A 144,179-nucleotide genomic window follows, 5' to 3' on the forward strand; every position below is an offset into this window, starting at 1 on the left:
TTATGGGAGGGGCCAATCATCTCCTGGCCTTACTCCCGAATCGTCCTTTTTGTGTTAGCTGCTCTTGCCTTCTGGCAGCTCTTCGCATGCATGCACTAGGAATAGTCTCCTCCTGTTCATCTGCCTCTCTGCTATCCGCCTCTGGAAGTTCCGGAATCCACGCATCATTCCCGGATGGCCCCATCTCTGCTTCCGACGCAGAGCCCTTGTCTGGGCCTTCCCCAGAGTCCAGGACTGGCCCATTGTCCTCCCCGCCTCCTCATTGTCTAACTCCACTGCTAGCTCCGCTGGCTGCTGGTGGACCACAACACACATCTCAACAGCAGTTAAACGTTCCTCCACCCACCCACAGTATCCAGCAAAAACTTGTCGCATTCTTAAGCACAAAAGTATTATATTATTGAGATGATTACAAGGCATTTACTTGAGGAAAGGAAATAAGTCATGCCTGACCTATATTTAAATGGAAAAAGCTCTCAGGAATATAATGAATGATGGGGGATTTAAAAACAGACAAAATGCTGTATGGTCAGTATGTTGAACTGTGCATAGATTATTGGATTCTTGTCCAGATTCTTCCAGAAGAAACCGGACAAAGCCATCACTCTACTAAGCGAGAGGGAACTAACAACACGAGCGGTTTTGAAAGGGGAATAAATTAATTTGAAAAGGGAGAAATTGTCACTGGCTACCTGCCATGTAACTGTAAGTCTACCTCCAGAAGGACAAAAAGATATCTGCATACTAGCAAACAGGATAAATCCGGTACTTTTTTGTTGTAGGTTTTGCTTCTCGATGAGCATCTGGTTAGCCACAGTGGGAAACAAGGAACAGCTCTATAAAATAAAAGAGGCAAGTACGTTATTTGTTGCGATTTGGGATGGAAGCAGCACGTGGAACAGGATTGTGACGATCTCCTTACCTTCTAAGCCACTTGGCAGATTCGCAACATAAAAATCAATGCATCATAAATATAGATGCAGCTGGGCAAGGGTTTTTCCAGTGTGTTCGACATCCAGGAAAGATGAGCTAAGGGTTGCAGAGATGAACTCTCGTGACTTCTTCGGGGTTTTAGTATACGAATAGCTGCTCGTAAGCCAGGCCGCTTGGCACTTCCGCACGGCTCATTCATGGGTATTTTTAGCCGTGCGTTTTACGGGTAAGCCTGTGAGCGGGTTGCAACATTCTAGATGGTTCACTGGGATATTATGGTGTCATTCAATCTTGTGCTACTTCATGACCCTGTCAAACCCAACCAGGGGACATCCGGAGCTTCCAACCCATCTTGGATTTGCTTGAATCTGCTCAGAGCAGCAAAAACAGGATGTTACTCAAGCACCTGTCAGGGCACACAGCACATGTCTGCGAGGTTGTTCTTGGCTCACATTTTACAGTTCTATCTGAACTTGCGTTGGGCTGCAGGAAATGGCTCCGAGTGATTTTTACTAGGAAATACATCCGGTCCTCAACTTACCACAACTCGTTTAGTGACCGCTCGAAACAACACTGGGAAAAAAATTATGAGCGTTTTTCACACTTACGAATGTTGCAGCCTCCCCAAAGTCACGTGATCGAAATTCAGACGCTTGGCAAGGGACTCGTATTAGAAATGGTGGGAAATATTCCTAGCTCGGCTGGATGGCAGACGGTGGTGGTGGTTTGTCTTCTGAGCTGGTTTGTTTTTTTGGGTTTTTTTACATTTATATCCCGCCCTTTTCCGAAGACTCAGGGCGGCTTACAGTGTGTAAGGAATAGTCTCATTCTATTTGTATATTTTTACAAAGTCAACTTATTGCCCCCCCAACAATCTGGGTCCTCATTTTACCTACCTTATAAAGGATGGAAGGCTGAGTCAACCTCGGGCCGGGCTTGAACCTGCAGTAATGGTTGTTTGGTTTTCCGAATGTTTTGTCACCAGGTTCGATCACATCATCAGCGGTTTTATAAAAGCAGAAGTGAAGTGAAACTAGACACTTCAGCCGAAGTTCTGCCGATGATGTTACCTAGCTTAGTGATGAAACGATCAGATGCTAAACAGGTTCAGAGAACAAACCATCATCACTGAGCGACTCATATTTATGATCACCTTCTGACCTGCAAAGTCAACGGGGGACTTTGCCAGATTCACTTAACAACCACGTTACTAATTTAGCAAGTGCAGTGATCCACTTAACAACTGTGGCAAGAAAGGTCGTAAAATAGGCCAAAACTCACTGAGCAACCGTCTCGCTTAGCAACAAAAATTTCGGGCTCAATTGTGGCTGTAAAAAGAGGGCTACCTGTATCTTATTAGTCCCTATATGTACGAAATATATTGAGGTTGTGTCTGCGGTTTACCTAATTTAGAAAAGAGGGCATCCTTTATAATTGTTCCTTTTCAAAAAATATGCCAACCATTTTAAGGATGCTTTCGTTAAATTTCAGTGGCACTGCTCTTCATTGTTACAAGGTCATGTTATGTTAGCAACAACTAGACAAATTAATTAAACCAAACCAAGCCCAAGGTGACTAGGAGGGGAAGGGCAAAACGCGGGTAAACTATAGATCCCTACAATAGAATAGAATAGAATAGAATAGAATAGAATAGAATAGAATAGAATAGAATAGAATAGAATAGAATTTTATTGGCCAAGTGTGATTGGACACACAAGGAATTTGTCTTGGTGCATATGCTCTCAGTGTACATAAAAGAAAAGATACGTTCATCAAGGTACAACATTTACAACACAATTGATGGTCAATATATCAATATAAATCATAAGGATTGCCAGCAACAAGTTATAGTCATACAGTCATAAGTGGAAAGAGATTGGTGATGGGAACTATGAGACGATTAATAGTAGTGCAGATTCAGTAAATAGTCTGACAGTGTTGATGGAATTATTTGTTTAGCAGAGTGATGGCCTTCGGGAAAAAACTGTTCTTGTGTCTAGTTGTTCTGGTGTGCAGTGCTCTATAGCGTCGTTTTGAGGGTAGGAGTTGAAACAGTTTATGTCCAGGATGCGAGAGATCTGCAAATATTTTCATGGCCCTCTTCTTGATTCGTGCAGTATACAGGTCCTCAGTGGAAGGCAGGTTGGTAGCAATTATTTTTTCTGCAGTTCTAATTATCCTCTGAAGTCTGTGTTTTTCTTGTTGGGTTGCAGAACCGAACCAGACAGTTATATTTTTTAATGATGTTTTTGATGTTAGCTGTCCATTTTAGATCTTGCGATATGATAGAACCTAGAAATTTGAAGGTTTCTACTGTTGATACTGTGTTGTCAAGTATTGTGAGAGGTGGAAGTATGGAAGGGTTTCTCCTAAAGTCTACCACCATTTCTACGGTTTTGAGTGTGTTCAGTTCCAGATTGTTTTGGTTGCACCACAAGGCTAGTCGTTCGACCTCTCGTCTATATGTGGATTCGTCATTGTCTTGAATGAGACCAATCACTGTTGTGTCATCTGCGAACTTCAGTAGCTTAACAGATGGATCATTGGAGATGCAGTCATTGATATACAGAGAGAAGAGAAGTGGGGAGAGCACACAGCCTTGGGGGGCCCCTGTGCTAATTAAACAGATTATTAAATTAAACAGATGGATTCGTAACTGACTGACCAACCGCACTCAACCTGTAGTCTTCAGTGGAACTACATCCACATGGAGGGAAGTATGCAGTGGAGTACCCTAAGGCTCTGTTTTAGGCCCAGTACTCGTCATTTTCATCAATGACTTGGACGAGGGGATAGATGGGGTACTCATCAGATTTGCAGATGACACCAAGCTGGCAGGAATAGCCAACACTCCAGAAGATAGGCTCAAGATACAGAAGGATCTTGACAAGACTTGAACATTGGGCGCTATCTAACAAAATGAAATTCAACAGTGAAAAAAGTAAGATTCTACATTTAGGCAAAAAACCCAAAATGCACAGGTACCATATATGTGGTACCTTGCTCAATAGTAGTAACTGTGAGAGGGATCTTGGCGTCCTAGTGGACAAGCATTTAAATATGAGCCAGCAGTGTGCTGCAGCTGCCAAAAAAGCCAACACAGTTCTGGGCTGCATAAACAGAGGGATAAAGATCACGTGAAGTGTTAATACCACTTTATAATGCCTTGGTAAGGCCACACTTAAAATATTGCATTCAGTTTTGGTCGCCACGATGTAAAAAGATGTTGAGAGTCTAGAAAGAGTGCAGAGAAGAGCAACAAAGATGATGAGGGGACTGGAGGCTAAAACATATGAAGAACGGTTGCAGGAGCTGGGTATGTCTAGCTTTAATGAAAAGAAGGACTAGGGGAGACATGATAACAGTGTTCCAATATCTCAGGGGCTGCCACAAAAAAGAGGGAGTCAAACTATTCTCCAAAGCACCTGAGGGTAGAACAAGAAGCAATGGATGGAATAGAATAGAATAGAATAGAATAGAATAGAATAGAATAGAATAGAATAGAATAGAATAGAATAGAATTGAATTGAATTTAATCAAGGAGAGAAGCAACTTAGAACTAAGGAGAAATTTCCTGACAGTTAGAACAATTAATGTGGAAGAACTTGCCTCCAGAAGTTGTGAATGCTCCAACACTGGAAGTTTTTAAGAAAATGTTGGATAACCATTTGTCTGAAGTGGTGTAGGTGTCAGTTTTGGAAGCCATACTAGGCCAAAGGCTTCCGCGCTGCCACTTTCTCCTGTGTTTCCTGCCTGGGCAGGGGGTTGGACTAGAAGACCTCCAAGATCCCTTCCAACTCGTTGTTGTTGTTGTTGTTGTTGTTATTAAAAAAAACTTGTTCTGAAAAGATCCCATGTTTCATGAGCATGGGGGAAGGAGTAACATGAGATGTTTGCCATGCTGAAAGACATCAAAGATGGAATTTAGGTGGCTCATGGAGGTGGCTTGCGCTACAAAATTCAACAAAGGGAGAGGGGGCTGCTAAAAGGAAAAGCTGCTAAAGAATCTTTCCTTTATCCCTTCTAGCAAAAGAACACTTCAATTTTCTCGTGCCCTTGGGACCGTACTTGGAAAGGAGGTATGTGCTGGCCTGAGGCCAAAGAGAGGCCCAAGAAAAGGTTATTCTCCCACCCCCAAGAAGGAAGTGGGAGTCTAGCTGGCTCTATCAGCCAGAGAAGGAGCTGCCTCTCCATTGCTTCTTTCTTATCCCGAGGTTCTTTTCACATTTTGTTGTACGAACCCACAGGCAAGGCTTGCCTTGTCTTTGTGTAGGACTCTGAAAAAACTACGTTATCAGTTAAATTAGCAACAACGATAGATAGCAACTGAGAGAATTTCACCTCCTTAGGGCAGGAAGCCAAACTAAGTCCCATCACAAAAAGCAGGGTAGAAAAACACGTTGGGATCAACTGAGTGACTCCCAAGTGATCTGCTAGCAATCTGCAGTGATAAAAAAACAACACCTCTTTTGTGCCCTATGTTATACTACTACTGAAATGAAGAACTCTTTTAAGACAGGGGTCTCCAACCTTGGCAACCTCCAACCTCGGCAACTTTAAGACTTGTGGACTTCAACTCCCAGAATTCTGGGAGTTGGAGTCCACAAGTCTTAAAGTTGCCAAGGTTGAAGACCCCTGCTTTAAGATGTGTTTGGGGTGGGTGGGGTGGGGGCTGGAGTAGATTCAATTTGTGCAGAAAAGCGGGCATAGGGTCCTTTTGAGTTTTATTTTTATTTCTTTATTTTTGTCAATCGTATGTAAGATAACAGGTAAAAGTGTAAACATAATTTGGATACTCTTCAAATATCTAGGATGGTGTTTTAAGTAAGTTTTATTACTTAAATTTAGCAGTTGTGCGTGTGCCGCTGCTGTCTTGAGCTTGTCATGTGTTATAACAGCAGTGCATAGCTAATGCTTGCTTTTGCGTGGTGCTGAATCACAAGAAAAGATTGTCTTTTGTTTCGATTCACTGAATGGGAGGGGCCAATTCGGGGCTTTGCTCTATATCACCACTTGTTTTGTTATTTCTGTTTGCTCCCCTGAGCCTTAGAAATATTGGAGGAAAACATTTTACCTCTTATAACTAACTGCCTGGTTGCCCCCATTTATCTCCAAAATAATCCTTTTGAGATTGCCGGAAGATTGTTAGGCTGGCTAGCAATGCGAAACTATGTCCTGACAGTACAAACCGGTATACGTAAGATTAGAATTAGCACATTTACATTGTGTGTGTGTGTGTCTGGGGAGAGAAAGAGAGAGGAGGAGGGGGGAAGGAGAGAGAGAGAAAAAAAAACCCCCTCATACTGCACAGCACACGCGTTTAATTCTTTCCCCCAAAACGGTTACAATTATTTAGGCAGTTTTACAATCTCTAAAGCCATTTACAATATTTAATCTCTGTACTAACATAATCTTTTCTGCTTCTGCTGTTCTCTTTAAGTTCCGTTACTATATTTAATTATTGAACTGGACTTTTTATACCAGAATCTAGTCAACTAAAGTTCAATACTAACTTGGCCCTAGGAATTCAAGAGGGTTGCATTTAAGACCGTATCTAGGAATCTAACATCTCTAGATTCTGCTCACCCACCCCCAGCCATTTCTGCCTGCTCTTCTCCTACATCTACTTTTTATAGCGTTTATAAGCCACCCAGAGTCTATATTAAATAGAATAAATTAGATAATTTTTAGAAGCCAAAGCCAAGGTTTAAGAAACAATGAATGCCCCGATTGACCTTACAACTGTTGAATACCAAAGCATATTAATCCCAAACAATTTGACTAATTTGGCAATAGGCAGCACCAGGTATTATCACATAAGAGTGGCAATTGTTTTGTTTTCAAAATCGTTATCGTGCTGTCTGTTATGTAACTCTTTTAGCACACTAAGAAAATACCGAACAGGGTTCTATAATAGGTCATTCTTTCTTGTACTGCAGACAGCTTTCTGACTTTTTAAAAAAAAACATGCTGTGGGTGTGAATGAAAATATTATATTCGCTTGAGAATTTGGGGGCTACTAATCCAAAACTGAAATCCTGCATAATCTTACTTGAATTAAATCCCACTGAATTTAGCACAACCTATTTTTGAATACGCATAAATAGGATTTGGCTGAAAATACTACAGATAATCCAATATACAACTAATAGTGACTAAACACATGGGGGAAATGGATTTAAATGGACATAGGTTTGTAATTACGAAGCAATTTTTCATTTTTTAAAAATGATATTTAATAGTCCAATTGATAAACTCTTAAAATAACATATTAAAATAACTGTTAACAAATCAACATTTTCACGCAAAACAAGGGTATTTGGTTTTTAAAACCTCTTTATAATGATGATGATTATATAATGATAATGATTTACAATGATAGTGAGATGTGGTGGCTCAGTGGCTAAGATGCTGAGCTTGTCGATCAAAAGGTTGGCAGTTCAGTGGTTCGAATCCCTAGTGCCGCGTAACAGGGTGAGCTCCCATTACTTGTCCCAGCTTCTGCCAACCTAGTTCGAAAGAATGTAAAAAATGCAAGTAGAAAAATAGAGACTACCTTTGGTGGGAAGGTAACAGTATTCCGTGTGACTAGCACATATGTGCGAGGGGAATCTTCACCTTTTATATTGATAAACATTTCCAGACCTACATCTTTCTACTCAATTTTCGATTATGTCTTGCCAAAATCTCTAGGAACCACTCAACAAAATTCATATGCTGTTGTTTATATAAAGGTAAAGGTTCCCCTTGCACATATGTGCTAGTCGTTCCCGACTCTAGGGGGCGGTGCTCATCTCCAGGATTCTTCCAAATGAGGACTATGGATAAATCACCCTGTCTTAAAATCAAAATCTTGCCCTCCTTCATTTGCTGTCTCTTGCCTTTCTACTTCCCCCCAAAATGCTATGGAAGATGAACTGAAGAATATTTTAAGAGCCCTCCATCTGCAACACACACATAGATCAGGTTTAGGGTTACCAGATTTCTAAACAGGCAAAGAGGAAATGACACAAACAGGCAGCTGGACATGAGGACAAATGGCAAGGAAAGAAAAACATATTGTTTAACTTTCTTGGCATCTGCAAAAAAAAGAAAAAAGAAAAAGAAAAAAGAAATACTGCAAAAAATGTTCTTAGGTCTTTGTGTATGTGAAATTACTTTTTCCACCCTCCGAAAAACTGATTAATTGCAGTAGTTTTCTGATAAAACTTTCTTTTCAAGAACATACATTAGCTATAATGTAGAATTGATGATGGCATTCTTTCCAAATTTCCCCATAGAAGCGTGTAAGTCATGTGATCCATAGATTGGTGTTCTTAGATTTGAGGGGTCTGGGCTACATACAAGGAAAAGAAACCATTTATAAAAGTTTGAATGATGGCTGTTGTGAAAACAATCCAAAATAGTAATAATAAAATAATAATGATTAAAAAAAAAACCTGGGACAATCAAAAAGGCAGACAATAAGGTTTTAAGGTTACGCCGGCCAGATGAAGGACATGAAAACAAAGGGGAGCACACCTCCTCTTTTTCTCGGTCATCTGGTAACCTTAACCACAATTCTGATAATTTATTTGGAACTATAGGATGTGTAGTTCAATAAAAAATAATAAAGGTAGGCAAAAAAAGTAAAATACACTAGTAGTCTTGACTCATTTATCCCTTTGGCTTAAGTTATTTACCAGGTTGATTTTTTTCAGTCCTGGATTGTTATCTGTGTTATGCAACATCATTGTTGTGACCCAGGCCCAAGTAGGTAGTAGGAAACTCAGTGTAAAAACAAACTTTATTCGAACAGCTGAGAATTACTTCATTCTCAGTGTAGTTCAACTAAATTAAAGCAAATTCCTCAGTCCTATCATCAACCTTGGTCCAATTAGGCAAATTGCCAAAGGCCTTTCTTGGCAAAAGTTTGGAAGACACCAATACAAAAATAAATGCAACAAGACAAAGCTATCAACGTTGTTTTCCGGCAAAGAGCACAAACAACGTTGTTGATCTTTTAAGCCTTATGGGAGGGGCCAATCATCTCTTGGCCTTCCTACCGAGTCATCCTTTTTGCTTGAGCTGCTCTTGCCTTCTGGCAGCTCTTCTCATGCGTGCATTAGGAACAGGCTCCTCCTGTTTCTCTGCCTCACTACTATTAGGGTCTGGAGGCTCTGGAGTCCGCACCTCACTCCCCGATGGCCCTGGCCCCATTTTAGCCTCCAATGCAGAGCCCTCATCCGAGCCTTCCCCAGCCTCCAGGACTGGCCCACGCTCTTCCTCAGCCTCATCGCTGTCTGACTCCGTTGCCAGCTCCGCAGGCTGCTGGCGGACCACAACAATCATCATCATCGCCACCAAAAGCAACATGAGTTTAACTGGCTTCATCCCAGGGGTGCTATTCAGCAGGTTCTGGAGAACCGGTAGCGGAAATTTTGAGTAGTTTGGACAACCAGCAAATATCACCTCTGGCTGGCCCAAGTGGGGTGGGAAAGGAGATTTTGCAGTATCCTTTCCCTGCCATGCCCAAGCCACGCCCACCAAGCCACACCCACAGAACCGATAGTAAAAAATATTGAACACCACTGCTCCATCCCTATTAATTTTCCTGAAGTCCCTCAAAATTTGGTTCTTGTCCTGGGGTCAAGGGATCTGTGACTTGCTAAGGTAGCTCCATTGCAGTTAACATGTGCTGCCGGTTTAATCTTTTAATTACTTTTTTAAAATTTTAATTAATTTTTTTTAAAAAAAAAATCAATAAAGGCTTTTTATTCAATTTCATAATAATATTTAATGTGTTTCATTAAAAAAAATAACGTTAATCTTTTTAATCCCAATTTTTAATCTTCTGAATCTGTTGGGGGTTTTTTTTTTCCCCTTTAAAACTGTTTTGTACATTTTATAGTATGCCGCCCAGAACCACGCTTTTCCATTGAAATGGAAAACAAAAAGATGAATGAAATACAGAAACTTTATCTGGTGAAATTCGCAGCGCAGGGGGAGAAAACCTCCCAACATTTCAGGCCTTTTCCCCTCAGGAGCCACGAGAGAACGGCCTCGACGTTAATCCGAGACATCGATCACTCTGGGCTCTTCCATACAGCCTGGTAACCTAGGCAACCACATAACAGGTATCCCCAAATCGAGAACCCCGGTACTCGATTACCAGGCCTTTCCCTTCATTCCTCTCACCGTTCCCTCTTTGGTTCGGATAACGGTTTGAGGAGGGGAGGGGGTAATTTACTCGGTAAATTCCGAACCTTCGGGCTATTGAACAAAGCTTGTTCGGAAACGAACGTGAAAACCCCGTTTATATATATATATTTAGTGAAAATTCTGAAATGATGCACCGCGCGAGCAACGGAACCCGGGGCGAGGCCACCGCGCACGCGCAGGAAGGATTCATCGGGTTCGAGTCGAGGAAAAAGGGGGGAACGTTATCCTGACACTGCGCACGCGCAGTCTTAGCGCCGAAAGCGCGGAGGAAGCACCCCCCACCCACCCAAGCGGGCCGTCGGCGTCCCCTGCGCGCGCGCGCATGCGCCCCGGCGGCCTTGACCCGGGTGCCTTCCTCCTGCCCGCTTCTATGGAAGAAGCCCGCCGCTCGTTTGCTCAGCGGCCGCCGTCGGGGAAGGAGGCGAGAGGCGGAGCGCCAGGAAAATGCCGGGAAAGCTGAAGGTCAAGATCGTGGCGGGGCGGCACCTGCCTGTCATGGACCGAGCCAGTGACTTGACGGACGCCTTCGTGGAGGTCTGGGCTGGGAGGGGCTTTTCTGCACGACGACGCTCCGCAGCGGCAATGGGGAAGAGGGGGGGGGAGTACGTCGTCACTCTCCCCCTCCCATATTTGCATATTTTTGCATAACGCCCGCGAAACTTGTCCTACAGATGCTCACGGTGCTGCCTTCTCCCCTCCGCAGCCTATTCGAGGCAGGGTGGACGTGCTTCACCTCCAGCAGTTTCCCCTCCTTTTTAGATGCTTCCACGGAGGTCGATCCCGGGTGGGGACCCATCCTTGAAATTGAGATCCTCAAATTGGTAGATCGTGCTGGGTTTTCTCCTCCGGCGGGAGCTGTTCCCTGATGATGATGATGATGATGATGGGAATCCAATAGAATTGCCAAGAGTCAGATAGTACTTAATGGATTCCCGTTAAGTCCTACCTGACTCATGGCAATTCTATGGTCCAGGTCTCACCACAATCTTTTGATCTTGCCCTCCTCGACTTACGACCACAATTGAGCCCAAAATTTATCTGAGACGTTTAAGTGGGTTTGTGGGCCTTTCTTGCCGTGGTTGTTAAGTGAATCACTTCCGTTGGTAAGTTAGTAACCTGGTTGTTAAGTCTACCTGGCTTCCCCGTTGACTGCTTATTGGAAGGTCGCAAAAGGGGACCCCATGACTTTGGGACACAGCAACTACGACACAGTTGCCGAGTGCCTGAATTCTGATCACATGATCATGGGCATGCTTGCAAAGGTCGGAATGGTGAAAACCCATCATAAAGTCACATTTTTCAGTGCGGTTGTATCTTTGAATGGTCATCAAATGAACTGTTGTAAGTCAAGAACTACCTGTATTTCTCTTGAGTTGGTTGAGTTGTTTCCATTCCCATTTAATACTCTCAACTTCTCACAAATGGCACAAAGATCCATTTCCCCCTGAAGCTAAAATCTAAAATCTAATAGTTAAAATCTGCGGGAATGTGGCAAGTGAGATATGATGAGATGCTTGAACAAAAAAAAATTGTGATGATACTTCCAGTACTTTCTAAGATTCAGCAATCATCTTTGGATAATTTTTGGAATATTTTCATAAGAAAGTATTGGCGATTCTGGGATTTTTTGAGCTTTGAATGGTGTCCAGCCAGCTGGTTCTTTGTTGTTCCTGTTTCCTTTTACCGCTAACTTTCTCCAGTGAAATCCCTTGGCCATGGACATGGCCAAAATAAGTGAGACAGTTTTGTGATTTTGCTTTCCACTGACATGTCAGATGTTACAAACTCCAGTGACTTGCTTGTTAGTCACCTTTGCTGTCCAAGGAAAATGTAAGCGCCTTCTCCAGCACCACAGCTCAAATGAGTCGATTGTCTTCCTTCTTGCTTTTTTAAAGTCCAACTTTCACAACCATAGGTATCTACGGGGAACACAATTAGAGCAGACTAACCTACATTTGGTTTCCAGGCTGATGTCCTTGTTTTTCCATATTCGTTTCTTATGGTAGAAGCTTCTTATATTTCTTACATACTATCCCTACGTTTTGTATCTTATTTCTGCAAATTACATAGTTTACTATTGTAAGAGGTGTAACTTGGAGTGACAAATACAACAGTGTAGTCCTTCTGGGGTTGAGTGTCCTTGATTCAACCACCTGGAGCAATTTTTAGGATGTTTTAATCACCTTAAAAGCCACCTAGAATCAGGTTACATAGCTGAGATAAATCATGTTATAGTTGACTACCCTTAGCCAGTGGAGGTAGACAGATAGTCCTTGACTTACGACCATAGCTGGGACCAGAATTTCCATTGCTAAGCAAGGTGGTTATTAAGAGACTTGTGCCAGATTTTTTTTTTAGCTTTTTGCCATGGTTGTTAAGTGAATCATTAATTTTTCAAGCATTGCAAGGCTGTTATTTCCATTTCAAATGGTCGATGTGTTAATAAAAAGGGAAGGAATCATGCAGTAATTTCAATGATGCTTCTTATACGGAAGTTATTTTGATACACCCGTTACATAAGAAGCAGGAATTTTTAGGGGAATTATTATCTACTGTGCTGCTTTGAAAAAATAAAATATAAATGCAATTCAGTGGTATGACTTGGGGTAGCCAAAAAGCTGTAAGTGGGTGTACTCAGATGTCTGCATAGGTTATAATTGTAATTCCCTTCATTGGCTAGGAATCATGGGAATTGTAGTAACAATACTTACAAAAAAAGTAAAGGTTTTGGTAGGCTGATTTAAATGTGTTTTGAGGATTATGATACCTTTAAGGTAATGACCTGTGCCAGTAACAGAAATGTCTATTAAGAATCCACAGCTAGAGATAAATCAGAAAGAAATTCAAAAGCTTGAAGAGTTTGTGGCATTGCTGTAGGAAGTATTTGGTAGAGATTAAAGAATTGAGTTTCAGTAGTGACAACATTTCTGGCATCAAGAATGTCTCTAATATTTATTGATATTGGGATGGAATGAAGCAAGCAATTAACTTGGAGACTATTTAAAGTATCTTGGGCTGTAGGGTTTTGTTTGGTTTAATTTTTGCATGCCCTAGAGATTAGAGATACCTGATGGGCAAGGTAAGGAAAAGGAAAGGTAGAAAAATGTAATTAGAAGCCTCTTTATTCCGGAGTAATTTTTCCTCATTATTTAAACATGGAAACTCAAAGGTTGCATTTACATGACATGTTGATCTTACTCCTGGAAGGAAGGCTTAATTTATGGATGGCACATACTACTGGCACGTGAATGCAGAGGACAGAGAAACTGAGAGCCTAGAGTAGCCTTATAAAACGGAGCTGTTCTGCTTGAACTACCTCTAGATTTTTTTATTATTATTATTACTATTTTCACAAACGCATCCACCCACAGATCCATGGAAATGGGAAGTCACTGACAGAAACAGGCTGAGAGGGAATATGCACCCCACTGCTCGTGCTCTGACCCATTTAGGATGAGACCGTAACAGGACTGGATTAGGGTCATACTAGGACAGCGCTAGTATGTCAGCTGACCTATTTGCTCTTTATCTGAGAGAACCAAACTATGCCCTTGCTTTGTCAGCTGTTCACACATTTTTCGAGCAAAGAAATTTCGTAACAGTGTATTTGGGCGAGCCTTTAAGCCGGGAGTGGCCAACCTTGGCCACTTGTGGACTTCAGCTCCCAGAATTCCCCAGCCAGGCATGTTTGCGGGGGAATTCTGGGAGTTGAAATCCATAGGCCTTAAAGTGGCCAAGGTTGGACACCCCTGCTTTGAGACCAACCGGATTAACAAGTTCACATGTGTTACCCAATCCTTATTGCTCTTTAACCAAGTTCAGTTATTTATATAGGGGCCTGCAGGTCATCTGAACCAGACTGGCCACCGTATCCATCCAGAATTGGAAATAAATTTTACTTTTCAGACATTCAGAACTGACCGTTATTCTTAAATCAGCCTGTTTTAATTTGATAGAAAACAGTGGTGCTTGGTGAGCTCTCCCAAAAGGTAAAGGTAAAGGTTCCCCTCGCACATACGTGCTAGTCGTTGCCGACTCTAGGGAGCGGTGCTCATCTCCGTTTCAAAGCCGAAGAGCCAACGCTGTCCGAAGACGTCTCCGTGGTCATGTGGCCGGCATGACTCAACGCCAAAGGCGCACGGAACGCTGTTACACTTCCCACCCAATAGGTGGTCCCTATTTTTTCTACTTGCCTTTTTAGGTGCTTTCGAAACTGCTAGGTTGGCAGAAGCTGGGACAAGTAACGGGAGCTCACCAAAGAGAGGGTTAAAAGGAAGATTTAAGAGAGCCATCTGTTGAGTTCATGTTCTACATGAACTCCAAAGTCGTCTTGGGCCAATATATCTGACTTTCTTACAGTTTCAAAATTAAATCTAGTCCAGAATCAGCCAGTGAATTATAATACGGCCTCTCTGAACCCTTCATCCTGCATAACTGCGTTTGAACCCTGCAACCCCTCTCACAAATACGTTAAATCAGGCTGTAAACAAGGCAAAGCAAAACGGAAACCATTCACATGAATGTTGAGCCGGCTGTGCAATAGGAGATTGTAGGAGCTTGGCGAGAGGTCTGGTGTTTTCATAAATGATCGTCTTACTTCAGATGTTCCTGTATTTTCTGTAGTGCCCTAAGCAATCACAGATAGTCCTCGACTTTATGGCCACAACCGAGCCCAACATTTCTACAGAAGTGTCACGTTCGTTAAAGTGGGTGTCGCCCTGTTTTACAATCTTTCTTGCCACCGTTGTTAAGCGAATCGCTGCAGTTGTTAAAAGTTAGTCCCACGGTTGTTAAGCGAATCTGGCTTCTCCGTTGACCTTTTGTGTCAGAAGGTCGCCCAAGGGGATCGCATGACCCCAGGACGCTGCAGCCGTCATAAATATGAGTCAGTTGCCAAGCATCTGAATTTTGATCGTGTGACCGTGAGGAAGGTATGCGTGAAAAACGGCCCTAAGTCACTTAAGTGCGGTCACTAAGTGAACCGTTGTAAGTCGGGGATCACCTCTTAATTGGCTTCAGAAGAGGGTGGAGCCTAGCTGTACAGAATGCACGCCCATAGGAATAGCAGTACGCCCATTTTTTTTCAATAGTTTAATCAAAGGTTTACCTCACAAATTCAGTCATTTTCTTGTACCGGTTAACTAATTTTCATTGTGTCATATTATATGTTATAAGCCAGGGGTCTCCAACCTTGGCAACTTTAAGCCTGGTGGACTTCAACTCCCAGAATGCCCCAGCCAGCAAAGCTGGCTGGGGCATTCTGGGAGTTGCAGTCCACCAGGCTTAAAGTTGCGAAGGTTCGAGACCCCTATTATAAGCAATCTTTCCTTGTGCCTAAAACAGTTTTATCACTGTTTGCCTCCTTTGTAAACACAATCCTCTCCTACTTCATTGTTTTTCTGTGGGGCACTGGTGTTAAGCTGAATCTAGAGCTTTTGTTGAATTTACAAAATCAAGCATTAGCAAATCTCCAATTTAGGCAATGTAGCAACACCAAAAAAAAAAAAAAGTACGTATACATAACAATGTGTTTGACATTCTTAAGAATCCCCGATCTTGTTTGTTAAGAGAGAATATGATTTGTCTGAATTTGATTTCAAGTATGCTGTGAAGTCCAATTATTATGATTTCAAATCCATAATTTGCTGCTTAGCCTTTTGTGTCAACCTATCAGATTTTGGATTTTTTTTTCTGGTTTTTGTTTCGTTGGTGAGGTGCTACTACATCAAGAATGGAAAGTTCTCTAGTAATATCCTGAATTTAATTATTTAAGTTAAGGATTTACAATTTAGACTTCATAATTTATTCAAAGAAACCGAGGCTGATCAACTTAGTATTTTTCTTTTCTTTTCAAACTGCATTCCTTCCAACTCCTGTTCGCCAACAATTTTTGATCAGACCAATCCAAATTAATTAGCTGCTTTTTCTGATATAGCATTAGCTGTTCTTTCCTTTCCACTGAAATTGAATTTGCCAAATGTCAGTGGATCACTGGATTTTATTTATTTATTATTAATTTATGTAGCCAGCCACTTTACACACAGTATCTCCAGTTGGATGTGTTCTCATTATCCTAAGTTAAATCTGGATGCACCCAACTTTACTGCCACCTGCTAGTGTCTCTGGGATTTGGGAATCCTTCAACATAAAACGTTATTTGCAGTCTTCTGACCTTCTGAATATCCAAAAATGTCGCATTTGTTGCTTTGACACGGCTAAGGATGGCTTAATGATTTTCCACCTGAACATTTAGCAGTAATTTTTGAGATGCTAAGGGGTTGTCTCATGCCTTAGTGATTTTCCATCTGAATTCTTACAGGTATTTGTTGACAAGCTTTTTTTTTTTTTAACCTTTGCTCTTTCCTGTAATTTGTGTGGTTCTGAACTTTTCCTGGTTCACTTATTATATTGACCAGATCTTAGGAAGGGTTGCTAGTTCAAAATTAAGTGCCGACCTTCCAGGCAGTGTATACAGGTAGTCCTCGATTTACGGCCGCAAGTGAGACGTTGCAAAGCAAGATGTTTGTGAAGTGAGTTTTGCCCCATTTTACGACCTTTCTCATCACAGTTGTTAAGTGAATCTCAGCTGTTGTTGAATTAGTAGCACAGTTAAGTGAATCTGGCTTCCCCCATTGACTTTGCTTGTCAGAAGGTCGCAAAGGAGGATCACATGACCCCGGGACAGCGCAACTGTCATAAATATGAGTCGGTTGCCAAGCATCTGAATTTTGATCACAGGGTCATGGGGATGCTACAAAAGTCGTAACTGTGTAAAACGGTCACAAGTCGCATTTTTCAGTGCCGTTGTAACTTTGAATGGTCACTAAACTAACTGTTGGAAGTCTAGAGCTATCTGAACTTGCTTGTAGCCTACTACCTTAACCATTAGGCCAAACTAAACTTAGGTACTTAGTTACTTAGACACTTACTTGGGAAAACCAACTGTAAAGATACTCCTATATCCGTGACGGCGAACCTATGGCACGCATGCCACAGCTGGCATGCATAGACCTCTCTGCGGGCACGCAAGCCGTCGCCCAGCTCAGTTCCACCACACATGCATGTGCGCCTCCCTCTGGCCAGCTGATTTTCGGGTTGCGCGGGGGTGGGGAACATGTTTGAGACATGCGTGCATACGCAGGGCTGGTCACACGCATGCGTGGGGGGCGGGGGTCATGCACATGTGCAGGGGGCAGGGGCAGAGCGCAGGGGGGGGTGCCCCCCCCCCACAGCCCATTTTTGGGCTCAGGAGGCTACAGGGAGGCTTGCTAGGCCCAAAACAGGGTGTGGGGGGTGTGGCCCTCCCTCCCACCCATGGCCCTTTTTTGGGGCCAGGAGACTGCAGGGAGGCCTGCTAAGCCAAAAACGGTGGGCTGGGGGGTCACACGCATATGTACGAAGGCGTGGGGAGCATGGGGGGGTTATGTGTGTATGTGCAGGGGGTTCGCATATTGCATTATGAGTGCTGGCACCCACATGTGCTGGCGCACTTGCTTTCAGCACACGACGAGAAGAAGGTTAGCCATCACTGTCCTATATTGTTGATATCAACATTGTCTTTAAGGCATTGTTTGATAAGGCTATATTTCTAAGGAGTAAATGTAATGATAAACAGCAGAGACTAGAACAGGGGTCTGCAAACTTGGCTCTTTTAAGACTTGTGTACTTCAACTCCCAGAGTTCCTCAGCCAGCAAAGTCTTAAAAGAGCCAAGTTTGCAGACCCCCTGGACTAGAAAGTAGTAGTGTATGCAATAGTTAAGAAATAGTTCTTGTTTTATTTTGTTAAGAAAACTAAAATTAATAATAACTTGGCCCATTCCACTGAATGGGAAAGTGATGTGCCCATTAAGAAATTAGGCTCTTGAAAAGCCTTGCATAATATTGTTTTAAGAAATATTGTGAATGGAATAAAATGCAAAGACAGAAATGATTTTGTTTTTAATTTGTCATATATTTTTATATTTTTCAGGTAAAGTTCGGAAACACTACATTTAAGACAGATGTCTATCCCAAATCTCTCAATCCTCAGTGGAACTCAGAGTGGTTTAAATTTGAGGTAAATAGACAAGGGCATACACAAGCACACATTCTAATAAATAGGATTTATCGATAGGCTCAAAGGCAAAATTATTATGAGTCTGGCAAACCCAATAGTAAATATGTGTGTGTGTGTGTGTGTGTGTGATCAGTTTCTGAATATATATCAATATCTGCAAGCTATCCTGATCTTTTTCAAGAGAATGATGCAAGCTAGTACTTTACTATGGTATTTTAGATATGTGAAAAACACTCCATTTCTGGTGCTTTTTTCTGGACCAAAAATGCACATTGAGGAATGGAGGGGAAATGAGAAGACAGGAGAGACATCTGTTGAAGTGGCTAAGAAAAAATAAGAAAAGAAAGAGACTAGGAAGATGGAGCAGGTAGGCTGGTTGGATAATGTCCTTGACTTAAAGAGGGCCCACTCCTCCTCCCCCTCCTCCTCCTCCTCCTCCTCCCCTTTCCCCAGGCCTTCCTTCCTCCCTCTTATTTTGTACTTGAAGTCAAGTGAGGATTTGACAGTGGCTAAGTGTCTCTGGAGAATCTCAGTCGTCCTGGTCATGGTTGTCCCAAAAAATTCTTTTTCAAAAGGCAACTGAGCTTTTTAAGGTTTTCCTTGAAGACATTTCGTTTCTTATCCAAGAAGCTTCTTCAGTTCTGACTGACAGTTCAGTTCTGGCAGTTTCTCATCCAGAAGCTTCTCGGATGAGAAGCAAAACATCTTCAAAGAAAAACAAAGAAAATTTAATTGCCTTTTGAAAAAGCCTCTTTGGGACAGTGGCCAAGGTGAAGCAGAGAAAGAAAGACCCAGGGAAAATTGTGAGGAAAAGTCAGACTTCCCATTTACAGTTTGGCTAGGCCTTGCCTTTCCCTCCTTCCCACCCCTTAGTTGGCACCATAATGGGAGGTAGAGAGAGTGAAGAACATTGAAAATTCAATAGACGGGATACCACACAGAGATCATATAGAGACGGGGAGAGAGGAGTGAGGTGATACTACCTTTGGCCTACTCATCTTCTCCATAGGGCTTTTCCAGATACTGTCTCTGCCAAAATCTGGAAGAACCAGATATTGTGTAGTTTTGTTTTATCAGATTACACTTTGCCTGGAATGATTGGGCAAAACCTCTGTATTCATTTGTGGTCTGAAACAAAACCAACTTCTATTGTTCATGTGTACCTATAAAATAGAATAGAATAGAATTTTTTATTGGCCAAGTGTGATTGGACTCACAAGGAATTTGTCTTGGTGTATATGCTCTCAGTGTACATAAAAGAAAAGACACGTTCATCAAGAATCATAAGGTACAACACTTAATGATAGTCATAGGGTACAAATAAGCAATCAGGAAACAATATCAATATAAATCGTAAGGATATAAGCAACAAAGTTACAGTCAGACAGTCATAAGTAGAAGGAGATGGATGATGAGAATGATGAGAAGATTAATAGTAGTGCAGACTTAGTAAATAGTTTGACAGTGTTGAGGGAATTATTTGTCTAGCAGAGTGATGGCGTTCGGGAAAAAGCTGTTTTTATGTCTAGTTGTTCTGGTGTGCAGTGCTCTGTAGCGTCGTTTTGAAGGTAGGAGTTGAAACCGTTTATGTCCAGGATGTGAGGGTCTGTAAATATTTTCCCAGCCCTCTTTTTGACTCATGCAGTATACAGGTCCTCAATGGAAGGCAAGTTGGTAGCCATTATTTTTTCTGCAGTTCTAATTATCCTCTGAAGTCTGTGTCTGTCTTGTTCGGTTGCAGAACCAAACCAGACAGTTATGGAGGAGCAGATAACAGACTCAATAATGCCTCTGTAGAACTGGATCAGCAGCTTCTTGGACAGTTTGAGCTTTCTGAATTGGTGCAGAAAGAACATTCTTTGTTGTGCTTTTTTGATGACGTTTTTGATGTCTGTAAGACCTCTGTATTCATTTGGGATCTGAAACAAAACCAGCTTCTGTTGTGCATGTGTACCTCTAAATGTTTTATGTCTTAATTTGCTTGCCATACTTGGAAATGTCACAGAGTTTGGTAAAGAAAAACGTTTTGGAAATGTATGGAAGGTTAAAGAAAAATACATTTGTGAGGGAAAAGGAACAGGATGTGGAGGAATATAAACGAGAGGAAATTCGTATTTATAAAAGGTTAAACTTTTCATCTCTGAAAATCCTACCCAGATGCTTTTTGTAGAAGTTGTGATCTGGTGGAAAAATGGGGCATGATATAGAGTCGTTTGCAATGATTTGGTTCAGCGGTGAGCCTGCCCATTGGAGAGGACTAGTCTTGCTCCCATATCTCAGAGAAGCAAAAGGTTGTGGGAAGATTAATTTAGAGTTATCTGAAGAAGCCTCGGGGTTAATCATATCCTTCCCCTAAACCTCCAGGTTTAGTGGTGTGATTGTTATTATTATTATTATTATTATTTATTTGATTTTTATACCGCCCTTCTCCCGAAGGACTCAGGGCGGTGTACAGGCAAAGGTAAAAAACAAGCAAAACAATATACAATTTAAAATGCAAATTAAAAAACTTATTTTATAATTGGCCTAAAAAGTTTAAAATATATAATAAACTAAAACCTCATTTAAAATTATTAATAGAAAATTTAAAATCGATAAAATTTAAGCCAGCCCCGCGCGAATGAAAAGATGTGTCTTCAGTTCGCGACGGAAGGTCCGAAGGTCAGGTATTTGGCGTAAACCCGGGGGAAGCTCGTTCCAGAGTGTGGGAGCCCACACAGAGAAGGACCTTCCCCTGGGGGCCGCCAGCCGACATTGCTTGGCGGACGGCACCCTGAGAAGTCCCTCTCTGTGAGAGCGTACGGGTCGGTGGGAGGCATGCGGTAACAGCAGGCGGTCCCGTAAGTACCCAGGCCCTAAGCCATGGAGCGCTTTAAAGGTCGTAATCAAAACCTTAAAGTGCACTCGAAAGGCCACAGGTAGCCAGTGCAGTCTGCGCAGGAGCGGTGTTACGTGGGAGCTACGCGTAGCTCCCTCTATCACCCGCGCAGCTGCATTCTGGACTAACTGAAGCCTCCGAGTGCACCTCAAGGGGAGCCCCATGTAGAGAGCATTACAGTAATCCAAGCGAGAGGTAACGAGCGCATGAGTGACTGTGCACAAGGCATCCCGATCAAGGAAGGGGCGCAACTGCCGAACCAGGCGAACCTGGTGGAAGGCCCTCCTGGAGACGGCCGTCAAATGATCTTCAAACGACAGCCATTTGTTAGAAGTGATCATGTGCATTTACTTCTGTTTTCAGCTTGCCAGTAGCTTTCAGAGCTTGGAACAACTTTCTTTAAAAGCTCCTATTTTGTGCTGCAACTAGGCTGTGCAACATGAATTATTGCAGAATCATAGGGATTTCAAGAGTATTCCAGTTCTAGGTTTCAGTTGCTTCTGATGGAAAGATCCTGTTTGAACTGAACATCAACCCGTCATTTAAGCTCTCTGCTTAGGTCAAAGCTGTGTCTTAAGTGCAAAAAAAAAATGGTTTGCATTAGAATTTATGCATGACCTTGTGACGTGGGACCATTCGACCATGACTAAACACCAACATAACTAATCACCCTGTGGTTTCATGTAGTTAAACTGCGCATTGTATGAATAAGCTGAAAGCAGAAAGCAGAGTCGGATGTTACTTGTTTAGACAAACTACCGTACTTTTCGGAGTATAAGACACACTTTTTCCCCCCTAAAAGAGGGTGGAAATGTCAGTGCATTTTATAGACCAGGGGTCTCCAACCTTGGTCCTTTTAAGACTTGTGGACTTCAACTCCCAGAGTCCCTCAGCCAGCTTTGCTGGTTGAGGGACTGGGAGCTGAAGTCCACAAGTCTTAAAGGGACCAAAGTTAGAGACCCCTGTTATAGACTGAATATATCCCCCCCACCATGCATTCTGTTTTTCGCAAAAATGGGATGAGCAGAGGGTTTGGGAGGCCTGCAAAGTGCTCCTGGCGGCCAGGGAGGGCAAAAACAGGATGCATGGGGGTTCGGGAGGCCAAAAACGGGGCCCATTTTTCATGAAAACGGGATACACAGAGGGTTTGGGAGGCCTGCCGAGTGCTCCTGGAGGCCGGGGAGGGCAAAAACCAGAGGTACAGAGGCCAAAACCCTTTTCTTTTCTTGTTTTCCTCTTTGAAATCTTGGTGCGTCTTACCAAAAAATATGGTATAAACAGGTATTGCTCAGTTTGGTAAAATGTTGAAGCTTCATTATATTTCTTCTGTCTTCTAGGTGGATGATGAAGATCTGCAGGATGAGCCTCTACAGATAACCGTCCTTGATCATGATACTTACAGTGCTAATGATGCTATTGGAAAGGTTTACATTGATATTGATCCTCTTCTCTACAGTGAAGCAGCTACAGTTATTTCGGGCTGGTTTCCAATTTACGATACCATACATGGTGAGACTGTCAGTCGTTATAAAATACAGGAAGTCCTCGGTTTAGAACCTTAATGGAGTCTGCCCATTGTGGTCGTAAGGCGTGAAGGTCTTAAAGCGGGTCATCGTGACCAACTTGATTTTACGACTTGCTTTGCGGTGTTTGTAAATGAATCACCATAGTTGTTAAGTGGATCTGGAGCCATTATGCGGTCATTAAGTGAAGCGATTGCTTTCTACAAGGTGTTTTTGCCAAAAAAGAGAAATAAACGCTGGCTTTCTATAAGAACATGGCAAATTGCAGTCCCATGACTGTGAGACACCGCAAACAAGCATAAATGCAGGCCGGCTGTAATGAGAGGGGACAGCAGTCGGAATTCAGTACCGGATTGTAAAAACCATTTGGGGATCCATCATAACTTCAAACAGTTGTTAAATGACCGATCATAAATCAAGGACTACCTGTATTTTTATTAGACAAAACTTGCATAAGCTTTGTCGGAATAATTGGAAATGGGAGTGGGGAAGAGAGAGAAATATTTGTATAGTTCTCTAAAAAAAAATACATTTTCCTTTAGTTCTTTTTCTACCTGCTGCAGGTATTGTTATTTTTAAATCTTGATCTTTTCTAAAGAGATTTTATGTATAATTGTCCTGCATTTTTCTTTTGTAAAGACATCAATAATCTTAGCAGGAAAAATATGATCGTGTGAATGAGAATTCAGGCCAAAAACTGATTTCTGTTCGTTCTTGGATTCTTAAGGTTCAAACTGTGTTCTTTAAAAGGCCTCTTTCTTTTTTCCAAAGACTTGCTTTTAAGAATATATTTATGGATGCATCGTGTGTCAATTTCTCCATGTAGTATCAGATGTAAGTTACGGTATAAGCTCAAATCCTTTCCAGAATTTGTAGGACAGAACATAGGGTCATTAAAGCTGTCCCCCAGCCAGCTTTCTGATGGACCTGTTGACTCCTTCTTATGTTTCATGAGTCTGGAGTTCAAACACTGGTGAGCAAACACAATAAAAGAAGGAGATTTAAATAACATTGACGTAACATAACATAACAACAGAGTTGGAAAGGACCTTGGAGGCCTTCTAGTCCAACCCCCTGCCCAGGCAGGAAACCCTACACCATCTCAGTCAGATGGTTATCCAACATTTTCTTAAAAATGTTCTTAAACATTGCAGTTAAGACACAGTGGTTGGAGGGTTCTCCTGTAGCTATAATAAAGTTCTTGCGGTACTCTCAGTTCTTCATTTAATACCATGTTTTTCGGACTATAAGATACACCGGAGTATAAGATGCACCTAGATTTCGAAGAGGAAAACAAGAAAAACAATAGTTTTTGCTCTCCGCGCATCCAGTTTTTGCCCTCCCCGGTTCCCAGGCGCACTCTGCAGGCCTCTCAAATCTTCTACGCATCTGTTTTTTTGGCCTCCTGAACCTCCCATGCATCCGGTTTTTGCCCTCCACAGCCCCCAAGAGCACCCTACAGGCCTCCCAAACCCTCTGCATGTCCCATTTTTGCAAAAAACAGGCTTGTTTTTGGCCACCCGAACCCCCCACCCATCCTGTTTTTGCCCTCCCTGGCCCCCAAGAACACTCTGCAGGCTTCCTAAACCCTCTGCGCATCCCGTTTTTGTAAAAAACGGGCCCTTTTTTGGTCTTCCGAACCCCCCATGCATCCGGTTTCTGCCCTCCCCCACTCCCAGGAGTACTCTGCAGGCCTCCCAAACCCTCTGCATGTCCCGTTTTTGCCAAAAACTGGACACGTAGGGGGTTTTCGGGGGGCCAAAAACAGGGCCGTATTTGGTCTATAAGACCCACTGACATTTCCATCCAATTTTTTTTGTGGGGGGGGGGGGGAAGTGCGTCTTATAGTCCGAAAAATACAGTATATATTTCCAGGATAATTAGTTTCCAAGAAGCTTTAATGCACCAAATGTTCAGCGTTGTTTGTCTGTTTATTAAATTTATAGGCCACTCATCTCACTATCAAGCACCTCTATCATAAAATAATAGCATAAAACAATTTGAAATATTGAAAACATTAAGCATTAAAAGTTAAAACTGTAAAATTACAACAAACTGGAGAAAAAAGACCAAAACATAAATGAAGTGAAGGTGGGATCTTCTCCTAATTTACTAACCACCTTCAGAATGGGAGGTCGCCATCTGTGTCACAAGCCCAGAGGCAAGTTTTCAGGTCCTTTTGGTAGGCCAAGAGGATGGAGAGGACCCTCACCTCAAGGGACACAATGTTCCAGAGGTTTTTGAGCAATGGTAGAAAAGGCTGTTCTGGATTCTGCCAGTAAAAAATTCCTTGACAGGCTCCAGTTTTTGGCAAAAACACGCCATAACAAACAATAGCCCTTAGACATTTACTGCTCCATAGTGCTTTGTGGCCTTCTCTGAGCGGTTTACAATCTCAGCATATTGCTCCCAACAATCTGGGTCCTCGTTTTACCGACCTCAGAAGGATGGAAGGCTGAGTCAACCTTGAACCGGTCAGAATTGAACTACAGGGTTGGGTGGAGTTAGCTTCCAATTCTAACCACTGTGTCACCATGACAACAGGTTTGCTTAATGACTGCCATGTTCGCTTCACAACCACTACAGAAAGGGTCATAAAATCAGTTTAGTTACATAGATGACCTGCTTTACAACTCTCATAAAGGTCACACTCCATTATGGTCATAAGTTGAGGACTAGCTATATTACATTTTGAGAAGCTTATTTTCTGTTTGAAACTGTATCTGTGTTAGGGTTTAGAATGTTATGGCTTCAATCAGGTAACTTGGATAGTCAGTTTTTGTATTCTGATGTAAATTCTCATCTTGTTGCTTTTATTTTCACATCCAGGTATACGTGGGGAGATCAATGTGATGGTGAAGGTAGACCTCTTTAATGATTTAAACCGATTTAGACAATCGTCATGTGGAGTAAAATTTTTCTGCAGTAAGTCAAAGAACACTTTTTTTTGTATATGAAAAACGAAAGAACCAGTGAACCAATTCAGACTATTTAAGATGAACAGTCTTTAGGTTTCTTTGGATGTTCCCAAATAGATTCCTCTGTTGCAGCATTCTTTGATAATTCTTATTAGTGCACAATAGCTGCCAGAATTGACTGGTTATTGCAGGGTTTCTGTATCTTGGCAATTTTAAAATGTGTGGACTTCAGCTCCCAGAATTCCATAGCTGGCTTTATTGGGTCCTCTCTCATTTGTTACAACTCTCTTTGCTCGTAATGAGAGTACTTTTGATTCAACTTTTGTTCTCATTCTGAGATCATCTTCTGATAGTCTACCTCGGGGGTGTCAAACTGGCGGCCCGTGGGCCGGATGTGTCATGCACAGGCCACACCCACCCCAGTTCTGCAAGGGGGAAAAAAGCCACGATTCGTCACGTGACGGCAATGTGACGCGGCGAGTTTGACACCCGTGCTTTACCTCAATTGCCTTCTCTTCCAAACATCCTGTTTGGCAGAGGTGCACAACTTCGCAACAATGCAACATAAACTTTTCTGTTTAATGTATTTATTTATCATTATTAATATAAATTTATTGGGAATTATTATTTTATTATTATTTATTATTATTTATTGAATTTTTATACCGCCCTTCTCCCGAAGGACTCAGGGTGGTGTACAGCCGGAGATAAAATACAAAGTATATACAATTAAAAACAAATTAAGACATAGCAAAATTACAAAACGGCTAATGATTAAAATTAAATTTAAAATATTTAAAAATATTAATAAAACCCCAATTTAAAATCAAATTATTATGCCAGTCCCGCTAGAATAAATAAGTATGTTTTTAGCTCACGACAGAAGGTAGGGGACGCGGTGGCTCAGGGGCTAGGACGTTGAGCTTGTCGATCGAAAGGTCGGCAGCTCGGTAGTTCGAATCCCTAATGCTGCCGTGTAACGGGGTGAGCTCCTGTGACTTGTCCCAGCTTCTGCCAACATAGCAGTTTCGAAAGCACGTAAAAATGCAAGTAGAAAAAATAGAGACCACCTTTGGTGGGAAAGGAACAGTGTTCCGTGCGCCTTTGCGGTTGAGTCATGCGGGCCACATGACCACAGCGACATCTTCTGACAGCACTGGCTCTTCGGCTTTGAAATGGAGATGAGCACCGCCCCCTAGAGTCGGCAACGACTAGCACGTATGTGCGAGGGGAACCTTTACCTTTACCTATTGGGAATGTGGGGCTCCCTTGAATCAAAATTGCAGCTTCTCCATGAATTATTTTCACTGATTAAATATAAGTCATACTATATCTTCCAACAGCTACGTCTATTCCAAAGTGCTATAAAGCCGTAATTATTCATGGATTTGTAGAAGAACTTGTAGTTAATGAAGATCCAGAATATCAATGGATAGACCGAATCCGTACACCAAGAGCATCAAATGAAGCCAGGCAAAGACTTATTTCATTAATGTCAGGTAATTTTAATTTTTTTAAAAAAATTGGGGTACAAGTAAGAACTGTTGCGCATTTTAATGAGTTGTTTGTATTATTTAATTTATACTGTATATTGTGGTAGGCATAATGGATGTTGTAAAGGCAGTGAAATTGCTTTTACATTTCTAGCTAAGAATCTGCCCACAGAAAAATTACCCAAACAAGTAATTGGGTAAGCATTTTACCTGTTAACATATAACTTAATCCAACAATAATTTACAAACAGATGGTGGTGATTTTGAGTCTGATCTGAAACTGTAGTTAAAGTCCCAAAGCAGCCACGTAATCTCTGGCATGTTGGAATTTCAAAGGTCCCTTTGTATTGTTGAACTATGTAAATGTACATCGCAGGATGATAAATTTAGGCGCTGAAATGAACAACTGAGCTCAGCCATTAAATTTATGGATTCCTTTTCATCCAATTGGAAGCTAATCCAGTCCATAGTTCTAAGATAGGAATCATTGAGTTCCCTGGGTCTACAGGTTTGTTTATTTTAAAAATTTATCCCGGAATTATAGATGGCTAACCATGAGCTCAAATTTTAGCAAAAAAATAAAAATAAAATAAAGTTTATAAGAATTGGGGGAAAAAATGCATGTATCTGAACACCTAGAACTAGTGCACAAATAAAAAAAACATGAAAATGCCGCAAAATAAATTACATTCAGTTAAAGTCATGTATACAAAAGCACATACATAAAGGAAAAAAAGGAGAAAAAATAATATTTTCGCAGAGAAGACCTAGGCGTATTTAAGATGACAAATAGGTGCTTTAAGACAGGGGTCTCCAACCTTGGCAACTTTTAAGACTTGTGGACTTCAACTCCCAGAATTCCTCAGCCAGCTTTGCTTTGCTGAGGAATTTTGGGAGTTGAAGTCCACAAGTCTTAAAGTTGCCAAGGTTGGAGACCCCTGCTATAAGAAATGCCTCTTGAGAGCAGTGAGAACATTCCTGAAAGTAGGTGCTTTCTGCTTGGAAACAACCCTTGTGTGAGTATCCTGGAGGAGACTTAGTCAACGCAAAAGGGGAAAAAAAAAGATTTGCCAGAATTCTTAGCCTGAAGTTACCTTGAACCATATATGACAAAAATAGAAGCTTGAATGAATCTGGCTTAATAATTACCAGCCATGCAGTGGCTTCATCACTGGTAAAATATGTACAGTATATGGCTGCTGCCCCGTTTTGCAGCTTGGCCACTGCATTCTGCAGCTGCTGCAGTTTCCAAGCTAAAGGAAATTTTGACTTTTGAAAAAAAAGGAAATGTAGCAAGGAAATCCCTATTCTTATAATTCGTTAGGAAAGTGCAATGAAACTAGTTTTAATTTCCTAAGAATCATAGAGTAGGGAAAGTCCGTACAGTAGAGTTAATCCAGGGGTATCCAAACTTGGCAACTAAGACTTGTAGACTTCAACTCCCAGAATTCCTCAGCCAGGAAAGATGGCTGAGGAATTCTGGGAGTTGAAGTCCACAAGTCTTAAAGTTGCCAAGTTTGGACACCCCTGAGTTAATCTATACTTGGGCAGGGAACTATGGTCTTTTTATGACTTGTGGCCTTCTAGAATTCCTGAACCAGCCATGTTGGCTCAGGAATTCTGGGAGTTGAAGTCCACAAATCATAAAGGGACCATATATCAAGGAATTGCACAGCAAGTGTCCAAATGAGGCCAGAGACATTGATATGAACTTGTAGTTTTATACAAATAAATATATTTAACATTCATATTTACACCCAGACAAGATAGTCAGGAACACAAGAATATCATGAGGTAAATTAATCAGCATGCAGAGCACACAGAAGAAAAAGGGGGGGGGGAAGGGAAATGTCAATCATAGCGCAGATGGCCTCTGCATGAGTCAGCACTCTCCAACCCATCCACTATAAATGTGTGTTCTGGCCTCTTGTACACTTTGCTTTTCCAGCTATTAAATTTAATATCCTGACACCATAGTTCCCCATCTCTGAGCTAGAACAATCTCCTGTTCAGTGCGGGATTTGCTAAAGCGTTTTGGTGGGATGGGAGATGGCTTCTCCAGTCTCTGAAGGTTTCCAGTGAATAGTGAATGTCACTTCACTGATGGAGATGCCTTATCTTCAGCGAATTTTTTTTAGTATCTTAAATTTTATTTTATTTTATTATTTTATTTTCCTTTCCTTTCCTTTTTTTTTTTTTTTTTTCATTTATATCCCGCCCTTCTCCGAAGACTCAGGGCGGCTTACACTATGTCAAGCAATAGTCTTCATCCATTTGTATACTATATACAAAGTCAATTTATTGCCCCCCAACAATCTGGGTCCTCATTTTACCTACCTTATAAAGGATGGAAGGCTGAGTCAACCTTTCCTTTCCTTTCCTTTCCTTTCCTTTCCTTTCCTTTCCTTTCCTTTCCTTTCCTTTCCTTTCCTTTCCTTTCCTTTCCTTTCCTTTCCTTTCCTTTCCTTTCCTTTCCTTCCCTTCCCTTCCCTTCCCTTCCCTTCCCTTCCTTTACTTTATTTTTATTTTTTTTTATTATTTGATTTGATTTTTGTCTTGGCTTCATTATTTTATAAGTAACTCAAGGTATCAGACATACATAAAACTTTTTCTGCTCCTATTTTACCCTCAACAACAACCCTGTGAGATGGGTTGAACGGAGAGAAAGGAACTGGCCCAAAGTCACCGAGCTGGCTTTCATGGCTCGGGAAGGACTAGAACTCACTATCTTCAGGTGATTGACCCAAAGTCGCCCAGCCAGCTTCCATGTCTAAGACAAGACTAGAACTCCCAGTCTCCTGGTGATTGGCCCAAAGTCGCCCAGCCAGCTTCCGTGTCTAAGACAAGACTGGAACTCCCAGTCTCCTGGTGATTGGCCCAAAGTCGCCCAACCAGCTTCCATGTCTAAGACAAGACTAGAACTCCCAGTCTCCTGGTGACTGGCCCAAAGTTGCCCAGCCAGCTTCCATGTCTAAGACAAGACTAGAACTCCCAATCTCCTGGTGATTGGCCCAAAGTCGCCAGCCAGCTTCCATGTCTAAGACAAGACTAGAACTCCCAGTCTCCTGGTGACTGGCCCAAAGTCGCCCAGCCAGCTTCCATGCCTAAGGTGGGACTAGAATTCATAGTCTCCTGGGTTTTAGGCCAGCACCTTAACCACTACACTAAACTGGCCTAACCTCTAGTACAATTTAGTGCAATACTGGGGTAAAATTGAAGTTCATTTTATCAGAGTTCAAAATCATTTTACATTAATTCTCTTTTAAATGATGCATGTTGTTTTTTTTTTTGACAGGAGAACTGCAAAGGAAGATTGGCCTGAAGGTACTTGAAATGAGAGGAAATGCAGTGGTTGGCTACTTGCAGTGTTTTGACCTGGAGGGAGAATCTGGCCTAGTAGTACGAGCCATTGGAACAGCCTGTACCTTGGACAAATTAAGTAACACCCCTGTATTCTTACCTGCATGTAATTCCCCATCCAAGGAGATAAAGGAGTAAGTATGAATTAAATATTCCCTGGAAAGTTTCTTTTGTGTATTCTTTTCAAATTCATACAGTGTTGCATGTTTTTTTTTGGTCTGCTTAAATATACACGCCCCTGTCTCTCTTTTATATTGACAACTTGTTTTGTGTTGAGAAACCTGAATAATTAAAGTGACCAGATGTTGTAGGAATAAAATGTGTGTCAGATGCCTCAGCTACACATAATTCTTGTAGTTTTGCACAGCATGATGGCGATGACATTAACCTGTTCTACATTCCAAAGTGTTTTCTCTCCTTAGTGGGTGATTGAAATTAAATTGCTTCAGTGGGATGTTTGTATTTTGCTATGTATTTTTTTGCAAATACATAGCACAGGACCTCTGTTTTTGGTATTTTTAGTATTTTAGTATTCTGAATGCAATTGGTGTACATGTACTTAAGAAAAAGTATTCAGTGTAATTCTAAGCTAATAAGTCATAACTGAGTGCTATCAGGTTTTTACAACTGTCTGCAACACTTTCCTCTCTCTTACTTAGAACAAATTAAGTTTTGCTGCCCTTTCACTTAGTTATTAGGCGGTTGGCCAACTCTGAGTTCAGTAGCAGTTGATAGAGTTCAACTTTTAGAATGAGCCAGAGAAATAAAAATAACACTGTGCCAATCTGAAAGTACTTTGTTTGGGGAAGCTAAGCACCAATGAGAATATATTACTTTATGTCTTCCAATTATATAGCTCTTTTTATTGAAATCTAAACAGGAAAAATTGCTACAAAGCAACACGAGATTATCTCAGACATGCTTACTGAAAATTTCAAAATTTCTCCACCATCCAGTCAGAGCTGAAGAAGCTTCTTGGATGAGAAGCAAAACATCTTCAAAGAAAAACCAGAAAGTCCAGTTGCCTCTTGAAAAAGGACCTTTGAGACATTTTAAATGTTACTTAAATTATACTATGAACCTTGTTGCTTTTTATAGTAGCACAAATCTTTCATTGATTTCAATGAAATCAATGCAATTGATTTCAATTTGCATACTTAGACATTTACATTGATCAGAAATAAAATTAAGTTGGTCCAGTTCATTTCTTTAAATTTAGATTTCAAAGATTATTGGGAGCTTATTTTTTAGCTTTCCAGCTAAATTATAGCTGGAATTAGCAGAATTATAATTGCATGGTAACTGAGTAATATTTAGCTGGGGTTTTTTCCCCTCTCAATTCTTTAGAGTAGGGGTATAAAACTCAAAATGAGTCAACTAGGGCACTGTATTCATTCCTCTGCGTAAATTCTGGAAACTTTTGTCTGTATATCTACTATTTTAAAAAAAAAGTTAGGCTGTCCTTCGTTAAACATCCATCTCCCAAATTCCTCTTCTTGATGTAAAAGCATTGAGAAGGAAGAGGAGGGTCATGTGTAATTATCGTAATAATGTCTTTCTTCACCTTTTCCATGTTATGATTATTAACTAGTTGCATGCTTAAGTGTTAAACTAACTAAATTGGCAAGCTGGAGCCATTGCATTAGTGGATTGAATTTTTAGGAAGCTTCCCAATTTCCCATTCACCCCCTGATTTAAATTGGTGGAATTTGGTTGAACCCTGGTGGCCTAGCGGTTAGAATGCAGTATTGCAGGCTAACTCTGCCCACAGCCTAGAGTTCAATCCTGACGGGGCTCAAGGTGGTTTCAGCCTTCCGTCCTTCCGGGGTTGGTAAAATGAGGACCCAAATTATTGGGGGCAATAGGCTGACTCTGTAAACTGCTTATAGAGGGCTGTAAAGCACACTAGGAAGCGGTATACAGGTCTAAATGCTCTTGCTATTAAATCTATGGGCCACATTGGGAATCCCCTGTAGACCTTATATTTGGCACCCCTGCTTCAGAGTTTGCTCTTCACAAACAAGCAAACCGCAACCTTCCAGTAACTAGAACACCCTAGAATATATTTTTTTTTAAATGTAACTTTGCCATATATTTTTTTTTTGTATGTATTTTTTTCCTCCCCCCTTTCCTTCGATCTTGGCTGCAAATTCTCTCAGGTCTCTGCTGGCTCATCCGCCCAACCACGGATGTCGTTCGACTCACAACAGTCCAATTCACACTGCTACTGGCTCACGGCTTACTCAGAACTTCTCTGTGTCTGTTCCCACTCTCATCTACACTGGTACGCGACTGCTCAGATTCAGAAGCTGGGGAGAGACAGGCGGCAGGCACAATGAGAGGCAGGCAGGCAGTGTAGGCAGGTACCTATATCCCTTAGAGTTCTTCTTCTCCAGATAAGTCCTTTGCATTCACCTGCTAAGTCAGAGGAAACAGGAGACCTCAAGGATAACTTCTGATCTCTCTTTTTTGCTTTATTGTGCATACCTGTTTTCTTTTTTCCTCCTCCCCCCCCCACTTTGCAATAATAATGTTTGCATCTCAGGTGTCTCTCTCGTAGTAGGGAGAGAAATGTACATTTTGATCAGGCTTCAGGCTTGATCATGATGTTCTCAAAAAGGGTTCTGTGCAAGATGTCTTAAACTGGACCGACAGGTAAGGCCTTGCTATAGGGTAGCAGCACTTGTGAGTACCAACGTCTGGGTATGATTCTCCTCTTTCCGCTTTGTTTTTAGCTGTGGCAACCTGCAAATGCAAACGGATAAGGAAACATATTTTTTGGGGGGAAATATCTATGCGTCTTTATATATATATATATATATAAAGATATATATAAATATATAACATATCTGTCTGTGTGTACATCAAGGCACAGATATATAACCTGCAACCATTGTTTTGTTTTCTTTTGTAAGAATCTGCATTCTTGCAGCCATGGTTTTTGATGGGTTTTATGTTCCTGTTTACTTTCCCGCTTTTCGATGCTTTATGCTTTAGCTGTGGTTTTTATTTTGCTGGTCAGTAATGCCCATCTGCCTCCACGAAGTTGTGCGGAGAACAACCTTTTCCAATGCCTGTGGGCATCGTAATCTAGCTTCCCACCTTAAGCGAACCATTGGCCCTGTCCCTTCCCGCTCCCTGTCCACATCCTGGTTTTGGGATCATCAGCCCGGTCCTTTGATGTAGGATCACTGAATCTGTTTCCACCTTCTTCTGGCAGGATTCCTTTCAATGAAGATCCCAACCCCAATCCTCATTCATCAGGACCCTCCACCCCTCTGAAAAACCAAATCTATTCCTTTTCACCTTCCAAGTCCTACAGTCGACAGTCCTCTTCTTCTGACACAGATTTGAGTTTGACACCCAAAACTGGTAAGGTGCTTCCACCCACGTTATTTTAATTTGTTTGTGGTTTGTTTTGCTGAATTTGTGTTGTTTCTATTTTAGCTTTTCACTCACGGCCTTTCTCTGTTTTGGGCATAAATATTATCTATTTGCATAAATCTTTGAATTGTTTACTGAATTATGTGACATCTTCTGCAAACTGACATATTAACCACTACCCTACAATTACCCTAAAGAATTGTCTTTTCATTTCCTCCACATCATATTGCAAATTATGGGAATTAAAAGTAACCATAATATGTTTGGGAGATAGTCTACCATGTCTTTCTGAATATGTACAAATAGGTATAACAAATTAAAACTTTCCTTGTACCTGCACGTCTTTGTAATCAATTGAATAAGGGCTGGTTGACTGTCGTTGGGGCTGCTTTGAAGACAACAATAAAGTATCCTTCATGTTACAACAATCTTTGATTTTCTAATTTAGAAAATGAAATTCCGTGTTCCGTTTTTACCATTGTCAAAACATGAGATATGACAAACCCAGTGCTTTTACAGGTAGCCCTTGACAAGACCGACCACTGTTGAGCCCAAAGTTTCCGTTGCCAAGCAAGATAGCGGTTCAGTGAGTTTTGCCCCATTTTACAACCTTTCTTACCACAGTTGTAAAGTGGGTCACTACGGATGATAAATTAGTAACATGATTGTTAAGTAATTTTGGCTTCTCCGTTGACTTTGCTTGATGGAAGGTTGCAGAAGGTAATCACTGTGACCATCATAAACGCCCGCTGCCAAGCATTTGAATTTTGATCTCATGATCAAAGTTACTTCTTTCAGTGCTGTCCCCAAGCAAATGATTGTAAATGGAGGACTACCTGTATATATGGAGAGTATGCATACCATACTGGAAACAGAGTGGAGCTGTTGTGGCTCCCGCCCCCGAACCTGGCCCCATGCCCAAAAGTGCCTTGGAGCCGGGCCTGCTGCCAGAAAGTGACTTGAACAGTGAGGGGGAAGGGCCATCAGGACTTACCTCGGAAGCACTGGCCTCCCTGGATCAGCTTCAGGAGCCAGAAGCAGGCCAAGCGAAAGAGATAACGAGGCCTCCTTCTCCTGACTCTTTCCCCCCCCCCCAGGCCACGCCTGCAGACCCAGCTGACAGCAATCACGCTTGGCTCAATCCCAGGTTTCTTAGGCAGGAGAGAACAGAACAACAGAAGCAGGGGTGGGGCAGGCCTAGGAAGTGCTGAGTCATGGAGCCACACCCCACAGGATATAAAAGGCAGCAAGAGCTGGTGTGTCTCTTTGTATCAGGCAAATCCACGGATGGACTAGAGCTGAAGGTTGTGACTCACCAGCGTCTTGGCAGCCAACGAGGGCTCTTGGCAGACGCTGGCTCTTTTGCTGCCAGAGCTGATAAGAGCCGGCTAATTAAGCCATCGTTCGGACAGAGGCAAGGAGGACATAACAGGAGCAGAATAACATCACTTTCATGTGACTGCTTTACTTTGCCTACAAACTCAGTGATTCTTGAGCTATTAGCCAGACTTGCCTTGAATGGCACGGAGAAGTTAATAAAAAGCCACCATAAACTATTGTTTCTAATTTATAACCACAACTCCGAAATGAGAAACAAAGTGGCTGTGAGAAAAGGCCTGATGAAATAGTAAGGTTTGTTTAATAGTTCATCTTGTTAGGCTGGGATTTAGTTAACTGAGTGTAAATCTCCCATTCCCTGCACATAGTTCTGTTTGTACTCTAAATGATGTTTGTACTCTAAATTACAAATATGGCAAGGCATTTTTAACAATATGACTTCACATATATATAATACTGAAATATCACGGCTTTAACAGAATTTATTTACACTGAGAGCACATGGACCAAGACAAATTCCTTGTGTGTCCAATCACACTTGGCCAGTAAAAAATTCTATTCTATTCTAAAGTAAACTCAACTCGTAATCTGCACACTTCTCGGTGGGCAAAACTCCCCCCTCCCCATACTTTTGCTTTCTTAAAATAGGATAATACAGGTAGTCCTCGACTTACAACCACAATTGGGATCAGAAGAACACCCGCCAGTATGATCGAGTTTATTGAATCCATAGTTCTGAAAATAATTCCATGAGTCCAGGGCAACTATAGATAGGGGACTCTCTCATATTGCATCGTTAAATAAAAAAGGAATTTGAAATGATCTCAAGTTCTATTTTCAAATACTTCCTGTCATTTCTTTTACAAACTAAAAGGTAGGAAATGCCAAAGCTCTGTAAATTATGTCTAGCATAGAACATAGAATAAATAATAGGGTTGGAATGAACCTTAGAGGTCTTCTAATCCAACCCCATACCATTCTAAACAAATGTCTGTCCAATCTCTTCTTAAAAGCCTTCAGTGATGGAACACCCATAACGCCTGGAGGAAAGTTGTTCCACTGATTAATTGTTCTAATCATCAGGAATTTTCTCCTTAGTTTTAGGTTGCTTCTCTCTTTAATGCTCTTCCACCCATTACTACTTGTTCTGCCCTCAGGTGCTTTAAAACAAGTCAGATTCACTGCTAATTATAATGCGTATGATTAGATGGGAGATTTAGCTCATTAAGTTTTTGAGTTATGGAATTTCGGACTCTTAAAACCGAGAATGGTGCTTTCCTTACTAAATCAACCATCTAATACAGAGTTTGAGTATTTTCTGAAAGAGGATTTTGGTGCTTACCCAGAAAGTATATATGTGGAGGAAAGTGAAAAGAAGGGAACACGGTTATTTATTTATTTTATTTAAAAATCAAAATGCAAAGTAACTTTTTTAAAATTGAAGGCTTTCAAAGCAAGCTGCTCCCATGTCCATCAGAAAGTGCAAAATCGTTCCGAAAAGGGGAATTTTACTTATTTATTGATTTGTTTTGTTGTTTGCACCATTCATCTCACTTCTGTAAGTTATGTGCTTTTTTTTTTTTAACTCTCACAGAAAATGGTATTCGTCTCCTGTAAAATCCATTCAGTTTGGAATAAGCTGCAATTAAAAAAAAAAATTAAAGCACACTTTCATGGCTTTAAAATAGAGCAATAATAGACAAGGGTTTCGTGTTCGTCACGTTGCATTTGTCATCCTGTGAATTGTAAATCCATAATGGTTCATGATGCTGCTCGCTGTCTGTTTTTTTTTTTTTTTCTTACAAACCTGGTTTTGCTTAATTCATTTTGCTTTTGCTTTTCTTTTCTTCTTGATTTCTTTCTTTTTTCCCCCTGTTTTGTCATTTTCTGAACTCTACCATCTCTTTACTGCTTTTCTCCGCAGCACTTCCCCCATGGGGACCCAAGATTTTCCTGCTTCCCAGTTCCCCAACCTTATCTTCTCGTTCCCCATCACTTACAAAGCCCCGTCTTCTCTACTCTGGGTCTAGCTCTAACCCTCTACGCGCTAGCCCTGTGAACCCAATTCTCAGGAAAAGTATTTCTTTCACTGAAGAGCTACTTCTGGCTGCTTCGGGTAGGATTACTCTTCAATCGCCTTGCTGGTTTGAGTAGTGGCACCAAGCGCAGTCTGAAAGCTTCTTATGATTTTTCCCCCAAAGACCCGTTTAAAATCCCAAAACTGCTGGCTACATGAGATTAATATAATTACTTCTCTGGGATTGGTTTTCCTTTCCTTTCCGCCCCCGCCCCCCAAATTTATCATGACTGTTTTTAAAAATCATTTTTATCGTGCCTTTTTAATCGTACTTTTCCCCTTCCAAAACTTTATGAGATAGATAATTGGCCTTTTTTTAAAATAAACAAATAAATAAATTGTGGTGCAGGCAGTCCTCGACTTACGACACTGTGGAGCCCAAAAAAATTCTGTGGCTAAGCAAGAGAGTTTTAAATGAGTTTTGCCCCATTTTACAATCTTTCTTGCCACAGTTGTTAAATGAATCATTGCAGCTGTTAAGTTAGTAACACAGTTGTTGAATCAGTCTGGCTTCCCCATTGAATTTGTTTGTGAGAAGGTCACAAATGGTTATCACATGACCCGGGACATGTGAAGTAAATGTGATCCCTCGCAACGTAAATATGAACCAGTTGCCAAGCATCCAAATTTTGATCACGTGACCATGGGGATGCTTCAGCGGTCGTAAGGTGTGAAAAGTGGCCATAAAGTCACTTTCTTCAATGCCACTGTAACTAAGCGAATGGTTGTAAGTCGACAACTACCTGTATAGCCATCCATTTCTGGCCATGTTTCGATGCTCCTCTGTTTCAATTGGGGGGAACATTTCTTCTTTTTCTTCTTTGTCGTCTTCAAGTCATTCATATTACTCTGTTGACCATCATGTGGCCATCAGTCCTGCATTGTTTTTTTTGTACCTGCAATTTAAATGCCCTTCTAAATGTTCACGGTATAGATGTCAGTTTTGCCTGGCCTTTCACAAGGCTGTTTCAACGAATGTAAACTTGGTTGATGCTGTGGAGCAATATGGTTTGGGTTGTTCTCTTTCTGGGTGAAGTATGTTTCATTTCTACAAACAGCCTTCATTCCATTTCTGTCTTCGCTCTTAGTATCGTATAGTCCCTTGTCAGTCAGATTTGACAGCAAAAAAGAAAACTTAGATTGACTGCACCATGCAGAATGGGACTATATAGATGCTAATATTTGTTTCCTTATCCAAAAACAGCTAAAAATGGAGGTTTTAATAGGGCAGGAATGAACAGTAATCTGTAAATTTAATCATGCAGTGGTGTCTGTTTCTATTGCTGCCATTTGCAAAGATTGCAGATGTTTGCAGGACATCACTGTAATATCAGGGATTGGTACAAAATGAACATTTCAATTCAGATGAGCAGGACATCTTAAAAAGTCTCTGAAATTAGATGAATTGTTAATTTTGTCAGTTTATCCTCTATTATTAGACCAGGTAGGCCTCTCTAATTCCATCAATAGTGTTGAGTTGTAGGAATATGGCTACTTAATGTATTTAATGTATTAATGGCCGTAATGTTCTACTTTTGTCCAAGTCTTATTTTGCTGAAGCTCGCCCTGAACAGTTTGAAGAGAATTGAATTGTGAAATAAGACATTTTAAGAAGGCCAAGCACAATCGTTTGGGGTTACTGTTCTAGGCAGCATTAAGCCACCATGTCCCCTTAAACATATAAATGTCTTGAATAATAGAGCAGATTTCATTAAGAACCTACCAAGCAATTGTAGATGGACCTTGTAAATTAGTGTCCGTTTATATTCCCACTGAGCTTGTCCATATTCTTCTTTTTTTCACATAAACTGCAGGGTGAATAGTTTAACATAATGGCCAATCCTGGAGTTTTTATTGTTTCTATCCAGAGAAACGAGGATTTTTATAGTACCCCTCCAAAAAAAAGGAAAAGTTTAAAATCAGCTTTAATTCTAGTTTGTGTAATAAGCATATTGAATTGTACCCCTGGACGTAACCAACATACTAAGGCATTCCCCCTATTAATTAGTTTGCTGATGGTTTGTTAAGAGAAGTTAGAATTCTCTCCTTATTAGTTGTAAATATGGATCTTGGGTCTGATCCGTCCATTCAACTCACTATTATTAAGGGTTATTGTTACTGGGAGTTTGGTGTTTATGACAATTGGGGGTACCAAAGACTGATACTGGAAACTTTGAATTTAAATTATATCTTTATGACTTAAATACAACCTTTCCTGAATAAATTTAGCGGAATTACTCTGTAAACACTGATGTGAAATGCCTCATCATTTCAGCCTTGAGAATACATTGTTTTCCTTTATTCTTTTAGCTTTGTATGATTATACCCTTTTTCTAATAACTGTGTGGGCTTGTTAAATCAGTACAGAATTCCAGGTTTTAGTCCCTTTTTATGTCAAAATATCTATATGGTCTATATTTCAGAGTGTTTAAAGATGACATTATCACCCTGCAGTCTGAGATACAATGATTTTCACATGATCATGTGAACATCTTTGTATCTCAGACTGCAGTATGGTAATGTCATCTTTAAACCCTCTGAAATATTTAACTTTTGAATTCTTTTTTGGATTTTTTAAAAGTTCAAATTGGACTGAGGGGCATACATAATCTTCAGCCAACGGCTTGACTGAAGTTTTCATCTAACATCATCACGTTTAATAGTTTTTGCACATAAATCGTAGGCAATGAGCACGCTAATTATAATTAAAAACTATAGCCTGTTAAATGAAGCTGAAGCTTACTTTCCCCCCTAGTAAATACATCTTTTCATAAATTAATTGATACACAACTCTGGCTTTTTGACCATCCCAGGTTAGACTTGCACAGGGTTGTCTACATTTGCTAGTAATCAAACACGTGCCGTATTTTTAATATAACTTTGATGTAATGTCTATTAATTATGTGATTTCACTTTGACTTACGTGCTGATGTTCTTTAGGAATGGGAAGTGGTAGTGCTGGAAAAGAAGGGGGGCCTTTAAAAGCTCTGTTAAGACAACAAACTCAGTCAGCTCTGGAGCAAAGGGTAAGAAATTCATTAAATCCTGTTATATATTTGATGTATACCAGCACCATTGATGACTAATGCCATTGAGTTCACATTTTCTTGAAAAATGTGTAGGATTTCAGCCTAGAACTGTCCGTTTAGAAACATTCCTGTATTTTTCTACTGCTGTGCAGGAAAAGTGTACTTGAAAGTTGCCTTTATTATTAAGTAATTATCTTTCTGCTGCAATTGTGAATTATATAGGCTTGTCACCTTGTATTTGGACAGAGGCATATTCCTCTAAAGAAGAGATTTACATCATGAAGATTTTCATAAAGCTCATAAGGTTTTCATTGGTCTTTTGGTCTTTTTGCTGATGACATAGAGGTGTGTAATCAAGTTGACACTCCTGGGGTTATTCGTAACATGGAAGATGATTTGGCATCGGTGGAAAATTGGTTAAAAAAAAAAAGTGGAAACTGCAGTTTAACGTTTCTTAATGTAAGATCATGTGTTTATGGAAAAGGAATCTTCTGGAGGGGTACTGTTGTGTCTGCGCCCCCCGAGCCGGACCTCCTGCCAGAAAGTGACTTGGAAAGTGAGGGGGAAGGGCCATCAGGATTTACCTCGGGAGCACCGGCTTCCCTGGCTCAGCTCCAGGAGCCAGAGGCAGGCCAGGTGGAAGAGATAACGAGGCCTCCGTCCCCTGACTCTTTCCCCCCCAGGCCACGCCTTCAGACTCGGCTGATGGCAGTCAGGCCTGGCTGGACCCTAGGTTTCGTAGGCAGGAGAGAAGAGAACAACAGAAGCAGGGGTGGGGCAGGCCTAGGAAGTGCTGAGTCATGGAGCCACACCCCACAGGATATAAAGGCAGCAAGAGCTGCTGTGCCTCTTCGTAGCAGGCAAATTAACTGCTTAACTTAGAGCTGAAGTATTGTTTGTTCCTGGGTGGCTCATCGGCGTCGAGGGAGATAACAGAGACACTTGGCAGACGCTCGCTGTTTTGCTGCCAGAGCTGATAGTGCCGGCTAATTAAGCCATCACTCGGATGGAGGCGAGGGGGGACAGAACAGGTAAAGTACTGGAGGTACAGCGTTGGACAAAACAGCAGAAGAAAAGGGTTTAAGGTGTGCTCATAGCAGATGACTGCAAAAGAGTGAAGTGTGGCCAGGCAGCTATGAAGGCAGACGAAATTCTGGGATGTGTCACTAGAGCAGTGCTTCTCAGTTATTTTCTGTCATGCCCCCCTAGGAAGAAGAAAACATTTTTTGCGCCCCCCTCTGATTGGATACAGAGACATAAACACGGGGCTTAGCTTGTTATGACAGTGTTTGCCGAGGTCAAACGCGCCCCCCTTTACGGAACCTCGCACCCCCCCTGGGGGGCGCGCCCCACTATTTGAGAAGCACTGCACTAGAGGAACCACCAGCAAGAAAAAGGAGGACCTAATCCCACTGCATAGGGCTTTTAGTCAAACCCTATATGGAGCGCGGTGGCTCACATGATTAGGACTGGGTTGGAGGTTCGAGACCCAAGTGCCGCTGCGTGGCGGGATGAACTCCCGTCACTCACTCCAGCTTCTTGATGGAGACATGAAAGGAGCTCCCACAGGCGTAACCCGAACAATGGTGATGTCACTGGCTTAATCCTTTCAACCCGGAAGTGCCTTAAAGGGTGCTTCCGACACGAACTAGACAGGGCCAGAGCCCATTTGAAAATTCTGTGCCCAGTTCTGGAGACCTTACTTTAAAAAAAAAAAAAGATATAAAGATTAAGTAAGGCCAGAGACGGGCCACAAAAGTGGTGGAAGGTCTGACGGACAAAACGTCTCAGGAGAGATTGGAGGAAAAATTAAACAAAACAAAACAAATAAACCTGAATGCAAATATATATGCATCCTTTTCTCATCAGCCTATCTTTTTCATATTTCTATTTCAGTCAGCTGAGCTTAAACAAACAAGCAATAGCTCGCCTTCATGTGAGGAGCTACCTTCCTCATGTCCTATCCGCACACTTTAATTTTATATCTGTAAAAGTTTACGAGAAGCTATTTAAGTCTGATTATTAGAGCTGAAAACCACATTGTGAATAAGGAGCCCACGTTCCCTGGCGAATTTCAGATCGTTCGTAGCAGTGAAATTTTACTTCAGTGAATGAAGAGGGCTATGCCTAAAATTACATGTTTTATATGTCACGTCCCATTAACGTGTGGATTAATTCAAAATGAATAGCAGTAGCTTTGTATCAGTGGATAATTTTCTCCCCATTTTTGTGTTACCTATTGCTAAGGGAGGATCGCCTCATAAATTCTGTAGAAGGCGGGTATGTTCCAATTACTGTGTGACACTTCACCTCTATCTCTTTGTGTTCATATTTATTTTGAGACTCTTTTTTTTTTCTACCTTGGACCTTTTATTTGAGGAATTTGGAGCCGGTTATTATAAATTCCACATTCCTTATGCAATTGTTCCTAGGCAGAAAATTTTCGAGAAAGCTTTCCGGAGCTTTTAAACAGTCCAGTTGCTCCTTTGACCTTCCGCATGACTGTACATTTCATGTAACTTACCATTTTTCGTTGATTCGATTTTGTAATGTTTAATTTGAACGCTAACAAAGGGGGGTGGGTGGGAAGTGTTGACTTTGTTGACTTTGCTGCTTATCCTAATAATTTAGATCTATTGTGGATAATGGGTTTAGTCTTTCGGTTGATATGCAGTAAATGTTTTCATTCTTTACAAATGTTGACTTTGCAGTCTCAGTACTTAAATGTACTTTGTAAGTCACAATCATTCAATTTTATAAGAGGTTTTTAAATGATTTTGCCTTTAAAATGATGTATTAAAAGCTTCTTTACAAAAAACATGCATAGAGAATATGCATGATGCATGTTCAGATTAGCTTCATATTGGAACTATGATTTTTTTTTTATTTGCTTCTGCTTTCCCCCTATCAAATCAAGTCCTTTTTTTGGCATTTATAATGAAACATATCCAATAGTGACTCTGTGATCCTCCATGGGAAATACAATAGTATAATAGTTATCCTGAAATATAACATTATTTAACCTGTGTATCCTAACGAAACACCCCAGGTGGCAGTAGGAATTTGTAAACTTTACTATTTTTCATATGTATAATTTGTACACTGCAATAGAAAACGCTTTTTCCAGTAGGGTGAAAAACTGGAATATGTTGAATTAAGATATTAAAGCACAGAACTAATTCATTTGATGCTTTTCATTAGGTATGTTCTTCACATAAAAACATTTTTAATCTTCTCGGTCTAATAAGATTTTGTGAAAATAGGTCATGGATTTGCATATTAGTTATTCTACGTAAATAGAAATAAATTCAGCAGGGTCATGGCAGCATAGCCAGTTTGGCGGTTGGTATTTACCTAAAATGATCCCCCAATTAAAAGACGTAGATATCAAATTCAAGATAGTCTATGTTTATTCAGTGCAAATACAGTGAAACCTTGCTTAAACAGAATCTCAGTTATTCACTAATATCTCTTAAATACAAAAATAATTTGTCTTAGTAATTTTCCATTTGCATGTTAATTACATCTTGCAAATGACATTATGTAAAACATCTGTATAAACCTGGTCTTCTCTTGCAAGCAGTCCATTATATCAAGATCTGGAAAACTGAGAAAATTTCACTGTAAATGCAAAACGATTACTAGGTCTCCATGTTTGTTTATTTATTTATTTATTAAATTTGTATACCGCCCTTCTCCCGAAGGACTCAGGGCGGTTCACAGCCAATAAAACCACCATACATATAATACAAATTAAAAACAGTATAAAAAACTAATTCAATATACAGCCTAAAATTTTAAATACAATTTAAAAAAACCCATTTAAAAGCCCCAATTTAAAAGCCCAATTTAAAACTACATTTAAGCTGTTACTTCAGTTATTTTTTGTAGCACAACCTCACGGATGGGTTCAAAAGGTTCCACTTGAGATTTATAATTGAGTCTCACATTTGAACCATAAAGTGAAGCTAAGGTTTATATTAGCTTGTTGAGAAAATTTATTTTGGAACGGTAGTTGGAGAACCTTAGTGGATTTTAAACCCAAAGATCTTGGCAGGGATTTTTTCCCCCCATCTGCTTTCTTGTTTCTGTTTCTCCTTTCCCTAGATTTAAAGAAAAACATATTCCTTCATAAAATTAACTAATCTAAAACGGACTGTACTTGAAGGCATAGAGCAGGAGTCCTTAAACCCCACTCTATGGCCCAGTGCAAGACTGCACCTCAGTTGGAAGTGGGTCACATAAGTAATGGGCAAGTGTGCGAAACCATGACCTCCCCCCCCCCACTGCCGCCCCCCATTTCGCCAGAAAGATTAGAGACTGTTGGCATAGAGTATTTAGAATATGAACTTTATGGTTTGTGGTTAGGAGAAACTGTAATTACGATTCCCCACAAGAGGCAGTGATTTTTCCCTCCCTCTTCTGTCTGGTTAGTAAACACTAATTTGTGAAATAAGCCATTCTCTTCATTTCTTCTCTCCTTCCTTTTCTACTTCTTTCCTCGTTATTTCCTAAAATTGATAAATGGAAATCCATATTTTTCCCTGTGGTTATTCTATACATTTCTGATTTATTACTTCTTCCTTCGTTATTTTCTAAAATTGACAAATGGAAATCCATTTTCCCCCTGTGAATATTCTATATATTTTTGATTTGCTAGCTAGCTAAATACTCTATGCCAGACAGACAGACAGACAGACTACCCTCTTTAAGGTCCTCTTCCACAAGAACCACGTAGGCATGCATATCTGTTATGGTGAAATACCTTTTATCTGAATTGAATATTTTTTTAAAAAAAATACAGAATCCTTATCTATGACCAAATTAAATCAGTGCCAATAAAAGAGAAATTATTAAATTATAGTTTAGTGCTTTAAAGCAGCAGTTTTCGTAACACTACTCCTTTTTTATGATCCTGCAATCCCTTAATTCAGAGTAGAGTCTGGGTGACTGGATGGAGCTGAGCATTTACTGGCTGGATGCCCTTCCTGACACCACACAACATTCTCAGCAGATATTTTTTCTTGGTGCCCTAGGAGAAAAACATCTGCCACCACCTAGAATTGAACTCTCAACCTTCCGAGTGGGAGGCGAGTGTTTTCATCACTAGGCCACCATGCCACTCACAGTTTTCCTAATAGCGTCAGAGATTTTTTGTTAATCCAGCAATAGCCATTGCCAGAATGAGATGCTTGCTCCTCTTCTTCCAAACATTATCCAGTGGATTCTAAAATGAAGATCCTCTAGCTGTGTTTCGTATTAAAACTTCTATCCAAGCACATATTTCCAGTTCTTATATATTTTCTTTTTACCTTGTCTGTAGGAAGCAAGTATTTCTGAATCAAGGTTAAGTTGCTGTTATTTTTTAAATTTGGGTGAGGTCCCTCAATTCCACCGCATCTACGTCCAGCTTACAATTAATTTTTTTTAAATATAAAAGATAACAGAAATATCAAAATAAAAGCATACAGGTAACTGGAAGTCAAGACCAAAGCACCCACACCATAGGGCAGGGGTGTCAAACACGATGTTGTCACATGACGTCTCATGACTTTTTCCCCCTTCGCTAAACCAGGCGTGGGCGGGGCCGCGCCTTTGACAGCCCTGCCAAAGGATCTCAACAGCCATGTTCACCCAAGGCCTGGGAGAACAATAGTGCCTTTAATCATTTGTAGAAAGTCAATAGGATAGGAGCTGTAAAGATCATTGCCAATGTATCATTCCACAGAGCAGGAGTAATCTCCAAGAAGTTATGCTCTCTAGATCCCGTGAGAGGCGCTACTTAATTAACTAGGTCTGTGCCTGCACTGAATGGACGGAAGCCGTCCCTCTAGTAGCCAGGTCCTATGCCATAAAGGGCTTTATGAATAAGATAAGAATTGCATCCAGTAGTCAATTGGCAGTCAGTGCAGCTCACAAAGCAGCGGGGTCATATATATGTTCCACAACATACCCATCACTGCCTATGCAGATGTGGCCCAGTTGTGGTCAACTGGGCCCAGTTGTGGCCCAGTTGTGGTCTTCCAGGACAGCTCCAAGTAGAATGCGTTACAATAATCCAATCGAGAGGTGACACAGGCATGAATGGCTGTTCAAAGGACCTTCTAGTCCACGAACAGGTGTCACCGGCACACTTCGATGTACCTGTATACAAAGGCTTCAAGCAGGAGCTGTGAATTCAAAGAGACCCCCATGTCAACGGGCACCCCATTAAAGAATCAAGGTGGGGTATCACGGAAACGGGGGGGAGGGGTCAAGCAAAGAAAGATTGAGCTTAAGTCTGTTCCTCCCCATCTAGACCTGCACATCTGGAGCTGATCTTCAACTGCATCTCATAGTCAGCCCAGGTATAATTGGGGCTCGTTAGCATATTGACGATATTCAACTCCAAATTGATGGATGATCTCCTAGTGGATTCCTGTGAATGTGAAAACAGGAGAGAGAATTGAACCCCGGGGCACTAACAGATTATAGGTGTGACATGTCAGGATTGAAACTGGACACAAAGCAGGAGAACCACCACAGAGTAGAGCCTTCCACTTCCAATCCCTGAAGCTGCCTAAGAGAATGCAGCAGTTGGTGATACTGAAACGTGCCAAGAGATCAAGGAGCACTAGGATGATTGTACTACCCCTATCCTGGCTCCACCACAGTAGATCAACGAGCAACGTTAGTGTGGTCTCCATAACTGCATACTGGCCTGAAAATTTAACAGAAACTGATCTAGCTCAGGGGTCTCCAACCTTGGTCCCTTTAAGACTTGTGGACTTCAACGCCCAGAGTCCCAAAGCTGGCTGAGGAACTCTGGGAGTTGAAGTCCACAAGTCTTAAAGGGACCAAGGGTGGAGACCCCCTGGTCTAGCTAATCTATTTCTTTCAGGGTCCTTTAGAGTTGAAGTCTAGGGTTGAAGTGTTAGATTTCAACAGCCACATTGTACGAATCCTTATTTAAAAATAAATCGTTAACAGTAATTTTCTCCCGAGTAAATGTACACAGCATTATGATTTATAATAAGGAGAAGCAGCAGTAAATGAGATTAGTACGTCAAATTTCCAAATAAAAACATGGGATTATATTCTACAACTGGAGAGCTCTTTAAAAAGTGTTTCCCTTTTAAGGCACTCGCCATAAAAAAAAATCTGACTCCCAGCTTTCTATGGTGTCACAGTTAACAATTTTGTCTAGTACGGGGGTCTCCAACCTTGGTCTCTTTAAGACTTGTGGACTTCAACTCCCAGAGTCCCTCAGCCAGCAAAGCTGGCTGAGGAACTCTGGGAGTTGAAGTCCACAAGTCTTAAAGGGACCAAGGTTGGAGACCCCTGGTCTAGTAGCAGGATTATGTGGGGGAAAGTAGTATTTTATTGGCTTTTGAGATGTCTGCTGCCCCAAGCAAACTGGATGGCATACATTTTGCTTGCTTAATGCATAATGTAAACCAGGAAGAGGCAACATCATTACCATGGACACTAGTGTACAGACAGGCACCTCCTTTTCTATCTACGCGATTCCATTTTTTTTTTTTTTTGAAGAGCAACCTGCTACAATGCCAGCTTTTAGCATCAGCATCATTTGCAGATGGAACCCCAGAAACATTTTTAGAAAGTAAAAATGGGGTACGTGCGTATGTGGCTACAGCCCAGTGCTTCGTTAGATGATATGAACATCTCCTGAGTCCTCAGTGGGGGTGAAATCAATTTATCTGTGGGGAGTGAGTATCTCTGACCATGCAGCAATGCTGCAAAAGAGTCCGTGTGACTTTCCCAAAACTCTTACCTGTGTCTGTTGACCTGACGAGGTTGCCAACTCCTGGTATATATTTGAAGGCAGCCCCTTTCCCAGTTGTCTTCTTTCATTTGTATTTCATGAAATCCATGCATGTTGAATTGGTGAGCGGTAGGACCAGTTCATGAGGTCAAATGGCTGTTTTGTTCTTCTGATTGGCACAGGAATTTCCGTTTTTTACTTTGACGGCATTTCCTCCGGGCTTCCTTCTCCACGTCGGTGGGGTCGTCAGCGCCCGCTCTGTGAAACTCTTGGATCGTATCCACAATCCAGGTACGTTATAAGCCTAAATCTACTTACATTTCATCCTGACCTTGTTTCTTGTGTTTATGTTTATCATTTTTTGCTGGAGATAAGAACTTGGAAAATGTTGAATGGTTAAGCATACAGGGTGTTTAGCAAACATTTGAGACAGCTTCCTTGTAACGGGTTTTTGTGTGTGTGTGTGTGTGTGTATGTGTGCCATTGAGTTATATGACTCGTATGATACCACTCTAGAATTAATTGCTTTCATTTTGTTTCCAGATTCTGAAATTAAAATACCCAATAAGACATTGAATCTTAAAGAAGAGCAAACTTATTAAGTCTTCTGTACTATTTCTTTTTTTAAGTCTTTATAAATTTTGGTACCGAAGAATGCCAACTGACATGAATGATGATGATTTAGATAAGGTTCTAAAAATTACATAAAATGTCTTTAAAAGATCTGTTTAACCCAACCAGAAGTACATTTTGGAAGTAAAAAATGGCTTCCTCTAACTAGTAAGGAAATTATTACAAAAAAGGTCGTTAAAGACGTCAATGGAGATTCTCAATAGTCCAGGTCATGGTTGTCCCAAAGGTACTTTCCAAAAGGCAACTGGACTTTCTTGTATTTTTTCCCCCTTAAGAAATGTTTCACTTCTCATGCAAGAGAAGTTTCTTCTTTCAAGGAAAATTCCAAAAAAAGTCTAATTGCTTTTTGGAAAAGCACCTTTAGGTTTGCTAAAGATGGTTGATTCCTAGTGTCCAATCTGTTACTATTAGGGCTAGAAAATGCATGTCAAACAAAAGTCTTCCTTGTAAGGCTGTTGTTTTTTTTTCATTTTCATTGTGATTATAACAATTTTGTCCCAGTCTAGTATGTTTTCCCATGGAACAGAATGTACATTGGTCTTGGTGGAGTCTTACTAACTCAGGATTAGTCTGGGAATTAGTGCAGGAATTTCTAGAAAATGATTATTTAGATTTGTCACCTTAAAAAAAACACACATTCTACCTGCTTTGCCAAGCATGGATTTAAAGCAAGGGTCTCCAAACTTGGCTGCTTCAAGACGTATGGACTTCAACTCCCAGAATTCCCCAGCCATCCAGGAGCTCGAGCAACAACGTGACTCTGGCACAGAGACATTTTTCCTTAGATAGATAGCATTAAAGCCTGCATCCAGATTTGCTTATTTTGCTTGATCTTTTAGTCAGTTAGAGCACCCTAGATGGTAGACACATTGAAGAAATATTTTTTTTAAAAAAAAGATCTCCAGTCTTTGATCAAAACGAGTTAGTCTAAATGGAATATATCTTTGAGCAATAACTAGAAGCAGTAAATGTGAATGCTGCCAAACTAATTACGAGCACAACCCCCCCCCAAATAATGTTCTGTTTGTAGGTTTTTATTCTGTAGTTACTGGTCCAAGGTCTATAGGAGTCTGAGTTTGATTCTTGCCCTTCCGCTACCTATCCAGTCTTTTTAATTAGATAGCCATATTTGTAAATAAATGAATAATTCTATTCATATAACAAGGCAAACACTATTGGTCCTTCTAGCCAATAAAAATAAACTGTGATAATTGACTAGGAAGGAAGTTAATTGGAATTGTTTGTCTTTTAGTTGTGGTACCACTAAACAAAGGGACACGGTGGCTCAGGGGCTAGGACATTGAGCTTGTCGATCGAAAGGTCGGCAGCTCAGCGGTTCAAATCCCTAGTGCTGCCGTGTAACGGGGTGAGTTCCTGTTACTTGTCTCAGCTTCTGCCAACCTAGCAGTTTCGAAAGCACGTAAAAATGCAAGTAGAAAAAATAGGGACCACCTTTGGTGGGAAGGGAACAGCATTCCGAGCTGTTCCGAGCTTTGGTGTTAAGTCATGCCGGCCACATGACCACGGAGACGTCTTCGGACAGCGCTGGCTCTTTGGCTTTGAAACGGAGATGAGCACCGCCCCCTAGAGTTGGCAATGACTAGCACGTATGTGCGAGGGAAACCTTTACCTTACCACTAAACAAATAAATGTTTGATAGAAGACACTTTTTTTTTCTCCAAGAAGTTTTGAGAACATTTTCTTAGGAACGTACAAAAGTTATCCAGACGATTCCTCGCAGGCTGATTCCAGCTTGTAGACTTGCCTAGTCTTTTCCTATAATTCCCTCTGGTCCCCTTTCCCATCTTCCTTATGAGGAAATTCTGATGTGAATGAAAGCCTCCACTAGGAACAAAAACAGCCAGCAAATTTACCTGCAGGTTGTGTATTCTCCTTTAGGATATCTTTGATCATCTGAATCGAATGCTTCTCTGGTTACCTTGTCTGCTTTAGTGGAAGATTAAATTGAATGCAATGAATTTTTTAATAAAACGTCAGAAGAATGATCGTTAGCAGAGGAACCTCTATCTTGGATAGCTAATATCAAGACCTTGACTGCAGCAACCGTGTTTGCCATAACAGATTCTCTCTGGGACAATAAGCCAGCTAACTTTTTTTCTTCTAATAATCTTCTCCTTGTTAATCTTTGTGGCCATTGCTGTGCTAAATACCTTTTTTGCAAACTCTAGCAATCAGTGTCAATATAGTTGCTGCTTTAGATCTTGCAAATATCCATTTGCGGGGCGGAAGGAAAAATGGTTTTATGATGTTACCTAGTTTGGATAATGAAACATCTGCAAGAAAATAACCAAGCTCAAAGACACCTCGTTTCAACCCTGAGCTACAAATATTCTTCTTTGTTGGTAAAAAAAAATTTTTTCCTTACCTGATACATCTGTTTTGACAAGAATCAAAAAGAGACGTTGGCCTACCCATTTTAATTGGATTTTTTTTTTACTTAGATCAATTTTTAATTCTCGTCATCCTCTGCTTCCCCCCATCTCTCAGGTGAAAGTACCAAAAATTAAAACTTTCCTTCAGCCAAAGACATTTCTTACCTCCAGTTTCCCAAAGAAACTTTCTCCCTTCCAAAATGCATGTCTATTCTTGCCAGATAAGACAAGCTTGCCTCCTCAGTGTCTAACTCTTGTTTTTTTGTACTGTTTATACCCTATTATCAAAATAATGTTACTTTCAAAGAGACAATGATGTGCAAATGGTCACCATTGCTTTTGGCCATGGCATGAACTTTGGGTGTCAATATGCTTACTTTTGTGGTTTTGTGCTTGTAGACACAGGTCAACCTCTTAATATGTAGTCAACTGTAAGAATTTTTTATTTTTATTTTCTACAAATCTTATTTGTTTGTTTGTTTATTTGTTTAGGAATGGTTAGTAAGCTAATACCATGAAACATGATTAAAGGTTATGCTGATAAAACGTTAATATTTTTTGTATAGTGCTATATCTGCCAAGTCTTCTGCTTTAAAAGGGGGGGGGGAACCCTGTTATGAGCCACTTCTAGCACAAATAGGCTAGACTTTAAAGTGCATAAACTACTAGCAGTGCATGGAGAAACGTAACCCAAACTTTCAAAAGTTGGTATTAATAATTTTTTATTTGTTTTACTTATTGCCTACACTTAGATTAACACAGTATATTCCTTCTGTCTTTCTCTGTTTTCATTCTCATATTAACTCTGCTGTCTGTGTCTTTCCAGTTCTTTTGGAGCAACCCTCTCAGTTGTGTTCTTGGTGTGTGTGTGTGCGTGTGTGTGTGTTGATGTATGTGTGGGTTCTTTTTCTTTCTTTTCACTATATTCTGCTGCCATAACTGATCTACTTATTTGCTGTTTTGAACTCAGCCTTTGTCGGAATTATGGGTAACACAAGATCATACAAACTACTAGACTGGAATAGTTTCAATTCAGGTATTTTATTAGTCATTCAGTACTACATACACTGACAAAAATTATGGCAGCTCAGTGAAGTCTTTTTAGAAATACCTTAACTCATTGCCAAGCTAATTTTTCAAATTTTCTTCTTTTTAATTGTGAAAATTTAAAATAACTTTTACGATTAATACGGGTAGGTTATATTATGAAATTAAATCCCATTGTTTCTTGCTAGACTCTATGTCCCTAATTATCCCTGTACATCAATATAATCTAATCATACACTAAATTCTTTCCTTTTGAGATTTAGCTTTTTCTGTACTAGAATTAAGATCATCTGTGTGAGTCTCAGTTATGGAGAAATGTCATTTGAAGATCACTTTTAGCTACATCTGTATTAGAAGCAAAATTACTTCTTGTTATTGAATAAGGCATCTTATTCATGTTGCATATATTTTTAGGTTATTTGTGGATTTTAGGTATATTTACTGTTTTAATATAGGTTATTTAATTTTTAAATAATCCCACAGTACTGGCTAACTGAAGAATACAGCCAAAGCCACATTATCAAGCTACAATATTGAAGTAGACCTGGAAAACATTATGTATAATTTAGTTTGTGCCTTTTAGGTTATTGGATTAAAGATATTTTTTAAGTTGTGACTTATTTTTCTATTCAAGATCAAATCATTTAAATAGTGCTGGCCAGCTGATAGTATGGATGAATATTCAAAATGAATGACATACTCCTCTTTGGAATCTTTAGATGGAGAGTTATTTTTTTAAATTGAGAAAAAAGGCTGATCAGAATGAGTTGTAGTATACTTTTTCCACAAATGAATATTCAGCTTGCTTATGTTAATTAAGTTAGGGTGAATTTGCATTCATTTGCTTCATTGTAGGAAGTTTGAAAAGGAAACCCTATGTTGGAATCTCTTTTCTAGTTGTTCCTTTTAGTTCTACAATTGTATACAATTTCAGCCAGTGAAAAAGCATGAGATATCATACCCATAATGTTATGTTGGTACAAACATTTATTTAGCCATTGCATTTTTTAAAAAAAATTGAATTTATATCCCGCCCTTCTCCGAAGACTCAGGGTGGCTTACACTGTGTTAAGCAATAGTCTTCATCCATTTGTATATTATATACAAAGTCAACTTAATTGCCCCCAACCATCTGGGTCCTCATTTTACCTACCTTATAAAGGATGGAAGGCTGAGTCAACCTTGGGCCTGGTGGGACTTGAACTTGCAGTAATTGCAAGCAGCTGTGTTAATAACAGACAGACTTAATCTGCTGAGCCACCAGAGGCCATTTAAATCCCACCCTTTTCCCCAGTATAGTACTTTAATTCAAGGAAACAGGCACAGAAGTAGAAGTCTCCCAAGCTATTTGTGCTCTTAGATGTGAGTCATCAGCATAATTTCCTGTCCAAGAAGGGTGATTTGCAGAGTCATATTGAATTCCCCAGTTATACTAAATTTATGATTGATAAATTTATCACCTAATACATTCATTATTTCTGGAAAATTTTTGTCAATAAAAACATTCAAAATAAATCAGGTTATTGTGTTTAATCATTCTGATGCTATCTTTGCTTTTGCTCTGAATATTGATTTAAATTCTCAAGAAAGCTTCGAAACAATCCACTGAAAAGGAGCTGAGATAAATTATTTATTTGTTGTTTATGGTGTTCCGAGTATTTCTGTATCACCAAAGTTACAGATCTCTGTGCAGTTTGCAAATCAAATCACAAAAATCAATAAGAACCATAAGGATAATAAGTGGGGGGGAAATCAGTAAAATTTATTATAGCCTACTATTGATTAAGGGGACATGGTGGCTTAGTGGCTAAGACACTGAGCTTGTCAATCAGAAAGTTCAGCGGTTCGAATCCCTAGCACCGCATAACGGAATGAGCTCCCGTTACTTGCCCCAGCTTCTGCCAACCTAGCAGTTCGAAAGCACGTAAAAAATGCAAGTAGAAAAATAGGGACCACCTTTGGTGGGAAGGTAACAGCGTTCCGTGCACCTTTGGCATTTAGTCAGGCCGGCCACATGACCACGGAGACGTCTTCGAACCGCGATGGCTCTTCGGCTTTGAAATGGAGATGAGTCCCCTAGAGTTAGGAACAACTAGCACATATGTGCGAGAGGAACCTTTACCTTTTTACCTTACTATTGATTAGATAGGAAACAGAGTGTATATTCGATTCCAAAGGCCTGTCAGAAAAACCATGTTTTTTCCTACTTTCTAAAAAGCAATTAAAATGGGAGCTAGTTGGATTAAGGGGATAGCGTTTTTTAGGATATAGGATATATAGAATATATCCTGGACTCTTTTTCTATAGGCTTTTATAGGTTAGAAGTAGAACCTTGAATGGTACTTATACACCTGTTAAAGGCAAAATAGATAAGAGAGAGAGGATGATTTATTATAGTTATAGATCAGCACAAGCAAATTATGAATATCAATGCAATTCTACGACACGAAACAAGTTAATAAAATAAGTAATTAAAAGCGCATAAAAGCATAACATACAAATAAAAATCAATTGAGCTTAAAATTACAGACGTAGGTCATGCTGATTGTTATACAGGCCATCACGTGACCAACCTGATTTTACAACTTCTCTGTGGCGGTTGTTAAGCAAACCCATTGTCCACAATTGGCACTTTTTGCCAGAAACAAAGTAAATATTGGTTTCTGGCAGAAAACATTGTAAATCATGGTCACATTTATTATTTATTATTTAGATTTTTTAGATTTATTTATTATTTAGATTTTACATAACTACGGGATGCTGCAAACCATGGAAATGAGGGCCTGTTGCTAACCACCCGAAAGGCGGTCGTGTGACCATGGGTGGGGCGTCGTAACATCAGCCTTTGATATTAATGGCTCGGTGCAGCATCAGTGTTTTTGAACATTAAATTAAATTAACTAAATTTTTTTTACCTCAGCAATTTCAGCAGAAGTAGATCAAGTTTTAGAATTGCTTACAATGGCTTGCTTATTCCAGCTAATACTGGTAATGGTAAACCAGTGATATAATAACATTAAATACACTGTTTCTGGATTCCTCAACTGTTGCTAGGATTAATAATTTCATAGTAGAATAATTTATGCTTGGTTCTCATCCAGGTGAACACTTGTAAAGCCTGGTTTATTAATCATTTCTTAGCTTGGACCACATGACCGATGAGTATCAGATTGCCAGATACCTTTTCATTTGATTAGAATAGAATAGAATAGAATTTTTTATTGGCCAAGTGTGATTGGACACACAAGGAATTTGTCTTGGTGCATATGTTCTCAGTGTACATAAAAGAAAAGATACGTTCATCAAGGTACTCTTCAGAACTCAGCAAGAGTTATAATTTGAAATGAGAAAAGCTTGATTAATATCAGCAATGATCAAACAGTTGTAGATTAAAACTGCCTAAAGAGCCCTGATGGCACAGTGATTAGAATGCAGTATTTCAGGCTGACTCCACCCAGTGCCAGTATATGTGTTTTTTTCCATTTATTTTCAATTCAGTTGATTGATTGATTGATTTTGTATAGAGACTGGTGTGTTTGTATTATGTGGGCTACAAAGGGATACTGTTAAGAAAAAAATTGATGGCCTATATTACATTGGAAAATGCAGTGCTCTATGGTTATCTGTGTTTAGTTCCTACAGAAGTTCTAACAACAACAGTTGTGTGAGCACTCTTGCATTTGGGTTTGGTTCCTGAACCTCACAAATGGAGGATCTATAACCCCTCAGGTGTTATAGAACAATAACTCTTTATGAATTTTTATGTATTCACTGGCCGTTGTTCTAGACCTACTGGAAAACTACAACTAATGATTGTGTGGAATAGCTACTGTAGGTTGGGCTTGCAACCAGTCACATGCCTAGTGCCTTAAGAATTTGGCATGTCGTATTTGAAATATTACACTTTTATCTAAATTCTTTATTTCTGATTCTGAGGTCAGGGGTGTCAAACTCAATTTGATTGAGTGCCGCATCAAGGTTGTGTTTGACCTCGGAGGTTCAGGGCTGCGGGGGCTGGGCGTAGCCATGGTGGGTGTGGCTGGGGTGGACGTGACCATGGTGGGCGTAACACGGGACTGCACTTCCACACACATGGTTTTATATACTTATAAAAATAGAGAAGCGTACATTTCTGTGATTTTGTTCCTTTAATACTTACTCAATCTACTTGATCACCTTATGAGAGAGAGAGAGAGAGACCAGAGGAAGACTAGAACTATAAATTATTGACATAGGCTACAGCAGCAGAATTCTGCAAGCCTGAAAGGTAAAATATTTTACCTTTTATAACCTGAGCAGCTCTCTGGAGGCCCTGTTTTGGGCCTGGAAGGCCTCCTGCAGCACTCTGGCAGCCAAAATTTTTGCTAGCAGAGGCATCATGACCACAAAGAAGTCTTCGGACAGCGCTGGCTCTTTGGCTTTGAAACGGAGATGAGCACCACCCCCTAGAGTCGGGAACGACTAGCACATATGTGCAAGGGGAACCTTTCCCTTTACTTACTTAAAAGAGGAAATGCAACAGATTTTTACAGAAGCTTCTCCCTCTCTGGGCCTTCTTGCCCCAAAATTTGCAAGATGAATGCATGGTGGTTTTAAAAGTGTTCCCCATGCACTGATGAAGCCCCATCTTTGAGGGATTGTTGTGCATTGAATCAGCAATTCCTTAGTGCTGTCTGAGCTTGGTTGTTTTCTTGCAGACGTTTAATTACCCAAAGAGGTTACAGCATCAGTGCTAGATTAGCACAGTGCTACACTAGCACTGATGATATTACCTAGTTTGGTTAAGGAAATGTTTCCAAGAAAGAAAAGGAAAAAAAAACCCAGCTGAGATAGCATCAAGGACTCCTCATTTCAATCCTGATCTACAGATATTCTTCTTTATTAGAATCAACTATTTGTTCGCTCATATTGATTTCAGCATTGAACACTATGTTTCAATTGGTCACTGAATTCATTGTAAAGTCTGAACTGAGTTTCGAACTTACTCCTTCTTTCCCCCAAAATGAGAGTCTAAAAGTGCATTTTGTTCTTCATTTCTATTATGCCACAATGAATTTAAATTACAACTGCAATGTTTTTACAACACATATCTAACAGTTTTGTATCCATGTGTTTTTCTTTTGTTAACACATTTATTTTTAGGGGGTGCGTAGATGTGGATCGCCCCTTTTTAGTGTCTTTAATTAAACAGCTCCGAACACCGTTGTTTTACATCATCCCAGTAAAAATTCGTCCCGAAGGGCCAGAGAGAAAATGTGCCACACTAAAAGCAGTATTGGGAGAGACGGCTGTGTTCTTGAAATAAACTTGCAAAAGTTGAGTTTGAATTTCAGAATAACAACAGAGTTGGGAGGGACCTTGGAAGTCTTCTAGTCCAACCTTCTACTCAAGCAGGAGACCTTCTACCATTTCGGGCAAATCTCTATCCAGTCTCTTTTTAAAAGCCTCCAGTGATGGGAGCCCCCATCGCTTCTGAAGGCAAACTCTTCCACTGTTTTATTGTTCTCACTTGCTGCCGGCTGATTTTAAGCAGCAGGAATTTCTCACTTGCACTGGTTTCGCACAGTTCTAACACCCGTGTCTTCCCCTGCTGTTCCAAGCAGTAACATTAAAAGCTCCCAATTGACCCTCGGAGGAAAAACCCCCAAACCGTAACATTTGCAGACGATTTAAATCAATCTCCCACCCCCCCACCCCCAACATTTTTCGGTAACCTTGGCTAGACTTAACTCACCGAACCAGATTTTTTTGCTAGAAAAGCTTGTGAGTGGGTGCTATGTTTGCTTGCCTTCCGCTTTCACCAAGACTTCAGGGCCATTTCTTTCTGTAAACCATTTCAGTGAGCTGCCATATTTTTAAGTCTGTACCGTCATTGACCCAAGCATGCGCCAAACGATCCACCGTTTCTGGCTCCCGTCTGCTGACTCTGCTTTGCAAGCACTTCTGTAAGCTTCCGCTGTAGCCTGGAAACACAACAGGTGACGATGCCCTTGTGGAAGTGCGCTGGACACATGCCATCCTGCTGCCCCTCCCCCTCCCCGTCAATTTCTGGACTGTCTATGTAGCTTTACTTCGATGTGTAAATGCTCTGAATAGCGGTTGCCCTGTGAATCTGTGTGGCTCATGTGTCAAAAGCCCAGAGGTGAAGAAAAGCTGCTTGTGAATCACTGTGCCCCGAAAAACCAAAGCGAATGCTTTTACATTGCGTTGCGTTCCCGTGTTTGGTATGAATGACGCCTGCCATGTTGTGGTGTCTTGGTTTTTATTAAGTCATTTATTTATCTTTATTTATCACGCAAAGGTAAGTTCGTGTCTATCGTATGTAAATATGCATTGCATTCTGTTTATATGATTTCCCCCCCCCTCCTTCCATTAATTAGCAGGGGGAGGGCGGAGCTAAAATCCAGTAAAGTTTACAACATGCCGAAGAAAGTTCATTTCCAAGGAAGTATATTTAAATCTCAAAGGTATTTTATTTTCAGGTGTTGCCCTCTTTACATGCTATTTTCAGCACAGAATGAAGCTAACTCGCTTTCCCAAAACCAGTACCATACTGTCGGTTTGTGGCTTTCAGCGGTTGGGTCTTGTAGTAACTTTTCAGAATTCAATATTAGCTAATATTTCTGGGAAATAACACATGCAAAGATTCATATTTGAATGGAATTACCACTGTAAAAATCACAGGAGTAGATCTCTTGTTCAGTAATTTTACAATACTGCTTCTTATTAAAGAGAATTCTTTGACTGGGAATTCTCTAAAAGATTCTTTTAAACACTTGATTTACCTTTTTGCTTATACTTTAATAGCTAGTCTTTGAGGCTACTCTCTTGAACATTTATTCACACATCTCTGTTTAAAAGTTTAGACAATACTTTTAGAAGCTAAATTTGTGCCACATATAGACAAAGCAAGAGAAAGCCTGCAAAAAGAAATAGTTATAGGCAGTGGTGGGATTCAAGTCATTTAACAACCGGGTCTCTGCCCTCATAATTTCTTCCAACAACCAGTTCACCAAACTGCTCAGAAAGTTAACAACCGGTTCTCCCGAAGTGATGCGAACTGGCTGAATCCCACCACTGGTTATAGGTACAAAGGTAGCTATAGCTATAGATCGAGGTATAGGTGTATATATTGTATACCCATATACACATAATAAATGCTTCACATGGTTTGCCAGGATCTTGCCAGGGTTTTCTCCATTTTTTCCACTATTTTTAATGAAAATATGGTTAATTCAGTTTGCTGTGGTAAGATATTATTTAAGTCATATTTAGTTTCTTTTATTTCCTTGTATAAACTGGTAGTGAGATATCTCATCATCTGCATCCAAAGAGGTTTGTGTGCAATAATACACGTATAAGCCTTGGATTCAAAAATTAAATAACTAGCCATTCCTACCAATTCTTTATAATTTACAGATTTAAAAATCAAATAAATTCAGTGAAGACACAATGAAATGCGGGCTTTTGGATATTGTAGTAAACTATTGTGTAAGTTTAAGCTGATTGTGTTGTAAATTGATAAACCTTAATTTTCAATTCTGCACATGTGAATTTGTTGAAATAATGTTGAAGAAACCGAAACATAACCCTCCCTCCCAAAATCTGATTCATTGCTAAGTAAAAAGCATATTCTCTCAGTTTAAGATGTAAGAAATGCCACAGATCAAATTCCACTTATCTATTATGATGTAATTACAGTAAGTACACTAATTATTATCTTTTATGGTTGAGTATATACTTAATTCAGAAACAAATATTAAAATCTCCATTCTGATAATCATCATAACAAATATTGAAACAATAAAAACAATCATATTGCAAAAGATAAAAGGGAGTTTGTTAGATAAACATTGATCATAATCATATTTTATCAACTAAAATTACCAGTTACACCTTGTAGAACGTGAAGAGAAAAAAATGTTTGAGTCAGGGCAAGCTACCTGCCTCACCTTGCTTTGAAGTATTAAGCAAATGTCCTATAAAAACACACAAAGCTTTTACCTTATTCTGTCAAGATGTGTCCTTTATAAAATTGACATAATTTTTAATGATCTGAAATAGGTTAAAACTACATGTCATTTTCTAAAATCTCTAAAACCTTTCACATTAACACTAAGTACATTTAAGCCTGTTCTGTTGACCCTCAAGTACCAGTCTCTTATAAGATCTAAAATACTACTTTGTATTTCAAAAATATTCTTCTAAAAGAAAAAAGATTAATCTCAGTTAAAATACATTTGGGTCTACGATGTAATTGTGGAGGGAGTGAAACAATGAATTTTCATTTAGGAATTTTGTGCAATCTGATGATTTCTTCAGAAATGTGTTTTGAGAAGAGAAATCCCAAAGTCCAATCTAAATCATACGCCATTGTGCAATTTAGGTTTTGCAGCAAAATTATTTTTTCCAGGCTAGGAAGTCCTCTATTAAAAGCTGATTTTTCTTAACAATTTAAAAACAAGTTTGGCTTTTGTAGGTCTCCATTATTTCTGGAAATTACAAGCAGTTTCCTCCAATATCACTGCAAGTTCACATATACTGTAAGATATTTAAACAGTCAAAGGTTCTTCCGACCCCCGACCTCCCAATACATCTTTGCAAGTATTGAAAAAGTGCTTCCATGTACGTTTTGAAAACGTTAAGAGGTCAAGTTTGAAATTCTAACATGAAGCTCATTCAACATTGTTTGCCTTTAATGTGGCAACTTACAATTGAGTTATGGTTATAACATTATTAGTTTCTAAAAATATTGTGAATACGTATTATAATACATATATTAAATGTATTTCCTTTATTGACAAGATATTTTTCAAGAATAAGCAATAAAGCTATTCAGCATTAACCTAACAACTCAGTATTTTTTCCCGTCTGAGGTTAAAATTATAAACAGAATATCTCATAACTCTTTTGGTGTTGGTGTTGGTGTTGGTATTTGTCGAATCAGTTAAAAATACAAAAACAAGGACAGTTAATTATTTAGGCTCATGCAAGAACGTTAAGTTTGCCCAGAGAGTTTTTAAAACTTTTTTTCCCATCAAGTGAGCAATATGGTTCAGTGTTTTTTAAATCTCTAAATTGCACTCTGCTTTTTTAATCATGACAACGTTAAACTGTTATTCAAATCATCCAAACTCTTAAGTTAATTTATCTTACAATCTATCTCCTCGAGTTGCTTTTTAAAAAAAAAAAAAAAGATGATCCAAGGGAGACACGTTGTGACCAGTGGACTTTTAATACTGAGATTTGCTGACTGCAAAGGTGTTTGTAGTTGGAGATGCTGTCAGGTTTTTTTTTCATAGTCCGAGATACTTTTGGCGTGTCGCTTGGAAGGTCTAGCCTAATACAGGTGATCCTTGACTACAACCATTCATTTAGTGACTGTTCAATGTTACAACAGCATTGAAAAAAGTGACTTATGACCATTTTTCATGCGACCATTGCAACTTCCCCATGGTCATGTGATCAAAATTTAGATTGTAACTGAATATTTAGTGTCTTGGGTTGATGCGATCACTTTTGCGACCTTCTGACAAGCAGAGTCAACGGGGAAGCTGGATTCATTTAACCGTCGTGTCATTAATTTAACAAGTGCAGTGATTCACTTAACAAACCGTGGCAAGAAAGGTCATAAAAATGGGGCAAAACTCAAGAACTGTCTCGCTTAGCAATGGAGATTTTGGGCTCAATTGTGGTTGTAAGTCAAGGATTGCCTGTAACGGTATTTTGAGCAAAACGTTGTAAGTATAGAAACCACATCCTTGAGCTCTCGCGTTCTCTGAGATTCAAAAGAGAAATGGACTAGCTTCGATTGCGTGAAATCGCCACCCCACCGAAGTAGCCACACTTGCCTTAATTGGCTGGAGGAAGAAGAAGAAACAGGATGTTGCTGAGGTCTTATACTAGTTTAAACAAGTTAACCAGCGCTTAGTTAACACCTTTGCTTTAACCAAACATTTTGCATCTCTGCTGAATAGTAAACGGATGCGCTCTGTATCTTTCAGATGACCCGGAAACACGGGATGCCTGGTGGGCAGAAGTTCGTCAAGAAATCAAATCCCATGCAAAAGCATTGGGGTGCCACGCTGTGGTGGGCTACAGTGAATCAACAAGCATTTGGTAACTCACTGGCTCAGTTTCTCTCACAATTAAAACACTTTTATCTCTGCAAGCAGCAGAAGGAAGGGATGAAAAGAGAAGATCGATGGTATAAAGTTGCGCCAATTAATGTGAAATAGGCAGGCTCAGGACCAGTGGTTGGTTGCTACCGGTTCACCCTGGATTGGGTGAACCGGTAGCGGTGGCGGGAGGCTCCGCCCACCCACCCGGACGTCTCTGCACATGTCAGAAGCGTTGTGCGTGCACGCAAGTACGTGCGCGCCCACGAGTGAATCGGTAGCGACGGGATTTGAAACTCACTACTGCTCAGGACGGTGGGGCGTATAGTAATATAGCCACATAGCTGCTGGGATGTGGCAGTGGTGTAGAATGCTACTTCTGCATTGCTGCTGTTTGCCTTGGTGAACAAAGGAATGACAAATTCTTCTGAACAACAGAACCTTTTTTTTTATTTATTTGAATTTATATCCCGTCCTTCTCCGAAGACTCAGGGCGGCTTACACTGTGTTAAGCAATAGTCTTCATCCATTTGTATATTATATACAAAGTCAACTTTATTGCCCCCAATAATCTGGGTCCTCATTTTACCTACCTTATAAAGGATGGAAGGCTGAGTCAACCTTGGGCCTGGTGGGACTTGAACTTGCAGTAATTGCAAGCAGCTGCTGTTAATAACAGACAGACTTAGTCTGCTGAGCCACCAGCGGCCTTCATTTTTATTATCTGTGGCACAAGGCATCTTCACTTAAAGCCTTGTAACCTTTTTTGATCAGTGATCAAGCTATCAAGAGGAGATGCCATTTGGGGCCATGAAGATAGAAGATAGGAGGCAAACACTGACTTGAGGACACAGGAAAAAAGAGATGGGGAATGATCCACTACATCAGCGGTGGGGGATGATGGGCCCTTTATGACTTGTGGACTTCCAACTCCCAGAATTCCCCAGCAAACAGGGCTGGCTCAAGAATTCTGGGGGTTGAAGTCCACAAGTCATAAAAGGGGCATTGTTCCCCATCCCCTCACTACATACTAGAAATTCATCATATTAGCAAGTACAGGTAGTCTTTGATTTGCAGCCTGTCATTTAGCGACCATTCAGAATTATGACGGATCTCCCCAGTGGATTCAAAGTTTCAGTGGTCACTCCTCCCGCCCAGTCACATGACTACGCAGCAACCAGTTTGCATTTAAGGCCATTTGCAGTGTTTGCCAAGCAGCATTGGCTTCCAGTTTTCAGCGAAACCATCCCATAGTGAACAGTTGGTTCACTTAAGAATCGCAACGTTTGCGACTGCCACAAAAACAGTTTGTAAAATGTGGTCGGCCGCAGGACAATCTGCTTTACACCCGTCACAACCTGGGACTGATGGGCAGATGCCATTGCAATCACAAAGCCAAAGTCTAGCTATATTTGATTGAAGTATAAAGGTAATACATTTACCTTTTTGTCTGGCCCCTTCCTCTTTGGGAATCCAGGGGTCCAAACCCATTGACTTAAAATTCTCAACCTGGAAAAAGCCCTGCACCCTAGGCTGCCCTTCTAGTTTTGGAGCAGAGCATCCAGCATGCCACGTGGGGGCCTAATGTATCCCTCAGGCCTTTACCGTTGTAATTCTGGAAATGAATTGTCCTTATCACAGTCAAAATAACCACCTTATGACAGGCAGCTTATTTTTCAAAACTCTCCTGTCACAAATGCTCACTTTCAACGTGGATTTGGTTGTGGCTTTTTTATTTTGGGGAAAGAGATTCGGCAATGCATATGACTAAACCCATGACTGATTTTCTTTTTCCCTTTCTTTCTTTTTCTCTGTTTCTTCTCTTTTTCCCTTCTTTCCTTCCTTCCTTCCTTCCTTCCTTCCTTCCTTCCTTCCTTCCTTCCTTCCTTCCTCCCTCCCTCCCTCTTTCTTTCTTTTCCTTCTTCACTCGCTCACTCCCTTTTCTTTTTCTTTTCTTCCCCTTCCTCTCCCCCTTCCTTTCTCTCTCTCCATTTCTTTCTCTTTTTCCCTTTCTTCCTCCCTCCCTCCCTTCCTTTTCCTTCCCTTCCCCTTCCCCTTCTCTCTCTCTCTCTGTCTGTCTCCATTTCTTTCTCTTTTCCTTCTTCCTCCTTCCTCCCTTCCTTTTCCTTCCTCCCTCCCTCTCTCTCTCCATTTCTTTCTCTTTTCCTTCCTCCCTCCTTCCTTTTCCTTCCTTCCCTTCTCCCTCCTCCTCCTCCCTCCTCTTTCTTTCTTTTCCTTCCCTTCTCCCTCCTCCCTTCCTTTCTCTCTCTCTTTCTTTCTTTTCCTTCCTTCCTTCCCTTCCCTTCCTCTCCCCTTCCTTTCTCTCTCTCTTTCTTTCTTTTCCTTCCTTCCTTCCTTCCTTCCCTTCTCCCTCCTCCTCCCTCTCTCTCTCTCTCTGTCTGTCTCCATTTCTTTCTCTTTTTCCCTTTCTTCCTCCTTCCCTCCCTTCCTTTTCCTTCCCCTTCCCCTTCTCTCTCTCTCCATTTCTTTCTCTTTTTCCCTTCCTCCCTCCCTTCCTTTTCCTTCCCCTTCCCCTTCTCTCTCTCTCTCTCTCCATTTCTTTCTCTTTTTCCCTTCCTCCCTCCCTTCCTTTTCCTTCCCCTTCCCCTTCTCCCTCCCTCCCTCCCTCCCTCTCTCTCTCTCTCTCTCTTTCTTTCACAGTGAGGAGGTCTGTATTTTGTCTGCCTCGGGCACAGCAGCTGTGCTGAATCCCAGGTTTCTCCAGGATGGAAACATGGAAGTCTGTTTGGAACCAAGGTTGTCATGGCAGCCTGGCTACTTTTCCATAGGGTCAGAGAAGGGAGAGGTTGATTTTTTTCCTCAAAACCAAGATAGTTCTTCTCTATTAGGGTAGGTTACCAGTGGTACAGCACAGAATGCGGGGGCCCGACTACTTTACTGATTTTTCACTAACAACAGCAGACGTTGTGGGACTGCCCCAATCACTAGTCTTACTGCTTTAAAATTTCTAACAGCCTGAATAAGGTAACCGTTTGGCTACTAACAACAGAACGCAAATCCTTTCCGTTGTTTCGAACTGTCCCTCTCCTAACACTGAGTGTGCAAGTGACTCTTTGTTTCGCACCATTGTCAAAATTTTATGACACATTAAACCAGGGGTCTCCAACCTTGGCAACTTTAAGACTTGTGGACTTCAACTCCCAGAGTTCCTCAGCCAGTTTTGCTGGCTGAGGAACTCTGGGAGTTGAAGTCCACAAGTCTTAAAGTTGCCAAGGTCGGAGACCCCTGCACTAAACCAAGGTTTCCCAACCTTGACAACTTTTAAGTCATGTGGACTTCAACTCCCAGAATTCCCCGGCCAACCATAGAGATTTGCCTCTCCTTTTCAAGTAACAGCGAAACCTCAATTCACGGATCCCCATTTTTCAATGTAACACACACCCGCCCCCAACATTATTCACATTATGCTTGGGTCGGCTATGAAAATTTACCTCAGAGCATCAAGCTGTGATGATTTGTCTTGTGGCGTCAGTACGCAAATCACTAAAATTGCCACAAAGGACATCCTGTACGGTTTTACAGGCCTTTTGAGTGTAACGCAGGCCCCCTCCTCCCTGCTTGTCTGTCAAATCAAGATTTCACCAAATATGATTTTTCAATAGAAAATTATAAAGTTCAGCTCTTCAGAAAAAAAAAATCCCTACCAAAAATAGATTAGATGATAAAAAATAATGCTGATTTGTTTCTGATGTTTGACATCAGATTTGACTCTGATGTTGCCAAGTCATTTTTTGGGAGATGACAGTCATGTTCAGCATGATGAGATTCCTCCAGAAGGCAGATTTTTACATATTTATTTATTTTTGAAGAAAAGTTTGGCATGAGCAACCTGAGCTGTTGTTCGTTTTGCTTCTTTGCCAAAACTTCATATCCCCTCTGCTTCCAGCACGGATGAGTGGAGGTTCTGCAATTTTCAGTTATTTGCTTCACCTCCAAATCTATTCTGTGCTTTTCTAGTCTCATATTTACAAGAGCTAATGGAGTCAGCTTAATTTAAATAAGCTCCATTCTGATTTACTTGTAGCTAAAGGATCAGCGGCATTGTATCCCGTTTGCTATCTTTGAACCCACTTGCGCCTTTAGACGCTTGTTATATAATCAAACTATCCTTTTCAAGGGGGTCAAACTGGTGGCCCGCGAGGCCAGATGCATCACGTGCAGGCCACACCCACCCCAGCTCCGCGAAGGGAAAAAAACATCACGATATGTCATGTGATGCCTCAACTTTGACACCCATGCTTTAGGTCCACGAGAGACTCCTATGTTAACACAATGCTGAAAGTTCACATTTGAGTCAAAATACATATATATAACTTTTGATTAGAGAACAGTTATAGGAAGATGGCAGCCTAAGCTGGCTTACATTATCCATATCTCTTGCATTCATAGTTTGCTACACTGAGTTGTATCCCAGTTTGTCTGCTTCTCTGAAGTGGTCTTTTCACCAATTCAGTGGAAGTTTTGCTCAGCAGATCAAAGAAAAAGTCAATTATTACCAGGCCCTCTTTTCTCAGATCTCTTTTCTCCACGGTCTTTTCCAGATGGTTGGGAGATCCTTCAGAAGGCTATGAGATTGCAGAGGGGGACAAGAAAGATAATTATTGCACAGAGACATGTCTTGATCAACAAAAAGGTGGAGAAATACCACCGACCCCTACATTTTGTTTCTTAATAAAAACATTTTGTAGCTGCTAAGTCTAATCATATGACATATGTCTGAAAAGGAAACTAAGCAAATCACAGGTCGGTGAGGCTACTTTTGGTCTGGCAGTCAACCAGACATGCAATCTTGATTATTCAGCTTCAAAGTAAGGATGTTTTAGTACAGGACAAAAAATGTACAGTTCAGTTTTTTTTATTCATATTAAATATATTGTGATAAACCTGAATGAGTTTGGATTATGTATAGTTGTCAAAGCAAGAGAAATTAAATATGATAAGATAGTCTTAAAAACCCCACTCCCCATTAGCACTGAAGATGTTACCTAGTTGGGCAATGAAACATCTGCAAGAAAACAACCAAGCTCAGAGAAACACCAAGGATTCCACACTGTCAAGACTTGCTTGGTGATGAACGGTCTCCAAATCTGATAGATAAATAACTAAATAAATGTTTTTGTAAAAATAGATTTCTCTAACAGGCAACACTCAGTGGCTGATTTGCATTCATAGCCAAATTTACTACAAAACCTAGTGGTAGTTGCCCTTCCGACCCATTAAAACTGTTCCTTCCTTCAGTTTTTCCATTCCTACCCAAATAATTGCTTCATAGAACTCTAAACCTAACAGAAATGAGTATTTGTGTTGTTTTGTGCCTTTTCAGAGCTTCTGAAACCAAATTCACAAAAAGCTACGCGGTTTCTACTAATCTGTCCATGCATGTGTTTTATCTGTCAGGAGTTACTGTGGTTTAAAAAGGGGAGGGGAAATTAATTATCTGTTTGGCCTCTTGAGGGGGAAAAATGTCTTTTGATTAACTTGTTCAAATGCAAAAAAAAAAGGTTTATAAAAAAAAAGCAGACTGCCCAGCTATGTACAGGTAGCCCTCAATTTACAACCACCGCTGTGACGGGAACTTCTGTTGCTAAGCAAGGCATTAAGTGAGTCAGAGCCATTTTTATCATCTTTCTGTCACGGTTGTTAAGTGAATCACTGCAGTTGTTAAGTGAATTGTGCCGTTTTAATCAAATTGGGCTTTGATCCCCGAATGGCTCGGTTGTCACATGACCCTGGGATGCTGCCGTCGTCTCAAGTACATGCTGAGTGCCAAATTTTTATCACGTGGCCTTGAGGATGCTTCAACAGTTTTAAGCGCGAGGAGTGGTCATAAGTCACTTCTTTTCGGGTCCATCGTAACTTGAACTGTCACTAAACCAGCGACTGTAAGTCGAGGACTACCTGTATAGGTTATCTGTATAAACCTTGTGCGAACCCCCCCACTTCAAGTGACCAACCCTATTTTGAAAGTCGGTGTCTGAATGGTAATTTTACACTTCTCACCATTTATCTCTTTAAGGCTGGAGGAAACCTTACCTCCCGGTTGTGGCTTCTGTCACATCCCTTACGATGAGCTCAACATGCCATTCCCGGCTCGCCTCGCTTACTGCTGCAGTTGCAGGAAGCAGAAAGTGCCCGATGTTCTTTTCACGACAATAGACTTACCTGTGGACGCAGTGGTGTTTGGAAAAGGCTGTCTCATCCAAGCCAGGTAGGCATACAGGAAGAAGAGACCTATTTTAATTATTATTTATATCCTGCCTTTATTATTTCTACAAGTATCTCAAGGTGGCACACATCCACCTTCCTCCTCCTATTTTCCCCACAACAACAACAACCATCCTGTGAGGTGATTGGGCTGAGAGAGAGTGACTGGTCCAAGGTCACCCAGCCGGCTTTCATTCCTAAGGCGAGACTAGAACTCCCAGTCTCCTGGTGATTGGCCCAAGGTCACCCAGTTGGCTTTCATGCTTAAAGTGGGATTAGAATTCACAGATTGGCCCAAGGTCACCCAATTGGCTTTCATGCTTAAAGCAGGATTAGAATTCACAGTCTCCTGGTGATTGGCCCAAGGTCACCCAATTGGCTTTCATGCTTAAAGCGGGATTAGAATTCACAGTCTCCTGGGATTAGCCCAAGGTCACCCAGCTGGCTTTCATGTTTAAAGCGGGACTAGAACTCCCAGTCTCCTGGTGACTGGTCCAAAGCCAGCCAGCCAGCCAGCTTTCATGGCTAAGAGGATTAGAACTCCCAGTTTCCTGGTGATTGGTCCAAAGTCAGCCATCTTTCATGGCTAAGGAAGGACTGGAATTCCCAATCTCCCAGTTTCTAGCCTGGTGCCTTAACCACCAGACCAAACTGGCTCTACTTCAGTGAAGATGTTTTGTTCACAGATAAGCAATCTGCTGTTCCTGGATCATTCTTTAGCAATGAAGTACGTTTGGAGGAAAGAGATTCCCACAGAATATAGGGATGCTTCTTAGTAGAATAGCCTTGGCCAACACTTTCCTGCTGAATTTAACAATTCAGTTCATTGTGGGTTTTCTATTTAAAAATACCATTCTCTCTAAAGGCTGCAAAAAGTCTGGGTGGGGTGGCGGTCTCCATAAGTGCTCCCAGCATTTGCATAGATTTTTATGCCCCTGTTGCTTTCTACTTTCAGTTTTCTACTCTACTTCACGATACAGAAAAGATCCTGAGGCTCTAGAAAGAGTGCAGTGAAGAGATGCAAAGATGTTAAGGGGTCTGGAGGCTAAATCATACAATGAATAGCTAAGGGAATGAAGTATATCTAGCCTAATGAAGAGAAGGTTCAGGAAAGACATGATAACAGGGGGTTGGACTAGATGACCTCCAAGGTCCCTTCCAACTCTGATATTATTATTATTATTATTATTATTATTATTATTATTATTATTATTATTATTATTATTATTATTATTATTATTATTATTACAGTCTTCCAATACTTGAAGGTCTGTCAGGGGGTTGGGAGGGGTCAATTTATTCTCCAAATCCTGAGGGCAGGGCAAGGAGCAATGGGTGGAAGTTCATCAGTGGGAGAGCCAGCCTGGAACTAAGGAAGAATTTTCTGACAAAGAATAGCCTAATATTCCAATATTTGAGGAGCTGCCACCGAGAAGAGAGAGTCAACTTATTCTCCAAAGCCCCTGAGGGCAGGACAAGAAGCAATGGATGGAAACTAATCAAGGAGGGAAGCAACCTAGAAATAAGGAGAAATTTCCTGACATGGAGAACAATTAATCAGTGGAATGTCTTGCCCAATTAACCAATGGAACAGTTTGCCTCCTGGAGTTGTGGATGCTCCATCGCTGGAGGTCTTCAAGAAAAGTTTGGACAACTATTTGTCCAGGATGGTATAAGTCAGGGGTGTCCAAACTTGGCAACTTTAAGACTTGTGGACTTCAACTCCCAGAATTCCTCAGCCAGCTTTGCTGGGAGTTGAAGTCCACAAGTCTTAAAGTCTTAAAGTTGCCAAGTTTGGACACCCCTGGTATAAGGACTCCTTCCTTGAGCATGGGGTTCGACTTGAAAACCTCCAAGGTCCCTTCTAGTCTTATGACTCTGTGATTCCTTAAGGCCACATGTCTTGAAATTTATTGTTCACTCCCCAACAGGCTATGCCGGCTGAAAAAGAAAGCCCAAGCCGAAGCCAACGCGACCTGCATCAGTAACCTGCTGCCATTTATGGAGTACGAAGTACACACACAGTTGATGAATAAGCTGAAGCTGAGAGGGATGAATGCCCTCTTTGGCCTACGGATACAGATCACGGTGGGAGAAACGATGTTGATGGGTCTGGCGGTAAGTTTTCCATTTGTGTTTTAAACATTTTGATTTTTTTTCCTAATCCTCTAGCATAATCGCCCTCCAGTTTTTCATCTTGGAAAAATTCTTAAGCACTGAACAAAATAGGATGGTTTTACATATCATAAACCCAAAATGTCAAGATTTGTCGGCTTAATCATTTTAAAAAATAAGTTGTGTGAAAGAAACAGGCCATGTGCTTTTTAAAATAAACCATGAAGATTTCAAAATGGAAAGTCTTACAATAGTACCTTTTCTAAAGTTAATGAACAGCGGCTGGAATCCAGTTTCTGGTGTTTTAATCCACTTTTAAAAAGTTTCTGCCACAATAAAGGCTACTAATGAAGATCTCGTTAGAGGTCAGATGTTATCCCTCATCACTGATTGTTGTAGGGTTATATCTACAGCATCTAATGGTGCCTTTTGGGTTTGGCATTAAATGCACAAAGATAATCCGTGATCTTAAATTCCCAAGATTTCTACAAATTCAGGTTTATAACTCTTTGAACAAGCTGCATTGTCACACCCTCAGCACTTCTTAATTCTTTTTTTAATCTGTATTTTGGCCTGCAATTTTCCACTTGTTTACTTTCTGAAGAAAAATTTGACTTGATCACACAATCCCACCTACACATACTTATGCTACATAATCTAGATCAGGGGTCTCCAAACTTGGCAACTTTTAAGACTTGCGGGACTTCAACTCCCAGAATTCCCCAGTCAGCACAGCACAGCTGGCTGAGGAATTCTGGGAATTGAAGTCCTCAAGTCTTAAAGTTGTCACGTTTGGAGACCCCTGGTCTAGATCAGTGTTTTTCAATCTTAATGTTGTGGCTCCCGCCCCCGAACCTGGCCCCATGCCCGAAAGTGCCTTGGAGCCGGGCCTGCTGCCAGAAAGTGACTCGTAGCCGGGCCTGCTGCCAGAAAGTGACTCGTAGCCGGGCCTGCTGCCAGAAAGTGACTTGGACAGTGAGGGGGAAGGGCCGTCAGGACTCGGAAGCACCGGCCTCCCTGGATCAGCTCCAGGAGCCAGAAGCAGGCCAGGTGAAAGAGATAACGAGGCCTCCTTCCCCTGACTCTTTCCCCCCCCCCCCACCCGCCAGGCCATGCCTGCAGACCCAGCTGACAGCAATCAGGCTTGGCTCAATCCCAGGTTTCAGAGGCAGGAGAGAAGGGAACAACAGAAGCAGGGGAGGGGCAGGCCTAGGAAGTGCTGAATCATGGAGCCACACCCCACAGGATATAAAAGGCAGCAAGAGCTGGTGTGTCTCTTTGTATCAGGCAAATTCACTGATTGACTAGAGCTGAAGGTTGTGACTCACCAGCGTCTTGGCAGCTAACAAGGGCTCTTGGCAGACGCTGATTCTTTTGCTGCCAGAGCTGATAAGAGCTGGCTAATTAAGCCATCGTTCGGACGGAGGCGAGGAGGACATAACACTCAAGAGTTTTAAAAAGTGCGGATACCGTTAAAAGAAAAAAAAATGTATCCAGTTTTGTTTCTACTTGGAAATTTCTGAATATTTTGAAAGCCCACACATCTTTAGGGTGCTAAGTTTGAGAAACTCTGATCCAGATAAACAGTCAATGGGACATTTTAAACTCTTACATTTTTTATAACAATAGAATAGAATAGAATAGAATAGAATAGAATAGAATAGAATAGAATAGAATAGAATAGAATAGAATAGAATAGAATAGAATAGAATTTTTTATTGGCCAAGTGTGACTGGACACACAAGGAATTTGTCTTGGTGCATATGCTCTCAGTGTACATAAAACAAAAGATACGTTCATCAAGGTACAACATTTACAACACAATTGATGGTCAGTATATCAATATAAATCATAAGGATTGCCAGCAACAAAGTTATAGTCATACAGTCATAAGTGGAAAGAGATTGGTGATGGGAACTATGAGACGATTAATAGTAGTGCAGATTCAGTAAATAGTCTGACAGTGTTGAGGGAATTATTTGTTTAGCAGAGTGATGGCCTTCGGGAAGAAACTGTCCTTGTGTCTAGTTGTTCTGGTGTGCAGTGCTCTATAGCGTCGTTTTGAGGGTAGGAGTTGAAACAGTTTATGTCCGGGATGTGAGGGATCTGTAAATATTTTCACGGCCCTCTTCTTGATTCGTGCAGTATACAGGTCCTCAATGGAAGGCAGGTTGGCAGCAATTATTTTTTCTGCAGTTCTAATGATCCTCTGAAGTCTGTGTCTTTCTTGTTGGGTTGCAGAACCAATAGAAGGAAGGTGTTAGACTGCGTTTCCCACAATGCCTTAGTTTCTTACTGGTATACTTTTTTTTTTACAGTCTGCTACAGGGGTTTATCTGGCTGCTTTACCTACTCCTGGCGGTATTCAGATTGCAGGGAAAACTCCCAGTGATGCCACTTACGAACAGCATATATCACATGTGCAGAAGAAAATCAATGACACAATCACCAGAAACAAAGAGCTGTATGAGATTAACCCTCCGGTAAGCAACGTTGTATAAGTACTGACACAATTGAAGTCAAATGCTTCTCGTTTTACGATGTTTCTTGCCATGTTTCTGAAGTGAATCACAGCAGTTGTTAAATTAGTAACAGAGTTGTAAAGTGAATCTGGCTTCCCCCATTGACTTTGCTTGTCAGACGGTCGCAAAAGGGGGATCACACGATCCCGGGACACTCCAACCGTCATAAATATGAACTAATTGTCGAGCATCCAAATATAAATCATGTGACCACGGGGATACTGCAAGGGTCATAGGTGTGGGGAAATGGTCGTAAGTTACATTTTTTCAGCGCCATTTGTCGTGTCCCACTCCTCCGCTGACGGCCGGGTCAGGGAAATCCGAATCAGGCGTGCCTAGCAAAGTCCTAGCAAAGTCCTCAAGGCAGGCAGGAGACCAGAAAGTGACTTCAGCAAGATATTTTAAACTTTGCCTGACTCAGACAGTCAGAAAGCAGGTCCTTTATATAGGCCATGGGGTGTGGCTCCATGACTCAGCACTTATCCAGGCCTGCCCCTCCCTTCCTTCTGTTGCCTCTGTCTATCAAGTCTTCTGACGCGAGGGTCACTCCAGTCGGCAGCTGTTGGTAATTGACCTTCCTCAGGCTCACATGCTGTGGAGGAGGGGGAGGGGTCTAGTTGCTCCGTTTGCCTGGGCATGGAGCCTGGGGGCTGGAGGTATTTCCTCCTCTTCAGCCTGTCTGGGCATGGAGCCAGGGCTGGGGCCGGGAGGCATGCTAGGACATTCTTCAGCGTTCGGAAGCAGATAAGCAGACCCCGGCTGTGGTGAGATTGGGCGAGACACAACACCATTGTAACTTTGAACCGTCACTAAACGAAAGTTGAGGACTACTTATATTATGAATGAAAGCTTAGATGTAATTGATTTCTGAAAATATAAAGATAATCGATGTGTCAGCGTTCCAGAAAAAACCGCCCAGTCCAAGTAAAAACTCCGAAGCACGCATCTTTTAAAGTTCTTTTACTAGGATAGGAAAACTTGCACATCTGGGAAAATCTGAATCTGAGAGGTCCGGGTTTTCCCTCAGTAAATCAAACCCCTCAAGACCATCCCCTCACTCTTCAGTCAATCACATGCTCTAATCACCCTCCGTCCCATCTTGAGACAGCACTCCGACCACTCCTCCTCCAGATGCAGGATCGGCCTGACCTTGACCGACAGGAAGAATGCTATTATGTCTAAAGACAACTCCTCTACTAAATCCCCCCCTCCTACTTTCCCACACATAAGAAAGTGGCAGCACGGAAGCTTCCGGCCTAATATGGCTTCCAAAGCTGACACAATGTTTAGGAGACGGAACTCTATTAAAATAAGGAGAAAGAAAGTGGTTGCAAAACTAAACAGGTTCAGAAATAAAAGTTACTCATTTTGATTAGGACAGAAATAGCTAAGATATGCCATAACTGATTTTTCTTTATGTTGGAGGAAAGTTGTGGTCGTAGCAGTGAAATGTTTATAAAGATTTTTTTGTGAGATTCAGTGTGCGATTTCTTACATGATGCCATCTTGTTCTGCGTAGGAGACATCTGAAGAAATTATAGGTTCTCCCATTCCAGAACCGAGACACCGGACCAGGTTGCTAAGATCTCAGTCTGAAAGCTCGGATGAAATTACAGAACTGGATCTCTCTCATGGCAAGAAAGATGCCTTCGTGTTGGAGGTATGTTCTCCTTCGGAAAAGTTCATCTTGTACCTGACTTACAAAGAATGAACGAATTTCATTTCATTGAATTACAGAACCATGTCGTTTGTGGTTAAATATTCTTGCATTCTACAGATAGCATATCTGAATTGGTGTGCGTGTGTGTGTGAGAGAGAGAGATTTAATAAAAACAGCTATTGTAAGCCACTTTCCATTTTTGAAAATGAGCAGCATGTGTGGTGGAATCTAAAACTAGAGAAGAGGTGAGTTAAGAGACTGGCTAGCTTGGAATCCCTGCAGGGAATAAATTAAGTGTTCTACCCTTGGCATACTATATCCAGTTCTGGTCATCATGATACAGAAAAGATACTGAGACCCTAGAAAGAGGTCAGAGAAGAACGGCAAAGATGATAAAGAGTCTGGAATGGGTGAAATGCTCCGGGTTCGGACCGGATCACCTGATCCGGTAGCGATGATGGCGGATGGTTTGGAGAACTGGTAGCAAAAATCCCTGCCCCCCCACCCCATGCCCAGCTGAGCCGCGCGATCATCAGAGTTTTTTTTTTTTTTAAACTTTTAAAAGCATTTTTTCTTCAGCCAAAAAAATGCTTTTAAAAGTAAAAAAAAAAGCCTCTGATGATCGCGTGGCTCAGCTGGGATCGTCAGAGGAGCCTTGTAAAAGCATTTTTTCTACAACCTCTTCAGCCGAAGAGGTAAAAAAAATGCTTTTAAAAGCCTCTGACAATCCCAGCTGAGTTGCCTGATCGTCAGAGCCTTTTAAAAGCATTTTTTTTACAACCTCTTTCGCCGAAGAGGTTATAGAAAAAATGCTTTTAAAAGTTAAAAAAAAAAAAGTTGGCCACGCCCACCCAGTCACATTCCCTTCCCAAGCCACGCCCACAGAACCGGTAGTAACACATGTTACATTTCACCACTGGTCTGGAGGCTAAACCATATGACAGTTAAAGGAGCTAGGAATGCATAGCCTATCAAGCAGAACGATTACTGCGGGCACGATAGAGGACTCATTCACCAGAGGGCAGGACAAGAAATAATGGGTGGAAGCTTGTTAAAGAGAAATAGAATTAACAAAATATGAAAAAGAATTGATTAGAATTATGATTATAATAGGTAGAATTATAATAGCTAGATATTGGAAACTAGATGTGATTTTTAGAATAGAAGAGTGGAATTCTGAAATGTGGAAATTAGCTTTAAATGATAAAATGACATGTGATATTAAAATTAGAAGTGGTGTGTATAAAGAAGATATTTTCTGGAAGACTTGGAAACCATTTGTGGACTTTGCGCTTGGAACATTGGACGCTTCAGTACCTGTACCTCGAGAACGTGGATTTTGGCAATCATGAGGATATATCCGAAGACCCAAATCTTCCTTTTATGTATAGCACAAGGGTGTAATAATGTATTTTCTTTTTGTTTGTTTGTTGCAAAAAAAGTAATAAAAAAAAAAAAGAGAAATACAACCTAGAAGTAAGGAGAAATTTTCTGACAGCGAGAGCCATTAATCAAGGGAAAAGCTTGGCTGCTGGAGTTGTGGGTGCACCATCACCAGAAGCTGCCACAAATAGACTGAACAACCATTTGGCTGAGATAGTCTAAGACTCCTCCCTTGCGCAGGGAGTTGCACTGGAAGACCTCCAAGGTCCCTTCCGACCCTTTGATTCTATGGGAAGGAATTATTATTAATTGCAATAATACAAGAGCAACCAATAGATTTAAACTTAATGTCAACCGCTTTAATCTAGATTGCAGAAAATATGACTTCTGTAACAGAATCATCAGTGCTTGGAACACTTTACCTGACTCTGTGGTCTCTTCCCAAAATCCTAAAAGCTTTATCCAAAAACTTTCTACCATTGACCTCACCCCATTCCTAAGAGGACCATAAGGGGCGTGCATAAGCGCACAAACGTGCCTACCGTTCCTGTCCTATTGTTTTTCTTTTCTTCTTCCTATATATATATATATGCTTAAACCTCCTAATATTTACTCATATATATGTTTATATACTATATAATCTTTTTGTATGATACTTAAATATATTGTTGTGACAAAATAAATAAATAAATAAATAAAAATAAATCAAGCAACAGGTATTTGACCTTTTCTGCAATCCTTGGAACCCCTATCTCAGGGGTGTCCAAACTTGGTCCCTTTAAGACTTTTGGACTTCAACTCCCAGAGTTCCTCAGCCAGCTTTGCTGGCTGAGGGACTCTGGGAGTTGAAGTCCAAAAGTCTTAAAGGGACCAAGTTTGGACACCCCTGCCCTATCTGGTTGTTTGTGCAGTTAGTCCGGTGAGATTTTTTAAAAAAAAAAACATTGGTAAGTGAGTGGCAATAAAGAAATGTCTCTGGTTCCTGACAGCATGCATGTTTCAGAAAGGTTCAGAAAAGAAACAAAAAACAGCTCACCAGTGCTGAGATTTTAATGTTAATATACTAAGATGTTTAAATCTGTTAACAAATCCCCAAGTGTCTAATATGGGTTAGACTTAGACTTCTGATAATGCCTTTATACAGTATGTATAGTAAATATGCTTTTCACACAGAATATCTCTTGATCAAGAACATTTCAAAGACCAAATTATTATGTGTAGGGTTTTTTTCCCCCCTCAGATTGATGATACAGATGCAATGGAAGATGTTCACTCTTTGTTGACAGATATCCCTCCACCCTCAGGTACAACCGATTTTAAAAATTTTTTTGGATAATATTATAAAATACTCCCAGAGGTTTAACAATAGCCAGTACTCTTTTCACAGTATGTAGAATAATCCCATGTACATTTGCTTTTAGAAGAAGTCATACTGTTAGGTTTCTAAAATTTGATCTTATAAAAAGTAAGTCCATTTATCGTTAGATAGCTAGAAAAGCTACATAACTTGCAAGCTCAATAGATACTTGCTTGTATGTAATTAATGTGACACACTTTATTGTAGATTTGTGCATTTAATAAACTCTTTCAGCGTCTCAGTATACTAGAACATAAGTTATATTTAACTGAATTGAACTGATGCATTCATTCCTAAGTATATATACATATTTCTTTAGAATATTACTAGATTGCCTCTTTCTCAAAAAATATCATGCAAATTGAAAGCACAGTGACTTCGTAAATCAGATATGCTAAAAACCTGAGCAAATGAAAAAACACCATTATATCTTCTTCTTTTTTTAATACTAAAAAACTGAATTTGTTCTTTGTCAGGCTTTTATAGCTGCAATACAGAAATTATGCCTGGAATAAACAATTGGACTTCTGACATACAGGTAAAATAATATTAATATAATCAGATCAATTTTCAAAGTATGCAAAACTGCTTTTCTTTGCAAAAATTAATTTGCTTAGATTCAGTTTTCGGCATTATCAAAAATGTGGGTTTTTTTTCATATAAATTATGTAGTGTAGGTCCAAGCAATTTTATCTCATAAGATATTCTCAAATGAGGCCTCACAATTAAGAATGTTTTCTCTCTGTGCGTCAGTTCCATAAACATTGGTAGTAAAGAAACTTGGAAGAGAGTCCTGTTAGTCCTCAGCTGACAACGTTTAGTGACCTTTCAAAGTTACAACGGCACTGAAAAAAGTGATTTATGACCATTTATCACACTTATGACTGTTGCAGCCTCCCTATGGTCACATGATTTGCAGTTGGACACTTGACAAGCGATACATATTTATGATGGTTGTAACGTAGCGGGATCATGTGATCAACTTTTGTGACCTTCTGACAAAGCAAAGTCAATGGGGGAAGCCAGGTTCACTTTACAACCGTGTTCCTAATTTAACAACTGCAGTGTTTCACTTAACAACTGTGACAAGAAAGGTCGTAAAATGGGACAAAACTCACTTAACAAATGTGTCACTTAAGCAACAGGAATTTTGGGCTTAATTTTGGTTGTAAGTCAAGAACTATCTGTATAGATTATTATCCCATGCATAAAGCTTGCCATAAAGTTTTCTTGTAATAAATGTCCAATCTTAATATTTGATCCAGAGGTTATGCTCCCAGTCCTGTATCTCTTCTCTTATATGAATGTGAATAGAATAGAGTAGAATAGAATAGAATAGAATAGAATAGAATAGAGAATTTTTTATTGGCCAAGTGTGATTGGACACACAAGGAATTTGTCTTGGTGCATATGTTCTCAGTGTACATAAAAGAAAAGATACCTTCATCAAGAATCATAAGGTACAACATTTAATGATAGTCATAGGGAACAAATAAGCAATCAGTAAACTATCAATATCAATATAAATCGTAAAGATACAAGCAACAAAGTTACAGTCATAAGTGGATGGAGATGGGTGATGGGAACGATGAGAAGATTAATAGTAATGCAGACTTAGTAAATAGTTAACATACAACACTCCAGTTATTTTCCATTTATGGTGGTGAAATTTATTCATTCCAATCTACATAGGATTGTCATCATTAGCATGAAATGCATCACACCTGATGTAGTTGGCGTTAAAATTATCCTAAAATAAATTTTATTTTTCTTTTGTCTTGTACCTTTTACAATCTCAGTTGTAATACAGCCAGTAATAAGACTCTTATTTATACTTAAGGATGGCAATTCATGATCTTGTTTTCCTGCTTCAGATGTTTATGTCTGTAAGAGTCTTCAGACTTAGCAATATTACCCTCACAAACCAAACTCTCAACAACACCTTTAATGATCTCTGTGAGAATCTACTAAAGGTAAGAGAATGCTTGCTGGAATTAATCTAGTTATTTGAACTATTTGTTTAATCAGTCCTTTGCTTGCTTTTCTGGTGTAAATTATAGATGACTGTTAAATAAATGACTGCTATAATGAAGACATCAAATATCCTGTGTAAAACAATAACCAAATGATTTTGTTTATTATTGCTACATTATCTTCCCATCTTCCCAAAAATCATGAGCCTTTGCAGTCTATTTATGGTCTATTTATGGTCTATGAAGGTTGTTAAATCAATGGTTATAAATCGAGGATTATTTGCAGTTCAGGCAGCTTCCAGGAATCAACAAAGACAAACAGTGACATGAGGGGGTGGCTGAGCAGAAGGAATACTTGCGTGTTGCTGGGCAACATGCCTGCATGCAGAGAATATATTTCTAAAAAGAACAGTTTGATGCCACTGAAGACCATGTGGGTTGTGGTGAGGTCCCCGAATGGCAAGGCCAACAGTGGGTTTTCATCCTGTTTTTTAGGGGGTGAATTGAAGCAGTGAAATTGGTGCCTTACTTTTTAGAGACAGCTGCCTGGTTTTTAAGGGGTAAAATGAGCAAAATTGCATGTTTTAGATCCAAGACACCAATTTCAGCTACTTCCGTTTATCTTTTTGCAAAAGGCTTTATTGAGCAGAAACCTGGAAGTTCAAAGAAATGGGTTTGTATTGGTTTTTGGTTTTATTTTATGCATTTAAACAGTTTCTGTAGCCATCCATCTCATTCTCATCATTCTGGGCAGCTAACCGCGCATTTAGAAACTTCAAAGAAAACAGCAAAAACAATGTACAGCTTAGGGTTTGGAGGCTTCTAACTTTGCTAACTTGCCATTCTCACTAACTGATAACTGACCAAGCCACCCTGATGCCTATCGACCAAATAGAATTTTCCGAACGAGAGTCACCTTGCTTCTATGCTGAAGATGCTTCTTAAATTTGTCAATGCTGGCCCCAAAAGAAGATGGAAGTTATTAGTCATTTCTTCTCTTTCACAGAGCCTTTATTTTAAACTCCGTTCGATGATCCCTTGTTGCCTGTGCCACGTCAACTTTACTGTTGCTCTTCCAGAAGATGAATTAATTCAGGTAAGCCCGTTCTTTTTTCCATTTACATTCTGTACATTCTGTACATTTACATTCTGTAGTGTTTAGAGTGAAAAAAGTAAGGTTTTACATTTAGGCAAAAAAAAAAAATGTACAGGTACCATATATGTGGTACCTTGCTCAATAGTAGTAACTGTGAGAGGGATCTTGGAGTCCTAGTGGACAACCATTTAGATATGAGCCAGCAGTGTTGCAGCAGCTGCCAAAAAAGCCAACACAGTTCTGGGCTGCATAAACAGAGAGATAGAATCAAGATCACGTGAAATGTTGATACCACTTTATAATGCCTTGGTAAGGCCACACTTGGAATATTGCATTCAGTTTTGGTCGCTACGATGTAAAAAAGATGTTGAGACTCTAGAAAGAGTGCAGAGAAGAGCAACAAAGATGATTAGGGGACTGGAGACTAAAACATATGAAGAACGGTTGCAGGAACTTGGTATGCCTAGTTTAATGAAAAGAAGGACTAGGGGAGACATGATAGCAGTGTTCCAATATCTCAGGAGTTGCCACAAAGAAGAGGGAGTCAAGCTATTCTCCAAAGCACCTGAGGGCAGGACAAGAAGGGTGTCCACCTGAGGGTGGAAACTAATCAAGGAGAGAAGCAACTTAGAACTAAGGAGAAATTTCCTGACAGTTAGAACAATTAATAAGTGGAACAACTTGCCTGCAGAAGTTGTGAATGCTCCAACACTGGAAATTTTTAAGAAAATTTTGGATAGCCATTTGTCTGAAATGGTGTAGGGTTTCCTGCCTGGGCAGGGGGTTGGACTAGAAGGCCTCCAAGGTCCCTTCCAACTCTGTTATTATGTTACATTATTCCGAATCAGGACAGGACTGTATGAATGTAACATTGGTCAAATTGGATCTGTTTTGGGGAAACGTACCATGTGTCCCCGAAGATACGACCTACCCTGAAAGTAAATCCTAGCTTGATTTTTACATGTGCGCCCAATATAAGCCCTACCCTCCAAAATAAGTCCTAATTAAGACCCCGCCCATTCCAGGGTACACAGGTAAAAACGAAGCTAGAGTGGGGACGAGGGGGTGGAGCTGCCCTACTACTTACCTTCGGACAGTTGCACCCAAGCCTTGCACACACCCCGACACCTGCCTTGCCGGCGCATTTCTTCTGCAGCCGGCAAGGCTTTCTTGAAGGCTTCTGCAGCTGATAACAAAACTCCGGATCAATCTGGAGCTCTGTTATCCGCTGCAGAGGCCTTCAGGAAAGCTTTGCAAAAGAAGATGTTCTTGAAGGCATCTGACAGCGAAAAGGAAGTCGGGGACGACGTGCGCAAGTGAGGTGGGTCAGTGAACGAATTCCCCCCAAAATAAGACCCGGTGTCTTTCTTGGTGGCAAAAAAAAGTATAAGAAAGGGTCTTATTTTCAGGGAAACACGGTACCTAGCCTCATAGTGATCTCTGATTTAAATCTGAGGAGATTTATCAAGGACAAGATTATGAATTTGCCCCAAAGGTGCTTTTTTCAAAAGGCAACTGGACTTTCTTGGTTTTTATTTCCCTTGGAAAATGTTTTAGTTACCATTTGGAAAAGGCATCTTTGGGTCAACCATGACCTGGATGATTGAGAATCTTCATAGACAAGATTATGTACATTAACGTTTCATTGTAAAATTGTGACGCTGTGTGGAATATATTTCAAGTATGCAACAATTTTGCATGTGTGTACGTGCGTGTATGCAAGTATATCTTGTGTGTGTGTGTGCATGTGTTGGTATATACACGTGTATTTCTAAGCTAAAGGAAACTGGAATGAATGAGTGAGTGAGTGAATGAATGAATGAATGAATGAATGAATGAATGAATGAATGAAAAAACTGACAGTTAAATGTTTGTCATTACAGGTCACCGTTACAGCTGTTGCAATAACCTTTGATAAACACCAGGCTTTGCAAACAGCTAAAACTGTAGAAAAAAACCCACAAAGAGGTAAAAAAAAAAACATTTGAGAATGTACAAATTCATTCTTTGCCATCGTGGATGCCATGATTTCAGGACATCTGCGTTTTAATGGAAAAATCGATATTTATGTACCACTTTATTATTTCAAGCTTCCACAGACAACGAAGAACAGCTGCAATTTCCATTGGAACTTTCTTCTGATCCTCACATGCCTCAGCAGTTCTCACCGGCTAAAGGTTGGATTTTATTTAACTATCCTTAAAAAAAAGAGAGAGAGAGAGCATATGCTTCTCCTTATACATTTCATTCACTTGCTCCTTTGCTGCTTGGATTTAGTACCCAATATGAATTGAACGTTGGTACTTTCCATCTATAGGAAAGCTAAGCTATACCTAAAGTATGTTGAGGAAAATTGCTTTAATTACAATAAGCTGTTAACATATTAGGAAGGAGCAAATGAAAAGAAACAGTTGATTTTTCTGCTTGTTTTTAATTGCAATTCTGTAACTGCTTTGAGGCTGCCAAACAGCCAGTCAATTCTGACTCTGAGCTAAGTTCATTTTGGGAATACATGAAGCAATTCCTCAGTCATCTGAAAATTATCTCTGCTAAATTGAATCAGCAATGTCTGGATACATAAAAATGAAATTTTTTTAGAAGCCAGACAATTGTAGCTAAAGTTTTTTTCATTTCTCTAAAGAGAATTAAGTCATCTTCTTTTTTCAGCCCATTCTTTATTCTAATTCAGCAGATAGAACCTATATAGAACCTATATTCTATATTACAAAACATTGCATAATTTCATGTGGAATTTTAAAAGAAGTTTCAATTGATTTGTTTAAGCATCTTTCAAAAATCCTTATGAAATCAAGCAAACTTTTCTAGCTGAATTGCTATGCAAAATAGCATTGTTCTCATGGGGATACCGTATCCTAAATCCTCATTAGATCACTGGGTATGCTTTACTTGGAGATCTGAGTAACATCTAATCACTTGAAACCATAAGCTTAGATTAGACAAGCTTAAGAGTAGAATCTATCAGACATAGAAGTGCTATTCTGATAAATCCAGTACTCTGAACAAAAGAAGTTTAATTGAATCTGAAGTTGTTGAATTACAGTTTGGCAGTTAGTTAGCTTAATCAACCGACCTAGATCATTTCTTACTGCTCTTGAGTTATCACAATGCCTGTTTTCCAAATATTTAGATTGTTAAGCTGTCACTGACTTTATTTTTGTTTATATTTCTACTTATCTACTAAAGGAGAGTAATTAAACCCTGTCCATGAAGATGTATACCATGATAAATTCCTTAGCTTTTAAAATGATAGATGTAGGTGAAGGAATGGCAGAACCTGGAGGTGGAGTGAAAAGGGGGATGAGCCTGGAATCCCTACGTGGCCACAAGAGAACTAAGTCTAAGCCCTTTTGTGTGCTGTTGACCCTTATCTAACTCTAAGAAGGTGCCCAGCGTTAGTTGAGAAGATTCCTGTGATTAGGCTTTTAGCAATAAATCAGTTTAATTGAACCTTCACAGGTGGACCTGATCTTTTGCACCCGACAATAGAGCACTGCACATTTTTTCTGCAACAGACTAACATAGCTCAATAACATAGGAAATTATGGTTAAGATGGCTGACAATGCATGCTCTTAACAAAGGCCATTACTGTATGTAGTGTGGCTAATCCCTGTACTGTAAGGATGCTTTTATAATCTTGTACTGTCCACGGTCTCCCGATTCTCTCTGCTTTGACACTTGGACGCTGTTTTTGTTTTTAGCTTGGTGAATTTTCTTTCACCAGCATCCTCACTAAATTGCCATTTAGCCTTTTTCTTGATTAATCTTTTAATCGAGTAGGCAGCTCTCTTTTTGTTTCGTTCTGTTATTGTCTTTCTGAAGACTCTAACAAGTCTAACAAGTCTTGTTTCTGAGTTGTGTAAAACTGTACTTGTTTTTTTAAAAAAAACTATTGGCCAGTAGATGGGTATGTGGTGTCATGTCAGCAAATAGCTCATGTAGCATCAACTATAGGAAGTGCAGCAAATAGCTCATTTAGCATCAACTACAGGAAGGACGTTGAGCTTGTCGATCAAAAGGTCGGCAGCTCAGCAGTTCGAATCCCTAGTGCTGCTGTGTAACGGGGTGAGCTCCCATTACTTGTCCCAGCTTCTGCCAACCTAGCAGTTTCGAAAGCACGTAAAAATGCAAGTAGGAAAAATACTTTGGTGGGAAGGTAACAGCGTTCTGTGCGCCTTTGGCGTTGAGTCAAATGGTAGGAATGTAAGATGTTTGGGGTAGTGGTGCGAAATGAGGTAAAGGGACTCAGGCCAGGAGGACTTCAACCAAGCAAAGCTGGCTGGGGAATTCTGGGAGTTGAAGTCCATCAGGCTTACAGCTGCCAAGGTTGGAGACCCCTGATATAGACTATAGGTAGTCTTCAACTTACAACGATTTGTTTAGTGACCGAAGTTACAACGGCACTGAAAACAGTGACTTATGACTGTTTTTCACACTAATGACTGTTGTGGCATTCCCATGGTCATGTGATCAAAACTTCGGACAGCGCTGGCTCTTCGGCTTTGAAACAGAGATGAGCACCGCCCCCTAGAGTTGGCAATGACTAGCACGTATGTGCGAGGGGAACCTTTACCTTTTATAGGAACTGCTTAGCTAAAACAGAAGCCTTCTTTGGTGCTTAGGGGTTTGGCTTATTTTGTCTTTTTTAAGATCAGCACCTTGGACAGCAGAATATAATGAGCAATCTGCTGCTGAAGGCAGATTATTTGCTTGAAGGTTGAACATCACCTCTTGTCTCACGTCATGCATAGTTAATTGTACAACTGGGGTTTTCATAAACCAGAGGCAATGCTGATTCTAAGCCAGTGGTCCCCAACCTTTCTGGCTTTGCGGACCAGTGGGGAGAGGGGATGGTTCTGCAAGAGCAGGCAGGTGAGCTCATGCATGTGTGCACAGCTTCATTTCCTTCAAGTGGAGCTGCGCATGCGCTCGCCAGCCACTTCTGTGGCCCGGTTCCGAATAGGCCACAGCCCGGGAACGCACCCCCGCCTGGGAGTGGGGACCCCTCTTGTAAATAATGCATAAAAATGCCCTTTAAAAAAAAAGCAAAATAACAACCTGGCATTTGCTGTGGTTTTTACGTTTTGTTTTCTTTGCTTTTAAGATTTACTAGAGAATCTTTCATCATTGCTTTAACATTAATACATTTGTAGAAAAGCTCTCAGAGAATGGCTGGAACGTAAGATGTTTGGGGTAGTGGTGCGAAATGAGGTAAAGGGACTCAGGCCAGGAGGACTTCAACCAAGCAAAGCTGGCTGGGGAATTCTGGGAGTTGAAGTCCATCAGGCTTACAGCTGCCAAGGTTGGAGACCCCTGATATAGACTATAGGTAGTCTTCAACTTACAACGATTTGTTTAGTGACCGAAGTTACAACGGCACTGAAAACAGTGACTTATGACTGTTTTTCACACTAATGACCGTTTGCGGCATTCCCATGGTCATGTGATCAAAACTTGGATAGTTGCCAGCTGACTCATATCTATGATCGTTACAGTGTCCCGGGAGATTATGTGATCCCCTTTTGCGACCTGCTGACAAGCAAAGTCAGTGGGGGAGCCAGATTCACTTTAACAGCCGCGTTACTAATTTAACAAGTACAGCGATTAACTTAACAACTGTGGCAAGAAAAGTCATAAAACGGGACAAAACTCACTTAACAACTGTTTTGTTTAGCAACTAAAGTGTTGGTTGCAAGTCGAGAATTACCTGCAATCCTGTCACATATATCAGCAGGGCTGAGCTTTAGAGGGAATATTTAACGTTTTCATTGTTCGTTTAACAATATTTTTTTATTGTGATGTACCTTTATTTTAGAGGGAATGCTTCAGTTTTACCCTTCAAAATACATATTTTTGCAAATTAAAAATGGCAGTAAACTGCAGTGTAATCAAGATCGTGGATGGTTTCTAACCCCGCAGGTTTATTTTCCATAAAAATAGCGTGCAGATGAATCTTCAGTCATGTTCATTGCCAAGTTGAACTTCAGTATAATGTTCACTCATCATGTTGTGGTTTAATAGGTTCTGAACATTGATATTCAGTGACTCCACAGTTGGTTAGAGGGGTATTTTAAGCAGATCGCCGCTGAAAACTGACATGAAAAGAAATCTGAATTAATAGAGTTGTCACTACCTATATCACATCGGTGGACTTCATTTTGTCTTATTAGAGGACCTGGAGAATCCAAGTTCCCACGCAGGTATACCAGCTGGTCAAAGAGGTGAGTTTACTTGATTTAGCTGAAAGCCAAAACAGGAAATGAATTCCTGGGTTTGTTGGGAATACATTTGAGATATAACACTAAATCTTCCAAACACTAGTTACCTTGGAAAGCATGCTCTGATATGGCTTATTGATACCCAAAATACGTATTGGAAATAACAATGGTTTTCAAATGATAGTATTGTTATCCAGAACAATTTTCTGAAATGATGTTGGTTATTGATTTTCATCTTCCCTTAATATAATTTTGAATTCCCCTGGATTTATTTTTTTTAACAAAGGACAGGGATGGATATAGTAAAAGAGCTGTGAATATATCAATATGACTTCCCATCACAGAGTTGTCATTGGCAGTTTTAATGCCTGTCTACAAACAGTTATCTAGACAGATTTTATTTGAAAATAAAACATACCGGAAAAAAATGAGATGCTCCAGTACCATAAAAATGATATTACACAGAGTTTATGAACCAGGCCTTTCAAGGTAAAATATAAAATTTTAAATGGATTTGACAAAATGCTCTGATCTGATGAATTGGCTGAGTAAACTCATAAATTTGAAGGATGGATTTGCAAGTAGTATTTATTTATCTTGTTCATTCCCCCACTTCATACATTAGAACAGGGGTGTCCAAACTTGGTCCCTTTAAGACTTGTGGACTTCAATTCCCAGAGTTCCTCAGCCAGCAAAGCTGGCTGAGGGACTCTGGGAGTTGAAGTCCACAAGTCTTAAAGGGACCAAGTTTGGACACCCCTGCATTAGAACCTTAGTTGACTAGGCATTGCTGGGAGAAAGCGCCATTACTATTCCAAGATCAACAATCTAGGAATGTTTACCTGAATCCTAAGAATTATCAGAGCAGTGTCTGACTTTCTCCATTGGTCCAACTTGTGCCAATTACTTTATATCTTGCTTTAGATTTTCACAGTGTAATAAGGATTAAGCTGAATGTCTTTTCTATTTGCCAAATTACATTGAACACTACTACATCTGATTTAACTTTCTTGGATATTTCATATCACTTATTTTAAATTAAATTAAAGCTCAACTCATTATATATTTACTAAACATATTTACTATTTATTTATTTATTTTATTTATTTATTTAAATTTGTATACCGCCCTTCTCCCGAAGGACTCAGGGCGGTTCACAGCCAGGTAAAAATACATAATAAACTATAAATACAATTAAAATACTATTAAAAGACTTATTAAATTGGCCAGAATTAAAATTTAGAAATAAAACCCATTAAAAACCCATAAACTTAAAAAACTAACCCAGTCCAGCGCAGATAAATAAGTGAGTTTTAAGCTCACGGCGAAAGGTTCGGAGGTCCGGAAGTTGACGGAGTCCTGGGGGGAGTTCGTTCCAGAGGGCGGGAGCCCCCACAGAGAAGGCCCTTCCCCTGGGCGTCGCCAGACGACACTGTCGCGCCGACGGCACCCTGAGGAGTCCCTCTCTGTGAGAGCGCACGGGTCGGTGAGAGGTATTCGGTAGCAGCAGGCGGTCCCGTAAGTAACCCGGCCCTATGCCATGGAGCGCTTTAAAGACGTTCACCAACACCTTGAAGCGCACCCGGAAGGCCACAGGTAGCCAGTGCAGCCTGCGCAGGATAGGTGTCACTCGGGAGCCACGAGGGGCTCCCTCTATCACCCGCGCAGCTGCATTCTGGACTAACTGCAGCCTCCGGATGCCCCTCAAGGGGAGCCCCATGTAGAGAGCATTGCAGTAGTCCAGACGAGTTTATTCAGGGTATTTAACATTTATTCAGAAATTCAACAATACCCCCACCCCGATATAATTTTTCATAAGGGTGCTTTAAATCAGCGATCTCCAACCTTGGCAATTTTAAGACTTGTGGACTTCAACTCCCAGAATTTCTCAGCCAGCAAAGCAAAGCTGGCTGAGGAATTCTGGGAGTTGAACTCCACAAGTCTTAAAGTTGCCAAGGCTGGAGATCCCTGATTTAAATCACTTATTCAATATGTATAATGTACGTATATGAAAAGAAACTCTCCTCCGGCCCTCTTGGCATCAACCTATGCCAGACAATTGAAATAAAAATGGCTTCAGAAATCCCTATGCTGATCTTAGTGATGCCAACTTATAGAAATCTTTGGCCAAATTGGAAACACTTCAGAATTGATGTAGGCTTCTGGGAAAATGCGAAGCTCTGAATTATTGCAAATAATTGCAAAATACATTCATAATGGGCAAGTGCTGTTAATGAATTTGGTCATTCTTTTAGGAGATACACACAAACGCACACACATATACAATTCCCTATAAGCCATGACCAAATTTTATGTAAAAGTAAAGATTTTCCTGGCCAGTCACGTTTGACTCTAGGGCACATTGCTCTTCTCCATTTCTTGGCTGAGGGAGCCAGCGCTGCTCGAAGACATTTTTCATGGCCATGTGGCCAGCATGACTGTATGCCAAAGGCACACAGAGTGCTGTTACCTTCCCACTGAAGTGGTACCTATTAATCTATTCATATTTGCAAGCTTTCGAACTGCTAGGTGGGCAGGAGCTGGGATGAGGACAGGAGCTCACCCCATTGTGCAGCACTCGGGTCTCGAACCTGGGCTGTTCAGGTCTCCCACTGATAAGGACAGCATCTTTAACCGCTGAGCCATCGCACCCCATGACTAATTTATATAGCTACGTAAAATTAGACAAATAATGCACTACCTTAGCTCCATTCAAATTTCATCGAAAGACTTGGGAAAACCAATAACTTGCTGGATGCACTAAGTTCTAGTCCTGCCTTAGGCATTAAAGCCGGCTGGGTAACTTTGGGCCACTCATTCTCTCTCTGCCCAACTCGCCTCACCAGGGTGGTTATGGGGAAAATAGGAGGAGGAAGATGTGTTGGATACGTTCGCCGCCTTGAGTTATAATAAAGGCGGGATACAAATCAAGACAACGGGTTCATCAGAAGGAACGCTTCAATGGGCAAAGGGGCGTCATCCATATTTTCCTTTTCTTTTCTTTTTTTCCCCTTTTGTTTCTCTGTCTGTGTTTCCAGCCACTTCCGTTGATTACAGTACCTTTGCAGACAGATGCAACAGCTGGATAGAATTCATTAAACTGAAAGCTCACACCATAAGGCGTGGATCAATTAAGACAAGTAGGCAGCCGTTTCTACCCCATTCTGATCATTGGGAGCCTAGATTCTGATCTCTCAGTGGCAAACGGCAGAGCTTCGTATTCAATAGTGGCGTTGCAAAAATCAGTGTCCCGAGTGTGAAAGCTGCAGACGCAACGGGGTCTGTCCAAAAAAAAAACCTGTTAATTTTGGAGCACGCGGCTCCCCGAATCATTGCCAGCATATGTACCAGTGGCCAATAGGCTTGCGGATTGTAACCCCACCCCACCCCCCACCCCCAAAAATATACATACTCTGCATGGCAGAATATGTATGTGTACCTCAGTGAAATTACTCATAACATGCAAGGATTCCCTATGTGACCTGCATGGCTGTAATTTACCGAATTAATCCGTGGTTGAGTTTTGTTTTGTTTTAAATTCTTATTTAAGTCCTTCCCTAGGTTTTGCTTTATTTGCTCAAGGTGACAATTTTAGACAGAAGAGCTTAGACCAAATTTGCAAAAAAAAAAAACCCAAAACGGCCAAAAAAAAAAAGTGGAACGGAGAAACATGTCAACTTTCACACTCTTTCCTGTAGACTTTTGTCATTCCTTCTTGCAGAAAATGTTCATCAAATTTTGACTCCCTTTTCGAGTCCTTCCACTCTACCCTCTCACCCCCACCCCACCCCACCCCTTTTCTGTAGATCCACCTTATAACCAATCATCTGTCTGTGCAGTTGCTGGCCTCCGTGTTTCCTTTTGCAGGAATGATCCTTTTCTCCCAAAATAAATCCCAACCAAGCTTCCGGCCTCTCACTTGCATGTGCTGCATGATAATTCGCTTTCTTTGGCTGAGCATCACAGGCAGCTGAATGTGGTCACCCAGCTCTCTCACACCCATGTGGAAGGGTCACTGTTGGTGCTGCCTCCAGCCCGGTTTGCCCGGAGTTCCAGTTGAGCTTCTCTCCCTCTCTCTCTTTGCTCTGTGTAGCCGTCTCCCTTGACAAGCCAAGTCCGCTGACCGAAGGGCAGTGCCGACACCGCCTGGGACCCACAGGATTGAACTCCACTGTGCCAGTTGTGAAAATGACGCCGCTTTCTTTCATCCCCGGAGCCAAAATAACCAAATACCTTGGAATCATCAACATGTTCTTCATACGAGAAACCACTTCTCTACGAGAGGTGAGCTGACAAAAGAGTATTTCTGCCAGGAGCAAAATTGCAGGCAGGATTGAGTTTAGGTTTGGAGTATACCATGGACTTAGGTCTGAAATGTGGCACGGCTCCAGAGCAGGGGTGTCAAACTCAAGGCGGGGGGGCCAGATCCGGCTCACGGGGTGCTTAGATCTGGCCCGTGTGCGGCCACCCTGGCAACAGTGAAGGACCAGCCCACAGTGCCTCTGCCAGCGGAAATGGCGCTCGGCAGGGCTGCGTGCAGGAGGCCATTGCAGCCGAAAATGGAGCTTGCAAGGGCCGCAGGCGGCATTCCCAAGCTCCATTTTTGCTGGCAGAGGCACTGTGGGCTGGTCCTTCGCTGTTGCCAGGGTGGCCCCACGCAGAGTGTTGCAGGAGGCCTTCACAGCCAAAACAAGAGCTTGGGAGCCCGTTTTCACTGGCAGAGCGCTCGGGCCACCCTAGGCGCCCCCGACACAAGTGACATTGAGCTGGCCACCCCCACACCAGCCCCCCCAAGGTCAAGCACAACCCTGATGTGGCCCTCAATGAAATTGAGTTTGAGACTCCTGCTCCTGAGTATCTAAGGAGCCTTCTCACCCCAATGGGACTACCCTGCCCCACCCTCTCCAGTAGAAGGGGTTGCTGTAGATCTCGTCTGCTAGTTCTCCTCTAGAGAACCATTTAAATTGAATGCTAGTCAAGTTCCAATTTCTTGTCTCCCCTTTTGACACGATATCCTTATAGAGGATATTATCTAAATTCTACATTAGCAAAGTAACATTGATGGAAAAGAAGTACCGGTACTTCATGCTGGTTGCCATGAAGATCTGAAGGCTCTCACCTAGGAGAGGACATGAATTATCAGTACAGATTCGATTTAAGAGCTATAGAATATTTGAAGCTCTGGGTTGAACTGTTGGCATCCTTGGTGCTCTCTCAACTTAGTGGTTTTCTTGCAGATATTTCATTGCCCTTCATTCTTAATGAAACGCCTGCAAGAAAACAACAAGCTCCGAGAGCACCAAGGGCCCCACCATTTACGGTCAGTTGTTGTCAGGTGCAAAAGACCAGGATCACACATGAAGTTCCAATTAAATTGATTTATTATTAATGCCTAGAAATCAACTAAGAGTTAACACTGTTTTGGTGCTAGATAAAGAGGGGTTGGACTTCGTCCATTTGTAGTTACATAGTGACTCTAGGCTGATGACTCTCTTGACTCCACCCTCAGGCTCTGCCACCCGTTCTCCTACGGTTATGATTTTCAGTGGTATGGGAGCCTGGAGCCTGCTTGGTATGGTGGGACTCCATCTCTCTGAGTACTTTTTCATATGTCTTATGGTTTATAATTTATTGTTCTCTGGGCAATCTTTTCCATCTTCAGGCTGACCTTACATTCTGCACGTTTCACATTCCACCCCATCAGTCCAAGTGTTTTATGAGATTAGTCCATCCCTTGGGTTTGGTTTTCAAATCCTGTAGCAGAGCTATAGCGTATAGCAGTCTTCCCCACAAAAGTTACAAAATAAACTGAGTTTCTTTCTTTTTTTCCCCCTTTTTTTTAAAAAAAGAGCCAGAACTCTTTATTGTGATTGTAACTTGTTTATCTTGATAATAAATCAAGATTTTCTCACTGGGGAAGCTGAAGTGTAAATATCCCAACCATTTTTTATGAGTTCAATTTGAGAAGGTTATTTCTTTTGAGACAGTGGACACTTAGCTCTCCATTAATTAGAACAACTTTGAAGGCCTACATTTATTTATTTTATTTATTTATTTACATTTATATCCCGCCCTTCTCCGAAGACTCAGGGCGGCTTACAGTGTATAAGGCAATAGTCTCATTCTATTTGTATATTTACAAAGTCAACTTATTGGCCCCCCAACAATTTGGGTCCTCATTTTACCTACCTTATAAAGGATGGAAGGCTGAGTCAACCTTGGGCCGGGCTTGAACCTGCAGTAATTGCAGGCTGCTGTGTTCTAATAACAGGCTTCTTACCAGCCTGAGCTATCATGGCCCATGTTTAGACCACTTTTTTTTTCTACTTCAGTTGAGAGTCTGGAAAGAGTGCAGATAAGAGCAACTACGATGATTGTGGGGAGGGGGGCTGGAGGCTAGAGCATACAATGAACAAGTGTGGGAACTGGGTATGTCTCGTCTAACCAATAACAGGACTATGAGTGACATGATAACAGTCTTCCAATATTTGAGGGGCTGCCACACGCAGGGTTTCGAACTATACTCCAAAGCAGGGGTCTCCAACCTTGGCAACTTTAAGACTTGTGGACGTCAACTCCCAGAATTCTGGAAGTTGAAGTCCACAAGTCTTAAAGTTGCCAAGGTTGGAGACCCCTGCTCCAAAGCACCTGAGGGCTGGACAAGAAGTAACTGGTAGAAGATCATTCCAGGTTGGAACTAAGGAGAAATTTCCTCAAAATGAGAACTATCAGTGGAAAGTCTTGTCTTCAGAAGTTGTGGCTGCTTCATTGCTGGAGGTTTTCAAGAAGAGTTTGGACAACCGTTTGTCTGAAATCGTACACAGTCTCCTGCTTGAGCAGAGGGTTGAATGAAGAAGGCCTCTAAGGTTCCTTCCATCTCTCTTGTTCCATATTCAAACAACTTATCTGTATGTGTTTTATAGGAAGGCGGTGTGAGTGGCTTCCTGCATGCATTTGTCGCTGAAGTGTTTGCGATGGTCCGAGCTCATGTGGCAGCACTTGGGGGAAATGCGGTAGTCTCCTACATCATGAAGCAGTGTGTGTTTATGGAAAACCCAAACAAAAACCAGGTAACTATGCTAGCCTTACCAATTCCTCTTGGCGTCCATCTGGAGGTTCTTTGTGATAACCCTCAAAGCCCACAACTTTTTGCTGAGAAGATGATGGCCAAATTAAACCATTTAAAGTCTTCTTTCTGAAACTTTCAGAACCAAAAGGAAGAGGCCTTTGCCCCCCATGAGTTTGCAAAACAACGTCCAGTGCTTCAGAAATAATTTGCAAACAGTCCTTCGTACTGTGTAGCGGCATGGACATACTCGGTCCTTTAAGTGTTTGCTACACTTAAAACCGCGGTATCTTTTTCTAGGCTGCTGCCCATACAATCCGAGATGCAGCTTCTTTAATAGGTAACGATCAATGCTAGGCTCATGCTCCTTCATAGTCCAGAAACATTTTTGGAAATAAATCCAAAGCATTAGATAGCCTAATAATCTGTAGACATGTAGCTTTTAATTTAAATGATGGATTAATCCATTCTTCAATAGGCTGGCATGTCATTTTAGGCATGCCAGATCTGTTATTTACCCCAAAACTGATAGGTTCTGCTTCAATTGGGAACCAGGCCTTGCATTTTACCTGGATTAGATATGAACAATGTTTTGTTAACATTTTAAATACTTTATGCATCTCTAAAAGGTATGCAGTTTTGAGTAGATAAAAACAAAGAGATTCCAAAAATAATTATTTTCTTTCCACTTACAGTCCCACTCCTAATTTGAGATAAATGTGATATAAATTCCATCATCTGTGATCCAAGCCCTTAAAGAATAGAATTGAATTGAATTGAATTGAATTGAATTGAATTGAATTTTATTGGCCAAGTGTGTTTGGACACAAGGAATTTGTCTTGGTGCATATGCTCTCAGTGTACATAAAAGAAAAGATACGTTCATCAAGGTACAACATTTACAACACAATTGATGGTCAATATATCAATATAAATCATAAGGATTGCCAGCAACAAAGTTACAGTCATACAGTCATAAGTGGAAAGAGATTGGTGATGGGAACTATGAGAAGATTAATAGTAGTGCAGATTCAGTAAATAGTCTGACAGTGTTTATGGAATTATTTTAATTATAATAATTATTTTATTATTATTTTATTATAATAATTATTTTATTTTATTTTAATTATAATAATTATAATAATTTAAATTTAATTATAAGCAAACCTGGATATCTGTTGACCGCATAGCGGTCATTGTCTACTCCAGTGTTTCTCAATCATGGCAACTTTAAGGTGTGCGGATCTCAACTTCCAGATTTCCCCAGTCAGCTATGCTGTCGGGGGAATGCTGGGAGTTGAAGTCCATCCATCTTAAAGTTGCCACGTTGAGGAACATTGATCTACCCTTTTGAGACTTTGCAGGCATAAGCAATCCCTCCTCTCTACAACCAGGCTGGCCATGAATTCCAGACATCCCTTATCAAAAAGCCCCTTAGATAGTGGTGGCAATTTATAAATTACGTAAAAATCATTAAAAAAATTTAAAGACAGAAAAGTACACGAACACTACTCCAAAACCTCTGTATCCCGATAACTGCTCTAACTATCTGCCGAATCCCATACAGGGCTATTGCTATCATGTATATTTCCCCCCAGTTTTATATCTAGAACTTGTGAAGCTGCTGAAACCCACACCACATTTTATAAGTCTCTGTAAATTATCAGAAACTGCTAATTTCAAAGTCCATGAGGCATATAATTGAATATCCCTTCTTCGTTGCCGCAGGCTCAGTGTCTAATAAATGTCAGCGGAGACGCAGTGATTTTTATTCGTGAATCCGAACTAGATGGGGTGCCTGCCCAGTTTTCTGCTACTGGTTCCACAAAGGAAACAACATGAAGAATGGAGATGTTTTTATTCACGTGACCATATTTCCAGAGGCTCCGGTAGCCAAGTTTTGTTTCTTACGCTCCGTATATGAAGTATAGCTCCATTTTGAACCAGCTTAAAACATCTTTTCCCATTTCATAAGATCCAAGAAACCACCTCAGAGCTCTCTGGACAGATAAAATAACATCTGTCTGAAAAACAAACTGGACCATCTATTGTTCTTCCGGTTCCTCAGGATATTGCCCTGCATATCTTAGAAGCACACTGAGATGAAGACGTTCCTAATTCTTTGATAAGGCAGGAGGAGGGATAGTTATACTGAAACTGGAATAACTGGGAAAACTAAATCTACGTTTTCCATAAAAGAAGAAAATGGCTTTAATATTGCCAGATGTTCACCTTGCACAGAGAACTTACCTGTTGGAATAAGCAAGAATAATAAGCATCCTAAACTGGATTTTTGTGGCATGTTTGTTTCTTTGTTTTCATACTAGCGAACTATGGACTATTTTTCTATTGTAATTTTTTTTTTTAAATGAAATTGCAGTATTGATTATGATGAACTAGCCAATGCACATAGGATTGCTATAGCCTGTCTTTGGAACAACGGGATGCGGGAACAATATTTCTCAAAGCACTGAAATTCCAGCTGCGTTGGAAGAAAAGATCAGGGTTTCCTGATCTTGTCAGGTTGTCAACGCTACCAAAATGGAGAAATCACAGATGCCGCTGCCCTTCCCTAAACAGCACTCAGCTTTGGTACTCAAGACAGGGAATTGTGGTAAATAAAAAGAAATGTTCAGATAACCCTGGCCTGGATGGATGATAATAAGGGAAAAAAAATAAGAAATCGCCGAGAGTGATTCCATCCGTAAATTGGAAAGGTAGAGGAGAATTTTGCATCCAGCCATAGATGTTTTGGGTGGTGATAGGAGGAACACTCACCTAACGGAAAGAGAAGCCCCTTAAAAATGGTTTCCATTAAAAATGGACTGTTGAGCAGAATATCCATCAGATGTTCTCCAGGTGTTCCTTTTCCTTCACCAAATATATCCTTGTGTTAAGAAGAGGCAAGCTGAAATCTTCCAGGGGCTTCCAATATTGGAACTTGAAGTACGCAATGTAAACTTGAATGTAAATACATGAGAATTTATTGGATTAAAGTTCAGAAACTTCTAGATTATTTGTCCAATTCAGAGATTTCTTTGTAAGGAGAGTGGTGGTGAACGTCACATTCCTATGTACATAAATAAAGCCTCTTTATACAAGTGTCTGCTTTGATGCTGTGGGCAGATATTGTGGGGGATGGAATCATATGATGACATTCTGGTGGGGTTAGGTTTGGTTTTTTCTTTCTGAGCTGGAAATCTGCCCCAAATTTTTCAAGAACTGTTTAATGTCGTAATTTGGGAAATGAAGAAATGCAGGGTATGTTTTTTTAACCTTACCTTGTAACATAGTGTTTGGGGAAATGGTGATCTTCCACTTTCTTGCACCATCATGATACTTTTTCCTAACATTCTTTTAATATACCTAACGTAGAGAACATTGTCTCTTATTTTGCCCCAGCATCATTGTATTTTCTTACATTCTGATACACCTAACACTGAGAAAATAGCAAACTCTTAACTCCTATCCACCTCAGCATAGCCAGGTGATGGAGACATACATGTTTTCGTCTCTGTGTTGTATTGAAAAATGCTGCAGCTTTCTTGAGTGCGGTAGGAAGCCTCATATTCACCAAGGGAGCTCTTAATGAACTACAACATTGGGGACACTTGACATGTGTAGTATTATTAATATCCATTGTGATAGTATGTGTATTTAGGGCCCAACCTGGGTCAGTCACCAAGCTAAGAAGGTTTAAGTCTTCCAATCTTTGGACTTGTGCTGGAGCCCATCCTCAGGGAACTTTCCTCTAGCAGACTGTGTGCTTTGGTCCAGGGGTCTCCAATTTTGGCAACTTTAAGCCTGGCGGACTTCAACTCCCAGAATTCCCCAGTCTATAGTTGAAGTCCGCCAGGCTTAAAGTTGCTAAGATTGGAGACCCCTGCTTTGGGATATTCTCTGTATATTTATATGGTGCTTGGTTGTGTGTGTTTCTTTAGCTGTTGACTGGGGTGTTGATGGCTGGCTATTAAGTTATTTCCTTGTGCTGTCAAGCCCCTCCCCCCCCCGCCTCCTAAATACTGGGTAAGCTGGTGGTAAATCAGCACTTCTGTTAACTGGTAAGGGCCCCATTTCCCAGGCTTCCCAATCACTCTCTGGCTGTTTTTATATCTGCTCATCCAACAATCTGCGAAATTGTATGTATGTCCTTGTTTGTCGCAATGTAAGGCTACCAATGAGTTGGGTTCACCTTGTCTGACCGCTCGCTTGCGTTCTTGCAATCTGACTGTTAAGCTTCCTTCCTGTCTGTCCTTCCATAGTCACGGGAAATCCATGCAGGGGATCTAGTAGATTACATTAAAAATATCTCTCCCCCCCCCCTCCAACGCAATCTCTGCAATGCATGATTTGTCCTCTTATGGTAGCCTCTGGCCCCCTTGCAGATCTCGGAAGCTGTGTTCTACTGCTTCCGAAATGCTTTTGATGTATGGCAGAGTGCACCATGTGGTTGGTCTTGTACCTTGTTCCTTTCTCTCCCTGTTGTCATCTTGTGACAAACGTTTCTGGATTGTTTATTTATTATTTATTTATTTATTATTTAGATTTTTATACCGCCCTTCTCCCGAAGGACTCGGGGCGGTGTACAGCCAGATTAAAACAATACAATATACAATTTTAAAACAACAGATTAAAATAACATATTCTATAATGGCCGAAAAGTTTAAAAACCATCAGATTTGACCCAATAAAACAAAATACCCAATTTAAAATTATTAAAATTCAAAACATTCAAAATTTAAAAATTAAAATTAAGAATTAAGCCAGTCCTGCTTGGATGAACAAATACGTTTTCAATTCACGGCGAAAGGTCCGAAGGTCAGGTAATTGACGCAAACCAGGGGGAAGTTCGTTCCAGAGGGTAGGTGCTCCTACAGAGAAGGCCCTTCCCCTGGGGGCCGCCAGCCGGCATTGCTTGGCGGACGGTACCCTGAGAAGACCCTCTCTGTGTGAGCGTACAGGTCGGTGGGAGGCATAGGGTAACAGCAGGCGGTCCCGTAAGTACCCGGGCCCTAAGCCATGGAGCACTTTAAAGGTGGTAACCAACACCTTGAAGCGCACCCGAAAGACCACAGGTAGCCAGTGCAAACTGCGCAGGAGCGGTGTTACCCGGGAGCAACGTGTGGCTCCCTCAATCACCCGCGCAGCTGCATTCTGGACTAACTGAAGCCTCCGAGTGCACTTCAGGGGTAGCCCCATGTAGAGAGCATTGCAATAATCCAGATGAGAAGTGACTAGAGCGTGAGTGACCATGCATAAGGCATCCCGGTCAAGGGAATTTTGTCTATTTTTTTTAAATTTGCATTTATATCTCGCCCTTCTCCGAAGACTCAGGGCGGCTTACACTGTGTTAGCAATAGTCTTCATTCTATTTGTATATTTATATACAAAGTCAATTTATTGCCCCCAACAATCTGGGTCCTCATTTTACCTACCTTATAAAGGATGGAAGGCTGAGTCAACCTTGGGCCTGGTGGGACTAGAACCTGCAGTAATTGCAGGCAGCTGCTGTTAATAACAGACTGCATTAGCAGTCTGAGCCACAGAGGCCCCTATGTGTATATAGTGTGTGTGTGTTTAGTCTGTATTTAGTCTTTAACACGCAAGATTGGGTACTGTGAGAGATACTGAGTTAGGTCCAAATGGGGGAGGATGACAGAAGTTGTAGATAAACATGGCACTGATAGATCAGACAATTCAGCTTACATAATTGTCTCTTCTAGAACTGAACCAACTGGTTTGGTTTTGGTTATATATTAGCTCACATGAGGCTTTGGGGGAGGAAAAATTGTTTTTATCCTCCAACAATTGCTAGTTTTTTCTCCCAGGAGGTACAGTGATTGCTAATAGGCTTGAAACTCAAAAGCAGCTTTTCATGGCTAAGGAACATGGCCTGTTCCTTAGGAAGTTTCTGCTTTGTAAAATTTGCATGCCTCGGTCAGCAGGCTAGGAAGATAAGAAATGATCTTCCTTTGGCCAGAGAGACTAAATTTGCTCCATCTCTAATCTTCATGTTGAGTTTAGGTCTAAAACCTAACCTAAAATAGTGAAGCCCTATTAAAGTGTTTTCCAATCTTAGCCATTTTAAGATGTTGTGGCCCGCCAGAGTCGGACAGTGAGGAGGTTGAGGAGAAACTTGGGCCAGTCCTGAGGGCTGCGAAAAGCTCGGACGAGGGCTCTGCGTTGGAGGCAAAGGGAGTGAGACAGCAGTAAGGTAGAGAAACAGCTGGAACCTGTTCCCAGTATGTGTATGCGCAGAGCTGCCAGAAGACAAGAACAACTCAGAAAGCAGGGTCAACTTGGGAGTAAAGCCACACCTTGGAGGTGATTGGCCCCTCTCATAGGAAACAAAAGAGGAGCGAACAGGGAGTTTCCTGGGCTTTTGCAGGAAACAATTCGTTCGTTCCGTGATTCTGAGAGACTTGTACTGCATTTGGAAAGTTTTGCCTTGTACTGCATTTGGAAACAAGTTATGTGGCAGCTTGCCAAGCAAGATAAGGTCTGTGTTGATAAATATTCCTCTGAAAGACTGTTTGGGCAGGTGTGGCGTTTCTCGCGGCCAGCGGGCTCGCCACGAGAGGGTCCGGGCAGTCCCCGCGTCGGACGGAGTGAGAACGAAGACATGGAGTCCAATTCTCCTTGGGGTGAGCGAGCCCCGAGCTAGCTCAAGACAAACTCTTTTATTGGGGTTTGTTAGAGGTGGGTTACAGAGTTTCAGAAGGCAAGCATGTGATCCTGATTAACCACACATAAATTGACACATTGGGTTGGATATGCATATATGGTAATATGTTTGCAAGCACAGCTAAGCAAGATGAATATTCTATGAGTGCAAAGCAGTTTTCATATCATGTCCGGTGTTATCCGGACAGGCTCTGTGGTTAGCGTTTCTGAGCAGTTTGCAACAGCAGGTGTGGGCACATTTCTACAGAACTTTTCCTGTAAGTGCAGCGAGGCATGGAAACATAATGGTTATGTGGTTCGAACAGGATATACAGAAATACACATACAATGCACCTACTTTGTCTGCTTGCTGGTTTTCTTGTCTACAGGTTTATAATGCAAAGCAAAATTATCTGACCATTGCCATAATGATTCCCAACAGGCAGGCCTTGCTGACTGTGAATGAAAGTAATTCACAGTCGTGTAAATAAAAGAGGTTTTGCCAGGACCAAGATTCTGCTTCCTGAGTCTAGGTCAGAACAGATGTTTAGAGCAATATGATCAAAGCCATAGACTCCCCCCCACCCCTTAAAGGTCTTTTGTTGGCTACTCAGATTCCCAGGACAATTGTAGGCATCTCATTCAATGTCTCGGACAGCGTCTCAAAATACAAATAAGATCTCTCAAACTTGCCTTAATTCTAAAAATTCTACTGCCGCCTTCAAGATCTCATGTGGGATTTGAATTAAGGGGTGGTAGTAGTAGGATCATGTGAAATGTTACCACTAGTAAAATATTCAGCTTGGGCTAAAACTGTGGCAGCTGTCAAAGGAAATTAAGGATCCTCTGGTGCCACGGCTCCTGTGCTGTTACACAGTGAGAGCTTTTTAAAATTAATTATATCAACGTTTTCACACAGGCTCTTGGGCTATGGAAGTGCTACGGATGCAAAGTTGTTTGAAATAGCCACAAGGGAGCAACAGAGAACAAAACAAACTCAGGTCTCTCTTTGACCAGCAGCGTTGTTTTTCTTAATTACAATGATTTCAGAGCTCTACGCTGAAAACTCACCTCTTAACACTGCTTTGACACTGGAAAATCATGATTTAGCAGGCTGATATTTCATCTGGACTTGTCTTGCTTGACTGCAGTTTGTTTGGAAAACATGTAATTACAGGGCATTGCTTATGCACATTGTCTAAAGCAGGGTTGTCAAACCCGCATCATATCGGCGTCACATATCGGGACTTTTCTCCCCTTTGCTAAACTGGGCATGGGCGTGGCCAGCATGTGACGCATCCAGCCCACAGGATGTGAGTTTGACAGCCCTTGTCTAAAGTGATGAGAACCAGAATTGGAGAAAGGTTAGATCTCAACCTATAGATTTCTTCTACAAGGTTGTCCTATGGGCTGATCCCCTCCCTCCATCCTTGGCCCTCTCCTGCCCCAATCCCAATCCCAATCCCAATCCCAATCCCAAAGCAATCAATTTAGTTAACAGTAAATTGTCATAGCTTGTTAGTTACAAATATTTCCCGAAACTTACCAACTTTTTAGCCAGCCACATAGGACCTGCTTGTTAGACACACAACTTTAATTATTGGAGTTTTTGTAAGCAAAAGTAATGACCACTTGCTAATTGTCATGACACACACACACACCTTTAATGCCACAGTAATCTGGATAGAAGAATTAAGATCTGAGAATTCATTCACATTTTCCTGAACCATCTCTGTCTCACCTTGGCCAAGTTCAAATAATGTACTAAGTTAAATGGTTGAAAACCCTGCCTTGTAGCACACAAATCATAGCGTCCTAATTTCTCACGCAACACTAAACTACGCGCTAATGTACCGTGTTAGCCACATGATTACTTAACTTTACATATAAATAAAGCCATTGCATCTGCATCCATCTACCTTGTAGCCTTTCATATCTGCAGCTAAACTAGAAATAATGAAGCCATTCCAAAGCTGAAATATTCTGACCCCCACAAATACCTTATTTCCATTTCAAGGTTGAAATCACTTCCAATAACATCGGAGGAGTTTGTGATACCTCGGGAAAGGTCAGAATTGGATGTCTGGGGACAGAATATTTCAGTCACAATGTTCTGCCCAATTCTAATTTAAACTGCCACATTTGACCTAATGTTTTTACAATCGGGAAGAAGAGAGAAATATTTGGTTGGGCCAAACCATGCTCAGTTTCACATCCTACTTGTGCAAGTACCGAGCCCCTCTTATACCATAACTTCTGCAAATTAGTAGAACCTCAAGCCAGGTATAACATAGGTCTTTTAAAAATGTAATTTTTAAAAATATCAAGGAAATCATGTAGCCCATGAAATATGTGTCTCTAAATGTCCTTAATACGTAGATAGTTGTGAAACAGGATTGGATCAATTCCTGAAAAGTGAGATTGCCAATAGCTACTAGTTATAATAACTAACATTTTAAATACCAGCTGGTAGAAAGCAGTGCTGGGAAGAGATTATGCTATAAAAGAGAATATGTGTAGCTCAGGGTTGAGCTGTGGGGTTCTTGGTGGCCTCTAAGCTTGGTGGTTTTCTTGCAAGTGTTTCATTAGTAAATCAGATAAGATCATCAAAGCTAATGCCTGCAAGAAAACCACCCAGTTCAAACAGCACCAAGGATCTTTTCTTTAAGAGCTATGGTGGTTAGCCACAAAACTGACTTTCATACCAGAGAAAGACATTTCGTAAACAAGAAACCAATCAGAGAAGCTTTAAGGATGGGAGATGGGCTAGCCACACCACCCTTGACACAAGAGAGAAGAGACTCAAAAGTTCAAACCTTGAGAGTAACATATATAAAGATGAGATTTCTGGATCTTATTAGACAAGATACCTTTGCTTGCAAATTCTGGTCAACAAATTTACTGATCTAACTTGGGGAATAGGGGGCTGGGGGAAAAAATCTAATTGTTTTGCTATCATAGCAACTCCCCAGATTCTTTCTTCCCAGAAAGAAACTAATTACCTTGATATCATGCCGACGCATCAGGCATTTGATGGGCCTCTCATGAGGGAAAATGAGACAAACACGCAGTTTTTCTCAAGATGAGAGAGCATCGAACAAAATCCTAGCCTCTCTTTTTATTAGGAATCTTATCAGAAGGCATCCACATCAAAGGCAGGCTTGCATGCTTAGATCACATAGTAACAGAGGCACATTCTAAAACACCAAGAAAGTTGTATAGCAAAATTACAGTAACAAACATAAATTCATCTCGTACCATCCCAACCCTACATACTAATAAATCTCATATAATTGTGTGTAGGAGCAATTTCTTTTGAAGTTCTGTGAAGTGAGCCTTATCAGAGAAGGAATGTTCTGTGGCTATCTCAAAGGTGTTGATACATTTACAGGAAAACATCTTTGCAACCTTGGCATCAAACAGATTTCTGCTTACATGATGAAAATTAGCCAAACTTACCTATGCTGATATTTTTGCACATAAGCAATTTCTCAAAACTTGCTCATGCTTATATTTGCACGTAAGTATTTTTATAAACAATTTCATAAAGGGGTTCATATGGCATAATATCGCAACAATATCATAGCAACTTGGTCAGACTACGTGACACAGAATGATGAACTAGGTGGATTTCTGTGCCCTTTTTAATCTCCCAAGGCTGCCAAATCTGATCTTCAATGAAGCGGCACTGATGATGTTACCCAGTTGTGTAATGAAACATCTGCAAGAAAACCACCAAGCTCAGAGACCACCAAAGACCCCACGATTCTAAGCCTGACCTGCAGATATTCTGTCCTGTAACTACTGGACTTTTGCACACAAATGATTTTCAAGATGCAAAAATCAAGGGCTGGATTATGCCCAAGGAAGAAACGTGGAGAAACGTACGGGAATTTTGGGATAGGGGAAGTAGCAGGTTTTGTATCATAGACCAAAGATTACTAGGCATAGGACCCATGCATATGACACATGCATAATCAAAAAAGGAAGTGAGCGGCATTTTCCAGTAGCCATACTGGGGGTTCGGGATTGGGGGGGTTAGGCAAAATGGAAGATAATGACTTACGGTAAGTAGGATCACTCTGTGTGCAGTTAAACATCTCATTTAGGGGCAAGAAGCTAAGACTTCATGAAATTCATATTGAATGATTGCCAAATGCCTTTTCTTCTTATTTCAAAGCTGTTTGTCCCAGTTCCCTCCTCTAATATATGCATAAGTGGACCAAGAAAAAAAAAACTCACAAAACCTCAATTTTAGGGGGTGGGGAGGATCACATGTTTATCTGGAAACTCTGGGCATGCACCAATGAACCTGTACTTTATAGCCGAGGCTTTTATCCCTCCTTATTTTGGGGGACAAAATTGTTTCCTAGTTTCACAGCTTTATTTTTCCAAGAACTGGAATGGAGTCCACAGATTTCTAGACCGCATTACTCACAATTCAAAGCAGAGAAGAGAAGAGGGGAGAAAAAGATTAGGTTGGGTGGGATTCGTTGTCTAGTTTTGAAATAAACAAACACCAGCCAAAACTCCTACGAGAAAACAGTGGTAATTTTATTTACTACTTTGCAAAGAGGGTTACCACCACGCACACGAAGTTACAGTGGATACACCTTAAATCATCAATATGCTACACCCGGGCAGGAAAAAGCAACGGTACAAGTAGAGATTAGGGGAAACCTGGCTCCAAAACATTAACTGTGGGAGGGACCTTGAAGCAATGGTGAAATCCAATTTTTTTTTGGCTTGGTGGGCGTGGTGTAGCTTGGTGGGCATGGCAGGGGAAGGATAGTGCAAAATCTCCATTCCCACCCTACACCAGGGGAAGGATACTGCAAAATCCCCATTCCCTCCCTACTCCTGGGGGGAAGGATACTGCAAAATCTCCATTCCCATCCCACTCCAGGGAAAAGATATTGGAAAATCTCCATTCCCACCCCACTCTGGGACCAGCCAGAGGTGGTATTTGCCGGTTCTCCGAAGTGCTCAAAATTTCCACTACTGGTTCTTCAGAACCTGCTGGATTTCAGCCCTGCCTTTAAGTCTTAGTGGATAATCACTTAAATATGAGCCTGCAGTGTGCAACAGCAACCAAAAAGCTAATACATGGTTGCATAAACAGAGACATAGGATCAAAATTATGTGAAGTATTAGTATCACTTTATAAAGCCTTAGTAAGACCATACCTGGAATACTGCATCTAGTTTTGATCACATTAGAAAAAAGACGTTGAAACTTTGGAAAAAGTGCAAAGAAGTGCAACTAGGATGATTAAAGGCCTGTATGCTAAAACATACGAAGAATGGTTGCAGGATTTGGGTTTGGCTAATCTAGAGAAAAGAAGGACTAGGGATACCATAATAGCAGTATTCCAGTATTTAAGAGGCTACCACAAAGAGGAGGAGGTCAATTTATTTCCCAAAGCACCAGAGGGCAAGACAAGAAACAATGGATGGAAATTAACCAAGGAAAGAAGCAACCTGGAATTGAGGAGAAACTTCCTAACACTGAGGACAATTAAGCAGTGGAACACCTTTGCCTTCAGAAGTTGTGGCTGCTTCATCACTGGAGGGTTTTAAGAAGAGACTGGACAGTCACTTGTCTGAAATGGTATAGGATCTCGAGCAGGGGGCTGGACTAGAAGACCTCCAAGGTCCCTTCCAGCTCTATTCCGATTCTGATATTCCCTACTGCCGTTACAAATTTACCTCCCACCTTTTCCTCACTGGCTTAGCACTTATGCCGTCACAACCTATCCAAAGCGTCTAAAGTGAATACATTATCTCCGCCTCTGATTACATCTCCCATTACTCTAATGCAGGAGTATCAAACTCAAGGCCCATGGGCCGGATCTGGCCCACCGGGTGCCTAGATCTGGCCCATGGGGCCACCCTGGAAACAGTGACGGCCACACATAGCTGTCCCAAGCTCAGTTTTCGCTGGCAGAGCGCTCGGGTCACCACTGGCACCCCAACCGAGCTGGCCACGCCTACCCAGCCCCCACCCCAGCCCCCCAAGGTCAAACATAACCCTGATGCGGCCCTCAATGAAATCAAGTTTGACGCCCTTGCTTTAATTCTATCGCCCCTTATTTACAAATTATCTTTTATGGTCCTAGTTCCTAAAGGGTGTCTCTAAAGCAGGGGTCTGCAACCTTAAACACTCAAAGAGCCATTTGGACCCGTTTCCCACAGAAAAGAAAACACCGGGAGCCACAAAACCTGTGTGGGTGTGGCCAACTCGTTGTCACTCACTTCCACCAGTCACATGACCCCCCCCTAGCCACACCTACTCAGCCAGTCATTAGGGCAGAGAGCCAATTGTTAAAAAACACCAGGAACCACAAAATTCTTTTGACATATATCTCCCCTCCCTCCTTCCCTCCCTCTCTGTATCTCTCTATGTCTCTCTCTCTCTCTCCTCCTCTCTCTGTATCTCTCTGTCTTTGCCCTGGCCACTTCTCCATCCCCCGCCGTCGCCCTTCTCAGGCCAGGCAAGGAGTGACTGGGAGGGGAGGACAAGGGGCAGAGCCAGCCAGTGGTGGGCTCACCTGACAGGGAGCCACAGCAGAGGGCGGCATGCGGCTCCGGAGCCACAGATTGCTGACATCCACTCTAGAGTAACCATCGTATCAGCCTGAGTAGGTTCTAACTATTTTACTACCGGTTTTGTGGCCGTGGCTTATTTTGTGGGCGTGGCTTGATGGTCATGTGACAGTGAGTGTGGCTTGATGGTCATATGACTGGGTAGGCGAAGCCAACTCAATGTCTCTCATGTCAAGGGGTACCTCGCCTGGCCCCTCCCCTCCCAGCCATTCTTTGTCACACGCAGCCTCAACGTATCTATAGTTCTGCAAAAATGTTGTTCACCTTTTTTCAACTTTCTTATCTACATACTATAGGTCAGGGGTCTCCAAACTTGGCCACTTTAAGACTTATGGACTTCAACTCCCAGAATTCCTCAGCAAGTTTTGCTGTCTTAAAGTCTTAAAGTGGCCAAGGTTAGAGACCTCGGCTATAGGTGCACTTTCATGGACCACTGAAAGGAGGAAATGGCTCACATGCTTTGCCCAAGAGTGTGATAGGCAACAGGCTTTTAAGGGGCTGCTAGAAAGAAGGGGGGAGTATTTTCCAAAGCACCAGAAGGCAAAACAAGAAGCAATGGATGGAAACACAACAAAGAGAGAAGCAACCTAAAACTAAGGACAAACTTCCTGACAGTGTGAACCTATATAGGTTTCAGTCATAATTTCACATATAAAATAGCCATTCATGTAATACAACCTGCATATTGTTCAAAACAATCATTAGTATTATGGCTGATGTTTGACAGCAAGCCTAAAATCCCCATTCCCTCCCCACTCCAGGGGAAGGTTACTTCAAAATCCCCATTTCCTCCCCACCCCACTAATCTGTTCTGGGAAGGAATCAAACTCCCCCCTCTTCATTTCCCAAATAAAATATCCCAGATAATTAAGGAATAATCAAGCTGCTAGCAAGGAACCTGCCTGGAATTCCACATTCCTGCCAGCTGCATAAAAGAAACTTTATAAGCAGAAAACAGCTACCGGTGCTTACAGATAATATAAAGTGGAAGCCAGAAGTTCGGCTCCATTTACAAGCAGGCAGAAAACTCATTCAAGACAGGATACTTCACAATGGAACTCGCCCAAACCTTTTTAGAACCACAAAGCCCATGTTGCACAAACCCCAAAACTTCAAAAACATTGAACCATATAAGAATTCCTCCTCTTATTCAATTTGTTGTTCAGCTGACCCAGAAAGGAGCTTCTAGCTGCTCTGTCTATTTAAAATGACAGCGGTTCCCCCCCCCTTCTTCTTTGCCAAGCGATCTCCTGGCTGAGAAGCGAGCCCATCAGTTGGGAGGCTTCTTGGCTTCTCAATTTAAAGGGACGGTGTCTTGTTTTTTTTTTCCTCTTCTTTGACAAGTGAGTCTTGATTTTTTTCCTTCTAGCCGATCAGCTGGGAGTCGGGAGGCAGCAATAGATTGGGGACGGGGCCAGGCAGAATTTTTACTACCGGTTCTCCGAACTACTCAAAATGTTTACTACTGGTTCTTGCGAACTGGGGAGAACCGGTAGCAACCCACTACTGATTTGAACCAGTGGTGTGTTTCAAAATTGTTTACTACTGGTTCTGTGGGTGTGGCTTGGTGGGTGTGGCATGGCTTGGTGGGCGTGACAGGGGAAGGTTACTGCAAAATCTCCATTTCCTCCCAATCAGCTGGGACTTGGGAGGCAGAGAACAGATGGGGGCAGGGCCAGTCAGAATTTTTACTACCAGTTCTCCGAACTACTCAAAACTTCCACTACCGGTTCTCCAGAACTGGTTAGAACCTGCTGAAACCCACCTCTGGCATCAACAAATCCTAGTTAAGATCGGTTTCTAGCATAGCAGAAGCCTTCCTACATACAATTTTCAAGCTTCAGTCTTGCTCATGAGATTAGAAATATATATAATGTATTTTCTTTACAGTATGTATGTCTTCTTACCATTTCTGTAAAAACAATGAGCTCTGTTTCTCTACTGAAACTCTACTTTTTAGATATTTAGAGTTTCATATTTGAATCTTTCACAATACCGTGATTCTCTTGGTCTCATACACACATACAATACACAAGAGTCTCTTTCTCATCTAATTTTTTCCCCCCAAAGCAAATAACCCGAGACCTGGGTTTGCACAATCTGCTGTAGTGGACAGATAGCTGCCTCATGCTGGCAACGGAGATGATTGTCATTGTGCCATCGGTTTCTTTAATTTGCAGATAAGGTTTTTTTTTTCCCTCACCGGCACAACTGCACCCGTAAGTGGCGCTGCAGTCGTTCCAGACAGAATGACCCAAGTTTGATAAATGCATATGCAATAAATCCTTTCCAGACATGAACCATTTTCATCCGGCAGAGCCTACTAGATGAATTCAGCTGTTGGGTTTGTAGAACTGGATTTAGGGCAGTGTTTCTCAACCTCGGTAGGTTTAAGACAGGTTAGATGTCATCAGCCAGAATTCCCCAGCCAGCATGCTTTGCTATTTGTGGGCTTCACACACACACACACACACACACACACACACACCTGAGTCCCCCAGCCAGTATGCTTTAAGACAGTGGTCTCCAACCTTGGCAATTTTAAGCCTGGAGGACTTCAACTCCCAGAATGCCCCAGCCAGTATGTTTTAGTTAGCATATGTGGGCTTCAGCTCCCAGAATGCCCCAGCTAGTAAGCTTTAAGATGATGAGCTTCAGCTCCCAGAATCCCCCCAGCTAGTATGTTTTAGTTAGTGAAGGGTTTCCTGCAACACATATACTGATGTCTTTGTATACCTGCATTTCCTTTCTCATGAAGAACATACTTACTGCTGTAAAAGTACATCCTTCATTAACCTGCATTAAGATCTAAAAACTTCTATAAAATGCCACTCTGTTTCCCACAAGAAATTGCCAGGTATCTCAACTAGCAGAAGCAATCTACACACCTTTGTAGTGATCACCTTTGTAGTGCTAATAGGAGACCAAGTGGCTATTTAGAAAGACAAAAAGAAGGAAAAGATAACACTACAGAGGAATGCAAATTTAGACTTAGATTATATCACTGACCTTTACTATGGGATACACAAACCAGATTCCAGGATATGCAGATGCCAGTTGATGGTTTATGACATCCCTAAAGATACTTCAAGGACCTCTTTTTCGGTATAAGAGGACATTGCTTTCTCTCATGACTTTTGTAGTTCCTTCCTTGCATGTATGCACCATCTATATGTTTGGAACGACTAACCATTTTGAGCCTGATCAGGATTAAAATGCTATTTTGCTCAAGCCTCTGTTTAAGTCTCTTGATAGAATAGAATAGAATAGAATAGAATTTTATTGGCCAAGTGTGATTGGATACACAAGGAATTTGTCTTGGTGTATATGCTCTCAATGTACATAAAAGAAAAGATACGTTCATCAAGGTACAACATTTCCAACACAGTTGATGGTCAATATATCAATATAGATCATAAGGATTGCCAGCAACAAGTTATAGTCATACAGTCATAAGTGGAAAGAGATTGGTGATGGGCAGTTATGAGCTTAGACATATTAATAAATGAACCTTACATTAGTATATGTGGGCTTCAGCTCCCAGAATCCCCCAGCCAGTATGTTAGTTGGGTTGGCTTTGACTCCCAGAATTCCCCAACCACCAAAGTTGAGAAATTACCAGTTTATGATTTTAACATGTTGTGCGAACCACGTCGCTTCAGTACCTGATTAGCGAGCACAACATATTTCCCACCACCGCTCATTTTTACAAGCCAGGGGTGGTCTACATCACAGACCATGCTTCCTAAATCTTCCCCAGCTCCAGCGGTTTTCCACACCACCACCACCACCACCGGCTCCAAGGCATCTATTGTGCAGGAAATTGCACCTCTCAAGGGAGCCCAACCCAGCCTGGGAAGCGACGGGGGGGGGGGGGGAGGGGAACCCGGGAAAAGGGGAGGCGGTTTCCTTTGTGAGGGGGAAAAAAAAAAGGGAGCTGCGGCCCCTTTCCCCTTAATCCTCCCCCCTCAGTCTGTCCCTATCTCGGTTTTATTTCCTCGGTCCTCAATCCTCACCCACCACCCTTCTCCCTTCCCAAGCCCAGCCCGCCTTCCTCCTTCCTTGAGGAGAAAACGGGGCGCTTTTGGGGGCACGGCGGGCGGGCGGGCGAGCGCGCGCGCGCTTGCGTTTCTCGCCGGGAGGAGGGGGGGAGGGGAGAAACCCTCCCTGCCCCTCCTTTCTTTCCCCCCCCCCGGCTCCCTTCAATTGGGCCTTTCATCCCCGCCCCCCACCCTTTGGGCTCTCCTTTTGTCCTCGCGACAGGAAGTCCGCGAAGTGGGAGGCGGGGGGGGTGTGGGGTGGATGCAGGAGACCCGGGGTGTGTGTGTGCGTGGGGGGGGGGGGGAAGCCAGCCAGACAACCCGCCAGCCTGGGCGAGCGCGAGGGCAGCGGGAGGAGGAGGAGGAGGAGACTGAGGTGAGGGCAAGCCGAGCATCCCCAAACGCTCGGCGCGCGCGCCGCCGCCGCCGCCACACCTCTCGTCCCCCCCCCCGTCCTCCTCCTCCTCCTCCTTCTCCTCAACCCCCTCTGACGCCCGCCGCTTTTTCTCCCCGGCTCGCCCTCCCCGCGCTTCATTTCCTCGCCAGCCGGGCTCAAGGATGCGCAGCCGAGGGGAGCCGCCGCCGTCCCTCTAAGCGAGGGGTGGGTGGGTGGGGGAGGCCCCGCGCGGCCACAAGAGACCGGCGGGGAAGCTCCGGCGCTTCGCCCGCCTTCCCTCGCTTGGTTTTTTTTTTTTTTTTAAAGAAATCGAAAGCCAGCCAGGCGCCCGGCCGGTTCTTGCATCCTTCTCCTCCTCGGAGCCGTCGCCAGCGGCAACAGCAGCAACAGCACCAGCAGCATCCTCCTTCAAAGCGTATCGCCGCGCGGCCCGGGGTGAGGTCCGCGGCCGGCGGCAGCGCGGGGCCGTCCCTGCATGGGGGGTCTGGGGTCGCCCGCCTTCCTTCCCGCCGGCCCCTGGAAGCGAAGGAGGCGGCGGCGCCGGCGGCGTCTCCTTCCCTCAGCTACCCCGGGACTGACGGCGAGGTCGGCGGGGGCCGCGAGCGGAGAGGATGGCGGCGAGGCTGGCGCTCTGCAAAGGCCCGCGCACGCGGCTGCCGGTGGGCGCCAGCGCTCTGGGTTTCCTGGTCCTTTACTGGCTTTACATCTTCCCGGTTTACCGGCTGCCGGACGAGAAGGAGATCGTGCCCGAGGTGCTCCGGCAGCAAAGCAGAGTTTGGCGGAGGAACCTCAGCGCCGTGGCCGAATTCAGGTGAGCTGCGCCTCGCCTCCAGCTGGGAAGCCTCGCCTCGCAGCGCCGCGGTTGGGCAGCCGGGAGACGAGCCGGCATCGTCGATTTGACCAAGTTGGGCTGGGTGGGAGGGTGGGTTACTAGTCCTCAAGACAGCGCACGCCCCCCCCCACCCACCCACCAGGCCGGTGTGCGGTACGGCGCGCTCGCTCGCTCGGAGCTAAACAAAGAGCTCCGAGTTGCGCAGTGAATCTTGAATGGCAACGCCGCTTTTTTGGATGCTTTTGAAAACGCGCGTCTCTTTGTCGTGAGAACGAAGGGCGCCCGTTTTAGGAACATCTAGCGCGCGCCCCCCCTCTTTAAAAACCTCTCTCATCCCCTTTGGAAAGGAGGAGGGTTTTTCAAAGTTGTGTCCTTGCCGATGAAATGCAAAGGAAGGAGGAAGGTCCCTTTAGCCTTAACCAACACAGCTAAAGGTCTTTTCTTCATGACTACCTTTTTTTTAAAGGTCTGGGAAAAATAATTCTCTGTTTCAAAGGTCAAGCGTTTTGCTCTACCGTGGTTTTAATGTCACTTTTTAAATGATTGGGCTGTTCAGGGCAATGCGACTGGGCTGATTGAATGCAATGTTGCATAAACCTTCGAAGCGGGTCACACCCATCCCACTATAGAATAGAATAGAATTTTTATTGGCCAAGTGTGATTGGACACACAAGGAATTTGTCTTGGTGCATATGCTCTCAGTGTACATAAAAGAAAAGATACGTTCATCAAGGTTTACAACATAATTGATGGTCAATATATCAATATAAATCATAAGGATTGCCAGCAACAAAGTTACAGTCATACAGTCATAAGTGGAAAGAGATTGGTGATGGGAACGATGAGAAGATTAATAGTAGTGCAGATTTAGTAAATAGTTTGACATTGTTGAGGGAATTATTTGTTTAGCAGGGTGATGGCTATAACATTGATAAAGGTGGTGTATTTGAACAGGAGGGAGTTCCCGTAAATTGAATAATAGAATAGAATTTTATTGGCCAAGTGTGACTGGATACAAAAGGAATTTGTTTTGGTGCATATGCTCTCAGTGTACATAAAAGAAAAAAAAATACCTATATTCAAAGTAGATATCAGACTAAGAGTTATCAGACTGCTTTTGAATGATTATGATGTATTATTCTTGATTGTTTTCGGGGGAAGTTAGGAGCTGATGAGAATTGTAGGAGTATAATTAAGTTGGGATGAAAATTTTTTAGTATATGTTTGTTTTATTTTTAACTATACCTTGTGCTCGTTCTGGGAAGTGGGGGTGTGTGTGAAGGGAGGGGGGAGGGGAGGTGGGGGGAAAGGGGGAAAAATTTTCTGTAAAACTTTTTGAAAAAAAGAAAAGAAAAAAATACCTTCATCAAAGGTACAACATTTACAACACAAATGATGGTCATAGGTTGCAATTTAACCCTTAATGATAGCAACAAAAAGTTACAGTCATACAATCATAAGTGGAAAGAGATTGGTGATGGGAACGATGAGAAGATTAATAATAGTGTAGATTTATTTATTTATTTATTTTTATTTATTTATCATATTTATATACCGCCCTATCTCCCTACGGACTCAGGGCGGTTTACAGGCAGTTAAAACACATATAAATACAGATTAAAACGACAATTAAAAAACTTATTCTAAAGCCCAAATCATTAAAACAGTATAAATAATAAAAAAACCCTTAAAACCAATTACTTTAAAAACCTAATCCTAATAAACACCTAATATTTAGTAAATAGTTTGACATTGTTGAGGGAATTATTTGTTTAGCAGAGTGATGGCCTTCGGGAAAAATCTGTTCTTGTGTCTAGTTGTTCTGGTGTGCAGTGCTCTATAGCATTGTTTTGATTGGTAGGAGTTGAAACAGTTTACGTCCAGGATGTGAGGGATCTGTAAATATTTTCACAGCCCTCTTCTTGATTCGTGCAGTATACAGGTTCTCCATGGAAGGCAATTTGGTAGCAATTATTTTTTCTACAGTTCTAATTATCCTCTGAAGTCTGTGTCTTTCTTGTTGGGTTGCAGAACCAAACCAGACAGTTATAGAGGTGCAAATGAAATGAAGGCAAAAACCCTGATGATTTGAAGGCATGGAATGGGGACCAGCAGGTTTAAACCCCATTAATGCAAAGATGGGGTTACCTTAAAGAGATTCATCTAAAGGTGTTTTTTTTTTTTTCAAAAGGCAACTGGACTTTCTTTGTTTTTCCTTGAAAATGTTGAAGAAGCTTCTTGGATGAGAAGCGAAACATCTTCAAAGAAAATCAAGAAAAGTCCAGTTGCCTCTTGAAAAAGTTCCTTTGGCACAACCATGACCTGGACGACCTGAGAATCTCCATAGATATTTAGCTAAGCTTCTTCAGTTTTTCTGAAAAAGCCTCTTAGATGAGAAGTGAAATGTCTTCAAGGAAAAACAAAGAAAGTCCTGTTGCCCTTTGAAAAACAAAACACGTTTGGGATAACCCTGACCTGGATGACTGAAAAATCTCCAGAAACATTTAACAAAATTCAAGTGTTCTGCAAGATTCTTATACAAGATTGCAGGAAGTTCCTGCTTTGACTTTAACATGTTATGCTTCCCTTATCCCTTAGAGAATCTTTGTAGCTCAAGTTCTTATCCCTTAGAGAATCTTTGTAGCTCAGGATTGAACTGTGGAGATGTTGATGCTCTTTGAACTTGGTTGTTTGCTTTACAGTTTCATTAGGTCGGCAAGCAAACAACAAAGAGAATAGAATACAATAGAATTGAATAGAATAGAATTCTTTATTGGGCAAGTGTGATTGGTCACACAAGGAATTTGTCTTTGGTGCATACGCTCTCAGGGTACATAAAAGAAAAGATACCTTCATCAAGAATCAAAGTACAACATTAAATGATAGTCGTAGGGTACAAATAAGCAATCAGGAAACAATAAATCATAAGGATACAAGTTACAGTCATACAGTCCTAAATGGAAGGAGATGGGAGATGGGAACGATGAGAAGATTAATAGCACCAAGAACTCCACAAATAATTTTTTCCCTGCGTTCTTTCCATGCTAGGAACAATCCTGAACATTTAGGATTGAGTCCATGTTGAATAGAAAGACCTGGAAATCTAGACCGGTAGTCCTTTCTGTTCAAATGTTGAGACAAATATTTAACTTAGATTATTGAATCGACCCTTTTCTGAAGACAATATATTGAATCCTAAATTAAGCAAACAGACTGAGTGCTAACAGCGTGCTAATTCCCATCCGTCCCCTCCTTTTTTTGTTGTTGAAAAAAATCCACTCTAAAATTTCTTATGCATTGTGTAGTTTCTTACACACTGCTCGCAAATTCCTGTCGACTAGCTCCTGTCCGATTTAGACTATCCTGTGAATGCAGCTATAAGATCTTTAATTGACTTAATTTAAGCTTCAACCCTAATGATGTTGTGTTTAGGGTTAAAAAGAGTTCAGCCAAATACTGATTAAAGTCACTGCGTTTCACTTTCACTGCTGTTAATTTGTAGAGCATAATCTGTGCTTAGACTCGTGGGAACGTAGTTGTAAAATAATTATATAACACGCAACTGCTATCACGTCTGCATCTGTCTCTGGATGTTGGTCCACATATTTGCTTTTGAATTCAGCTTTTGGTTTTCATGTATTCCACATAGAGTACAGATGATGTATTTGGGGACAGTTATCTCTCTATGTAGCTTATACAGATGGTCCTCGACTTATAACCACAGTGGAGCGCCCAACATTTCTCCTGTTAAGTGAATTTTGCCCCATTATGACCTTTCTTGCCAAAGTTGTTAAGTGAATCGCTGCAGTTGTTAAGTTAGTACAGGTAGTCCTCAACTTATGACCACAATTGAGCCCAAAATTTATGTTGCTAAGTGAGAAATTTGTTAAGTGAGTTTTGCCCCGTTTTGCGACTTCTCCCTCCACATTTGTTAAGTGAATCACCGCTGTTCTTAAATTAGTTACATGGTTGTTAAATGAATCTGGTTTCCCCATTGACTTCGCTTGTCAGAAGGTCGCAAAAGGGGAATCATATGATTCCAGGATACTGCAACTGTCATAAATTTTGAGTCGATTGCCAAACATCTAAATGTAAATCACATAACCATGGGAATGCTGCAACAGTCATAAGTGTGAAAATTGGTCTTAGGTCACTTTTTTCAGTGCCCTTGTAACTTTGAACCGTCACCGTGGTGGCTCAAGGCTATAAGAAGCCTGTTATTAAAACCAGCTGCCTGCAATTACTGCAGGTTCAAGCCCCACCAGGTCCAAGGTTGACTCAGCCTTCCATCCTTTATAAGGTAGGTAAAATGAAGACCCAGATTGTTGGGGGGGCAATAAGTTGACTTTGTAAATATACAAATAGAATGAGACTATTGCCTTACACACTGTAAGCTGCCCTGAGTCTTCGGAGAAGGGCGGGATATAAATGTAAAAAAAATAATGAACTGTTGTAAGTTGAGGACTTCCTGTAACACGGTTGTTAAGTGGATCTGGTTTTCCCATTGACTTTGCTTGACAGAAAGTCACAAAAGATGATCATGTGACCTGGGACACTACAACTTTTCATAAATATAAACCAGTTGTCAGGCATCTGAATTTTGATCACGGTGAGCTGCAACCATTGCACTTGTGAAAAACAGTCATGTCATTTTTTTCAATGCTGTTGTAACTTCGAACGGTTGCTAAATGAACTGCTGTAAGCCAAGGACTACCTGTACCATGCTAGTTGTTGTATGCATCGCAGCATTCCATACCCTGGGATACCCTGTTTCCCCCCAAAGTAAGAAATCCTCTGATAATAAACCCAATCGGGCTTTTGAGCACATGGCAATAAGGCCAAGCGCTTATTTCAAGGTTGAAAAAAATATAAGACAGGGTCTTATTTTCGGGGAAACACGGTAATACTTTTCATTGTAAACTTTTTATTTAGGAAATATTTCTTGGATTGCACTGTAGTAGACACATTTGTAGGAAGGTGCAGGCCAGACGTCACAATAAGTATGCATTTGTGAAAAATGGGTAGATTTAAGCTCATTCAATGAATTTTGCAGCCTTACCTTTTAATAATGGTTCCCACATTGTTTTTCATTGAAGAAAATAAATTTTGAAAGTGGACTTAGGCTGAATGCTTAGAAACTAGAAATATGGAACTGATGTAGGAGACTGGCAGATGGAGAGTGAGGGTGGGGTCAAATGAGCCATCAGTTTGGAATTGCTACACACCCAGAAGAGATCTAAGTCCAGCTCCCTGTGAAATCTGTTGACTCTTACCCAGCGCCATTTTGCCTTGACCATTAGTAGAGCAGATTCTTGTAGCATGAAATAAACACTTAGTACTTTTGAATTCTATTCCATCTCCTGGTTTCTTGCGCCTGACACCTGGTCCCAAAAACAAATGTGCAAATTCCCCCAAAAGGAATTTCCAAGAAAAAAAATCTGGCCCAGTTTTGTTATGTTTGGAATCCTACATAATGGAAGATTCTGATTCAAGATTTTTACATAGATGAAAGATAAACATGGAAATATATAATGATGAAAAGTTAGAAAGAAGAAAAAAGCAAGCAAAAAGCAATATAATAAAAAGAAAAAAAATGCAATTATTTCCAATCTTCTTTGCAGCAGTTACTAATTATCTCTCCTCCCTCTCTCAGATTACTTTACAGAGATTCCTTTTATCCCACATTCATTCTTTTGTTGGATCAGCAAATCCAGAACCCATTTCAATTATTTTTCTATTTTCAGCAAAAAGGTCCATAAAAGCCCATTAGCCATTTCTACTAATGTTGCCATTTTTATAATCCATTGCCATATGTACCATCCACAGTCCTCCATTGTCGGTATTTCATTATTTCTCCACTGTTATGCATATAATAATGCTGGAGTTACCATATATAAAATCAGCCTTCCATAAGACTTTTCCAATTGGCTACCTGTATCACCCAATAAAAAACAATTCCTATTTCATCCTAATCTTTAAAGAAATCATGCATATTTCTAGCCATTGGACTTTCCAAATGGAATTGTCGAGTGGAAATAATGTAAAGATCATGGAATTGACATTCTCATCCAGAAGGAAAAAAATAATCCTCTTGAAAGCTTAAAAGGGAAAATAGCTTTAAGGGAACACAGTTAAGAAAATGTCTCAAATTAGCCTTCCGTTTCTTAAGTCAGAAGCCTCAATTGAGCATGGCACTGAAAGTTCACAATGAGACGTTTGATACTTACCTTAAATAAGTCCCGTTTACAGAATGGATTGTGTGAAGTCATTTTGACCATCTGTTGCAATAATAGCTTGGAAGGATTTACAGGTAGCGCGCGTGTGGGTGTGTGATGGCTCAGTAGTTAAAGATGTTGAGCTTGTCAGCTGGAAAGTCAACAGCCCAGGTTGAAGTCCAGTGTGCCACAGGATGTGATGAGTTCCCGTTCTTGCCTCAGCTCCTGCTCACACAGCAGTTCGAAAGCATGCACATGCAAGTAAATAGGTACCACTTTGGTGCGAAGATGACAGTGTTTTACGTGCCTCGGCATACAGTCATAACTGGCCACATGACCACGGAAATGTCTTCAGACAATGCTCCCTTGGCTAAGAAATGGAGATGAGCACTAGAGTCGGACACAGCTGGACAGGGGAAACCTTTACCTTTATGTTCAGATAGCCCTACTTCCAGTTCCTGGCCAAAAAAAACCCCACCCCAAAGCAAACAATAGGTTCACCTAATGACCACACATTCACTTAACATGCTGTGTCTCGCCCGCTCCCCCTGCCGCAGCCGGGCCCCTCTTATCTCCTGCCGGACGCTGATAGTTCGGAAGAATGTCCTGGCATGCCTCCAGGCCCCAGCCGTGGCACCATGCCCGGACAGGCGGAGCAAGACGAAGGGCCTGATGTGCCTTCAGCCCCCAGTCCTGGCACCATGCCCAGGCAAACGGAGCAACTAAACCCCTCCCCCACAGCATGTGAGCCTGAAGAATGTGAAGCCAGTCATGAGCTAGGATTGCCAACAGCTGGAGGCTGGAGAGATCCTCGCTTCCGGAGAGTTGAGAGGCGACGTCAGCAAAAGGAAGGGAGGGGCAGGCCTGGATAAGTGCTGAGTCATGGAGCCACACCCCATGGCCTATATAAAGGATCTGCTTTCTGCCATTCTCTGAGTCAGGCAAAGTCTAACTTGGATTGCTGAAGTCACTTCCTGGTCTCCTGCCTGCCTTGAGAACTCTGATAGGACTTTGGCAGAGCTGCAGAGGCACGCTTGATACGGACTTCCCCAACCCGGCCGTCAGCGGAGGAGTGGGACACGACATAACAACTGCTGCAAAAATGCTCATCACATAGTGACATGCTTTAAAATTGTGATGACTTATGACCATTAATTGCCAGGCTCAGTCACTGTGTTGCAATTCAAGGATTGAGCAAGATACCCAAGATGGATCTTGACAGTCTTGAACACTGGGCCCTATCTAACAAAATGAAATTCAGTGTAGAGAAAAGTAAAGTCTTACACTTAGGCAAGAAAAAACACAAGTACACATATAGCCTTGGGAAAACCAGGCTTAATAGCAGTAACTGCGAGAAAGATCTTGGAGTCTTATTGGACAACCAATTAAATATGAGCCAACAGTGTGCAGCGACAGCCAAAAAAAACCAATGCAATCCTACACACTGCATTAACAGAGGGATCAAGATCAAGTGAGGTACTAATACCACTCTAAAGCTTTACTAAGACCACACCTAGAGTACTGCATCCTCTTCCCACCCCCCCACCCCCCCACAAACTCCCTTAAGAAGTTGGTTGAGCTAAAAGAATCAGTAGGTTCAAAGTCAGCCTGCCAGCTTCTGTTCCATGGTCACCAACCAATGGTCCATGGACCACTGGTGGTCTGTGAGAAAATTTTGGTGGTCCGCAGAAAAATTATTTGCATTTTTTATGTTGCACTAAATACTATTTATCTTTTTTAAAAAATCATATTAGTGGTCCGTGGGATTTAAAATTAGGAATTTAGTGGTCCCTGAGGTCCAAAAGGTTGGTGACCCCTGTTCTGTTCCTAAGACGTGCTAGAACTCAGTCTCCCTGCTTCTAAATTAGCTAATTAATCCCTGTACAAAACTGGCTCTTCAGTTTAAATTGTGAAGTGAAGCAGGTTGTTAAATAGAAAGCTGGCTGGACATTCAAAAGAATTGGGTGGTTCGTGACTAGTTGGGACTATGGAAATTGTGAGAGGGATAAAGGAAGACTTGGATATGAATTTGAGAGAAGGTTGAAGATTATGTAAAGACTCGGCTTTGGAAAAGGCTGTAATGCCGGGGAAGATGGAAGAAAATTAAAAAAGAAAGGAAAAGGACAACTAGCATCCTGGTGGATGGATTTGAGTTATGATGGTGATGTGTGTCCACCATAGAGAGACATGAAAGACCAGGTTAGGGTGGATCATCTTGGAGAATATCTATGTGGTCACTAGGAGTCGAAAATGACTTGAGTGGGTCAAGTGAAGGTAAAGATTAGGGATGGCAGTGGCAAAGTTTGTCTTTTGCTGGGGAAATTGGACTTAGCAGGAGAAGGAAATGAGTTTGTGATTCAAAGAACAAAAGAGCTTTTTCAACGGGAAATAAAACAGATCGGACAATGTGTTGAGTTGGGCTCCCTCTGGAGAAATCTGTACTCGATTGGAACGGTTCATTAAGACAGGCTGGCGAGTCCTTGCATGCCCCTAATGTTTGTTGCCATCCAAGTAAAAAAGAAAAGAAAAGAGGAAACTTAACACACACACACACACACACACACACACACACACACACACACCATTGAATTATGCAAGACATCAAAGAATTGTTGAGCTGAGTAGGGATAGACGTTATGAAAATGGAATCGTGTTAGCCAAGAAAATATTTTTTAGAATTAATTTTTATTAAGTCAATGTTCTACAGTTTAAAAGCAATTCGAATTTGGGGACGGGGGAGAGAACGAAATTAAAGCAAAGGGCTAAGTAAATAAGGCAGGAAGGGTGAAGACAGAGTTAACATGGTTCCTACACATCATTTGTTCTGTGAATGTTGATAAAATGTAATCACAGCAACTGTGTGTCAGTGATAAAGACATCCTTCAGCTCCGTTGGCACCAGAACTGCAAAATGTCATGGAAAACTTCCTCTTTAAGATACTTTCAAAATAGAATCTTTAATTGCTCTCTTCTCCTTCTCAAAATATCTTCTTCTTCTTCTCCTTCTCCTTCTCCCTCTTCTTTCTTCTTCTTTTCCTTCTCCTTCTCCTCCTCCTCCTCCTCCTCCTCCTCTTCCTCCTCCTTCTCCCTCTTCTTTCTTCTCCTCCTCCTCCTCTTCCTCCTCCTCCTCCTCCCTCTTCTTTCTTGTTCTCCTCCTCTTCCTCCTCCTCCTCCTCCCTCTTCTTTCTTCTTCTCCTCCTCCTCCTCCTCCTCCTCCTCCTTGTTTCTTCCTCTTCCCTCCCCTCCTCCTCCCCGTTTTCCCTCCCTGTTTCCTTCTGTTTCCTGCTTCTCCTCCCAAATTTCCATTTTGGCTGAAAATTTCCCTGTGCAGTCAAGCATGTTCAGGCCAAGCCCTGGCAGAAATAATATACCTGAAATTTTCCTTTGCTGCAAACTATGGGGTTGGGGATGCTGAAGAAACACTCAAGAAAACACTGAAAAGCTATCTGATGCCAGAGGAAATGAGCTGCTATCCTTTTCTTTTAATTCTTTTAATTGGATAGCAGCATCCAAAACCTTTAATAGAGGCATGCCATCAATTAAGAAGGAAGAAATAGAAAATAAAAGAGGTCTTTGTAAGGACACCATAGGACTAACTTAATAATTTAAGTGATTCACTTAACAACTGTGGCAATAATGGTCGTAAAATGGGGCAAAACTCACTTAACAAATGTTTCACTTAGGAACAGGAATTTTGGGGGTCAATTGTGGTCGTAAGTTGAGGACTACATGTATTGTGTTTTTATCTTTTTTTATTGTTTGTTTTGTTTTTATTGCTTGCAAGCCACCCAGAGTCGCTGTGAGCAAGTAGGCGGCTACATAAATTTTCTGAATCAATAAACAGCTCCCTTTTGATAAAATGAAAAGAAAATTTCCCTGGTTAATGCTAAATTATGGCACCTTTGCATTTCTTAAATCCAAGAAATGATTTTAAATAAAATCATTTAAAAAGCTGAACTTGGTGAAAATTAGGCAGATATGGTACGGGAAGGAAATGGGTTCTCTTAGTCAAATTTGATGGCATGCATTTGATGCAATTTTCTGGGACGTCCTTACGCACCGTCCATAACACTATTGTTGTTTCCATTGATTTTATAAATTTTGTTGCAGGTTATTTAGCGACCACAATTACGACTGGCAATTTAGTGTGTGCGCTAAGTGAAACTGCTCCTGTGCTTAGCATCTTACTTCAGCTTTCAGCTTTCTTTACAGGAACTGAAGAAGTTGCAAATGCGAGGATGGGTCCCACGCTGTCTTTTTCATCACTGTCAAAACTGCAAGCAGTTACTAAACAAGAACTACCTGTACAGGTAGCGCTTGACTTACAACAGTTTATTTAGTGACTGTTCAAAGTTACGACAGCGCTGAAAAAAGGGACATGACAGTTTTCCACATTTACGACCATTACAGCATCCCCATGGTCGTGTTGTGACCCAGACCCAAGCAGGTAGTAATAAACTGTGGAAAAACAAACTTTAGTCGAACAGCTGGGAACTACTTCATTCCCAGCGTCGTTCAACTCAAAGTAAAACTAATGCCTCCCAACACAAATTCCTCAGTTATCTCACAAACCTTAGTCCAATTAGGCAAACTGCCAAAGGCCCTTCCTGGCAAACGTCCAGAAGCCACAAAAACAAAGACGTACACGTAGCAGAAGATGCAGCTACAACATTGTTTTCTGGCAAAGCTGAAACACCAGCCAAAGCTGGTCTGTTTTAAGCCTTATGGGAGGGGCCAATCATCTCTTGGCCCTACTCCTGAGTCGTCCTCTCTGCTTGAGCTGCTCTTGCCTTCTGGCAGCTCTTCTCATGCATGCATTAGGAACAGGTTCCTCCTGTTCCTCTGCCTCACTACTGTCAGTCTCTGGAGGCTCCGGAGTCCGCACCTCCCTTCCCGATGGCCCTGGCCTCACCTCAGCCTCACCTCTGTCCGTTGCCAGCTTTGTAGGTTGCTGACAGACCACAACAGGTCATGTGATCAAAATTCAGACACTTGGCAACTGACTTTTGTGACCTTCTGACAATCAAAGTCAATGGGGAAGCCAGATTCACTGAACAACTGTGTTTCTAACTTAACAGCTGCAGTGATTCACTTAACAACTGTGGCAAGAAAGACCGTAAAACGGGGCAGAATTCACTTAATAGATGTTTCACTTAACAACAGAAATTTTGGGCTCAGTTGTGGTCATAAGTCAAGGACATGGTAATTCTCAAGCTGGTTACCAATTTTGCAGTTAAAAGTGTTGTCCTTGATATGCTTTCAAAGCTGAAAATTAGATTTAGGTTTCTACAGAGAGGCGTGAGTGCATAGCTGCTCTTATAAAGGCATCCATGCATGTTTGCGCATACAAAAACAAATATGCACAGAGAGGAGGGTCCTGGAGAGGAAGGCCTTGTCGGCTCCTCCCCATCACTCTCAGAGTCATCCTCCTCCATGAGGACAGGCTCGGGGGCCGGAGTCACAACAGAGCTGTTGCTAACTGTGAAACATGGTTTTCTATTCTCCTCTACCCTTTCCTTCTATTCTATTCTATTCTATTCTATTCTATTCTATTCTATTCTATTCTATTCTATTCTATTCTATTCTATTCTATTCTATTCTATTCTATTCTATTCTATTCTATTCTATTCTATTCTATTCTATTCTATTCTATTCTATTCTATTCTATTCTATTCTATTCTATTCTATTCTCCTCTACCCTTTCCTTCTATTCTATTCTATTCTATTCTATTCTATTCTATTCTATTCTATTCTATTCTATTCTATTCTATTCTATTCTATTCTCCTCTGCCCTTTCCTTCTATTCTATTCTATTCTATTCTATTCTATTCTATTCTATTCTATTCTATTCTATTCTCCTCTACCCTTTCCTTCTATTCTATTCTATTCTATTCTATTCTATTCTATTCTATTCTATTCTATTCTATTCTATTCTCCTCTGCCCTTTCCTTCTATTCTATTCTATTCTATTCTATTCTATTCTATTCTATTCTATTCTATTCTATTCTATTCTCTTTTCTTCTATTCTATTCTATTCTATTCTCCTCTGCCCTTTCCTTCTATTCTATTCTATTCTATTCTATTCTCCTCTACCCTTTCCTTCTATTCTATTCTATTCTATTCTATTCTATTCTCCTCTACCCTTTCCTTCTATTCTATTCTATTCTATTCTATTCTATTCTATTCTATTCTATTCTATTCTATTCTATTCTATTCTATTCTATTCTATTCCCACTTCTGGGGTCGCTCTCCCAAGCTCTGTTTTCGCTAGCAGAGCGCTTGGGCCAATACAAGCGGCTGCCACACAAGTGACGTCAGGCTGGCCATGCCCATCCTGGCCACGCCCCCCCGACGTTAAACCCAACCCTGATGCGGCTCAATGAAATCGAGTTTGACACCCCTGGACTAGAGTAATGCAGAGGGTTCCCACATACCAGGGATGGGTGCGAAAACAAGAGGCAGCACAAGTAATAAACAAAATCTACAACTGTGCAGAGATGCACAGAGATGAACTCAAAGATAAAAGTGAATCAAGGTACTATGAGGTCTGGAGTAAATTCTACGAATGGCTTGAGAGGAGGAAAAATGCCAAAAACAAGAGATAACGAGTGTCCGGAAATGTATATATCAATGTATATTGTACTTGTGAGAGTATAACAGATTTATAAAATATGTATATAATTGTAGGAGTAGTAGTAATATACTTGATACATAAGGAATTAGGAGATATGCAAATTTGTATATAGACTGAGGAATATATAATATAGTAACTTCAACTTGACATAAATGTTAGAAACCAGAGATGTGGAGCAAAGTCCATTGTTTTTGTTTGTTTTTAAATCTAATAACATTTTCCAAAAAAAAAAAAAAAAAAGGCAGCATATCCTGGAACTGGATCAAAGAGCTTTAGGGTGGTCACTAAATCAGTATATATCCATCAGGATTAGCCTAGTATAGCCAGTTTACTCTGGCCAAGATTCAGTCTGTATGGTGAAAACAAACACAGGTAGTTCTTGACTTGACAATCAGTTCATTTAACTACCATTCGAAGTTACAGCGGCAGTGAGCCATTTTCACACTTAACGACCATTGCATCATCCCCACGGCCATGTGATATAATTCAGGCGCTTGGCAGCTGACTCCTATTTATGAGGGTTGCAGCGTCTTGGGATCATGTGATCGCCCTTCTGTAACCTCCTGACAAGCAAAGTCAAGGGGGGGGGGGAAAGCCAGATTCATTTAACGACCGTGTTTACTTAACAAGTGCAGTGATTCCATTAACAATTGGGGCAAGAAAGGTCATAAAAGGGGGCAAAACTGACTTAACGAATGTTTCATTTAGCAGCAGAAATTTTGGGCTTAATTGTGACCGTAAATTGAGGACTACCTAGAACAGGGGTCTGCAAACTTGTGTTGTGACCCAGGTTCCTGGACCCGAACTCCTGGACTCGGATGATTCAGAAAGTGAGGGAGAAGACCTGGCAAGCCCTGCTTCTCTTGAGCCCTTTCCCTCCCTGGCACCCACTCAAAGGGAGGAGGAGGGGCCAGCAAGGCCTGATTCTCTCGAGCCTTCTTCTGATTTGGCAGCGCCCCAAGAACAGTTTTGGAGTGATGCAAGACTGCGCAGGCGTGACTGGCGCGCGCAGCAGAAGCAGTGTTGGGATAAAGCCAAGTCATAATTGTCATGCAGTGACATCTGCAGAGACTATAAATAGGAGGCGGGACTTCCTGGTTTTTTGTCTTGGACAAAGCAATGAATTTGCGCGGGCAAACTGTATCAATGGAGGGAAGAATATATTCGTGAGTAATTCTGGCCTTATCTATAATTTCCTCGTTATCTCCAGAAACTTGGCAGGCCCGTGGGTAGACGTGGCCAGGACATATATCTATGTAAATAAAAGGAGAAAAGGAGGCCTCTGACTGACTCTTTGCTGGGAGTATTGGGGGGAGGGAAACAGAACAACTTGGCTCCTATAATACTTGTGGTCTTCAACTCCCAGAGTTCCTCAGCCAGCTTTGCTGGCTGAGGAACTCTGGGAGTTGAAATCCACAAGTCTTAAAGGAGCCAAGTTTGCAGACTCCTGACCTAGAATGAGCTGAACTTTGGCTAGATTATTCTATGTCATTCTTGGGCTAAACCTGATTAATGCCTTTGCTTAATATCTCTCTTTCAACATCCCCATCAAAGGAGTATCGCAGCCTCCCAAGGTGGTGTCAGAAAATTCTTCCTGATGTCCATTTTGGTTAAATCTGCTGTTGCTTATCCTGTTTTCTGGAATCATTCTGAACAATTCTGCCCTGTCTTTTAATGACAGCCCTTCACATATTTGAAAACAGCTACCCTGTCTCCTAGCAAACTTCCCATCTCTAGGCTAAGCACACCCAGTGCATTCAACTATTTGTTGTACATTTTTTGCTGCAGGCCCCTGATCCTCTGAAATGTTCTCTTTTATCTGTGTTCAGGTTGAAGTCCTGTCAAAATGCAGTGGCCATAATTAATAGAATAGAATAGAATAGAATAGAATAGAATAGAATAGAATAGAATAGAATAGAATAGAATAGAATAGAATAGAACAGAATTTTTTAGAATAGAATTGGATGCAATTGCATAGGCACAGCCTAACCAGCATAAAAAAGGGAGAAATTATGAGTTATATTTATCTGTAAGGAATTACAGGGTTAGAAAAGGGATTTAATACTACCCTATCGTTACCGTACCTCTAGTCCCAGAGAAAGGTTTCTCTGGAAACCTTTGATTGGACCCTGTTGGAAATTTCTTGGAATTGGAAATACCTTTATTCTAAGCTACCACGGCTGGTATATGCAGTAAATATTTGGCTAAGCAGAAAGAGGGGAATAAATAAATTGCTATTGGCAATCCTCAGAATATATAAGGAGTTTTGACTTTTAATTATGGAGGTAAAATTTAAACAAGGCTACCTTAGCTTAGGGAACTTTCACAGCAGAAGTTTGTGTGTGTGAGTGTGAAAGGGGGGAGGGAGAGAGAGAGAGAGAGAGGAATCCAAAATTCTATGTACAGCTTGCGGAATTCTAGGCAATCCAACTATTAACTAATCTACAACTGTGCTCAGACTGTGAATCTGGGGATCTATTGCATAGCTTCATTCATACCTTATGAATAGCTACATTCATAACTTATTTATTAAATACATCTGGTTTTGCACAACACCTCAAGGGTAAACCAGATCTGTACAAAACACTAACCCATAAAAATACACCAACTTTTGCACGCTCAAATGCACTTAATCATTCCTTGACACAGTTACATGAATCTAAATACTATCTTTGCAGGATTCAGACGCAGGAAGGGCATCTTGACTCCACTAAGAGTCAATCCCATTGAAATCACTGGGTCTGTCTTTCAGGAAATGCTGTTGAGAGCATAAATCAGCATTAGTTTATTATTAGCTTATTTATTAACTGATTTATTGATTTATTTATTGATTCAGCATTACAAGGTTGGATCATTTTGCAATTCTCCCCTCCTTTCCCCTAAGTCCATGTGATCCAAATTTCTGCTTGTGAATCTTCTTCTTCTGTATTATTTTCATGATCTCCAGGTGCTTAGATGCAATCCATTTTTAGCAAACATATGACGCTAAGAAGGCTTAGAAGCAAAAAGAAAGAAGGGAAGGATTTATCAGCTGCATGATGAATTACTCATCCCATTAGTCACAGATGTCAGGAACTGTCCAAGGTCTTTGGAGGCATCTCTTCCAAGTTGCTTAGAGTTCCAGGGCCCAACCTCTGGAATTATTTTAGATCGGAACAGAATGAGTGCCAAGCAGTTCTCCTTTTGTGTTTCTATTTCAAAGCAGGGTCACCTTTATTTACCAGAAGGTTTCAGCTTCATAACTCTCAAAATGGAGACTAGCTGTTGCCCAGTCCTTTAACAGGAAGTGAGCCCATCTGGCCAGGAAGAAGAGACAGATGGAAGCTAAGAACGGTGTAGGGCAGGAGTGTCCAATCTTAGCAACTTGTGGACTTCAACTCCCAGAATTCCGTTCTTCTTGGACTCCGGAAGTATAAAGCAGATGCTGCGGTTATAAGATCCATACGTAGCTGGGCAATGTTGGGCAGCTAAAGACAATCTCAAGATTGCAGGAATCTAGAAACCTTTAGATCACCATTTCTCAATTTTAGCAATTTTAAGATGGGTGGACGTCAGCTCCCATCTTAAACCAGCATGCTGGTTGGGGAATTCTGGGAGCTAAGGTCCACAGATCTTAAAGGTGCTGAGGTTGAGAAACACTATTTTACCGATGAAGGAGAGTATTTGTAGCTCAGGGTTGAAATGAGTGGTCCTCGGCGCTCTCTGAATTTGGTTGATTCCTTGTAGACATTTCATGCTAAAACTGATGATGTTACCTAGTTTGGGTAATGAAACATCTGCAAGAAAACAACCAAGGACCCCTCAAACACTGCTTTAGATGACAAAATGGGACCGTCTGCTGTGACCCGCTCTCACAGAGAGGGACTTCTCAGGGTGCCAATGTCGGCTGGCGGCCCCCAGGGGAAGGTCCTTCTCTGTGGGGGCTCCCACACTCTGGAACGAGCTTCCCCCGGGTTTACGCCAAATACCTGACCTTCGGACCTTCCGCCGCGAACTGAAGACACATCTTTTCATTCGCGTGGGGCTGGCTTAAATTTTATTGATTTTAAATTTTCTATTATTAATTTTAAGGGGTTTTAGTTTTATATATTTTAAAGTTTTTTAGGTCAATTATAAAATAAGTTTTTTAATTTGTATTTTAATTGTATATTGTATTGTCTGTTTTTACTTTTGGCTGTACACCGCCCTGAGTCCTTCGGGAGAAGGGCGGTATAAAAATCGAATAAATAATAATAATAATAAAAAAAAAAAACAGAGGCAGAAGTAACTTGTCATACTGCTCTGGAAGGATGGATTAGTTTTAGTGTCCACAGACTATCCTATAAAAAGACCATATCTGGGTATTGGTCCTACCACCAGTTTTCGGTGGAGAATTTGCCTGATTTTGCCCTGGAAAGCTTACAAATGCCTCTTACCATAATATCTACCATGGTCGTTTTAACCTTCTCTCCTTCCTCTTTTCTATTAGGAAACTTCTCAAAGATTGTTGCGATCCGAGCCACCTCTTTGCAATGACGAAACAAAATTCGCCAGTGGGGAAGAGCATCTGGTACGATGGCGAATTTCTGTACTACTTCACAATTGACAACGAAACCTTCTCACTCTTTCCAAAGGTTAGTAACCTGGGTTACTCTTGTGGTAGAAGGTCAGTTTTGCTTTTCCCAATATGCTCTGCGAACATGTAACGATAGCTTGCTGAACACATCACTGTTGTCAGGACTGCACATCATAGCTTAATTTAGTTGCTGAGCATTAAATTAGATTAGATCAGGGGTCTCCAACCTTGGCCACTTTAAGACTTGTGGATTTCAACTCCCAGAATTCCTCAGCCAGCACGACCCCTGGATTAGATTAACAGAGTTGGAAAGGACCTTGGAGGTCATCTAGTACAACCCCCCTCCCACCTAAGCAGGAGGCTCTGCACCATTTCTGACAAATGGCAGCCCAGTCTCTCCTTGAAAGCCTCCAGTGATGAAGCTCCCACAACTTCCGAAGGCAAATTCTGTTCCGTTGGTTGATTGTTCTCACTGTCAGAAAATTTCTCCTTATTTCTAGGTTGAACCTCATCTTGATGCAGTTTCCATCCATTATTCCTTGTCTGGCTTTCAGGTGGCTTGGAAAATAGCTTGACCGACCCCCCCCCCATCTGTGGCAGAGTAATTATGAGTAAATCATAACTGGTATCGCACTGTACTTAATAAATCATCCACATTGGATGGTTTCAAACCGAACCAAGTGTCAGGCTTCAAAAACCAAGAGAGACATGCTGTTTTTCTTCTAAGTGGTTTTTTTTATTGTTCCTTACCTACAGACAAAAATTATTGCCAAACTAAAGCGAACTACTGATAGCTAAATCTGGCCCTAGATTCTGCCTCGATTTACCTTCCCAATTAAGTAACCGACTTGGAAGATCATTAAAACCACTTTATTAGGGTACCCCAGGGGTGCTATTCAGCAGGTTCTGACAGGTTCTGGCGAACCTGTAGTGGAAATTTTGAGTAGTTTGGAGAACTGGCAAATACCACCTCTGGCTGGCCCCAGAGTGGGGTGGGAATGGGGATTTTGCTATATCCTTCTCCCTGGAGTGGGGAGGGAATGGAGATTTTGCAGGATCCTTCCCCTGCCACACCTACCAAGCCACGCCCACAGAACCTGTAGTAAAACAAATTTGAATTCCACCATATGAGGTACCCTGATAAAATGAGACCTCTCTATGAAAAAGGAGAGAGAGACACACCGGAGCCCTATGTTTCACTCCTTTTTATAGTTAACACAACAACAAAAAATTGCCTCTGGTGGATCAGACTGCTGTTATTAACACAGCTGCTTGCAATTACTGCAGGTTCAAGTCCCACCAGGCCCAAGGTTGACTCAGCCTTCCATCCTTTATAAGGTAGGTAAAATGAGGACCCAGATTGTTGGGGGCAATAAGTTGACTTTGTATATAATATACAAATGGATGAAGACTATTGCTTAACACTGTGTAAGCCGCCCTGAGTCTTCGGAGAAGGGCGGGATATAAATGCAAATAAAAAAAAATTGCAAGAGGAAAGTTGATTGGACAGGGTAAAAGTAACCTCCCCTTTGCATAGAAAATCAATTACATGTAGTCAAACATGTTACATACTTGCAATCCATAAAATCACACATGCTCATTGAAATGAGGTCTGGCGGAAGGGGAGTAAATTGCGAGGAAAAAGGTTGTTTGGAGTTCACGAAAGAGATAAACCAGGGGCCCAGTTTGTGCTAACAAACTTTTTCTTATTTGGAGACAAGACTCCAGCCTGTTTTATCAAATTAGGAATGCTCAAAGCTAATAAACCTGGACATCATTTTAAAAGAGAGAAAATAAATCAAATTAAAATACAAAGTAAATATGTTCGTTAGCAATTTACAAAATCCATGACATTACTTATACTATTAAAGATAGTGTTCTTACCGTATTTTTCGGACTATAAGATGCACATTAGCTTTAGAGGAGGAAAACAAGGGGAAAAAAATATCTGCCTCTGCCCCTCAGCATTCATCCGGTATTCATCTGGCTAGCATCCTTGCAGCAAACAGCCTGGTCAGCTTCAGCATGTTGTCGCAGCCCCAGCACGTGGCTCATCAGGGCTCTGCTCCATTGCGCCCAGCACCAGTCAACTGAGCTGAGCTGCTGCTGCTGCCAGGAAACATTGAAGTCTTTGATGCTGAGCAGCTGATTGGCTGTTGAATTTGCATCCCAGAATACTGCCGATCAGCTGTTCTATACTGCCGATCAGCTGTTCTATACTGCCGATCAGCTGTTCTATACTGCCGATCAGCCGTTCAAAGGCAAACAGGTGGCGGCGACAGACGGCAGCGATTCCCGCCGCCTAGAACAACTGATCGGCACCACATCAACTGCCCTCCCCCTCCACCGCAATATTCGCTCTATAAGACACACCATCATTTCCACCCACTTTTTGTAGGGGGGGGGAGTGCGCCTTATAGTCTGAAAAACATGGTATACTATTCACTACTTACTGTCAGGCCTGGAAACCATATTAGACTTTAGGTTTCCAGACGCTGCCACATTTTTCCCCTGAGGGGAAGAAGGGGGGCTGAGGGGTATGGGAACATTCTTCAAGCGGTCAAGGTCGGATGGGGTTCACATCTGCAGGAAGAGTGGCAAGAAGATATTCGAATGGACTGGGAGAACGTGGGACCATGTGACCATCAAAGGGGTCAGGGGGGTGGGACTCTTGGGGTTTGTATAACTGGGAAAAGAATCCGGAACTTCAGTTTTGGAATTGCACTCATCGTGTGCCAGTCTCCTCATGCTAGTAAAGAACTCTGGAAAAGAAATGTCTCTGAGTTCCTTTTACGCAGAAGAGGTATTTCTGGAACCTTGACACTTACACTGTTAAAGATACTTAATACCACTACTCACTACTTATACTATTAAAGATAAACTGTCAGAACTTCTAAGGAAGAGCCTTCTCAACTCCCTTGCTCTCAACCAACTATCTAAATTTCACTGTTTTGTTCTCCCTGGAATGCAGCCCTTCACTTTTGGGAATCCAGACTACATTCTACGACACCCATATCAGTAAATAAATACAGGTAGTTTTCCACTTATGACCACAGTTGAGCCCAAAATTTCTCTTGCTAAGCAAGGCAGGTGAGTTGTGCCCCATTTTACGATCTTTTTTTTTTTTTGCCATGGTTGTTAAGTAAATCACCGCTGTTGTTAAGTGAGTCATGCAGTCATTAAAGCACAACTGGCTTCTCCCATTGACTTTGCTTGTCAGAAACTCCCCAGAAAAGTTGCGGATGACAATCCCATCGTAACAGAATGTGCTGGTTGCCCAGCTCCTGAATAAATGTCTCACTTAAGAACAGAAATTTTGGGCTCAAGTGTGGTCATCAGTCAAGGACCACCTGTACTTACCCTTTTGAAGTTATACTACTTGCCTGTTAGTTAGCTCCGTAGTCTGCACTGGCTTCCTGTGGTTTTCCGGGTGCGCTTCAAGATTTTGGCTACCACCTTTAAAGCGCTCCATGGCTTAGGACCCAGGTACTTACGAGACCGCCTGCTGTTACCCTTTGCCTCCCACCGACCCGTACGCTCTCACAGAGAGGGTCTCCTCAGGGTGCCATCCGCCAAACAGTGTCGGCTGGCGGCCCCCAGGAGTAGGGCCTTCTCTGGGGGCAGCGACGCTCTGAAACGAACTTCCCCCTGGCCTACGTCAAGTGCCTGATCTTCGGACCTTCCGTCGTGAGCTAAAAACACACTTATTCATTCAAGCGGGACTGGCATAATAGTGTTGAATTTTAATTTGGGGTTTTGTTAATATTTTTAAAAATTTTAAATCTAAATTTTTAATTATCAGCCTTTTATAATCTGCTATGTTTTAAATGTTGGTTTTAATTGTATATATCTTGTGTTTTATTTTTGGCTGTACACCGCCCTGAGTCCTTTGGGAGAAGGGCGGTATAAAAATTTAATAAATAAATAAATAAATAAATAAAGATGGGCTGGTGCTATTACTGTCATACCGTAGATCGGGGGTGTCAAACTCAATTTCATTGTGGGCTGCATCAGGGTTGTGTTTGACCTCAGGGGGCGTGGCCTGGCTGAGGTGGGTGGGTGCATGGCCAGCTTGATGTCCGAGGCACCTGTGGTGGCCTGAGCACTCTGCCAGCAAAACTGGGCTCCCAAGCTCTGTTTTCAGCTGCGGCCCTCCCAAGCTCCATTTTTGCTGGCAGAGGCACCACGGCAGGTCCTTTGCTGTTTCTAGGGCAGCCCCGTGGGCCAGATCTAAGCACCCCATGGGCCAGATTTGGTCCCCAGGCCTTGAGTTTGACACCCTGCCGTAGATGGTTGCTAGAATAAAAGTTATCAAAGCATGAAAACATTTAAGTGTAAGTAAATGGACAAGGAGCCATTTACTGATTACAAAAAGATGGAAGAATGATGGTCTCCTGTAGATAGCGAGCATGCACACAAAGGAAGCACCCAAACGCACACACAAATTCCCTTCTACCCTCCATCTTTTGTTCCCAATGAGTAACTGACCACATCGTTTTGCCACATTCAGCTGACTGTGTAGGGTTAATCATCCACAGCAATAAGACGCTAGGAAGGACTCTACCAAGTTGTGATTAATAATGAGTGATTCATGACTGTGTTCTCACAAGGTCAGCACAATACTGTTTCAGAATCCTGAGTGCTGTTGTGGTTATTTTCCTTAAGTGGAAAATATGGGAAAAAATATCCAGGTTATGTGAGGTTTCACGGGACCATGAGAAATTGCTGCTTTCCCTTTTAGAGAAGGCTAAAATTTTGTCAGCCCCATGGTGTAGGCCAGGGGTCTGCAAACTTAGCTCTTTTAAGACTTGTGGACTTCAACTCCCAGAGTTCCTCAGCCAGTTTTGCTCTGGGAGTTGAAGTCCACAAGTCTTAAAAGAGCCAAGTTTTTAGACTCCTGGTGTAGGCCAAACCAAGAAATCCACTCCAACAGAAGGCTAAAATTTTGTTAATATTGACTATAGCCGTGATGGTGAACCTATGGCACACGTGCCAGAAGTGGCACGCAGAGCCATCTTTCCCGGCACGCGGAGCTATCACCCGTTGCTCTTCCGGGTTCTGGTGCGCTGGCCAGCTAGTTTTTCAGAGCATGGGCGTGTCGGAAACCGGAAGAGCAGCCGCCCATTGTGCATGCGCGCTCCAGGAAGATGATCTTGTTTCCAGCCTGCTCATGCCTGTCTGCCACTTGGTCTGGTTTCTGGTGTGCATTGCATGCATGAAGACCAGCAGTGGCAAGAGCAACGGGTGCACATGCCCAAAGACACAGAGAGGAGATCCCGGCAGTCGCTTCCTAGGGGAGCAGAACTGTTGGCCAGGAAAAGTGGTCCGTCCCCGCCCAAGTGGCCCCAGGCGGTCTGGAGCACATGGCCAGCTCAGGTGTCCCAGAAGAGCCAGGCGACCTCCACACAGCTCCCCCCACTTCTGCGAAGGAAGCACCACCACTTCCCGGCCATGCGCTGTCTCCAGCCTTCCTCCTGCACAGCCCCGCAGCCCCAGAAGAGCAGCAACAGAAGGAAGAATGACTGGCCAGCTCTTCACACTGCTGGTTTTTGGCACGGCCCATCAGATGACCCCCGTTTAAGAGAAGGGTTGGGAATCCTTGTGCGCCTGGCCGCCGCCTCTTATTTACCATCTCTTTCCCTCCGCCTAATTTGGTGTGAGTCTGAAGTGGTCCATGGGGTGGGAGGGAGAGGAAGCAAGGCCCCCAAAACACAGCAGCAGCAGAGGGAAGGGGAGGAGCGACCGGCCGGCTCAGGTGCACGGGGCAGCAGGGCGGGGAGGGAGGGAAGCCCCAGCCCACCCATCCTCATCATCACCGTCCCCTGGCCCCCGGCGACGACGTCTGTTGTGCTGCTGCTTTTAGCTGGGATGCTAGAGCAGCCAGGAGAAGGAGAAGTGAATGGCCTGCTGCCCCTGTGGCCTCCTCCTCCTCCTCCTTCCAGCCTCGCTGTCAAACCTTGGGGTTTGCCTTACCGGGGGTGGGGGGGAAGGTCCTGGTGGTGGTAGGAACATCCATGGTGCCAGCGACTGCAGCCAAGCTCAGGAGAAGCCCCGTTGGAGTGCCGATCAGCTGTGTGCATGACAGGACGGAAGGCTGAGTCAATCTTGAGCTGCTGAGAATCAAACTGCTGGCAGTTGGCAGAATTTGCCTGCAGTACTGTATTCCAACCACTGTGCTGCCACCACTATAATAACAATCGTTCAAGTCTAACTGTGCTTTCCCCGTTAGGCTCATGTGAATTAGGGAGTTGTCTGCCTGACAATTTGCACATGCCTTTTTTGTTTTTGTTTTGGATTTAAACTATATGTTTCTCCTTGTCACTTTAATCACTGATCTTAGCTTGTCTCTGTCAAGGCCATCTTCCTTACTCTCTGCACATTCCCATGGTCGAGTTCCTTTCTTTCATGCTGTTATTATTACTGCTATTTAGTCCTCTTCCCTCTTCTTGTGACATAATTGGCCAGAAAGAGGAGAGTAAAAAAGCACATCCCTTTGCCAGTTCAGTTTAAGGTGTGTGGGTGGACACAAGTAGACAATAAAAAACATTCTTATACTTGGAGAAATATAGACATTTGTAGTGTCCTTGACAAATGGGAGGCTAGCAGTTTGTTTGTCTGTCAAGGTTCCAGAAAAACCTCTTCTGCATAAAGAAAACTCAGAAGCCATTGTCTTTCAGAGTTCTTTACTAGCATGAGGAAACTGGCACACAATGAGTGAAATTCCAAAACTGAACTTCCAGATTCTTTTCCCAGTTATACAAACCCCAAGAGTCCCACCCCCCTGACCCCTTTGATGGTCACATGGTCCCACGTTCTCCCAGTTCATTCGAATATCTTCTCGCCACTCTTCCTGCAGATGTGAACACCATCCGACCTTGACCGCCTGAAGAATGTTACCATACCCCTCAGCCCCCCTTCTTCCCCTCAGGGGAAAAATGTGGCAGCGTCTGGAAACCTAAAGTCTAGTATGGTTTCCAGGCCTGACATTGTCCATGAGCCTTATATGGCCACAGCTCTTATGTGTCTTATCTTTGGGTGATTCACAGCAGCAGAGATAAGAATATAAACAATAATAATACTTAAATAAGTAGACAGCCCCCCCCATAACCTTAAAATAACACTCTCAATATATTAAAAACATCACTATCACTATGCTCCAACCTCACTGTGTCAAGGCTCCAACTGACGACTAATGTACCTAAGCAAATCAGATCTCTGAGACTTGGCTCTTTCTCAAAAGTCTTCTTTAATGAGTACATCATATCAGCACAGCTTCAATGGGAAAGCCGAGTCTAAAGTTTTCCCGTGGTTTCAGTTTAATTAAACTAGGAAATAACCCCATCCCCAAGTGTCACAGGTCACGTTGGCCAATTGGGTTAATTGGCGGGCTCTTCGGGCACTCTTTCCCCAACCTTATCGGTTGCTAGTAGAGACGACCTTGGTTCTCAGGAGAAAACTCTTTGTTGTGTCTAGTAATGCATTCTAACCTCCTTCCCTCTCTGTGTGGCAACTGGGGAACAGAAAGATGGCTGCGGCCAGGTTCAGTTCAAATTTCACACTCTTTCCCAATATCTGGGAGAAAATAACTCATTTATTTATTTGTTCAGTTTATTTATTCAGCTTCTAGAGCTGCCCATCTCACATTCATCTCAACTCCTGTCTGCGAAAGAAGACCACCTGGTAGAACTCAGGTTGATGCTATATCTTCTTTGTTGTGGCACCTGTCTTTTGGAACAAGATTTGGAGGGTCTCAACTCTGTAGGCCAGAGCTGTCCAAACTTGGCCCCTTGAGAAGTGGTGGACTTCAACTCTCAGAATTCCTCAGCCAGCATGAGCGATAACTATGAGCAAGATTTTTGGCAAAAAATTAAAAATTGGCGAGAGGGAATTACCCAACTAAAAATGGAATTTAAATTCTATTTATTAGGAATAATTAACCCAAAAATAGACAAATCTTTGCAATACCTAATACTTCATATATTAACGGCAGCAAGGATCGCTGTCGCCTATGGATGGAAACAAAACGATGTTCCAGGAGAGGAAATAATAATCCAAAAAATCTTAGTGTGCAGAAATGGACAGAGATGACACTAGAAATTAAGGAAAAGGAAGAGTCGGAATACTACAAAGTGTGGAAAAACGAAATCAAAATAATAAATTGGAATGTTAACCTAATTAAGTTAAAATTAGGAACCACTGAATTGTGTTTACCGGATAAGGATGGATTGGTAAATAGATACCAAGCATGTAGAGAATCGATTGAATAAGAACAGAGAATATATATTTATGTTGGTATGCAAGCTGTAAAATAATATATCATGTAATGTTACAGTATGTCTGTTATGTGTTTTTGTTTTTTGTTGTATTTTTCTTTATTTTGTTTTTAAAAGTTGAAAGTTTAATAAAAATTATTTTTTTTTTAAAAAAAGATTGCAGGTTGACCTCAGCTGTGTTATATTGCAGTGTATTTTTGTGGTGTTTATGTTCCCGAACTATAGTGTTTGAAGCTATTCAAGAGTTGCCAGTTTGTAAATTGGGCAGTTGGATAAATTGTAGAAAGGAAGAAAGCAAACACGGTAGGAGGGTGGAGTAGGTTTGAATGTCACGAATGTCAATATAAGCAATTGGGTTCTGTGAACTAGTCATAAATCAGGCGTAATTCAATGCTCTTACGTTGTGCATATGGTTCTTTTTTTTTTTTGTAGAAGGTACCAAAAAACAGACCCAGATGCAGTAGAATGGCCGTGTCATTCAGCGGGTTGGATTAGAAGACCTCTAAGGTCCCTTCCAACTCAGTGATTCTGTTATTCTCTTGGTCTTCCATTTCTCACAGGTCTGATTACATGATATAGTATGGAATCCTTTTACTCTTGAAAGTCTTATTTGCAGTGGCTTTCGAATGGAATTTATTATTTTTCTAGCTCCCTTTCCTTATTTCATTTTCTAAAATGAAAAAGTAGATTAAGGCTGTTGAAACCTGCAGTTGTCAAATAACACCCATCCATACACCATCCCACTGTAAGTGGGTATTTGCGGGAAGATAAGTATTGCTTTCCAAAATTGGCCAGAACAACTCTTATTTTGATAAGATCTCAAATGATGCAGTACATTTTTCAAATAGCCATAGCTTTATTAACTCTAATGCTTGGTATATTTCTTCCTGGATAAAGAACCTTCCTGAAAAATTATGTCTGCCGTTGCGGTCAGGTTGATTTTCAACCTGCTTTTAAAGTCAGGATCACTTCACTTGATCCCAGCACAGCATCCCATCATTCATTCATTCATTCATTCATTCATTCATTCATTCATTCATTCATTTTGTCAAATACATATTAAATAATATATATATAAGTATTGGCATGAATTGAATACGCAAAATGAATACAATTAAAGGGAACATTAGTAGGCACGCTGGTGCTCTTATGCACGCCCCTTACAGACCTCTTAGGAATGGGGTGCGGTCAACAGTAGACAGTCTTAGGTTGAAAGTTTTGGGGGTTTGGAGAAGAAACCACAGAGTCCGGTAATGCATTCCAGGCATTAACAACTCTGTTACTGAAGTCATATTTTCTGCAATCGAGATTGGAGCAGTTCACATTAAGTTTGAATCTATTGTGTGCTCGTGTATTGTTCTGGTTGAAGCTGAATTAGTCATTGATAGGAAGGACATTGTAGCAGATGATTTTATGAGCTATGCTCAGGTCATACCGAAGGTGGCGTAGTTCTAAATTTTCTAAACCCAGAATTTCAAGCCTGGTGGCATAAGGTATTTTGTTGCGAGCAGAGGAATGGAGGACTCTTCTCGTGAAATATTTCTGGACGCTTTCAATTGTATTAATGTCCGATATGCAGTGCCAATATCATGTCTCTATAGAGACCACAACAAAACTGAGTCATTGCCAACTTGACTGCACGTAATCGGGCTTAATATGTCAACTTAATCTAAACTTTTGAAGGAAGGGAAGACTTCGGGGAGATGTTACAGTGCCACTAAGCAGCTTTCCAGCCAAGAGAAATCGTGAGTTTCTCTTGATTCAAAATTGAAATTGCGTCTGTATCATGAAGCTGAGAGCAGCATCCTTCGGGGCTAAATCTATCCAACAGTCAGCAAATGATCCCGCATGGAGTTGTTACAAAGACATGCAAGAACCGATATCCATCCTTAACATGTCCCCAGTTATACAATTAGTCCTCGATTCAGAACAGTTCATCTAGTGACCATCAGGAGTTACAATATCACTGGGAAAAAAAATGACTTATGGCCCTTTTTCACACTTACGACCATTGCAACGTCCTCATGGTCGCAGGACCATGACTGGCAACCGGTTCATACTTACGACGGTTGCAGAGTCCCCAGATCGTGTGATCCTGCTTTTGCGACCTTCTGACAAGCAAAGTCAATAGGGAAGCCAGATTCACTTAACAACCGAGTTATGAACTTAACAACTGCAGTGATTCACTTAAAAACTGTGGCAAGGAAAGTCGTAAAACGGGGCAAAACTCACTTAACAAATGTCTCATTTAGCAACAAGTTTTGGGCTCAATTATGGTCGTAAGTCGAGGACTATTACCTGTACCCTCTAATACCCTCTGGTGGCGCAACAGGCTAATGCAGCCTATTATTAACAGCAACTGCTTGCAATATTGCAGGTTCAAGTCCCACCAGGCCCAAGGTTGACTCAGCCTTCCATCCTTTATAAGGTAGGTAAAATGAGGACCCAGATTGTTCGGGGCAATAAAGTTGACTTTGTATATAGTATACAAATGGATGAAGACTATTGCTTGACATAGTGTAAGCCGCCCTGAATCTTCGGAGAAGGGCGGGATATAAATGCAAAAAAAAATACAAAAATACAGCCCTCTCATTTTTTTAATGCTGTCACTTGTAAGTACCTTTTGTGATGTCTGTCGTAACTTTAAAGGACCACTAAGTAACCAGTTGTAATTCAAAACCTACTGTCTATGGCAGAGGTTCCCAATCTTTTTCGCCCGCGGCTCCCCCGGAAATCCGACCTGCAACTGCGCATGCGCACCAGACGCGCCCGCGGCTCCCCGGAAATCTGACCTGCAACTGCGCATGCGCACCAGACGCCCCAGAAATGGCGCATCAGCGCCGGACCCAGCGGGCGCAGATATTCCGCGGCGCCCCCATGACGATAGCGCGGCTCCCTGGGGAGCCGCGGCTCACAGTTTGGGAATCACTGGTCTATGGGGTTTCTCAGTCATCCAGGTCATCTCAAAGGTGTATTAAAAAAAAAACAAAAAAACAAAAGCAACTGGACTGTTCTTTCCTTGAGGAAGATGTTTTGCTTCTCATCCAAGAAGCTTATCAGTTCTACCATCAGAACTGGGGGCTATGGAGTCCTCACAGGATTTGGGGTGGGGAGGATCATATTTCTTTACAGTCATCCAGTCGTTAGCACTCTCCCTGAGAGCTCTTGAGGCCACTTGGGGGTTTATCTGTGCCCTCATTTCATATTCTGGATAATGAGGACCATTGGTTTGAAAGAGGTAAAGGTAAAGGTTCCCCTTGCACATATGTGCTAGACTCTAGGGGGCGGTGCTCATCTCCGTTTCAAAGCCGAAGAGACAGCGCTGTCCGAAGACGTCTCCGTGGTCATGTGGCCAGCATGACTAAAGGCCAAAAGCGCACAGAACGCTGTTACCTTCCCACCAAAGATGGTCCCTATTTTTCTACTTGCATTTTTTACGTGCTTTCGAACTGCTAGGTTGGCAGAAGCTGGGACAAGTCACGGGAGCTCACCCCGTTACGCGACACTCGGGATTTGAACCGCTGAACTGCCAACCATTCGATCGACAAGCTCCGCGTCTTAGCCACTGAGCCACCACATCCCTGAAGGAGGGGTAAAAGAGGCTATTTATGTTAATACTGAGCGGCCCTCTCTACAGAGGGGGAGGAATAAAGCACCTCCTGTCTACAACACAATCCTTTCAGCAGTTCCAAGAAGGCTCCACCCCCATCTGCAACCTGATTCAGGTGAGCCTGAGGCGACTGATAAAACCCCAAGTAGCCCCAGAGCTCTCAGGGAGAGTGCTAATGACCAGATGACTGCCAAGAAATAGGATACTTCCAACTCTCCCTCCATCCTCTCAGAGCTAATCCCTCCATAGCCCCCCACCCTCCTGCCAGAACTGATAAAGCTTCTTGGATGAGAAGTGAAATCATCATCATCTTCTTCTTTTTCTTCTTCTCCTTCTCCTCCTCCCTCTTCTTTCTTCTTCTTCTCCTCTTCCTCCTCCTCCTCCTCCTTCTCCTTTTTCTTCTTCTTTCTCTTCTTCTTCTTCTTCTTCCTCCTCCTCCTCCTCCTCCTCCCCTCCTCCTCCTCCTCCTCCTCCTCCTCCTCCCCCTCCCCCTCCTCCTCCTCCTTCTTCTTCTTCTTCTTCTTCTTCTCCTCCTTCTTCTTCTTCTCCTTCCTCCTCCTCCTCCTCCTCCTCCTCCTCCTTCTTCTTCCTCCTCCTCCTCCTCCTCCTCCTCCTCCTCCTCCTCCTCCTCCTCCTCTTCTTCTTCTTCTCCTTCTCCTTTTCCTCCTCTTCTTCCTCCTCCTCCTCCTCCTCCTCCTCCTCCTCCTCCTCCTCCTCCTCCTCCTTCTTCTTCTTCTTCTTCTTCTTCTTCTTCTTCTTCTTCTTCTTCTTCTTCTTCTTCTTCCTCCCCTCCTCCTCCTCCTCCTCCTCCTCCTCCAGGCTATAATAAAACACTCCGCTATTATTATTTTTTTTTACCGAGAAAACCAGTTGGATAGAAAATATAAAATGATAGACGATATAGTGCCAGATGATGGTCCCTCTGGTCCGATGGCATGCCACATACTGCTGGAGACAACTATGGATCTTTCAGAGAATTAATGGTGTTTACAATGTGGCTAGACTGCAAGCCTTTGGGATAACATTGGTGACGTTACCAGACAGGGGGGGGGAATCTGAAGCTACAAAAAAATTGCAGTAGGAACAAGAAATGTAAGAAGCATGAAGACAAAAAAAGCTCAACAAAACGAAAGATGAAATGATTATAAATGGACACACCTAAGAGTCAGCAACAACTTAGGGGTTATAACTTAGGCGTACATAAGAGCACAAAAGTGCCTACCGTTCCTGTCCTATTGTTCCCTTTCGTTATATCAAATTAATATAGTTGTTGCATACTTTTGCTTATATTTTTATGATGTGTTGTTGTTTTATATCAATGTTTACGTATACTGTTGTGACAAAATAAAATAAAAAATAAAAAAACTTGATAGTCCATAATCAATTATGTGATGCCAGAAAATAGATTAATTCCGTTAATCAGTTAAATACAGGTAGCCCTCGACTTACAATTGACCCCAAATCCTGTGTTGCTAAGCGAGACAATTGTTGAGTGAGTTTTCCCTCATTTTACAACCTTTCTTGCCACAGTTGTTAAGTAAACCACTGCAGTTGTTCAGTTAGTAACCCGGGTGTTAAGTGAATCTGGCTTCCCTTTGACTTTGCTGGTCAGAAGGTCGCAGAAGGGGATCACATGACCCCAGGACACTACAATTGTCATGAAGATGATCCAGTTGTCAGTTGTTTACATTTTGATCACCTCACTGTCAGGGTTCCAAGGAACACCCCCAACGAAATAAAGCTCTGAGGCTTGAGGTTCCTCAAAGTTCCAATTTATTGGAGATGTCATGTTGGCACAGCTGGGAAAACCCGAAACTGAAAGCTTCCAGGTTTTCCACACCCAGCTGACAGTTCACAGCCCTGCCCCCACACCCACAAGTTCATCAGATTGTCCAATCAGCTCTTCACACTCAATTGGATACAGTCTTTAGGCAATCTCCATCAGACGCAGGATGTCCTTGAATACGGAATGTTGTTATGACTAACTTTCTACCGCTCCAACAACAACCCCCTCCCAACATCCCCACCTAAAATATGTGGCAGTTTACAAGCAAAAAGAAAATTGCCTTCCGAAACTGACACTCACCGTGGGGATGCTGCAAGAGTGAAAAATGTTCATAAGTCACTTTTTTCACTTCCGTTGCAACTTTGAACGGTCACTAAATGAATGGTTATAAGTCGAAGACTACCTGTATTTAGTTGGAATATGACTGTGGTACGGTACAGGACTTGCACTTTCTCTAATCCAATGTTTCTCAAACTTAGCAACTTTAAGACAGGTGGACTTCATCTCCCAGAATTCCCCAACCGGCTAATTTCTAATCATCATTTTAAAATGTATGCCTTTTTTCATACAGGAAATCTTAAGCATCTAAAAAGAAAGGATTTTGAATTCCTGCACTTATGCCCCCTTATAAAAAGGATGTTGAGACTCTAGAAAGAGTGCAGAGAAGAGCAACAAAGATGATTAGGGGACTGGAGGCTAAAACATATGAAAAACGGTTGCAGGAACTGGATATGTCTAGTTTAACAAAAAGAAGGACTAGGGGGGACATGATAGCAGTGTTCCAATATC

General features: G+C 41.6%; 2 protein-coding genes across 2 annotated transcripts in view; both read left to right on the forward strand.

Annotated features, from left to right (window-relative positions):
* Positions 1-9,853: 9,853 nt before the first annotated feature.
* On the forward strand, positions 9,854-96,940 carry C2CD5 (C2 calcium dependent domain containing 5). Its single transcript, XM_058190220.1, has 27 exons — positions 9,854-10,668; positions 18,105-18,191; positions 22,407-22,578; positions 25,422-25,517; positions 26,854-27,009; positions 30,299-30,497; positions 33,584-33,735; positions 37,010-37,201; positions 40,103-40,188; positions 48,139-48,247; positions 62,034-62,148; positions 64,809-64,997; positions 68,185-68,376; positions 70,304-70,490; positions 72,806-72,970; positions 74,529-74,669; positions 77,293-77,356; positions 77,886-77,947; positions 79,284-79,382; positions 80,389-80,478; positions 82,362-82,446; positions 82,569-82,655; positions 86,668-86,718; positions 89,754-89,855; positions 90,809-90,999; positions 93,639-93,785; positions 95,510-96,940. Exons 1-27 carry the CDS (start codon positions 10,579-10,581, stop codon positions 95,621-95,623), a joined length of 3,420 nt encoding a protein of 1,139 aa, XP_058046203.1. The 5' UTR covers positions 9,854-10,578; the 3' UTR covers positions 95,624-96,940.
* A 14,706-nt stretch (positions 96,941-111,646) lies between these two features.
* Positions 111,647-144,179, forward strand: part of ST8SIA1 (ST8 alpha-N-acetyl-neuraminide alpha-2,8-sialyltransferase 1) — an 80,877-nt gene continuing 48,344 nt past the window's right edge. The window contains exons 1-2 of the mRNA XM_058191621.1: positions 111,647-112,297; positions 129,635-129,779. Coding sequence (XP_058047604.1) covers positions 112,098-112,297; positions 129,635-129,779 — 345 coding nt within the window. The 5' untranslated portion in view covers positions 111,647-112,097. The remainder of the gene's footprint in view (positions 112,298-129,634; positions 129,780-144,179) is intronic.

The sequence above is a fragment of the Ahaetulla prasina genome, chromosome 7 (genome assembly GCF_028640845.1).
Source record: "Ahaetulla prasina isolate Xishuangbanna chromosome 7, ASM2864084v1, whole genome shotgun sequence".
NCBI classification, from domain to species: Eukaryota; Metazoa; Chordata; class Lepidosauria; order Squamata; family Colubridae; genus Ahaetulla; species Ahaetulla prasina.

Excerpts from the sequence above, each read along its gene's own strand:
- C2CD5 (XM_058190220.1), top strand. The coding sequence starts at position 10,579 with ATGCCGGGAAAGCTGAAGGTCAAGATCGTGGCGGGGCGGCACCTGCCT. Across the intron at positions 22,579-25,421 it reads AATTTACGATACCATACATG|GTATACGTGGGGAGATCAAT; the intron begins GTGAGACTGTCA and ends TTTCACATCCAG. Across the intron at positions 27,010-30,298 it reads ACTTATTTCATTAATGTCAG|GAGAACTGCAAAGGAAGATT; the intron begins GTAATTTTAATT and ends TTTTTTTGACAG.